The following is a 144,179-nucleotide window of genomic DNA, read 5'->3' as shown; positions in this document are numbered from 1 at the left end:
CGATAGATCAAGCCATCTGACTATTGATTTTAAGACAAGATTATCATATGTCAAAGTAAACTCATTTGCTATCATCTGTTTACAAAACTGACCATACACCCGTCTACATACATGGTTAGATTACTAACCATCCGGTTTTCCTATTTTAAACCTGTCATCTGACCATCCATTGTGTGGTTTGATATATGTACATTCCTAATTAATTTAGTGAATAACACCTTATACATAATGATTTAGATATAAGTACTTTTGTAAGAATTACTTAGAAACGTGCCTAAACTCATGTAGAACCATTAGATTTTCCAAAACTCTCATATCCACAATAATTATGAAAATGTCATTAACCTAAACCCCTGAATTCTAGATCACATGGTTCCCATGATCCGCTTGTTGTTTAGTTTTATACGATGCCTATTTATCATAAATTAATCATACACGTCAAATTTCAGCCCTTAGATCATTGTAAAAGAGGCCCAATTGACAAATGAACCCGTAAGCATTGATTTTGGTGTCCATCGAGTGAAGAAACCTTGTGGGTAGTCGCAGTTGGATATTTTCCTTCATACGAATGACTTGGATTGCTTATAATATGGACTAAGTGTGAAATATGAAAACCTTACTTTGATGGGCTTTTACTTACCCGCAAGTTATCTTTTAGGACTTACCACCTATGTATAAACCTAGATCTTTAGATCTAATTACTTCCTGTCGTCCATCGTAACTTAAACTTGGACCCCACCTTGGCCTCACATGACTACGATATTATACAAAATTTATATCTCGATCTATGATCCTACCCCGTTGAACGCAGAAGCCAAATCCTTCCTTTTAACGTAAAAGGTGAAATTTCAAATATAGGCCTTTTCCATCATTGATCAACCACCAAATTTTGTCCAACCGTTTGCCTATCCTGACTACACATTTCTCCCAAAATTGGGCCCTGATCATTAAGTGTGGACCATTTAGCCAGTTTTAACACTTGCTAGGAGAAGTTTAAGATAATTTTACGTAAAGCCCGGATCTGCTACGTATTTGGACTCATGGGCCAACATGACTTGACTAGACGGATGAATGAAATGGATTTTCCAAAAATTCATCGTAGTGGACCCACTGATTCTGTACAATCAAACCAAAATGTGTAACTTCTGCATGCCAACGCAAGAGGAATTCATTACGTAAGAGGTTTTTGCGTCGAAGTAAAACACATACGTTGATACAACATGTGGGCCACCTTGGATTCAGCTCGGATCCATATTTGAGGTCATAGCGGAATATGATCTTGCAAAGAGGGTGAACGGATTGGATTTCTTAAACAAACACCATAGTGGACCCCACTTAGCCTATATACATATTACATCCGAATAAAGGAAGATGAACCAGTTAGGTAAGTAAATTCTTATGCAACTCTCGCTCACATGTTAATTAATGGTGTGCCCACTCAGAACCCGCATCCACCCCATATTTTAGCCCCTAGCCTAACATCACCATACAAAAAAGATGACCGGAGTTGACCTCACAAAAGACCACCATAAGTGGGCCCCACCCACTCCCAAACCAAAAGAAGAACGGATGTTGTTACAACGCACAAAAGGAATCCGCACACAGGAAAACTTCCCTTTGTCCAGGAAGCTTGGCCAAGGCAAATCTACCAAATCTGGGCCGTCCATTCTCCAACAATAGGAGTTTCGACACAACTCTGACATCTTAGAGAAAACGAGAAGAAGAAGATGAACGGTAATGAGATGGAAACACGACATTTTGCCGTCTTTCACGCAAGCCAGGCATTTCTCAGGGACACAACTTTCACATATATTCATTCCCGCATTAGAGCCATCAATCTGGTGGGCCTAAAAGCACTGGATGATTATCACAAACCATCCATTTGTTGGCCACTAAATTAGGAAACCTGCCCCAACATAGTAGAGGAAACGAGGTAGCAAATCTACACCTTGAATCTAAAGCCACACACAAGCTAAACGTTGAGATTTCTGTGCGTAAAAAAGCCAGCGCAAGGCATTGTTATCTCCAATCAGGACTCACTGTTCCATCAGACTGAAGGCTTATAAAATCTTGGTGCGTGGAGGAAGGGAGGCACCATTCAACTCCCGCACCAGGAGAGAGAGAGAGAGAGAGAGAGAGAGAGAGAGAGAGAGAGGCTCTTGCTGAACGGGTTGAGTTCCTACTTCGTCTAAAAATTTTGTTCAAGCCAAGAAGAAGAAGGAGAAAGAAAGAAAGAAATGAAGAAAGAAAGAGAAAGAAAGAAAGAAAGAAAAGAAAGGAAAAGAAAAGAAAAGGAAAGAGAAAGAGAGAGAGAGAGAGAGAGAGAGAGAGAGAGAGAGAGAGAGTGAAAGAAAGAGAGGAGGAGAGTCGAGTGTTGAGTCCTGAACTGTGTCAGGGCCAGGTTCAAATAGGTTGGAATTCTAGTTTAGCGATTTCAATCACGATTCAACTATAGAAGCACAATTAAATCCTACGGTGAGTCGACCTTAAGGTGAGGGTTTTTATCCTTTAAGCTTACTTTGATTTAATTTATATGAATTGTCCTACCTTTTCATGTTTACATGTTTCTGAGAGTTATCATTTCAATTGGTTTAGTTACAACCATCATTTACTTATCCTTTAGGAATTTTGATATTACGTATGATCTTCATGAATTTACGTGGGGCCCTAGATACAAGCCCTGCCTTTGCCTTTATCAATTTATTGAGTTAGCCCTTGCTACTCTTCTTTTTATTGAGTTGGCCATTACCACTCTCCTTATTATTGAGTTAGTCCTGCCACTCTTCTTGTTATTGAGTTGGCCATTGCCACTCTCTTATTTGTTGAGTTAGCCATTGCTAATCTCCTCTTGGTTGAGTTGACCATTGCCACTCTCCTCTGTATTGAGTTAGCCATTACTACTCTCCTTTTAAAGCCTTATGCTATTTATCTTTAAGGCTTGGGCAAGTGTCTTGATATTCCAGAACCCCCATGATTCAATTTATATTCTCTATAAGTGCAAGTGATGTGTTAAGATGTATCACAACTAGTGACTCAATTATTATATGTAACGCCCCAGATTTCGAGGGTCGAGCAAAGCTCTACTCCCGAGATCCAGCACATCATTTATGCAACATGGATGATGATGTTTAGATTTCGTCCATATGAATGAGTTAAACATGAGTGGGATTATACTAAACTGACACATCATACTCCAGAGATAATTTAATTTAAGCAAGCGGAAGATTGAAACATATATATTTGAACAGGTAAATGTTTTACAACCTCTAGTGTAAGATTATGTAGCCAGGCTGAATATGTACATGTATTATTTCAAAATAGGCAAAATATCAAAATATAAGTGACCAGCTAATCCATGTGACCCTGTTATCTCGTCGAATCAGTACAAGGTCTACATAGACCCGCTTGACAGCTAAACATAGGAGAATTCCTCCTCCTCATCTATGAAGTCCAATTTAGCTACATAGACTTAGTCCTCGCCTGCATCTACAACAGAGTCTGGTTGGTATTTTAAAATACCGTCCCAAGGTGGGAGTGAGTGATCAACTCAGTAGTACTATAAGGCAAAGGTTAACATGTTATTAAGTCAATCAAGCAGTAATGATAAAGCAATACAACAATCACTTCCTAGCTACTCTTGTTAATGCAGGAATGGTGTGCAATAATGATGCATGCCCCCGCACAAAACTCTCTCACAAGCGACTCCAACAACCAAGTTCGCGCATGACAACCTCCTTAAAGTACAACTTCCTCGCCAAAGCACATGCAATGCGGTGCATGGTCGTGTTAGCCGAGTACTTAATTAATCTTATTCATACAGCAAATTTGGGAAGCTAAGGTACCTCCCTTTATATCATTAACCTAAACGAAGATCCATCTAGGGTCGTCAATCCTAGTTAATCACATACTATAGGCAAGTTATAGGGCACACTCCTATTGAAAGTAATGGACAAGCAAATTCAAAAGTTTATACTCGCGGTCACTACGGAGAGGCTCGTCACGTCAACGTAGGCCGACAACTCAAACATAATGTCCCATACCACCATGCCCGGCTCACAAGTTTGGGTTGCTCACTGGTCACTACGGGGAGGCTCGTCACCCTGGCGTAGGCTGACAGCTTGACCACTATGTCCCATACCACCATGTCCGGCTCATGAGTCTTAGCGGATCGTTGTACCATGGTTGAAACAGGCTTTTACATTGGTAAGTGATACCTTAGATTCAAGCAGTGATGTCCACACATGGTAAACACACAATAGGCCAATGGTTTGTTTGGTAAGTTCGATTGGTACGAGACACGTTGACTTAATCGACATGGAGAGCATAAGCATCCCTTTTGGCCTAACTACTGTCGACAATCATCGTGCGACACAGATTCATCGAGTTGCCCAATGTGGCAAGACTAATTCAGCCACCTGTACATGGATTGTTACCGATTGCCTGGGCTACGTTGTAGCCCCAATCTTACTCATATACAATAGATAGACACATGTGACAAGCATATCAGCATTTAACAAACAATCCAAATAAAACCCTCATTTGAATATTTCATCAAACATATTGAACATATATCCAAGCACTTGCTTTTTATCCATAAATTGCGTAGCGGTAAATATGATTACATGAGAGAAACTATACATATGATTAAGGTAATTGAGAATCCCATCTTAATACACTTAATAAATACAAATCATCATCATTTTCTCATTCAGACATTTTATCAAACACTTAAGTTACACTTCACTAAATACACAGACTAGATTAGTTACGACATATATTATGACAATTCCTTACATAAAGAAATCATCATGCATACGACAAACATGTATCCTAGATTAACAGTCATGGCAAGCATGAATCACAATTTCATGTTCATTCAAACATTTCAACAAACACATGGGATGCATCTTGTATTCAACATAGTTCACACATGCATGATATATCGAATATGTAGTATCTAAAATAGTATGGCAACAATCAAGTCAGATATAAATTATTAGCTGACATTGAAAGCATTAAAAACCATAACCTAAACATTTATAGTCCACACTTTTCGTCGGAATACTCGATACGGACTCGGTTCGAATCCTACATTCTCGAAAACAGAACATCGAGCACCTAAGTAATGAAATAGGTTAGTTATTTCATCGATTACTCTATTTGGATCTCTAAATCAAGATTAGGGTTAGGATTTCTTACCCAAATCGTAACCGAATATATCGGTTAACTAGATGGAAAGGCGATTCAGTGCATGTAGTTGTGGGAGAGAAACACTGCAACAATCTCCCAACCTTTCACTTCTCTCCTCAGTCTTTTCCCTTCTTTTCTCTCTTCTCTCTCCTAGGGTTTGGAGCAAATTCGTATAGAATGGAAATGAGGTGGTTTAAGGGCTTTATATAGGCCCAGTAGTGACGTAAATGGCTGTAGGGCCATGATATACTTAGTTTATAACCAAAGGGTGCCTGTTTTTGACAAACCAAGCTCATAGGAAGACCTATTACTCACCTACATCATAGAGTAAGTTCCTTGACAATGGGTCATGTTAGGATGTGATTCGGTGCAATAGGATAGACCGATCAGCTGTGAAAGACCTGCGTCAGATCAACAGGCATGCTTGCTCGATCGGGGCCACAAGTATACGGATATGAGCAGGAAAATTTTCCTTTACCTTGGGTGAAGTTTGGTCAGAAACTGACGGTCCAAAATCCTCAATTTCATGCATAAGCAAATGGCCCAATTCACTTAAGTTTCACTTCATTTTCTAAAGATATTCGCGTTTCTGACACACTTTACTTAGGATTCAAGTTGTACATTTTTGGATACTATTTGAACTCGATTCCCGTGAAGGTTGTCAAGCCCAATAAGATGGTCATAACCCTATAGTTTTGTGGTCATCGGACTTTTGACGTACGGTCCAGGTCCGATACAGAGTTTCAATGTATTCCTGAAAGCAACAAGCTTTTAGGATTTTTCTTAGGTTTTAAAGTAGTGTTGAGTTAGTGGTTTTAATGGTTTTGGGTCTTGCCATCTGTGTAAATGGTGGTTCGAGCTAAATTCGCTGATTAATTTAGTTCAGTACTTAATTAATTTTTGCCTAAATTTCTACAGAATACGGTCCTTAGGGATTTCTGCTTGAGGTGGTACTCGGGCTTTTATACGGATTTTTTTGAGATGTTACATTATATCATGGATGTAATGCGCTCTGGGCAGAGACCCTTTTGGTTATCACGTAATTCCATAGGTTTTTGGGTAGTGGTGCACAAATCGATGTGTGTAATTCACAAATACAGTAACAGATTACTTCTGAGATTGCATGTCACAAATAGTCGTTCCATGGACAAATCATGTCATGTAATTCATTTGACTTATGTGTTGTGTGCCTTGAGGCGTTTACATATGTCACACCCGAAATTTGGAATCCGGACTCACAAAATTTTCGATCGTCGAATCCAGTGCCGATAGCCTCTAGTACCCGATTCTCGGCTCCCAGTGTCCATACACTAGATTTTGATCCTGGGATTCTATAATGAGGATTTTCTAATGTACATTTAACTCATAATAAGCATAACCACAAGTTTACCCAAATCACAAAGGCAACATCATCATTACATATCCACTAATAAAATCATTTGAATACAACGCTGAAAGGGAAATACATATGTCAAAATCAAAGCTCTAGGAGTCCACTGCACGCTCCAACCTCAATGCTGCTGCGACCTAATGCCACCTGCACGCATCTATCGTGTATGAGGTTATAGAAAGCTTAGAGGGTGGTGAAAGTGTGTGCGCAAGATAAGTGTCAAGCACGCAAATATCAGAGTAAGCAGAAATACAACAAGTCCATAGAAATATCATCAACCTTATCTAGAATATGCGATGATAAGAAATAACTAATATCATATATTGAGAAATTAATATATGTCGGCTATGCAATACGGATCAGCTATGCAAATGCAGAGTCATAGAGAACCAAATATTAAATGTCGATGATGCAATGCAATATATAGTGCAAATGAAATGACCAAGCTGGAGTGAAGTCGGGATGATAGTATGTAGTATCATAGGCTATGGGGTCCATTACAAGGGAATTCTATCCAAACCAGTCCCATACCTAAATTTGGATAGTCAAACATAATGTGGTAAACTCCTGATCTCAGGTTAGTCACGCACCCCAATCGAAATCGTGGCCATTGCGAAGGTACACATAACAAATTGTTGCACACCACCAGCTCGAGTGGATAATGAATGAATGAATATGCAACTTCTGCTCAATAAATCCACATATCGGTACGGTTTCTCTCTGGGATCATCATCAGGGTCTATTACACTCTAGCCAACTTGCTGCCCCTATCCGAGTGTACAACTGGGTAAGTGGAAGAGACCTCACTATTCGTCTGCCAATATCGGGCCCAACTCATAGATAGTGGACTCATTCCTCAAGCTGGTCAAACTCAACCTAGATATTAGCCCCTCACTTAGGTGGGTAAGGTTACACCTCGTCCCAACCGACCACTACATAGTGGGAGACACGGCCTACTGGTATATGGCCCTCATGCGCTCATATATATCAACTCAGTTTAGACGTTGGGGCATCCACTGGTACCAAGAGGGTTTCGATATTTTCACCTAGGGCCATCTATGACAACCATATGTTAGAACAAATTTCCAGTGTCCCATCTGGCCATCCATGATATGCCTATGGAGGCTACGGCCCTGATGTTGCTAGTGCATACAGTAATCACAACACACAATGCAAGATGCATGAGTCATACAATCCAGTCATGCATCAATCCTGCGCATACTGTATGCTCATATGAGACAATCTTCGCCTATCAGGGAGTCTCATAACAACATGCCCAATGACATATGTAATGGTCAACCACATCTCATAACAAACATGCAGATGATGCGTATAGGCATTTATCATGATGCTATGCTATCACATACTCATAATCGACATCAATAACCGACATCGACAATCGACCTGGACAATGTAGACATTTAACCAACATTGCCCCCAAGGAATGGCCCACATAGAGCCTAACATATAGTGTACTCATGGCTCACACAAGGGCCAAATATATAATACCATGGGCCTCACTCAAGAGCTTAATATACATCACGGTGGGCCTTTCACATGGGCCTAACATACATCACAATGGGCTCCATCGCCCGGCCCTTAATACATCACAATGGGCCTCATCACATAGGCCTCATATACATCACATTAAGTCTTAAACACGAGCTGAATACACATCACAACGGGCCTTAAATACAGGCTATATATTTATCACATTGGACCTCGACAATCAGCCTCGATATCTGGCCTTGACAATCGGAATCGGTATCGTCAACCGAAATCGGCCTCGACGAATCAGAATTGGCCTCGACAATCGGAATTGGTATTAACAATCGAAATCAGTCTCGACAAATCAGAATCGACCTCGACAATCGGAATCAGCCTCAACAATCATAATCAGCCTAACCAAGGGCCTAAGGGAAGGTCACAATGAGGACTTTCAACTATCATTGCCCATCAATGTGGACATTTAACCAACATTGCTCCCAAGGAGCAGCCCACATAAGGGATTCATACACAACATAACGGCCACACATACATCACATCGGGCCTCATATTAGGACCTTGAGTGTACCACATTGGGCCACGCCCATGGGCCTCAGATATATCACAATGGGCCTCGTCCCATGGGCCTCTAACCTATCGCATTGGGCCTCATCAAATGAGTCGTAAATGCATCACCATGGGCCTCATATACAACAAGTGGGCCGCACTATTTGGGCCTCATATGCATCAAATAGGCCACATATCTGGGCCTCGAATACATCATATGGGCCATGCTCATGGGCCTCGAATACATCGCGTCGGGCCGTATCACATGGGCCTTAAATTCATAACAGGTGGGCCTTGCACCTGGGTCTCATACACATCAAATCAGGCCTCTTATACATCACTTTTGGGCTCACCAAACGGGCTACATAAACATCACATTAAAGTGGGCCTTGCACGTTCCAAGTGGGCCCCATACACATTATCTGGGCCTCACATGGTTGCCAAAACAGATGGACGACGTGGTTGCGAAGTAAATCAAGGTGGGCCCCACCGTAACATTTATTTTTCATCCAATCTCTCCATACGGTCACAAGGACCTGGATTAATTGGAAAAATAAATTTTGTACTGATCCAAAACTTCTGTGTACCCAAATGGGTTTCAATGGTGGACGTTCATCCCACTGTTTCTGCAGAGTGGTCCACTTGATATTAGATCTATCTTATTTTTAATCTCAAGCCTTAGGACGACTCACCAAATGGGTGGAAGGTTTAGATGAACTGCATCCATCAAGGTGGGGTCTACGAACATGGCCCACCTAAGACGGCTCGCCAAAGGGATGGACATATTGGATGGAACACATCCACACATGGGACCCACAGAACTTGTTGTTGTCACCCAGCAGTTATGTGGCTGGGTCCCCACCGTGATGGACGGTATGGATGAAAATACATATATCACGGTGGGCTCCAACCAGGTGGACGAACGGATGAAAGCCCATACATCATATGTGGGTCCACCTTCAGATGGACAGTGTGATATAAACCATACAGTAGTGGGCCCCACATCTAGTGCGCTGCACACGTGCAGGCACATCAGGTGGGTCCCATGTCTAAGCAACGGACGGGGTGGGTGCTCACATCATCAAGTACGCCCCACGTGTGGGGGATAGATCCCACTGTCCAAGCAATGGCCGGTGTGGATGAGGCCCACGCCCCGTGGTGCTAACACCGTCCATACCAGCTATGTGCTGGTGTTATATACATCGGCCAATCAGCTTCAGCTGGTGGGTCCCACGTGGGGCCTATCACACAATATAATATCATATATTATTTTAATATTAATAATGATTAGTATTATTATTGTTGTTGTTGTTGTTGTTGTACCCATCAAGGATCCAGCGTCTAGACCCTAGACGCTGGACGGTGTGGATCTATATTACATACATCACGGTGGACCCCACACATGTGGCCCATCAGAGTTTGGATGAAGTTGATAATTGTGTTTTCCTTCATCTCGGGCTTGTCCAGACAGACGGGCCGCAATTACGTCCGCTGGACAGTCCAACGAAGTGGGCCCAATGCATGGATGGCATGGATATGATACATACTTCAAGGTGGGCCATTCAATCAGGAAAGAGAGAGAGAGAGAGAGAGAGAGAGAGAGAGAGAGATAGAGAGAGAGATCGATGAGATAGAGGGAGGGACCCCGCCACTATGGGCCCTCCCTATACGATGCATACATCAAGTGGGTCTCAAATCATCTGGACCCTACATCAAAATCAAATGAAATGAACACCCACCTTTGATATCCTCTTCCTCCTTCTGCCAATGTGATCTAGAGCTCCAACGGGTGCGATTCAACGGTCGAGATAGACTTTAGATGGTAAAGATGGGAGGTAGGAAGGTGGGCCACACAAAGCTCTCCTCTCCTTGGAAGCCATGGATGTCCCCTGTCCCTCGGGGTTACTTGGGAGAATGAAAGAGAGAATGAGAGAGAGAGAGGTGATGGGAGAGAGATGGTAAGTGAGTGATGGGTGATGGGGAGAGTTGACTTTGGGGATGGGTAGTTGTACTTGGGGATGGGTGTGAGTTATGGGAGTGATGTGTACTTGATTGATGGGAGTGATAGAATATGTCGTAGAGATTCTCTCGGTATTTGTAACATGCGGCGTTTTCCTCAAACTGAACGCGGGCTCACATCTCCTGGCCCGGGTATCGCCTCGGCGACGTTGCGGTCGCAAGGGTACAAGTCTCGGGTTGAGTTGACTCATGCTAATAGGACTTGGCTTAGGATCGCTTGCAAACATCGGATAAAGGTCGAAGGTTGCCGGAATTCGATAGGGAGGACCGCAGAAACTTACGGAACGGTACGGGTTAAGATACGAGTCTTACAATGTAAATCCATGGTAACATTGGCCATGCCGGTGAATATCTGTAGTTATGGGATGTGGGTCGAGTCGGCTTTTCTTATAAATCGTATTCCACGTTGTGATGGTCACTACGTATGATTTGCTACACACACTTTGCTAGGCATGCATCTCACGTAGGTTATTTACGAATGCTGATACTCCTTGTAATAGTGGAATATGAGATGTATTAGAACCTTTATATTGATTTTATGAATATTTTGAATCATTGTTAATCTTAAAGGATAACCATCACTATGAGTAGGGTGTTGACCCTCTCCAACCGTACAGATTATGCAGGTGACATATAGATTAAAGACCTGGAGAATAATTTCCCTGAGGAAGACTATGCTGAAAGAATAAAAAGACAATTTTATGATTTAGTTTCATACTTTCGCTGCGAACTCGATAAATGTATTAAGCTTCCATTGAGAAGGCATTTGATTATTTATTAAATTTTGTTACTCTTATGAAATAATCAATACAATTGATTTTTTTCTTGTAAATGTTACCTTCATAAATGTATCTGGATGTGATCTAATTGAAAAAAAAATATATGGTGTAATTTTAAAGTATCCAGTTTATACATTATTAATACCTGGTTTCCTCGGGCACGAATATAAACTCTAGCTGTGAAAATTCGGGATGTTACAGTTGGTATCAAAGCATGAGAATAAGATTAACTAGGCCTGAGGGAGTGGACCACCATAAGCTTTACGTGATTATGACATATAATGAATTAGATACATACACTCAAGTGGAGTTCCAAAGGAACTAGGGAGTTGAGGAATTAAAAACCCATATTCAGGTTCCCCATTGGAATTATCAAGTTAGATGTGGAATTTAGAAACTACTAATCTAGATAACCCTGGAATAAATCCTCAAAATCCCAAATAAACTTTTTCTGAACTTAAAGTCATCCTTAAATAGAGTTACAACCAAGACGAACAAGTTTCCATTATGGGAATAAAGATTTTCAAATTATTCTAGAATTTTTGAATATTTTGATGAAACATTGACATGTGACGAAATCTCCACTAGTTGCAAAAAGAAGTCACATTAGAAATTTTTTAAAACTTTCCAATATATCACTTAGGTCTCCATCAACCTTCCTTAAAAATTTCACCTCGATTAAATCTGCATAAAATTTCATAAACATCCGACAATACCAAAAATCAGTAGAAATTACTGTAGGATAGCAAGATTTTTTACACCTCACAAGGGTGAAGCACACCCCAAACCGTTGAATCTTGCCTCGTAAAATTTTCTTGAGTCCTAGAAACAAGTCAGGGGCTTAGGCTCCAAATTTCAAATAAATTGGACGTATTGATTGGAAGTTTAAATTCTTGGAATAACAGACTGTCAATATAAAATGATTATGGGCATTTACAATGACAACACTAAATCTTAGGTTCAAATAATGAATGGATGATTTGGGCCTATCCTTTATGAAACTTGGCCTATCCATTGACATCTAGTCCTGTTAGGACGTTTGGCTTTCAGGGCGAAATGAAGATTTCTCTAAGGATGTAGAGTGATTGGGACCATGGAATTAGGAACCAAATTTAAACAAGGCACGAGTGGTTTAATCCAAATCCCAAATCTCGGGGTCGAGATTTTCTTTAAGGGGGGTAGGTTGTAGCGTCCCAATTCACGTAGCCAATTATACACGCACCTAGACCTATACATACCTAACTTACGAATAGTAGATTAAAAACCTCTGCATAATGAACCAATGGAGATGATAAAAGTAGATCAAAATTCAACTAGTGCATTGGAAAATTAGAGTACGCGGTGAAAGCATAATGGGCCACATAAACTCATCCTTTATAAGAATATAAGAGTACATGGGATTCCCCATGAATCTAAAACAATAGGAAATATGGACTGATGGAACCATGTTTAAGCGAAATTTATGCGGTTTGACTCGAATTCTAAAGTCCTTACAAATCTCAATGACCCAATGCCTTGATCAAGCAAAAGACCGAGATTTAATAGGATTACGAATCGATACTGATAGACCCTCTGTACTGTGCAAGTGAATGATCTATATATCAGGCTCAAACCCACTACGACTATTTATTCATATTACCTCGAACACAGGAAGTAGGGAATCCTTAGAGGCATAGAAAATGACTCAGATAATGGAAGTACTAAATTTCAGGGGGTGAAATTATGTTTAAGGGGGTAGATTTTAATACCCCAAACTTTTTAATACCCGAGTATTGATAGTTCTCGAGTGTTACCATCAAAATTTAATTTAATATGTATATGTGTACGATATCAATCTAGGTATCCTGACCTTACATATATTCTCCAACATGAATCTGACCATTAAGAATAATCTTCATCCATAGATCAAGCGATCCGACTGTTGATTTTAAGACAAGATCATTATATGTCCAAGTAAACCCACTTGCGATCATCTGTTTATAAAACTGACCATACACCCACGTACATACATGATTAGATTACTAACCATCAGGTTTTCCTGTTTTAAACCTTTCATGTAACCATCCATTGTGTGGTTTGATATATCTACATTCCTAATTAATTTGGTGAATAATTCCTTATACATAATGATTTAATATAAGTCCTTTTGTAAGAACTACTTAAAAACATGTCTAAAACCATGTAAAATCATTAGATTTCCCAAAACTCTCATATCCACAATAATTATGAAAATGCCATTTACTTAGACCCCTAAATTCTAGATCATATGGTTCCCATGAGAAATTTTATACCACGTCTATTTATCATAAATTAACCATACACGTCAAATTTCAGCCCTTAAATCATTATAAAAGTGGCCCAATTGACAAATTACCCCGTAACCATTGATTTTGGTGTCCATCGAGTGAAGAAATTTTGTGGGTAGTCATAGTTGGATATTTCCCTTCATACGAATGACTTGGATTGCTTATAATATGGACTAAGTGTGAAATATGAAGACCTCACTTTAATAGGCTTTTACTTAGCTACCAAGTTATCTTTTAGGACTTACCAATTCTATATAAACTTAGATCTTCAGATCTAACCACTTCCAGCCGTCCATCGTAACTTAAACTTAGACCACACCTTGGCATCACATGACTACGATATTATACAAAATTTGGATCCCGATTTATGATCCTACACCGTTGAACATAGAAGCCAACTCGTTCCTTTTGACAGAAAAGGTGTGGTCATGTGAGGCGAAGGTGTGGTTCGAGTTTAAGTTGCGATGGACAGTAGGAAGTGGTTAGATTTGAAGATCTAGGTTTATATAAAGTTGGTAAGTCCTAAAAGATAACTCCGGTCATCTGTGAAGGTCCAAGGAGTGGGTGGGGCCCACTTGTGGTGGTCTTTTGGGAGGTCAACTCCAGTCATCTATTTTGTATGGTGATGTTAGGCCAGGGGCTAAAATATGAGGTGGATTCGGGTTCTGAGTGGGCCACACTATTAATCAATGTGTGAGTGAGAGTTACGTAAGAAGTTACTTACCTAACCGGTTCCATCTTCCTTTATCCGGATGTAATATGTATACAAGCTAAGTGGGGTCCACTATAATGTTTGTTTGAGAAATCCACTCCATTCACCCTCTTTGCAAGATCATATTCGGTTATGGCCTCAAATATGGGACCGATTTGAGTCCTAGATGGGCCACATGTTGTATCAATGTGTGTTTCACTCCCACGCAAAAACCTCTTACATAACGAATTCCTTGTGCACTAGCATGTGGAAGTTACACATTCTGGTTTGATTATACGGAATTAGTGGGTCCACTACAATGAATTTTTGGGAAATCCATTTCATTCATCTGTCTAGTCAAGTCATGTTGGCCCATGAGTCCAAATACGAAGCATATCCGGGCTTTAAATAAGATTATCTTGAACTTCTCCTAGCAGGTGTTAAAACGGGCTTAATGGTCCACACTTAATGATCAGGGCCCAATTTTGGGGGAAATATGTTGTTAGGATAGGCAAATAGTTGGAAAAAATTTGGTGTTTGATCGATGGTGGAAAAAGTCCTAGATCTGAAATTTCACCTTTTGCATTAAAATTCATGAAGATCATACGTAATATCAAAATTTCCAAAGGATAAGTAAATGATGGTAGTAACTAAATCAATTGAAAGAATAACTCTCAGAAACATGTAAACATGAAAAGGTAGGATAATTCTTATCAATTAAATCAAAGTAAGCTTAAAGGACAAAAACCCTCACCGTAAGGTCGACTCACCCTAAGATTTAATTATGCTTCTAAAGTTGAATCGTGATTGAAAACTAGAATTCCAACCTGATTAAACCTCGTCCTGACTCGGTTCAGGACTCAACACTTAACTCTCCTCCTCTCTTTCTTTCATTCTCTCTCTTTCCTTTTTCTTTTCCTTTATTTTCTTTCTTTCTTTCTCCTTCTTCTTCGTCTTGGCTTGAACAGAGTTTTTGGACAAACTGGGAACTCAAGTGGTTCAGCAGGAGCCTCTCTCTCTCTCTCTCTCTCTCTCTCTCTCTCTCTCTCTCTCCCCTGCTGCGGGAGTTGAATGGTACCTCCCTTCCTCCACACACTGGGCTTTTATAAGCCTTCAGTCTGGTGGAACAGGGAGTCCCAATCAAATATAACAGCGCCTTGCGCTAGCTTATTTACGCACAGAAATCTCAACATTTGGCCTGTGTGTGGCTTTAGATTCAAGGTGTATATTTGCTACCCCGTTTCCTCTACTGTGTTGGGGTAGGTTTCCTACTTGAGTGGCCAACAAATGGATAGTTTGTGATCGTCATCTGGTGCTCTGGGCCCACTAGATTGATGTCCTTGATTCAGGAATGTATATATACGAAAGTTGTGTCCGTGAGAAATGACTGGCTTGCGTGAAAGACGGAGGAAAGCCGTGTTTCCATCTGATTCCCTTTCATCTTCTTCTTCTCATTTTCTCCCGGATGTTAGAGTCGCGTCGGAACTCCTATTTTGGAGAATGGATGGCCCAGATTTGGTAGATCTACCTTGGCCAAGCTTCCTGGACAAAGGGAAGTTTTCCCATGTACGGATTCCTTTTGAGCGCTGTAACAGCGTCCATTCTTCTTTTGGTTTGGGAGTGAGTGGGCCCCATTATGGTGGTCTTTCAGGAGGTCCACTCCGGTCATCTGTTTTGCATGGTGATGCTAGGCAAGGGGCTAAAACATGGGGTGGATCCGGGTTCTGAGTAGGCCATACCATTAATCAACATGTGAGCAAGAGTTACGTAAGAAGTTGCTTACCGAACCAGTTCCATCTTCCTTTATCCGGATGTAATATGTATACGGGCTAAGTGGGGTTCACTATGGTGTTTATTTGAGCAATCCACTCTATTCACCCTCTTTGCAAGATCATATTCGACTATGGCCTCAAATATGGGACCGATCTGAGTCCTAGGTGGGCTATGCGTTGTATCAATGTATGTGTTTTACTCCCACACAAAAACACATACGTTGAATTTTTGGGTCCACATACTCGTGCTTGGGCATGCCAAACTTACGTATTCTGGTTTGATTGTACGGAATCAGTGGGTCCACTATGATGAATTTTTGGGAAATCCATTTCATTTATCCATCTAGTTAGGTCATGTTGGCCCATGAGTCGAAATACGAAGCAGATCCGGGCTTTACATAAGATTATCTTAAACTTTTCCTGGTAGGTGTTAAAACGGGCTTAATGGTCCACACTTAATGACCAAGGCCCAATTTTGAAAAAAATGTGTAGTCAGGATAGGCAAATGGTTGGAAAAATTTTGGTGGTTGATCGATGGTGGAAAAGTTCTAAATCTGAAATTTCACCTTTTTGCGTCAAAAGGAAGGAGTTGGCTTTCGCGTTCAACGGTGTAGGATCATAGATCGGGATCCAAATTTTATATATTATCATAGTCATATGAACCCAAGGTGTGGTCCAAGTTTAAGTTACAATGGATGGCAGAAAGTGGTTAGATCGAAAGATATAGATTTATATAGAGTTGGTAAGTACTCAAAGATAACTTGGAGGCTAAGTAAAAGCCTATCAAAGTGGGGTCTTCATATTTCACACCTAGTCTATATTATAGGCAATCCAAGTCATTCGTATGAAGGGAAATGTCCAACTACGACTACCCATGAGGTTTCTTCACTCGATGGATACCAAAATCAATGGTTATAGGCTGATTTGTCCATTGAGCCACTTTTACAATGATCGAAGGGCTGAAATTTGACGTGTATAGTTAATTTATGATAAATAGGCATGGTATAAAATTTCTTATCAAGAGGATCGTGGGAACCATGTGATCTAGAATTCAAGGGTCTAAGTTAATGGCATTTTCATAATTATTATGGATATGAGAGCTTTGAAAAATCTAATGGTTCTACATGGTTTTAGGTACGTTTATAAGTAATTCTTACAAAAGGACTTATATCTAAATCATTGTATATAAGGATTTATTCACCAAATTAATTAGGAATGTATATATATCAAACCACACAATGGATGGTCAGATGACAGGTTTAAAATAGGAAAACCTGATCGTTAATAATCTAATCATATATGTAGGTGGGTGTATGGTCAGTTTTGTAAACAGATGATCGTAAGTGAGTTTACTTGGACATATGATGATCTTGTCTTAAAATCAATGGTTGGATGACTTAATCTATGGATGAAGATTATTCTTAACAGTTAGATTCAAATATGAGAATAGATGTAAGGTCAGGGTAGCTAGATTGATATCGTACACATGTACATATTAAGTTAAATTTCATGATAACACTCGAGAACTTTTAATACTCGGGTATTGAAAAGTTCAGGGTATTACACATCGAGAGTAAATTATCAATGGCATCGAAGACTGATCAATGGCATTGAAATGAGGACCAGTTTGTCCAACAAGCTTTCTAGGTAAAACCAATATGTTTGGCCACATCGAAGACTATTCGATTGTATTGAAATTCAAATTTCAATTACATTAAAGGACTGATTGATTGCATCGAACAAGGGACAAAACTGTCTAGCAACTATTGTGTATTTTTTAAAAGGAATCCCAATGGCATTGAAACATACCTCGATGACATCAAAGTACATGTCAATGACATTGAAGGGTGCCTGATGAGATCGAACAAAATCTGTCCTACACCCAATTGAATACCCTGTGTAGGAGGTCAATGCAATCGAAGAAGGTTCGATGACATCGAAATTTAAATTTTGATGGCATCGACAATGTCAGATTTCTTCCCCTTTTTTATAATTGGGGATTCAACTTTATAAATACACATGCTTGCCTCTTAGAAAATTGAACTAGAATTTAAGAGAGTTTGAGAGAGTTATTGTAAGAGTTAATACTCTCATCCTTATTCCCACTTTCCCATTAGAGTTCATCATTCAATCCTTTGCACAAGAATTTACTCATATCTTCATTGCTTGGATTGAATCATGAACTCTAGCATTCATTAAGTTTTCAGTAGCATCCTTTATAGGTAAATCATTGTGCTAAAACTGTTGAATGCTTAGCTCATGGGAATCTTCTTTATATATTTAAATCATATCATTTAATAGAGAAGATCAGACCAAACCCTAAACCTCATAACCTCAGAGCATTGAGCGAAGCATCAGAAGTGGTTACGGTTCAAGGGAGCTGAAGACTCTTCATCAACAAGAAAATCATCTTCAAATTGTGCGAGAAAGGGACTCACTCACTTGTAAGTATATAGAGTGTATTGAGTCTGAAGTCCTTTCCTTGTGTAAGATTGGGATTTAGAGTTTGAGTTAATAAACTTGCCAAGACCTTTCTAGGCCACCGACGGGAGAATACGTTGTCCTTCTGTAGGACGTGTTGTCCTTGTGTAGGCATTTTCCTTATATAGGCATAAGTTGTCATATGTAGACACTTAGTTGTGTCCTTGTTTAGGACTTGTCACCTTGTGTAGGCATTTAAGGTTGCTTTGTATAGGTTCCTTAGTTAACCTTGTGTAGGTTGTGAAGGTTCATATTTAACTTGATTTAAAACCATTAGATAGTAAAATCCGGTAAACTCTAGGAGAAAGTGCATCAGCCGGGAGTGGACTAGAGAAGTAGCCAAACCACTATATATGATTGTATTTGGGATTGCTTTTTATACATTGATCTAATTATGTTTATGTCTATCAAATGATTATTATGATGCATGATTAAGTAAATGTCTAAGCATTGATAAGAATCGCATCTCATACACTATCTTCATAGGCTAGTTTCTTTACATGTAAATCTTGTGTAGCCTATGCGTTTGGACCCTCCGTTGGCTTGGAAGCCATAAAGTTACTTTGCCTTGCTTATCTTAATTGAAGTTAGGTATTGTTTATTGTTATAAGAAAATAATTTTTTGAAAAAGTCCCATTCACCCCCCTCTAGGACACTTCGACTAATTCCATACTTCTACAACAGCGGTTCTACTGTAATTTCAATTGGTATCAATGCGGGTTCCTCTTAAAGGGTTTAACAATCTAAAGGGAGATTATAACTGAAGTAAGAATTATGGCCAAAGGAGAGGGAACATCGGTCTCTTGACCACCTATTTTTAATGGTTCAAATTATGAATATTGGAAAGTAAGAATGAACTATTTTTTACAATCCTTGGACAATGATGTTTGGGAAATTGTTGAAAATGGATATGTGGCACCAACTGAAATGCAAACTCACAAATCATCTTAAGGTTAAGGATCTTCGGGTTCTTATTATTAAGCATTTCTACAAGGTCTAATCGACTGTAGGATTGTAATAATAGGTTAGTGGCGACCCTAGTCAAATATTACACCCTCTTACCCCCAAACGAAAGCCCTCGAACGAGGTAACCAGTGGAAAGGTGATTTGATCTCTCAACCCCTGGGAAATCTTCCCTCCAACGTCCACACCAAGATACCCTACTATCTCTGTGGGCCATCCCCCAAGCATATCATAGGTCTTCAACAATAATCTGTTTGTTCTGTTCATCTTCACTATTGATGGAATAATACCATTATTCTAAAATATACGCCTAATTGGATTGTTCTTTTATAATATTTACCTAATTAAATGTTCTTCCATCATATGGGTTAAAATGAGGTCATTCAAATTCAATATTAGCTTAATTGGATGGACTTACATGGACTTTAACAAATTTTGATGAACTTTGACATACTTCGAGGAACTTTGATGGATGTTGATAGACTTTGAGAAACTTCAATTGTCACGTCCAGAAATTTGGGTATCCGAGTAGAGTAACTTGGACCCGAATCCTTAGCCCGTGAGGTACAAGATTCACTTTTATTTAAGTCTATATAACCATTTTCATTCCCTATATACAAAGATTCCTCATAACATCATTTACATCAACTAAGTACAAATAAAAGATCATATATCACAATGCCAAAATAATTAAATAAAGTCAACTCAACTTTAATGCATCATTCTTTCACTAAAATCAAATTAAGTAAAAGGAAATACATAATCCATTAAGTTTAAACTAAAACAAAAACAAAAGTAATTCCTAATATTGAGTATGACTTTGGCTCATCAATAAAAGCATGCCACCTTGAATTATTTATACCTGGTACCTGAGATATTTAAACACACTGAGTACAACAACTCAATAGGATTATTTTTATCTCAACCGAAATTTATACATTAATACCATAACACAAATTTATAATAATAATAATAATAATAAACATTTAACAACATAATAAGTATTCACAAAAATATTTTAAAATTAAAGAAAATGATTCTATAAATGATTTAATTAAAAATGCACTCTCTATGATTAACTTGAAAATATACCTACCATGATGATCTTTTCGGGAATGAAGAGCACCACGTGATTTCTTTTAGGATTTAATCCATGTTAGTTCACCCGTATGTATATCTTTTAAAAATTACCCAGGGCAGAGCACCCGTGCCGATCTTTGAGGAGTAACCCCGGGTAGAGCACTTGTGCCAATCTTTCGGGAATGACCTAGGGCAGAGCACCCGTATCATGATATTTTAGCCATATACTCTAAAATTTCACAATTTCTATATACCAAATATAATAATTTCAGCTACATTACATCAACAATGTATTCTCCCAAAAATTGATATACCACATATATAACATTTTTGATTTTTTATGAAATAATCATCCTATGTACCTTATTTAATAAAGCAAAAGAAACTCATGAATTTTATAATTAAAAATAAAACCATTTGATGGTAACTAAAAAAGGCATATACTAAGGGGGAAGAACAAACATAATATATTCTAGATTCTTATGCACAAGTAGTCATCAATCTAATGTATATATTATTCAACAACACATCAACACAAAAGGACTTAATGCCTTGATATTTAGGTATAAATCTCGATGTGGGGTGTGGGTTAGATCACCTACCTGATGCATGACTCGTGTTAAGAGACGTCTATAACACAACTTAACTGTTGATGATCTTACCGAAGAAGATGGTACCTTCTCTATTGGTGACTTATTGATCGATGGTTTATGATAATTCTCTTCTTTATGATGATGGAGTGTGATGTAGAAAGATTGGGAAGCAAAGGATGAAGGCTTTTAATGGAATTTGTCGATGGTTTCGGAGGTTCATGGCTTCATGGTTGATGCGGCGTGCGTGCAAAATGCATATCATTATTATTAACATTATTATTTTCTTTTTTTTTTCTTTTCGTAAGATGAATGGTTCAGATGGCTTTGGATGTGAAATCATCTCATTGTCGAGCAAAGAAAATGGGAGAAGTGGGAGAGAGGTTCGGGATATGGTGTAACACATCGGTCCCAATGGTAAGATATTGTCTGCTTTGGCTGGCACAATGTCCACCTTCATGGCTTTGTTCTCGTAGGTGGAAGTGGTTAGCGAACCACCCACAAAACGCGTCTTACCCTTGAAGGCCGAATCCCCATATATAGCCCAGATCTTTAGGCATTCCCTTTCCGATGTGGGACAGGCGCACCACCTCCTTGACAGCTGGCAGTCTATTTTTGAAGGCTCATCACCGACCTGACTGAAGACCACAACCTGGCTGGGCAGGCACCTACCCCTCCTCGGGAGACAGAGTGCCCTAACTCTGATACCATTTGTAAAACCTTGGTCTTAACGGTAAGATATTGTCCGCTTTGGCTGGGACGATGTCCACCTTCACGGCTTTGTTCTCGCAAGTGGAAGTGGTTAGCGAACCACCCACAAAATGCGTCTTACCCTTGAAGGCTGAAGCCCCATATATAGCCCAGATCTTTAGGCATTCCCTTTCCGATGTGGGAGAGGCACACCACCACCTTGACAGCTGGCAGTCTATTTTTGAAGGCTCGTCACCGACCCGACTGAGGACCACAGCCCGACTGGGCAGGCACCCACCCCCCCTCGGGAGACAGAGCACCCTCGCTCTGATACCATTTGTAACACCTTGGTCCTAACGGTAAGATATTGTCCGCTTTGGCTGGCATAATATCCACCTTCACGGGTTTGTTCTCGTAGGTGGAAGCGGTTAGCGAACCTCCTGCAAAATGCGTCTTACCCTTGAAGGACGAGCCTTTGAAAATAGATTGTCAGCTGTCAAGGAGGTGGTGCGCCTGTCCCACATCGGAAAAGAATGCCTAAAGATCTGGGCTATATGTGGGGCTTCGGCCTTCAAGGGTAAGACGCGTTTTGCGAGTGGTTCGCTAACCGCTTCCACCTGCGAGAACAAAGCCGTGAAGGTGGACATTGTGCCAGCCAAAGCGGAAAATATCTTATCATTGGGACCTAGGTGTTACAAATGGTATTAAAGCGAGGGCGCTCTATCTCCCAAAGGGGGGTGGGTGCCTACTCAGCCGAGTTATGGTCCTCAGTCGGGTCGGTGACGAACCTTCGAAAATAGACTGCTAGCTGTCAAGGAGGTGGTGCGCCTGTCCCACATCAGAAAAGGAATGTCTAAAGATCTGGGCTATATGTGGGGCTTCGGCCTTCAAGGATAAGATGCGTTTTTCGGGTGGTTCGCTAACCGCTTCCACCTACGAGAACAAAGCCGTGAAGGTGGACATTGTGCCAGCCAAAGCGGACAATATCTTACCGTTGGGACCGAGGTGTTACATATGGATTTGGTGGTGACATATGTCATATATTATGTGTGTGTGTGCTTGTTTTTTTCAAGATGGGTTAAAATGATAGCATCCATTGAATGAACGGTTCAGATCAAGACCCTAGGCCCACTTTCCTAATGGTTTGGAGGTAATAGATGGTTCCGAGAGCCTTTTGTTGTGAACAAAGAAAATGAAAGTGGAGAAAAAACTCAAGAAGGTTGGTTTCATAGTAGCACGTCACTTGTCGTATATTTTATTTATTTATTTACCTAATGGGCCCCAAAGTGGTGTTGTAGGGAATCCATTCCGTTCATCTTTTTTACCTAGTCATGCTAGGGCATGGGTTAAAAAATGATGGCGATCTAAAGTTTTGATGGGCCACACCAAGTGGATTAGTGGGACTTAGTTCCCACTATCGAAAAAATGGGTTGTTACATTCTACACCCCTTAACAGAATTTCGTCCTCGAAATTTACATACCTAGAAGAGTTAGGGATATGTTTCTTGAATTTCTTCTTACTCCCATGATGCTTCTTTCTCGCTTTGATGACTTCATCATACTTTCACAAGTGGTATAATATTTTGTCCGAAGCACTTGTTCCTTACATCAAGTATGCGTATTAGTTGTTCCTCATATGTGATGTTCTTCCGAATCTCTAGCAACTCCCAATTGATGACGTGCACAGCGTCTAGCTCATGCTTCTGAAGCATGGAAACATGGAATACATTGTGGATATTAGAAAATTAAGGAGGTAAAGCTAACCGGTATGCTATGACACCTATTCTTTGTAAAATCTCAAAAGGTTCGATATAACGAGGCGCAAGTTTCCCTTTCTTCCCAAAATGCATAACTCCCTTCAATGGCGAGAGTTTTAAGAATACATGATCTCCAACATAAAATTCTACTTCTCTAAGTTGATAATCTGCATCTCTCTTCTAACAACTGTGTGTGGCGTGCAAATGTTCCCGAATGATGGCGATCTTTTCGGAGGTCTCCTAAACAAGTTATGGTCCCAACAATGTCCTTTCTCCTACTTCAGTCTAGGAGCTTGGCGATCTGCATGGTCTTTCATATAGGGCCTCAAATGTTGCTATACTGATGCTGGCTTGGTAGCTGTTCTTGTAGGCGAACTCCACTAATGGTAAATGGTCGTCCCAATAGCCCTTGAAGTCAAGGATGTAACTACGTAGCATATCTTCAAAAATCTGATTCATCCTTTCTGTCTGGCCATCTATCTGCAGGTTAAATATAGTATTGTGATTGAGGGTAGTGCCTAATGCTTTTTGTAGACACGTCCAAAAAGGTGATTTCAACCTAGAATCTTGGTCGAAGACGATGGATACTGGAATACCATGAAGCCTGACGATCTCCTTAATGTAGATTTTACTCAACTCATCTGTGGACGCTGAAATATTTATTGAATGAAGTGCGTGGATTTTGTTAACCTATCCACAATTACCCATATGGTGTCATAGTGTCGAACCATCTTCAGAAATCCAACTACGAAATCCATGGATATATGCTCCCACTTCCACTTAAGGACCGGTAGCAGCTTTAAGAGTCTCAGCGGTCTTCAATGGTTTGCCTTCACCTGTTGACATGTCGCACATTTAGATACATACTCGGCGATTTCCCGCTTCATGTTGTTCCACCAGTATTAACGCTTAATATCGTGGTAAATTTTGGTCTCCCCTGGATGGATAGTGAATCTTGACCTATGGGCCTCCTGCAAAATCTGTTGTTTCTAATCAGGTTCATTTAGAACGCATAGCCTTTGCCATTTTGCATTCTCCTTTCCTTATTCCTTCTGCTCATTATTCTTATAGCCAAACGTCGTTCTTTTGAGCTTCTAGAGTAAATTGAATCTAAGAGAGAGATTTATCATGATCCCTTCTCTATTCTAAATACAAAAGGACTACATTAGCAATTTAACTAAAAGATTTACTTACCAGGTTAGGTTGCACTACTAGGTTACATAGATGCACCTGAGGTTCTTCAATCTGGGGCAATCCATTGCAATCCTTGATAACGTTTAGCATCTCCCACTTTTTAATCATTAGACTGGCTGCAAGTCTTCGTGTCTTCCTGCTTAAGGCATCGGCTATGACATTTTCCTTCTCTGGGTGATATGAAATATCAAAATGGTAGTCCTTAAGAAATTTCATCCATCTCCTCTATCGCATATTTAATTCATTCTGATCGAATAGATACTTCAGGCTTTTGTGGTCTGAATATAAATCAAAATTCTCCCCATAAGGATAGTGCCTCCAATTCTTTAGTGCAAAAATAACTGCCTCAAGTTCTAAGTCATAGGTGGGGTAGTTCCTTTCATGAGGTTTTAGTTGTCTAGACGCGAAGGCTATGGGCTTGCCTTCTTGCATCAGGACACATCCCAAACCTTGATAAGAAGCATATGTATAAACAATGAACTTTACTCCTTTGGTTGGTATTGCTAGGACTGGGGCTGATGTTAGCTTCTTCTTTAACTCAGAGAAGGCCTTCTCACAATCATGGTCCCACTTAAAGCTCATATTCTTCCTTGTCAACGACCTTGATATCTTGGAGAACCCCTCTATAAATCTTCAATAATATCTAGCTAGCCCAAGAAAACTGCGTACTTCTAATTCATTCAAAGGTTGCTCCCATTCCAATACAGCTTCAATTTTAGCAGGGTCAACAAAAATCCCTCTTTCTAACACTACATGCCCCAAATTTACTTCTTGCTTCCAAAATTCACATTTCTATAGTTTGGCATATAATTGATTTTCCTTTAACGTTCGCATGGTGGTCTTGAGGTGTTACTTGTGCTCTTCATGAGTATTAGAGTATATAAGGATGTCATCGATGCATACTATGATGAATTGATCCCAGTAGGGTTTGAATACCTGATTCATCAGGTCCATAAACATTGCAGGAGCATTGGTCAACCCAAAAGGCATAACAAGGAACTCATAGTGCTTGTAACAAGTCCTGAAAGCCATCTTGTGCACATCTTCATCCTTTATTCTCAGCTGATGGTAACCTGACCTCAGGTCGACTTTGGAAAAGTACTTTGCTCCCTTAAGCTGATCAAACAAATCATCAATCCTAAGAAGGAGATATCTGTTCTTGATCATCACTTTATTCAACTGCCAATAATTAATGCATAATCTCATAGTTTCGTCCTTCTTCATTACGAATAAGATCAGTGCTCCCCATGGTGATTTGCTAGCTCTAATGAAGCCTTAATCTAACAGTTGTTGAATCTAGACCTTTAGTTCCTTTAATTCAACTGGGGCCATATGATAGCGTGACCTGGAAATGGTTGCAGTTCCTGGTATTAATTCAATACTAAAATCCACATCCCTTTTCGGAGGTAAGCCTGGGATATCTTGGAAAACTTCAGGAAATTCTCTAACTATAAGCACCTGGGCTAGTCCTTCATCTGGTACCTTGACTTCTATGATGGTCGATAAGCTAATCAGTGACTTCTTCCTTCTTACACCTTGGAACTGTAATGAAACTTGACCATTGGCATCTAATGTAATAATCTTTTGGTGACAGTCGATCTTTACTTAGTATAGAGATAACCAATACATCCCTAAAATGATATTGCACTCTCTCATGGGCATAACAATGAGGTCTGATGGTAAATTCTCATCTTCAATCATGATGGGATATGCTTTACATATATGATTAGTTTTGTAGATTTGCTGAGAGGATTTGCTATGAGTAGTTCATTGTCTAACAGTATGGGTGCTAATCCCAGTGAGCATACAAAGAAATAAGAGATAAACGAATGTGTGGCTACAGAATCAAACAAGGTTCTAGTAAGAGATGTGAATATAAGAATGTTACCTTCTACTACTTCATTGTTAATCTCAGTGTCAGACTGCTGGGTGAGATTTGAAGGTTGTCCTGGATCCTCATACATGAGTGCAGGGGCATCATATGTTTGTATGGCACTGTCCCGGTGTGCGGATGGATCATCATACCCATACATTAGGTCTTCGGACTCTTGGGATGTATGTTCTTAAGGCTCAACTGGCTAATCTGCAGATGATGTCAAGGCATAAACGCGTCCTTGATTTTTTGGTCGTGGCGCTTGGCTTCCTTACCTCGGTTGCTGATTTTGGGGAGGCCTAACATGTTGCTGCAGTTGTTGAGGTGGCCTCTAATAATTTAGAGATAGTCCTGACTGTTGAGCCCATGGAGGTGGTTGTGTAAGCCTCTAAGGATAAGGTTGTGGTGGTCTAGCAATTGGCTGCACCATCTAAGGAGGCAATGGAAGTCGTTGATGTGAAGTAGGTAGCGCATACTGTGGAGGGCCCCTGAAAAATGATCATTATTTTCCTTGATTCAGCAGATATTGGGGGTAATATGATTTGTAATAATTGCGTGCATGATGGCCCAGACCACTGCATCTATGACAAGTCCTAGAGGATGGCATCGAGTGTTGTGCAGCGGCATGTCTAGTTGTTGGTGATGGCATCATTTTCTGTCTCTTAGTCACTTCATGTTATGAGAGGGATGTTTGGGGCTCGGTCCTGACTCCATTCCTCACGTCCTTCCTCGGTTCGCAGTTCTTTCAATACTCGTTAGAGTCCTGCTCTATCACAATAGCGTGCTCCAATGCTTCTGCATACGTTTTAATAAGAAATGGTGTCAGTCGAGTACGAGTAGATGGTTTTAATCCTTCAACAAACTTTTACGCTTTTCAAAGCTCATCCAGTATAAAAAAATGCTAGAAATTGTGCTAACTTTATAAACTTTGCATCATATTGACACACTGCCATATCTCCTTGTTCTAATTTCATGAATTTTGTCACCTTTTGGGCACGTACATAAGCTAGGAAGTATTTATCATCAAACTTGGCACAGAATTGATCCCATGTGCAACTTTTGATCCTTGGATTCTCTCTAACTGTAGATTTCCACCAATGATTGGCTTCTCCTTCTAGCATATATATCGCTAGCTCAGCCTTGTGTTGCTTGTTATATCTCATAGCCGTGAAAATCTTCTCCATTTGCCTCTTCCACCCCTCAGCTTCACTCGGGTCAGGCCCACCCTTGAAAGTAGGTGTTTGCTGCCTCTTAAACTTTTCCAACAAAGACCCTGTTCCTTTAAGGGCTATAAGTGTTGGCTAGATCTGCTCCTGATATTGAGGTCTAAGCAATTGTGTACCCATAAATGAGGCAAATCCCTCCATCGCATGGAGGATCTTATCAATAATGGCTCCTTGTCTAGCTACATCAGGTACCTAAGTATCCGATGCGGCCCCATGGTTCGTGTCTTGGTTTGACATTGCCTGATGTGTAAAAGAATGACTAAGTTTATTTATTAAATTTAGAGTTTATAAGAAGGTTAGCAAGTTTAGAGTAGTCATACATGAAGATCTAAGAGAAATTGAACTAAATATGGTTTAAAACTATGTGTAGAATTTTCTAGTCACATGAACATTGTTCTTTAAATTGTTTATGATATTTTTTAGATATTATTTTAACTCCAAAAAAATTTCTAAAAAGATATGTATAAGTCTACTACATCTCTGTAAAATTTCACAGTGTTCTGAAGCCTAGAAAATTTTCTAAAATTAGGACAGTGCTTGCTGTCCAAATTTGAATGATTTCTGAATAGTCTTCGATTAACTTAAAATTGGGTTAAGAAAGATTAGTATTTTTATTTTTCTCATATATGTTTTTTTCCTAAAACTAGGCTTATCAAAATTCAATTAGGATTTTGAATCATCTAATTCAGAGTTATAATTAAATAGTTATAATCTTTTAAAGTCAATTGTTTTTCTGTTGATTGTAGTTGTCTACTCTTGATGGTGGGTCAAAAATTCAAAACAAAATCTCCAAGGGTCCAGATTTAAGTTTCTGTTCTAATGTAGAGTCTATTTTTGATCTAAAATTCATTTCACCACAATGTAAAAATTTTTAAATGTGTGTCTCTAATTCCACTTCTCCTACACACTATTGATTGAGATGATGAGACAGTCCTATAATGTAGTTTCCGGTTTTCATTTATTTATTTATTTATTATTATTATTATCATTATCATTATTACACTAGGTCCTTCATTAAGATTTTGAAACCTATCTATATGTAACACCTCGAACTTTTTAATACCCGAGTATTGAAAGTTCTCGAGTGTTACTATGAAATTTAACATAATACGTACGTGTGTACGATACCAATCGAACTATCCTAACCTTACATCAATTTCCTGGCATGAACCCAACTGTTGGGAATGGTCTCCATTCAATAGATCAAGCCATTTGGCCATTGACTTTAAGACAAGGCCATCTGTCATGTGATTTGACACATGAACCATCCTTTAAGTGAATTGGCGAATAACCCTTTACCCGTAATGATTTAGATGTAAGTCTGTTTGTAAGAGTTGTTTAGAAAGGTACATAAAACCCTGTAGAACCATTAGATTTCACAATACTCTTAGAGTAGCAATAATTGCAAAAATGCCATTAACTTAAACCCCTAAATCCTAAATCGCATGGTTCTTCTGATCGGCTTCATACGAAACTTTATGTCAGGCCTAAATACCATAAATTAACCACACATACCAAATTTCGGCCGTTGATTCAGCAAGACCAATGGCTAAACCGGATATTCACCTAAGATGGCCCACCTAGGACCGGCAACCCCCTCCCATACCAATATAGACCCTAAAAGCGAGCCAACTAAGACAGATGAACAGAGCGGATTCACTTTGGACTGCAAATGGACCCCACGTTAGGAACAACATGCGTGCATAGGATATGCATGACCGCAATGCACCGTAACTCCAAGTCAATCAAAGAAACAAGAAAGAATCTTCATCGGCTACGAACGAGCGTCCGTTGGAATGACCTTGGGCCACCATCATCATTCGTATGGATGATCTGAACCATTCGTTACAACCGTAGGGCAAAACCGACCGGAACTTAAGTTTCTTTGCATGTCTTCCAGACCCCCATGTGCGAACACAGTCCAATGCAAATCACCCAGTTATAAACATACAGTCGTATGGTTGATCCAACTAGGCCACCACTTTGGCCAATCTAAGTAATCCAAGTCATCCATCGAGTCTGGCTCTCGACCTCGACCAAGAAAGCAAGACCCAATTTGGTATGTGCATGTAAAACATCTTGCAATAGCAGACACATTCCCTCCCTTAAAAGCACCATCCAAGAAAAATGGCCACACTAAACCTCTCTATACAAAGCCTCGTCCCATCTTAGCCGATCAAATCATTCCAAGATGCAATCTAGCATATTCTATTACAAACCCAGTCAATGTAAAATAAAAGATCGTCTTGCTCGTAATGGTTGCCATTAGCTGGTTGTAGTTTTTACTTTCCTGGATTATTGAGAAACAATATAGATTAGTATTTAAATAAGAACATACTTTATTTTGGCGTCTGTATGATGCCAAATAGTGGTGAAAATTCTTTATATTGTTCCCAAGTTAGTATCAAATAAAATAGAAAAGTTCCCCAGCAGAGTTGTCATTTTGTTTCAACAAGAAGCAAATGTAATCAATTTGGAAGAATCATTTTACTCAATAATAACGAAGGAAGAATAAAGAGAACAATCAGTATATTTTATTTATTCTGAATTCGTTTACATCCTCTGTCATTTGATTCCAAAATAAAGTATTTACATAATGCAACATAAATATTAAATGTTTTAATGTTAATTTCTGCAGCATTTTAGATCGTATCATGATCTTCAATATGGAGATGTCATTGTGCTGGAATAATATTCATCTTGATCAATTCCATGCTCATGAGATACTTTGATCCTCCAACCCAGATTAGGGTTCTTTTTTATCCTTTCAAGATGAATAATTCTCACTTAAATTGACTATCCGCACTGTGGATCCATTGTGCGGACATGATTGTTGTGCGCACTCATTGTGTAGACCACTCATTGTGTGCCCCTCTCCGTTGTGTGGGTTACCCATTGCGAACACTTGCAGTACCTAGGCTCTTTCGAAATCTGAACTCTTCTCTGCTGCTCTAGTGATGTTCGAATGAATCAACTATAGAATCGATTCCATGCTCATGAGATACTTTGATCCTTCAACCCAGATTAGGGTTCTTTTTAATCCTTTCAAGATGAATAATTCTCACTTAAATTGACTATCCGCACTGTGGATCCATTGTGCGAACGTGATTGTTGTGCGCACTCATTGTGTAGACCACTCATTGTGCGCCCCTCTCCGTTGTGTGGGTTACCCATTGTGAACACTTGCAATACCTAGGCTCTTCTAAAATCTGGACTCTTCTCCGCTGCTCTGGTGATGTTCGAATGAATCAACTATAGAAGATAACAGGGTATTTATATCCTTTCGCACATGTGAACCCTTCACAAAAGACTAATTGTGTGCATATACCCATTGTGCGGATATGCCCATTGTGCGTTGCACAATGATACTTATAAAGCAACTTTTATTGTGCGTCACACAATGATACTTATAAAGCAACTTCTGTTGGGAACCGCACAATGATACTTGTAAAGCAACTTCTATTGTGCGTCGCACAACCAAGTGTTGTAGAACTTTGTCTCCTTCAGAATTTTTTTCTTTTTTTTCTTCTGATTGATTTTTATGCCTCAACATTTACCCCTTTGGGATTTATGATATAATGTTAAATTTATGTGGAGCGATGGATACGGGCCTTACCCTTGCCTTTATCAATTTGTTGAGTTAGCCCTTGTTGCTCATCTCTTTTGAGTTGGCCCTTGCCACTCTCATTATTATTGAGTTGGCGATTGTAACTCTCCTTTTTGTTGAGCTAGCCATTGTTACTCTCCTTATTATTGACTTAGCTATTGCCACTCTCCTCTTTGTTGAGCTAGCTATTGCTACTCTCCTCTATATTATATTAGCCGTGTGTTATTTACCTATATGGCTTAGGCATATGTCTTGATATTCTAGAACTCCCATAATTCAATGGATTTCTCTTTTTGATGCACGTACTATGTTAGGAATCCTCTTTCTAGCAATTGAATAAATATTATGGATGTAATGCGTTTTCGGTAGCGGCCCTTGGGGCGACACGTAATTCCATGTTCATGGGTAGTGGTACACAATTCGATGTAAGTAATTCGCAATGAGTGTTACATCACTTCTGGGATTCATGTCACAAATAGTACTCTTTAGTACTCGGTTGTTATCAGTTGACCTAACTTACTCGCACATTCACATTCATCCTAGTATAAATCCAACTATTGAAAGAAATCCCCACCCGTGGATTAAGCCATCCATCTGATAGTTTTCAAGATGGACCACCACATCATTAGGCCCACCATGCATTGGGCTACAATACTTAACTTACTTGACAATAATCAAGTCATCAGAGTTTGAAAATAATTATTGAAATTCATTTAGATTGAATCAAGAACCCTTGGGGACCCTGATGTTTGGGTATGGCACCGATCAGACCGTTGAAGTTAAGGTCAGTTATTGAATTTGAAATTAGTCAGTAGATTGAGACCTTACATCATCTAAACAGGCATCTAACCAACAAAATTAGCTATTAGATTCATCTAGATACGCTAGAAGACGTTGTACACTTGATGATCTATTTTGAAACAATTCAACCATTCAAATTCATGATCGTTCATTTACTTGAGATGTAAGGTCATCTAAGTTTTAGAAATAGCGGTTAATTTTCCTCTAAATTGGATTGAAATTTTTATAACCGTTGGCGATCAATACAATTAGGAACATCAGCCGATAATTCAAAATAATAAAGCCATTAGACCTTAAAATCATTCATTAATCAAATATGAATTCAAATTACGAACCTCTTTAGCCATAAAATTTTGGCCATCTAACCGTCCATTATGAGCCATGAAGTGTCTTGACTACATGAGCAACTTTTAGAGACTTTTGACCATTAAAGTTTGGATCGAAACTAATTCGACCATTTGATCAATATGACTAAATGAAATAAGGTAAGGAAATAATGGGTATGGCCCACCTGAGCTTTGGACCCACCTGATCTTTGGTCAAAGTCTTTGATTGGGCCTAGTAAGTGGAATGGACGGAGTGGATTTACCAAACACATCATGGTGGGCCCCAACACTAGCGATGCACGTACACCAGGGTGTGGTACACCCACTGTGTACCGAACCTGTTAGGCCGGTCAAACATGGCTGACCCAATAGATCTTAAAATAGAGAGTTTCCCTCTCCTTTTCCCGCTCGGTTTTGCTTCAAATGGACAGACGTCCGTGATTTCGAATGTGGCCCACAAACCAGGGCCCACTTCCACGATTTGAACCATCCATCTGATGGAGAGCCCTCATCTGACTAAACCCTACCCATTTTAGCTTGCTGGAACATGCGTGCATGGCCACAAACTCCTGCAGAGATAAGGTGCGTGTGGCTGTTTTTTTTAAAAATGGAATTTATCAGTGCCAAGCTAGCAACTCGCATATGATGGCTCTTGCAACATCTCAACCCTCCACATAGAGCCATCGTAGCCCTCCACTCAAATCATGTGGTTTAGGGTTTCCGTGGTAAACAAAACCATGGCTGGTTTCAACCATACCCACCGTATTTAGAGGCAGTTTCTACCAAATCCAATCCAGAACGTTTGTTGTCAATCCAATGGCCTAAAAGAGCTAGGTTTCGGCCATAAGAAGGGAGTGAAAATAGCTCTTTCTTAACTCCTACGAAAACCCAAAGAAAAACACGCCGCTCCCTTCTCCCTTCAAAACCACCACACAAACCTCCTTGACACTTCAAAACCCACATTCCAGAAGCTCCCTACCACAAATCTAGAGCCTTCACCAGAATTGGATCTAAAGAAAACCCCTTCATTTGCAACCTATCATGATTTCCTGAGGCTTTCTTCCTCGATGAAGCAATCTGCACTGTATCGGGTTTCGACCGAGTTCGGTCTGAGCCAGGTGGGTCAGGACCAATTTCAGAGCTTAATGAAAGTTTGAGAAGAAAGAACATGAAAGGAAAGGAAAAGAATGAGCAATGGGAAAGAGAGAGTGTTGGGTTTTAGCACTACCATCGGGTCGTGACACTGTTGAGTTGGGTTGACTCGACTCGATGACGAGTTCGGGCCGAGCTTATGGATGCTACAAAGAAGAGAAAGAAAAATATATATATAGAGAGAGAGAGAGCAGGTTGTTGCTGCACTCACATTAACTGCGTGGGCATTATTGGTGCCGCACTTAGCTGAGCCAACTCAGTAGTTGAGATCTGGCCTGACAGAGTTGCTGGAACGAGTCCAGCCATATAGGTCTGGTCTAGTCCAGGCTTCTTGCTGGACTTCCAGCAAGTGGAAGACATTGAAAAGGCCGAGCTAAGAGTCCTAGAGGGGGGGGGGGGTGAATAGGACTATGCTAAATTAAAATTTAAATGTAGAATTAGAAAGAAATAAATAAAGATAGCACTTATCAATCTCACAAAGCAGACATAAGTAGTAACCTCAAATGCACAAGTATTGAGAGGTTAATACAGATGTTGTTCTAAGGACAACCTTACACCAAAAATCAATGACTTATGATAGGACAACCTGATTTTTAGAATAGTCTGTGTTTTAAAATCCCAAACCAATACAGAAGAAAATACAAATAGCAAAGAAAACAAACTAAGCTATTACAACATTCCCACAATTGCATAAAAAAATTATAACATTCTCCACGAAGGCTTAAAGAGAAATTACAACATTCACACAAAGCCACAATCAACCAACCACCACAACATCAGAAATTATAGTGGTTCGCTTGTGTGTACACCAACTGTTAAAAAACATCCACACAACTACTCCACTCCCAATATCCTCACCCTCGAGATATTAGCTTTCACTATGAAATAGGTTTTTCAAGGTTCATCTAAAACCTTCACAATTGTGTCTTTCAAGTGGGCTTACACAATTCAAAAATCCCACACTGAGATTTTCTTGAACACCTCAAACAAGCCAAAAAGAGATTTTTCCTAGCACAACCTCAAAAACTAAAAAGAGAGTTACAAAAATGTAAATATACTTATCTAAATATTCTCATTTGATGAAGCCCGGTAGAATCAATTCGAAGTAGATGTTCAATGTTCAAACTCAGTTATGAAAGGGTTCTAAATGATTTTTAGATTAAATCACCTTGGGTTAGCTTGATTTGATTTTGATATCAAGAAAGGGAAAAAACTTGAATCCCTTCTTCAAATAAGATTGGAATAGAGAACTCAAAATCAAATATAAAAAGCTAATTGAAAAGAGAATATTAAATGAGCATAATATAGCTTAAGAATATCACAAACTTATCTCTCAGAGTAGTGTCTTGATTTTGCTTGAATGACTTACCAAACTCTAAAATTTGTACTATATTTATAGGTGAAAAAATTGTTCACTCGACTTACCCAGTCGTCAACTCGACTGGTTGAAGGACCAACAAGAATTCAAAATTTCAGGCGCGATAAGATAAGATCAATCCTCGACTGGTCAAGTGGCCTGCTCGACTGGTCGAGTGGGACCCAGAAAGGTTGTTGGACTTTGAGTCGAGCCTGCTCGACTGGTCGAGCAGTCTCTAAGACTGGTCGAGGGTTTAATAGAAATTCTGAAAATTCACAACAAATCTCGGACTGGTCGAGAAAATTCTTAGACTGGTCGAGCCAGTACTTGGACTAGTTGAACATAAGCTAGGACTAGTCGAGAAAAAGCCTATAAAATTATATAATGACCCAAATTAATAATGCAATCAATATGATCTAACCTATAGGTGAAAATTAAACATTGAAACATTGCTCGCTTCGGTTGATAGTTTATCTTGAAGTACTTAAAGCTTGTCATTGTATATTCGAAGATGAGCTTGAACTAGTGACCTTGTGACTTGAGTTTCAACTTTGAGTATATGAGCTTAAACTTGAGAAGATTACTTGAGCTTGAATTCTTAAGGTAAAGCACATTATCTTGATATAGTTGAAGCCTGAAAACTTGATCTAGTACTTGATGTTGTACTTGAATCTCTTATTCTTGTACTTGAAGGTCTTGATGTGGAGTCTCTTGTTCTTGTACTTGAATGTAAGTTAGGATGATATAAAGTTGAGCTACACAAGATACAGATTCTAAGAGGTTTTGGCACTACAAAATTTGATAAATTTATGAGCTAGATAAGATAGCATTCACAGACATGTAGAAGGTGAAGAAGAAAGAGAGAGAGGTGGGTTGTGGGCCGAGTCGAGTCGTGTGAGTCAGGGCTGCTGTCAGTCGAGTTGGGGCTGGTTTAGTCTAACAACTCTGCTTGACGTGTGGGCCTAAGTGAAGAAGAAACGAGAAGGAATGATGAGAGGGTGGGTGCGTTGTTGTACCAACTCGAACTGAGCCGAGCCTAACTTGCTATTAAGCCATGAACTCAAGTCAGGCCGAGTCTTGAGCCTGGCCGAGCCGTTGCCAAGTGCATCCAACCTCTCTACAAATTCAAAGAAAAGAATAAGAAGAAGTAAAAAGGAAGGAATGAGAAGAATAAAGAAAGCAAGGAGAAGGAAGGTAGGGAAGCAATGGGATCTTGACTCGCTGAGTCAACTCGACCGAGTTGAATCTAAGTCTAGACCAAATCTAGACCTTGTTAGGTCATGGGAAGGAAAGAAGAATAGGAAAGAGAGGGAAGGAAGGAAGAAGTAGAGGGAGGCGGTCACTGAGTCGACTTGGTTGAATCGGATCATTGATCCTACCCATCTTCCTAGGTTAACTTGCTCCACATTGAGTTGGGCCGCATCCAACTCCCACTAAGGTATAAACTCTCTACCCTCTTGTGTGAAATTTTAATTTGATTATTTAATTAGATATTACACCTACGAAGCTTGTCTTTTTCAAAACCCTAACCTTAGGTTAAATTGTAGGTTAAAGCTCACTAGATAACATAATTAAGATCTAACGGCGATCCTAACCATTAATAGTTTGTAAAACATAGATCTAACCATATAACTTACAATTCATGGTAGGATTCAAATCTAAGGATGCACGCAATTCCTAGTAACGTTGGATGTAATTCGACTCGTAAGGTGATGATTTCTTCCCCTTGAGCTTTCCACTTTCTTATTAGTTTAAGTGATAGTTTCTGTTTTAAATTTCAGTTAATAATTGATATCTCTATTACTTGCGTTAATTGTTGGATTTGACTTCTAACTTATATCCTCAATATTTATCTTGTATAAACATATGTATATTGCACTTATATACCTTCTCACGCCTGTGGATTACTTGTGGATTGCTTATGAAACTTAAACTAGTACCTCTATTAATGGGAAACCCCACTTGTATATGTATACCCATACTTGGGATGTAACTTGACTGATTGTGACTATAATGGGCCCTCGACCTAGTGGCCATTTTACCTAAGTAGTTATGGACTTACCATCTTACAGACTCTTGTGCCTTTGTGGCTTTGATATGATATCTGCCCTTTGTGCATTTGATGTGATATCTGCCATTTGCGCCTTTGATGTGATAATTACCCCTTATGGCTGGATGTGATATCTGCCCTTTGTGCATTTGATGTGATATCTGCCCTTTGCACCCTTGATGTGATAATTAACCTTGGTAGTTTTGAGATAATATTTGTCATTTGCGCCTTTGATACGATATTTGTCGTAAGTGGCTTGATGGATTATTCATGTACATCTATGCGATGGTAAGATCCACTTGTGGTACTATGATTAGCCACTAGTCAACGAGGTTACCATTAAACATCCTAATGTTGGAGTCTCGTGAGCTGGGGATGGTGCAATGGGACGATATGCCCGAGCTATCGGCCTATGCTAGGTGATGAGCCCCCCGTAGTGACCTTTGAGCTTTCTTAAATTGGCTGGTTGAAATCAAAATAATAATAAATGGGTTAATCATGCATTCATAGCATACTGGTGATAATGGGTGGCTACTTCTGGATGTTGTAGATAGCGCGTGCCCTTAGGCTTAGTGAGATATCGTTTCGTTAACTCCCAGACCATCGATTATCGACCTACATACATGATGTACGATGGCTTGGTCCTTATGTTGTATGTGATGTACGCACGTGATGTGCTGCGCTGATGACTAGTCTTATGCATAAGTGATGAGCCCGAGTCCAACTGGATTAACATCCCTAGGTCGACGTGCATTCATGCATCTATGCATTTAAACAATACTGCATCATATATTATTTTGGATGTTTTATTCTTTAAAACTATACTTGACTAATGCGGCGGTGTTTAATCTTGAAGAAAATTCACACTAAGCTGGCTACTCATTCATCAAATATATAACTGTACAGGTAGTACAGGTGGCTTAAATGATATGCATGTGCAGACTCGATGAAGAACAGGGTACAAGTGTCAAGGATGCATGGTTGTATCTGCCAAGAGAAGCTGCGCAATCTTGTAGCTCAAATTTATATGCATTTTATTACTTCTCATGTATTATATCTTGTAATCTTGTACTTGTTAATATGGAGACATTGGTTTGTATAAGTTATTATGAGCAACCGCTTGTATAATTTGAATGTATATGAAATTTTCCTTTATATTTGATTTGTTCATCTTTCGATAAACTACTAATTCTGAAAGAAAAAGAAAAAAATACCTGAATTGAACTATCTTTTAAGGTTAACACTCGGGTTTTTGGAGAATGAGTCATATACTCGGGTTTCAAAAAATCGGAGCGTTACATACACTATGATACCAAGCTGTCATGCCCCGAAATTCGGGTATCCGAGTATAGTAACCCGAACCCGAATCTCAAGCCCATGAGGTACATGATTTACTTTTATTTAAATCTATATAACCGTTTTCATTCCTAATATAGCAAGATTCATCATAACGTCATTTACATCAACTAAGCAAAAATAAAAGATCCCATATCACAATGCCAAAATAATTAAATACAGTCAACTCAACTCTAATGCATCAGTCTTTCACTAAAATAAAATTGAGTAAAAGGAAATACATAATCCATTAAGTTTAAACTAAAACTAAAACAAAATAAATTCTTAAGACTGAGTATATCTTTGAGTCATCAATAATAGCATGCCTCCTCGAATTATTCCTGCCCAGTACCTGAAATATTTAAATAACCTGAGTATGACAACTCAATAGGATCGTTTTCATCCCAACCGAAATTTATACATTAATACCATAACATAACTTTATAATAATTAAAAAAAATCGATATTTAAGGAGACAATAAGTATTCATAAAAATATTTCAAAATTAAAGAAAATTATTTCATAAATGATTGAATTAAAAATGCACTCATATGCGATTAACTTGAAAAGATATCTACCATGGTGATCTTTTAGGGAATGACCCTAGACAGAGCAGTACGTGATATCTTTTAGAGAACGACCCTGGGTAGAGAGCACCATGTGATTTCTTTTAAGAGTTAATCCAGATCAGCGCACCCATATGTATCTTTTAGGAAATTACCTACGGCAGATCACCCTTGCTGATCTTTCAGGAGTGACCTTGAGCAGAGCACCCGTATCATGATATTTTAGCCATATACTCTAAAATTTCACAATTTCTATGTACCAAATATAACTAATTTCAGCTACATTACATCAATAATGTATTCTCCTAAAAATTAATATATCGCATATATAACATTTTAGAGTTTTATAAAATCATCAATCCAATGTGTACCTTATTTAATAAAGCAAAGGGAATTTATGAATTTTATAATTAAAAATAAAAACCGTTTGATGGTAACTCAAAAAGGCATTTACTAGGAGGGTAAAACAAACATAATATATTACAGATTTTTATGCACAAGTAGTCATCAATATAATGTATATATTGTTCAACAACACATTAATACAAAAAGATTCAATGCTTATTGTCACGCCCCCAACTCGGAAACCGGGCTCATAAAATTCCCGATCGCCGAATCTGGTGCCGACAGCCTCCGTAGTACCCCATTCTCAGCTCCCAGTGTCCATACGCCAGATTTCGATCCTGGGATCCTATAAGGAGGATTTTCCAATGTACATTTAACTCATAATAAGCATAACTACAAGTTTACCTAAGTCACAAAGGCAACATCATCATCACATATCCACCAATATAAACAGTTGAATACAATGTTAAAAGGGAAATACATATATCAAAATCAAAACTTCATAAGTCCGCTGCACGCTCTAAGCTCAATGTTGTTGCAACCTGACGCCACCTGCACGCATCTATCGTGCATAAGCTTATAGAAATCTTAGTGAGTGGTGAAAGTGTATGCACAAGGTAAGTGCCAAGTAAGCAATATCAGAGTAAGCGGAAGTACTGATAAGTCCATGAGTCATACAATATTAGGGTACACAATGCAAATCAGTTATGCAAATGATGAGTCAAAGCGAGCCAAATATTAGATGTCAAGGATACAATGCCATAAATCATACAATATCAAAATAAGCGAAAATATATTGATAAGTCTATAAGTGTCATCAGCCGTACCAAGGCTATGCGATGCAAAGCATGAGTATTAATGGTCATATCAATGCAGAAACATGGCAACCCAAAATGCTAAGTACTGTAGATGCAATGTAATATGCGGTGCGAATGAAATGACCAAGCTGGAGTGAAGTCTGGATGATAGTACGTAGTATCGTAGGCTATGAGGTCCATCATAAGGGACTTCTATCCAAACCAGTCCCATACCTAAATTTGGATAGTCAAACTCAATGTGGTGAACTCCTGATCTCAGGTTAGTTGCGGGCCCAACCAAAATCCTGGTCATGCGAAGGTATAAAACAATTAGTTGCGCACCACCAACTCGAGTGGATAGTGAATGAAACGAATGCATGAGTATGCAACTCCTACCCAATAAGTCCACATATCAGTACGGTTCCTTTCTAGGATCATCACCGGGGTCTAGTACACTCCATGTCACCTACCACCCCATCAAGCGCACAACTGAGTAAATGGAAGAGACCTCACATCCACCTGGCCAGTAGTTTACCAATACCTACCCGGCTCGTTGATAGTGGACTCATTCCTCGAGCTGGTTAAACTCAGCCTAGTCATGCCTACTCCCTCAGGCGGGTAAGGCCACACCCCCTCCTAATAGACCACAACACAATGGGAGACGTGGCCTCCTAGTATTCGGCACTCGGGCGCCCATGTGTATCCACTTGGTCTCGATGTTGGGGCGTCCTCTAGTACCAAGAGAATTTTAAGGATTTTCACCCAGGGCCATCTATGGCAGCCCGATGCTCGAACCAAACATTTTTAGTGTCCCATCTGGCCATCCACAATATGCCTGTGGAGGCTACGACCCTGATGTCGCTAGGGCGTATAGTAATCACAACTCACAATGCAAGATGCATGAGTTATACAATTCAGTCATGCATCAATCCTGCGCATACCATGCGCTCATATGAGATAACCTCCGCCTATCAGGGAGTCTCATAACAACCTGCTCAATGACATATGCAATGGTCACCCACATCTCATAACAAACATGCAAATGATGCGTATGGGCATGTATCATGATGCTATGTAGTCACATACTCTTAATCGGTATCAATAACCAGTATCAACAATTAACCTCGATAATGTGGACATTTAACCAACATTACCCCCAAGGAATGACCCATATAGAGCCTAACATATAGTGGACTCATGGCCTCACACAAGGGTCAAATATACAACACCATGAGCCTCACTCAAGAGCTTAATACACTTCACGATGGGCCTCACTCATGGGCCACATATACATCAAGTAGGTCACATCTCACGGGTCTAATATACATCGCAATGGGCCGCTTCCATGGGCCTAATAAACATCAAGTCTGTAAGTGTCATAGTTTATAGCCCTTTGTGTTGTCAAATTTATGGTGCCAAAGACACTATTATGAAGCTTGCATCTGTGAAGAACAATGCTCTACTCAAGATCAACTTAGGTTGGCAGACACTATTCACAAGTCAAGAATCTCAAGAAGCTTTCAAGTTCAACCTCAAGATCTCAAGAAGCTTTCAAATTCAAATCTCAAGATCTCAAAAAGCTCTCAAGTTTAAATGACATCAAGACTTCAAGCTCCATTACTTTCAAAGGTCACTCGTCTCTAAAGTTTTAATGTCCTTACTTCACTATTGAGGTATGACTAACCTTAGGTTGACCTTTAGAGTAGGCCATTTTGGATACATAATTCATATGTTTTATATAAGTGAGTTTGGTCTGTTCTAAGACTAGTCCTAGACTTTATTCGACTAGTCCTAGCACTACTTCGACCTGTCTAAACATTTCTTAAATCAGTCGTAAGTTTGTTACAAAAATTGAAATTTTTTTGTTAAGCTTCGATTAGTCCTGGGAACTGTTCAACCAGTCGTAGGAACAGTGTCGACTGCATCTTTGACCAATCATAGACCTACGACTCAAAGAACAGCGTTGAAATTCAGTCGCCTATGACCAGTCGAAGGGATCCTACAACCAGTCGAAGGAGACCTACGACTAGCGAAGGAAACCTACGACCAGTCATGAAACTGCCAAATCTTATCACGCCCGAATTTTCAAATATCTGTTGGTTCCACGACCAGTCGTAGAGGTCCTTAGACCAGTCGAAGGCGTAATTTTCTCACCTATAAATAGAGCACGAATCTCAGAATTATAGATGAAAATAAAAGAACTTCAAGCTAAATTAATTCGGCCTTCTGAGAGATAAGTCGGTGCTCCATATAAGCTAAGTGTGCATATTTAATATTCTCTTTCTTTAGCTTTCTTAATTGATTTTGTTTCTTGTATTCTAATCTAATCTGAAAAGTGGAATTGTTGTTTTCCTTTTTCTGAAATCAAAATCAATTAGAGCTAGCCCTTTTGTTTTAATTTAAAATCTATTAGAACCTATAACCATTATAAAGTGAGTATTGGACATTGAACTCGGACATTCAAATCTCCACTCCGACTTGGTTCTTCTGGGCTGCTACAACGAAGGAGAAAATCAGGTATTTTATAATTTATATAATTTACATTATTTGGTTTTATTTGAGGTTAAGTCAGAAAAATCTCAAAGTTGTTGGTTATCTAAGGAGAGCCAGAAAACTCAGAAGTGAGGGTTTTTGAATTGTGTAAGCCCTTTGAAAAAGACACAATTGTGAAGGTTTTGGGTGAACCTGTGAAAACCTATTTGATAGTGAACGCTAATATCCCCTGTGTGAGGATATTAGGAGTGGAGTAGCATTCTGTGTGGCTGTTGTTTAACAATTGGTGAACACACAGGCGAACCACTATAATTCTTTGTGTTGTGGATGTGTGGTTTATATTTTCTATCTTTTATCATTCAGAATTGTGGAATGTATGTATGGATGTGAATGTTGTAAATTTTACATTTCAAGCACAGTGGGGAATGTTGTAATAATTTAGATTTACATTTCAGCATTATATTTTTGCTATCTCTATATTACTTTGAGCTTCAGTTTCTCTATTTGTTCTAGTAAGGTTGCCCTGCCATTTTTATGGTGCATGGTTGTCCTTAAAACTATCAATATTTTGAGCTAGCATTCAGCTGTGTGAAATGATTTATTTATTCAATTCTATCTTTCTATATTGCCGTTATATTTATCTTAAAATTTGGCATAGTCCTATTCACCCCCCCTCTAAGACATATAGCTTAGCCATTTCAAGTGGTATCAAAGCCTAATAGCTCGTTCTTATTGCTTTTTATTTGGATTTAATTCCTAAGCTAACGATCTTAGCTATATAAAAGATGTCAAATTTTGATAGCCTATCAGTCACTAGGCCTCCACCCTTTGATGGCTCCAACTATACCTATTGGATAGCTAGGATGGGGATCTTCCTCAAATCCATAGATGAAAGTGTGTAGCTATCCACAGTGAATGAATGGACCCCTCCTACCATTGAAGTAACTGGGATTGATGGTTCAAAATCTATAAAAATTACACCGTATTTCTGTTGGACCACACTTCAGAAAACTGAGAGTAGTGCAAATGCTAAAGCACTAAATGCAATTACTTGTGCACTATCACCGGATGAATTCAAAAGAATTATATCTTGTGATTCTGTAAAATATGCTTGGGATATATTGGAAATGACACACGAGGGTACTTCAATTGTCAAGAAATCTAAGATACAAATCCTCACAACTAAATTTGAGGAAATATGTATGGAAGAAAATGAAATGTTCATGGACTTATATACCAGATTAAATGACATTGTAAACTCTATGTAGGTCCTAGGCGATAAAATTTCTGAAAGCAAGATATATGCTAAAATACTGCGCTCACTTCCTGAATGGTTCAATTCTAAAGTAACCGCAATCCAGGAACTTCGTGATACGGACAATATGAGGGTTGAGGAATTAGTTGGCTCATTACAGACTTATGAGTTAACCTTTAAAGCTCCAAAAGGTAAATCTATTGCTTTAAAAACTTCTAAAAATGGTTATCATGAAAATGATATAAACTCTGATTTAGAAAACTCTGAGGATGATATGGCTCTTTTGGTAAAGAGATTTTATAAAAATTTTAAAAGTAAAAAGAGGGTTGATTTTCAAAAAGCATTTGATAAAAAGAAACCTAAACCTAAAACTAGAAAATCATTAAAAGACAGTCAATGTTATAACTGCCATGAGTACGGGCATTTGGCTAACAAATGTCCTAATAAGGGCAAGTCAAAAAAGAAAAGTATGATGGCTACTTGGGATGAGTCCTCTGATTCTGAAGTCTCTTCTGAATCAGAAGATTCTAAAACTGAGTTAGGGTGTGATATTAAGGCCCTTATGACTCTAGCCAAATTCACTTTTTCAGATAATGATGACTCGACTAATGAAGAAAATCTGAATAGTGAATATGAAAATGAAGATGATCTTCAAGATGCTTACAATGCCTTATACAAGGAAAGTTGTAAACTTGCTGTGAAATTGAAACTTCAAACGGTGAAATTTTCTAAACTCAAAGAAATTTATGAATCTCTTATTTTAGAAAATTCTCATATTTCAGACTATTTTGAAAAGACAAAATGCGATTTAGATTTTAAAACCTCCCAGTTTGAAAATCTTAAATCTAAAAACGAACAACTAAAACATGAAGTCTCTTCTCTCTTGAGTTTAAAGGAAACCTGGAAATATGCCCAAGGTGATCCTAAATTAGAAAAACTCTTATCTGGATCAAGAAAATGTGGCGATCGATTCAGTCTGGGCTATGATAAGAGTGTTCCTCCTAAACTGAAGAATACTTCTCCCACGTTTATAAAGGGAGAGATCTTAAACTCAAAAGGGAAAGATCAAATATTTTCTAAAAACTTTAAATCTTTTCAAAAACCTAAAAGACATATTAACTATAAAAAGCAAAACCAAAGTCTTTTAGCAGAAAAGATAGTTGATTTACTTAAGGAGCTTTTAAAGTCTAACTCACTAGGTCATACTTATAACTCTTACAATCGAAAGAAGACCTGCTATCCTCCTAAACCCAAAATGGTTATAAAATGGGTTCTAAAGGTCACTTGCTTGGTTGGTCACACCGCTTTCAAAGCAACAAGCCATTCTAAGTGGTACCTAGATAGTGGATGCTTCAGGCATATGACAAGCGACAAGGCTTTATTCACCGATCTTAAAAACATGACTGACGGTTCAGTCACATTTGGAGATGGCAGCAACTGCAAGATTATGGGCCAAGGTACGGTTTAACTCTATAACCTTCCTTTGATTAAAAATGTGTTGTATGTTGAAGGACTGAAACATAATCTTCTAAGCAAATCTCAGATTTGTGATAATAACCATAGTGTACGGTTTTCTAATCAAAGTTGTGAGATTCTAAACAACAAGGGTTCAGTAATACTAACTAGACGTAGAATGTCTGAAAACTGCTATATTGTTAGCGAATCCAGTTCATCTAATCAATCATGTTACATGGTCCAAACTGACGAGACTGATTTGTGGCACAAACGTCTTGGACATGTACACTACTGAAATTTATATAGATTGAGCAAATGGGAACTTATAAGAGGTCTCCTAAACTATAAAAATTAGATAAAATATGTGGTGAATGTGAGATTGGAAAACAAAAAAGGAACTCATACAAAAAGGTGAATTCCAATACCACATCAAGACCACTCGAGCTTCTCCATATGGATCTAGTAGGACCTACCAGGACGGAAAGTCGAGGTGGTAAAAGATATATTTTGATAATAGTAGATGACTTTACTAGATATACATAGGTTGTCTTCTTAAGGGACAAATTAGAAACCCTTGAAGAAGTAAAAAAGGTTCTCAAAAGGATTCAAACTGAAAAAGGTTCTCAAGTCAGTAAGATTCGTAGTGATCATGGATCTGAATTTGAGAATAGCGGTTTTGAGAAGTTCTGTAGCGACCAGGGAATATTACATGAATTCTCAGCGCCCAAAACTCCTAACAAAATGGTATAGCTGAAAGAAAAAATAGAGTGCTTCAAGAAATGGCTAATGTCATGTTGAATAGTATGAAGCTCTCTAAGAATCTTTGGGCTGAAGCAGTCAATACAGCTTGCTATATTATTAACCGGGTTTACACTAGTAAAGGTAATAATAAAACGGCTTACGAAATGTGGTTCATAAAAAGCTTACTGTTAAATACTTTCGAGTTTTTGGTTGCAAGTGCTATATTTTACGAGATCGTGAATATGTGGAAAAGTTTAATACGAAGAGTGATGAAGGAATCTTTCTAGGGTATTCTTTAAACAGTCGAGCTTATAGGGTTCTGAACAAAAGAACTGATGTGATTCAAGAATCCATCAATGTGGTCATTAATGATCACTTAAGCACACCAGTCTCAAATTCAGATAATGATGAAGTACTAGTAATTGATAAATCTGATATTTCATCTAATCAGACTGATTCTGAACTGAGGACTGTTAAAGATCATCCAACCACACAGATTTTTGGAAACCCTTTCACTGGTGTTCGTACCCGTAGACAACTTGAGGATATATGCAATTACGTATGTTTTACATCCCAGATAGAACCATCTAACATAAAAGAAGCTTTTGCTGATAAAAACTGGATTGTTGCGATGCAAGAAGAACTTAACCAATTTGTGAGAAATGATGTTTGGTATCTCGTACCTAGACCTAAAGATAAACACATCATTGGAACCAAATGGATTTTTAAAAATAAGTCTGACGAACTTGGCAATATAATTAGAAACAAGGCTAGACTAGTAGTACAAGGTTACACTCAAATTGAAGGTATTGACTATGATGAAACCTTTGCACCAGTAGCATGTCTTGAATCAATCAGACTCTTTATATCCATTGCGTGTTTTAGAAAGTTTAAGATTTACCAAATGGATGTGAAAAGTGTATTTTTAAATGGTGATCTGCATGAGGATGTTTATGTTGAACAACCAATGGGTTTTGAAGACTCCAAAAATGCTAATCATGTGTATCATCTTAAAAAGGCACTTTACGGTTTAAAACAAGCTCCTAGGGCATGGTACGAGAAACTAACAAAGTTTCTATTAAGCCATAATTTTCAAATGGGATGTGTTGATAAAACTCTGTTTATTAAAAAACATAAGGATCACATCTTATTTTTACAAATCTATGTTGATGATAACATTTATGGATCTACCTGTACTAACATGATTATTGAGTTTGCATATTTGATGAAATCTCAGTTTGAAATGAGCTTGGTTGGAAAATTGAATTATTTTCTTAGGTTGCAAGTAAAACAAAAACTTGATGGAATGTTCATTTCTCAATTTAAATATACTATGAACTTGATTAAGAGATTTGGATTTGAGAATGGTAAGAACTTTGATACTCCTATGAGTACAACCTTGAAACTCTCAAAAGATTTTGCAGGTAAAAATGTGGATCCGAAATTATATTGGAGTATGATTGGTAGTCTATTGTATTTAACTGTTAGTAGACCCGATATCGCTCTAAGTGTTGGTATTTGCGCTAGATATCAGTCTGAACCTAAAGAGTCGCACTTGACTGCTGTCAAGCGGATTATACGATATGTTGCAAGTACTGTTAATCTCGGTCTTTGGTATCCTCATGAGACTAGTGTTCAATTAGCTGGGTACTCAGATGCTGACTGGGCTGGTAATCTTGATGATCGAAAATCAACCAGTGGTGGTTGTTTTTATATTGGAAACTGTTTAGTTTCTTGCTTTAGCAAGAAACAAAGTTCTATATCACTTTCAACAGCTGAAGCTGAATATATCGCAGCTGGTAATGCGTGTACACAGCTTGTTTGGATGAAACATATGCTAAGTGATTATGGAATTAAACAGAATTCTATGTTATTATATTGTGATAATTCTAGTGCCATAAATATTTTGAAAAATTCAATTCACCATTCTCGTACTACACATTGATATTAGATTTCATTATATTCGGAAATTAGTTGAAGAAAAGGTTATATCTTTGGAATATATCCCTACCGAGAATCAACGTGCTGATATTTTCACTAAATCGCTCGACAAAAGCAGGTTTAATAAAATGAAATTTGATCTCGGCATGTGCATTTTAAAATGATTAATTATGCCTATTTGTATCATAGTGTATATATTTGCTAGTTTACTTATCAAATCTTGAAAAATATGCAAAAATCAGATTTTTTGGTCAATACTCGACCAGTCGTAAGTATCCACAACCAGTCATGCTATGACCGGTCGTGTATATCCACGACTAGTTGTGAATCGCGTAGATTCACTTAAAATTTGGGGGAAATCATCTTCTTCTTCATTTCAACTTCACTCTCCAACGAGCCGACACACGACTAGTCGAACCCATCTTTCACTTCAAGGTTAGTGCTCCATTTGCATTTTACTTGTAGATTTGTGTCTAGATTGCTTCTATTTCCCTCTTGGAGTTGTCTATTTTGAATTTAGTTAAAATTTGAGATTTTTCTTTTGAAAAATCTGATTTGAGAAAACCTTTTTTTCAATCCTTTGCAACTCTTTATATTCTTGAAATCGTTGTTGTATATGGCTTCTAGAGGAAGAAAATCAATGTCCCGTGGTCCGTCTTCTTCTTCCAGATCGGCCCCTATCACTAAGCATCATCTTAGGGCTCCTGAGGACGATCCATCTTATGTTCGGGACATCAGATTGCGTAATGTTATTGTTGAGCATCCAGTTGATATTAATCATATTGCTCCTTTTGATATTTTTCCTATGCTCCAATCTGTAAGTTAGAATAACTTATTTCTTTGGGGTGGGCCAGTATATCGGTCCATTGCCCAATCCATGTTTACATGCATATGTGTTTTCTCACTGAAAAATTTAACTTTTACTATCTCCACAAGAGAAGTCATTTGAAGTTAATCGTCATTTGATTTCAGCCCTTATGGATATTCCAGTGAATGATGAGGGTATTCCCATCCATACTTTATCTGATAAATCCTTTGTCACTGAAAAACGTATGCTGACTAAGGACTTATGCAATTTGGATGTACAATGGACGCATAAAGGGAATGCGCTTCCCTCAAGGTATTTGTTACCCAAATACAGAGTTCTTCATAAAATCTTTGTGTCTAATTTGTATCCTCGGTTGGGTAATAAATCTGAATTGACGTCCTTCATGGTTCGTATTCTTCATTCTGTTGTCAGATGTGTTAACATTTGTTTACTATGCTTGATTTGTCACTTCATCATTTAGTTTCGACTCCATCCTGGTCACAGTGACATTCCTTTTGGATATTTGATGACTGTGTTGGCTACAAATATGTCAGTCGACATGCTGGTTGGAGAGGCCCCTATCCATCATCTGATATTTAACAATTCCAATATCAATAAGATGAAGCTGAATTTCCTTCCTGGCCAAGGTGATGGTGTTGGCAGTGCTAAAGCTGAACATGAGGAAGAAGTTGGTGATCTTCCTCCTGATGATATTAACATGGATGATATTTTTGAAGAACTTGAGTCCGATTCTACAAATGATCCAGATTATGAGCCTTCTTCATTTGATGCACGTCTGAGTGCATTGGAAGATAAAGTTGAGAATCTAAATATTAAGATGGAAAATATGTCTGTTGCTCATGATTTACAGTTCAAATATATGCGCAAATATCTTAGGCGCTTGAACAAGGCATGCATCAACTTGATCCTTCCATTCCTGCTCCTTCATCTGGGTCAGATTAATATTTTTAAGATTACTAGTCTGTAATAACTTTAGTACTCTTAACTAGTTTTAAGCTTGTCACTCTCTTTAGCTTGGCTCAGTCCATGAATTATGTGAGTTGCTTATGCTATGTTCTCATATCTTAACTAGTTACCTCTCATATTTCTCATTGATTATTTCTCCTCAGCCATCTATTCTGTGCTTCCTTTATCCTATTGTGACAAAAGGGGGGAGTATGGATATGTTATGGATATGTATATGGATATGGATGTTGTCATGAGGAGGGAGTAGCATTGTATTGTATGGTGTTTTATGAGTATGTTACTCAGGGGGAGTATGTTACTCAGGGGGAGTATGTGCAGAGGTGTGAGCAGAGGTGTGCAGAGGTGGACTGTATGTTGAATAATATTGATTTACAAGTCTGTAGGATGTCGGTTGATAATAACTGGTGCATGATTCTTTAATTAGATATTCTGTGTTATGTAACATATCTTGAAAGTATGTTTTGTCACTAATTTGACAAAGGGGGAGATTGTAAGTGCCATAGTTTATAGCCCTTTGTGTTGTCAAATTTGTGGTGCCAAAGACACTTGTAATGCCCTGGAATTCGGGGGTCGCGCATCCGCTCGACTCCCGAGTTCCCAAGAGTCACTATTATCAATTTTACATTATTATGCATTTGAGCTATTTAAGTTGCATAGTCGGGAATACTCTGAACATGGAACATGATCGCACAAGTCTGCTGAGATGAAAGAGGCCGGTATATATATACAAGTTCAAAAATAAATGGGTCGCACCAAGGCGTTGCCCAAACAAAAAAAACCACAAAAAGAATATATTGCCCAAAAGAATGAGACTGAGCCCATTGCTTAGCCATCCAATCCCGCCCCTCAAGCAGGCGGCGAACCCTCCATCAGCTGAAAATATGATAGCTCGACCTCCTCGTCTAGGCTCGGCTCTCTAGGCTCCTCCTGTCCCGAGTCACCTGCATCTATAAAAGGGTCTGGTTGGTGTTTTAAAACACCGTCCCAAAGTGGGAGTGAGTGATCAACTCAGTGGGTGCTATTAATCTCAAGTTATCAAAAGCAACAATTTTTACATAATTTTAATGAAAAGCAAACAATCACATAAGCCTAAGTACTCTTGTTAATGCGCATGTATGCAGCATGACATCATGCATGCCCTCACCACGACGCTCCCTCGTGCGACAACATCTAACGATCGCCAATGCCAACACTCCCTCAGTGCGACCTCGACTGCCGAGTCGCCAACCTAACTAATGCGATGCGATGCGGTCGTGTTAACCGAGTTCTTAGTTAAGTTTATTCATCCAGCAGATTGGGGAAACTGGTACACTCCACCTATTAATACCCTGATCTGAGTGCGAGGCCAAGACCTCCCAATGTATGAGGCCGAGGCCCCGCGGTCCGTGATCCCGTCGGGTTCCTCATCCCCGACTTCAAGAACATGAGGAGTGCCAAGAGAAAGGGATCGCTCGCGTTCACTACGGGGAGGCGTGGTACCCCAGCATAGGCTGACAGCTCGGACACAGTGTCCCATTCCACCATGCCCGGCTCACGAGGCTATGGACCGATTTCAAGTGGGTTGTTGTTGGGCTACAATGGTTGAGGGGAGTCCTAGGTTCCATACAAATATGAGCAGACAGGGTTAACAGTTGTGGTTGGCCAGATGGTAGGCTGGACCGCACGAGTCCAGGCAAGCGCAGGGCGGAACGACATCGGGTGCAAGCAACCCACATAGTCTAACTACAGTCGCCCACACACACTTGCCCAAATCCGTAGGTTTAGCCTCAAGGCGATCCTACCAACGAGACCGCCTTAACTCTCCTTATTTTCTGAACCAACCCTAGCGTTTGGATGGTGGTTCACAACACGTCAACGGACAGAGCTATCAATTAGCAATAATCATAATCATATTCTCACCCCTCAATCATACAATTCAAATTTGTCTAACATGCGAGATAACACAATTAATGAGCAATGGTGCATGTGTGTTGTGTGTGTTGGTGAGGAAGTTGCTCACTTCCTACAACTCATGGAAACAATTACATAAGAGTTAATGAGGCAAGGATACTATAGGGCATAATGATATGAGCAATCCAACAAGTCATCCATAGGCAATAATCAAGATTTCAACAAATATATGAGAAACAAGAATAGCATCATGTGAGGAAAATCATATAAAACACACAATTCCATACTATTTAAAATAGGCATAATTTCCTAAGTTTCCTCTACACTCTCTAGACGCATCAACCAAACAATCATAATCATTAAACTCATGTTGAAATTGGCGCTAGGCCACCTAGGAGTAATAGTCCGCACCTATGGCTCGTTGGAGACTCGAAAAACGCCCTAGGAAAGAGGGCTTTCGGGTAGATCGGTCGGAATCCCTAAATCAAGCTATTGCATGTTAGCATTTCAAGCCAAATCCACATTACTACATGAATTTCAAGAAGGATGGGTGAAAAAACTTACCTAGGCAACCCACGGATGGTTGTTGAGGTTAAGGAAAGGAGTTTTCTCCTTGCAAGAGTGGCAAAGAGTTGGAAGGGTTGGCTTTCTTGGAGCCCACCTTGATCTAGGGTCCACCTTAATCTACTCCTTCTCTCTCTCTTCTCCTCTTTACTCTCCCTTACTCTCTTTCTCTCTTGGTAGTTGTAGCAAATGGGAGAGAGATTTATGAGGGATAAGGTTTATTCCCTAGACTAGGGCCTTTTGGCCAAAAGTTCCCTTAAATTCCCGTATTAGCCTACTAAGGGACATTTTCGGGGTTGGCGTGGCCCTAATGCTCCTTTGGCCACCAAATTCGGTGGGTAGGTGCCTTATGGCCCGTCTAGGGCCCGCGTAAAATTTGGGAATAAATGGATAGACGAAAGTGGGGTTTGGGTCAAAGGCTTTGATCTTTAAACGGCCCTGTGGGGTCCATTTTAGTTATTTGAGTAATTCTGGTGGTCCTCAGGCTATGAAGTTTTTGGGATGGGTGCTTCATGACCCGATGAAGGGCCACGCAAAGTTTGGGGACGATCGGGCCAGGGGTTTGACCGCACGGGTCCGATTTGTGATCGACGGCGACCGGCCCACGATCGGGTCCCAGAGTTGGTGGACAGGTGCAGGAAAATCCACTTGACCTCCCTGGTAAATATGGAAGAGATCCGACGGTCGGATAACCTGGAATCTTGGTTCCATTTGTAAGCGCCAGATTTGGTCCTGGCATGGGTGGGGTGCATTTAGTCAATGCCAGATCCCGCTTCTAGGTGTCTGCCGAGTCCGCGGTCCGCGATGGACCACAAGCCTAGTGAGCTCAAGGGTTCCCTAAATTATTAGATTTTTCTGACCCTTCGGCATCGCGGTATAGCCCATATGGGCTGTTGTTCAGTGTACATGGTCATCCAGATTGACGGCCCGCACTTGGCCTTGGCCAGGCCTGTCTGGTTTATTCAAACGGCCAATTCTAGGTTAATTAGTTCATGGCATCCCAGCCTTGAATGTTTAACCGTTCGGTCCTGCGGAAAATTCTACGTGGACGCCTCAGGACAATGCACCGATTGGACGGGACGTTACAACACTGTTATGAAGCTTGCATCTGTGAAGAACAATGCTCTACTCAAGATCAACTTAAGTTGACAAGCACTGTTTACAAGTCAAGAATCTCTTTCAAGTTCAACCTCAAGATCTCAATAAGCTTTCAAGTTCAAATCTCAAGATCTTAAAAAGCTCTCAAGTTTAAACGACATCAAGACTTCAAGCTCCATTACTTTCAAAGGTCACTTGTCTCTAAAGTTTCAATGTCCTTACTTCACTATTGAGGTATGACTAACCTTAGATTGACCTTTAGAGTAAGCCATTTTGGATACATAATTCATATGTTTTATATAAGTGAGTTTGATATGTTCTAAGACTAGTCCTGGACTTTGTTCGACTAGTCCTAGCACTGCTTCGACCTGTCTAAACATTTCCTGGATTAGTCGTAAGTTTGTTACAAAAATCAAAAATTTTCTATTAGACTTCGACTAGTCCTGGGGACTGTTCGACCAGTCGTAGGAACAGTGTCGACTGCATCTTCAACCAGTCGTAGACCTACGACTCAAAGAACAGCATTGAAATTTGGCCACGTGCAACCAGTCGAAGGGATCCTACAACTAGTCGAAGGAGACCTACGACCAGTCAAAGGAAACCTACGACCAGTCGTGAAACTACCAAATCTTATCGCGCCTGAATTTTCAAATATCTGTTGGTCTTACGACCAGTCATAGAGGTCCTTAGACCAGTCGAAGGCGTGATTTGCTCACTTATAAATAGAGCACGAATCTCAGAATTATAGATGAAAATAAAAGAATTTCAAGCTAAATTAATTTGGCCTTCTGAGAGATAAGTCGGTGCTCCATATAAGCTAAGTGTGCATATTTAATATTCTCTTTCTTTAGCTTTCTTAATTGATTTTATTTCTTGTATTCTAATCTAATCTGAAAAGAGGAATTGTTGTTTTCCTTTTTCTGAAATCAAAATCAATTAGAGCTAGCCCTTTTGTTTTAATTTAAAATCTATTAGAACCTATAACCATTATAAAGTGAGTATTGGACATTGAACTCTGACATTCAAATCTCTACTCCGACTTGATTCTTCTGGGCTGCTACAACGAAGGAGAAAATCAAGTATTTTACAATTTGTGTAATTTACATTATTTGGTTTTATTTGAGGTTAAGTCAGAAAAATCTCAAAGTTGTTAGTTATCTGGGGAGAGCCAGAAAACTCAGAAATGAGGGTTTTTGAATTGTGTAAGCCCTTTGAAAAAGACACAATTGTGAAGGTTTTGGGTGAACCTATGAAAACCTATTTGATAGTGAACGCTAATATCCCCTGTGTGAGGATATTAGGAGTGGAGTAGCATTCTGTGTGGCTGTTATTTAACAATTGGTGAACACACAGGCGAACCACTATAATTCTTTGTGTTGTGGATGTGTGATTTATATTTTCTATCTTTTATCATTCAGAATTGTGGAATGTATGTATGGATGTGAATGTTGTAAATTTTACATTTCAAGCACAGTGGGGAATGTTGTAATAATTTAGATTTACATTTCAGCATTATATTTTTGCTATCTGTATATTACTTTGAGCTTCAGTTTCTCTATTTGTTCTAGTAAGGTTGCCCTGCCATTTTTATGGTGCATGGTTGTCCTTAGAACTATCAATATTTTGAGCTAGCATTCAGCTGTGTGAAATGATTTATTTATTCAATTCTATCTTTCTATATTTCTGCTGTATTTATCTTAAAATTTGGCATTGTCCTATTCACCCCCCCTCTAGGACATATAGTTTGGCCATTTCAAAGTCGGGCCTCACCATATGGGTCGAAAATATATCACAATGGACCACATCACATGGGCCTCGAATACATCACAATGGGCCTCGATAATCGGAATCGGCCTCAATAATTGAAATCGACACTCAGAATTGGCCTCGACAATCGAAATTTGCAAATCGGTCACAACAATCAGAATCGATCGATAATCGGAATCGGCAACTCGGTCGCGTCAATCAGAAATCAGCAATCAGTCATGATAATTGGCCTCGATCACTAATTGGCAATTGGCCACGATAATCGAAATTGGTCAATAATCAGAATCGGCAAATCGGTCACGTTAATCGGAAATCGGCAATCGGTCATGATAAATGGCTTCGATCGTTAATCGGCAATCGATCAAGTCAATCAGAATCAGCAATCGGTCATGATAAATGGCCTCGATCGATAATCGGCAATTGGTCACGACAATCGAAATCAGCAATCGGTCAATGTAAATGGCCTTGATCGCTAATCGGCAATTGATCAAGTCAATCGAAATCGATCAATAATCGGAATCGGCAAATCGGTACGACAATCGGCACCAATAATCAGCATCAATAGTCGACGCCGGCCTCGATAATCAGCACCGATAATTAGTAGGTAAACAAAGCGGGGTCCATAGATGATCAGTTGATCAACCATAGTATAAAGATCGACACTTAGCCGTGGTTATATCAAATCTGATAGCAAAGAGTCATCCGTCTACGGCGAATGGGGCCCACTTATTTAGGTTAACCCATGAAGAGAATGGGCCTAACAAGGCCTAAGGGAAGGTCACAATGAGGACGTCTAACCATCATTGCCCCTCAATGTGGACATCTAACCAACATTGCTCCTAAGGAGTGGCCCACGTAAGGGATTTATATGCAACGCAGAGGCTACACATGCATCACATTGGGCCTCACATACATCGCACTGGGCTTCATACGAGGGCCTCAAGTGTATCACAATGGGCCACACCCATGGGCCTTAAATACATCACATTGGGCCTCGCCCATGGGCCTTGAATATCAAGTGGGTCGCATTTACATGGGCCGCATTATATGGGCAGCACTAATGGGCCCAATACACCTCACAAGGGCCGCATGGCATGGGCTCAACCTTCATCAAGGGAGGGGGTCGCACCATCTACCCCATTCATTTATTCTTAGGGATCATTTTAGAGTATTAACAAGAAATATTTAAATCACATGGACTACACTCCAAATAACAGTGGTGATAATGATTCCCACCATTAGAATTCTCAAGGCCCACCATAACATTTATTTCCCATACAATCTGTTCATAAGGTCACACAGATCTGAATTAAGATGAAAAATAAATTTCAAATTGATCCAGAACCGTTATGACCCCGAGAAGGGTTTCAATGGTGGACGTTCACTCAACACTGTTTTATGTAGTGTGGTCCTCTTGATATAGATCTGTCTTATTTTGGTCTCAAGCCTTAACTGAGCTAGCCCTTTGGATGGACAGTTTGGATGTAACACATACATCAAGCATGGGCCCACCGTCCATATGGACGGTGTGATATAAAACATTCATTACAATGGGGTTTCATACCCCCTACTGACGTCCTTGGCAGTGGGACCCACAGAACTTGCTGTCGTCAAATGGTAGTGGATCCCACCATCAAAAACAGATGGACGGCATGTGTAAAACACATACATCATGGCTGGGATCCACCGTTCATGGGTTGGACGATGGATGCAGCGCATCATCCAGGTGGTCCCACCGTCAGGATGAATGGACGGTTAGATATAACACATACCTGGTGGGACCCACACGTCACAGACGTCAATAGGCAGCTATATAGGTGTCGTACACGCAGCTACTGCTGCTTTAAAGGAGAACAGAGGTGGGTCCCATGTAGGGCCTACCCTTATATATGTAAGATATATAATATAATATATATACAGTTGCTGCTAGTGCAGCTTTATGCTTTAAAAGGGTGCAGAGTTGGGTCCCATGTAGGGCCCACCCTCATATGTATATAAATATATATATATATATATATAATATTATATTATAAGATAACTCATATAATATGATATATTATATTAATATTATATTTAATATAAGGCAACGTCCAGGCCGTGACATACACAAACATCAAGGATGGCCCCACACGTGGGGGTGGGTCCCACCGTCTAGGGATGGTGGACGCTACACATACATGGTGGTGTGGCCCACCCCAATGGATGGACGGCGTGGATGGTCCCATGGACCCCACCGTCAGCACACTCTTCACTGTTAGCCACTCCCAGTAAGGAATCAGTGCCTAGACCTCAATGTTGAAAGGAGGTATCTTTCACTCAGCCTACCACTGGAGCTATGGATCTGGTCTGACGGCCAAGACCTCAGCGTTGAAACGAGGTATCTATCACCCAATCTATCTCTTAAGCTATGGATCTAGGTGGGTCATCACATCAAATAGGGCCCCACCCATACGTGTGGGGCGGGCCACATCCTAGATGGACGGTTGGGATGATATATAAACATCATGGTGTGCCCACATGGATGGGGTCCACCGGTAGATGGCATAAATAAAATACACACATCATAGGTGGGCCATTGATCATAGGAACAGAAAGAGAGAAAGGAATGTGTAGGGGAGGACCCCGCCACTATTGGGCCTTCCCTTGAACCATATATACATCAAGTGAGTCCTACAACAAGTGGACCCTAAAATCACAAAAAGTAAGAATGTGGGTCCATGATCACCCACCGTCTACTCCTTCTTGCTCCCTTGGCTTCCTTTGTTCCTTAGCTTCGATCCTAATAGAAGAGATGGAATTTGGATGGTTGAGGTGGGAGATGAGAGGGTGGGAAGTGGGCCACATTAAAGCTCCTCCATGAGAGCTTGGGAAGCATGGATGTGTGGTGTTTTTGGTTGCTTGGAATGGAGCTTGAGAAATGAGAGAGAGGGTTGTAAGGAGAGAGAAAGGGATGGGTGATGGAGTGATGGATGTGGTGAGTGATGGGTGTGTAAGAGATTGTTGACTTTTGGAGTAGGTTATGTAAGAAAGGTATGGGGTGTGTAAGAACTTTTTGACTTATGAGGTTACATGAGGATGAGTGTGAGGTGATGGTGTACTTGACCCTTGATGGGATTGATTGATTGATTGAGGTAACATATCGTAGAGATTCTCTTGGGTTTTGCAACGTGCGTCATTTTTCTCAAACTGAACGCGGCCCCACATCTCCTGGCCAGGGTATCAGATCAATATGCAAGACACGGCGTTGAAGACGCGGCGTTGGAACCACGGCGATAGTGCGGTCGCAATGGTACAAGTCTCAGATTAAGCCGACTCAAATCTACGATATATGACTTAGGGTCGTGCGCAAATGTTGATTATAGGTCGCAAGTTGTCGGAATTCGACGGGAATGATCGCGGAAATTCACGGAACAGTACGGACTAGGATACGAGCCTTACACTTATGATATTTAAGTATAAATCTCAGTGTGGGGTGTGGGTTAGATCACTTACCTGATATGTGACCGGTGTCAAGAGACGACTATAACACAACTTAATTGTTGATGATCTTGCCAAAGAATATGGTACCTTCTCTAATAGTGACTTATTGATTGATGGTTTTCGATGATTCTCTTCTTCAGGATGATGGAGTTTGATATAGGAAGCTTGAGAGGTGAAGGATGAAGGCTTTTAATGGAGATTTGTCTGTGATTTCAAAGGTTCGTGGCTTCATGGTTGAGGCGTCGTGCATGCACAATGCATATCATTATTATTTTTTTTTCCTTTTTTTCTTTTTCTTTTTCTTTTTGTAAGATGAATGGTTCGGATGGCTATGGATGTGGAATCATCCCGTTGTCGCGTGAAGAAAATGGGAGAAGTAGGAGAGAGTTTTGGGATATGGATTTGGTAGTGACACATGTCGTACATGTTGTATATTGTGTGTGTGTGTGTGTGTGTTTTAAGATGTGTTAAAATGATAATATCCACCAAATGAACGGTTTAGATCAGGACCCTGGGCCCACTTTCCTGATGGTTTGGAGGTAATAAATGATTCCAAGAGCCTTTTGTTGTGAACGGAGAAAATGAAAGTGGAGAAAAAAACTAAGGTTAGTTCCACAGTACCACGTCACTTGTTGTATATTTTATTTATTTATTTACCTAATTGGCCTGAAAATGGCGTTGCAGGGAATCCATTCCGTTCATCTATTTTGTCTAGTCATGCTAGGGCATGGGTTAAAAAATGATGGCAATCTAAAGTTGTGGTGGGCCACACTAAGGGGATCAGTGGGACTTAGTTCTCACTATTGAAAAAAAAAATGGGTTGTTACATCAATGAACCTTGAAATACTTTGAAGAACTTCAAAGCATTTTAGTTTATCAGTATCTATTAAAGTATGTTGACGTTCACCGAAGTGCATCAGAATCCATTAAGTTCCCTGATGTCTATTGCAATATGTAGAATTGAACATACTTTAACTGACTTCGATATACTTTAACAGATTTTGATGTACTTTGACAAACTACACATGTCAACGAACTTCAAAAGAGTTAAATGGTTTTCAATACACTTTAACACACTTTGGTAAACTCTGACAAACTTTGATGGGCTTCAATGGTTTAAAGTCCTTTGAAGTTTGCCAACTCCACCAAGGTGTGCTGAAGTCTAGTGAAGTTTATTGAAGAATGTCAAAGGGCATTGAAGTCTATCAAAGTTCACTAAGGTCGGTCAAAGTTTGTCGAGCTCCATTCAAGTGTAGCTAAAGTCCGTCTAATTGGAGTGATACTAAATATGAATGATAGGTTAGGCTAACATTAAAGTTTAACGTTTGGATTTGGCTAATATTCAAGACAAAAGCTGGAGAAATTCGGAAGATAAAACATTTAATTCCACATTTATTGAAGATCCAACTGGACTCATAATGAAGATCAACTGTTTGATTAAGACAATGCTAAAGATAAACATCTTAATTAGACTAATACTGAAGATTAAAACATTTATTAGATTGATTTTTATTTAGATATTGATAGAGAGATGGTGTGCCAGTACAGAGAAAATCGTGGTTAGGATTAGGGAGGACTTGAATTGTCTAGAACACTTGTCTCACACTGCATAAAACACCCAAGTTTTTTTAGGCCCACCATGCTATATAAGTGAGATCCAATTTGTCCATCATGTTCACTTCTCGATAATAAGCCTTGCAACAAAAATGTCAGCAATATCCAAAACTTAAGTAGGCCACACTACAGGAAATAATGAGGATTAAAAGCCAAACATAAGTTTGTTTTGGGGGACACTGTGATATGCATCCTCCATCAAACACATTTAGGAGTAACTTACAATGATAATGTGAAGATATTAAAATCATCCTCATTAAAACTAAGAAAGGTACACCATGTGAACTTTGAGGTTTTAGAAGTGCCCATCTGATTTTCTCATTAGGTTGAACTTTTGTATATATAATGGGCAGAGTGACTTTCTCACATATAAAACATCGCCTTACAACATGGCTGTTTATGTACGTGTAGGTAATTCTAATTTGGTGGGGGATGCAAATTAGTTATGCCCCCACCAAAAAGGTCCCATCGATCAAAGCTAAGCAGGGTGCATGGTGATGTATTTGAAATCCACTCTATCCATCAATTTCACGAGCTGACAAAAAGATAAGAAATAAAAATGAGGCAGATCCAAAACTCCAAAGGGCTTACCACATGAAATAATGAGAATGAAAAAGCCCATTGTTCAAACCTTCTTGGAGCTCATCATGATGCTTATATGTTATCTAAATTGCTCGTGGTGTTATTCCACTAAGATGAACTAAAAGAAAAAATATATATATTAATATGTTCCAAAACTTTTGTGGCCCATTAATATGTTCCAAAACTTTTGTGGCCCATGAAGGTTTTAATATATAGTGAGCTTTTAATCCCTACCATTTCCCATCATGTGGCACACTTGAGTTCTAGGTTTGACACATTTTTAACCTTCTATCCACTTGCAAAAACTGATGAATAAAGCCAATTTCTCTCGAGCATCATGGTAGGCCCTGCATAGTTTCCGTCTCTAGGAAGTTCGCAATTGGTGTGAGGTTTCCACTTGAGAAATACTTAAAGAGTGTTGTAAACCGATGTCTAGGATATGCCACCTCGGCATAAATTACTTATATGGCATGAAAATAATGCCTATAAGCCTGTAAGCCTTTGAAATTATGGATATCAATGTGGATGTATCATGAATAATAATAATAATAATAATAAAACTCTTATTTGGTTATTTAAACATTAGATTGTTGGACATCTATAGGATGGTTAGAAATAAAAAATAATCCAATAGTCTTGTTTCTAAAAACAAATGACCAGGAATAAAAATAAAGATTGTTGAACTAATACGATTTTTATAGTGCAACTTAAATGTAGTAAATTCGGGTGCATACACAACTGGAGTCTCTAATAACTCTCCTAGCTATCTACTGCTTTCTATTTAGGCTTGTTTATTTCACTAACTACATTGTAAAGAAAATAAATAAAGATTATAAATTATTCTATTTATTTCGTTATATTAGTTGTATTTGGTTACAATGATAGCATTGTTTATATTATTTGAATGTTTGCTTTATTCAGAAAAATAATAAAGATGAAAATTTTATAATGAAAATTTTTAATAATTATAAATTTTTTATCCGTAATGTATCATTCAATTACATGTCATGCTCTTTAATAAAAACTGTAATGTATCATTCAATTACGTGTCATGCTCTTTAATAAAAACCGTGAAATAATAATGACAGCTTATTTACCTTAGATATCAACAAATAAGATGAGTCTTTAATTCTTGTAAAAGGCGAAGTAAAGATAAAATAAATGGTCTCTATACCCCACCATGATCTTGATTAAACACCCACACCGTCCATAATTTTTAAAGACTTTCTAACACTTAAAAAGAAAATAAAACAGATCTAAGGATTAAGTGAGCCACAACACATAACACCCAGAAAGTTGGGATTGGAAACCCAACGTTGAATCCTTCCAGGGGCCCACTGCTATGCTTATATGGCATCCAACCCATTACTAAGGTGAGGCCCACCCGGATGTAGTGAAAATTATATACCATCCTTCTACACAACTTCAGTGAGCCCAAGGAACCTTACAATTACATGTGGCCATGTGGGTGGCCCACTTTAGTTCTGGACTTGATTTTTAGGTTTAACTATTTATTGTGATCTGTCGCAAATGATGGACAGTGGATTTCATATATATATATATATATATATATATAACTTTTTCTTTGACCGGCACCTAAGGATAGAGTGTAGGCTACAATTGAAATTCGATAAGCTTCGTACTGCTTTTCTAACATTTAAAGCTTTCCGTAGAAACAAGTGGGCCTATTATCATCCAGTAATGGGACCCACCACCCAGTATTTGGCCTTCTCCTGTCAAAAGCCGTTCAGTTGAATGTGGACCGTTGAAGTACTACCTACATACCGCTCAATCAAAGGACTAAGAATTTTCAGGCATGTCCAATCCACTCTATGGCCCATCAGCGGTCTCGATCACCGAAACATGGGCCCAACTTAGAAATACGAGAAGTTGCTCGTCCTGTGTGTGCACGGTATCCTGATCCTTGAGTTTGCAGACGTACGAGCCATGTACCCGTAATCCAGACCGGTCGTCTGAGTGGACACGTGTTGGATGGCCTAGATTCCCCCGGATAGAATAATGTTTACCTTTTTGTGGTGTTCTTCGCATGGACGGTCAAGATATCAGCGTCCATATTCGTTCGCATACAACGGTCTGATCACCTTCGCATAGAGGCCCTCCATATCAACGGTCTGATCATCTTCGCATCGAGGCTCTCCATAGCAACGGTCTGATCACCATACATGACTTCAGTTTTGAATACTTGAAGGCTTAAGGATAGCGTGTATATCCTCAGCCTGAGGACTGTGTAATTTCTCTAGCAGCGAGTCTGGGTAGTCCGCGTGAGCACGGAAAGAAGAGAATGAGTCCGTGAAAAAGCAAAACAACTAGAGAAATGGTACGGCGGCTCTGATATTTCTGCCTCACTTCGCTGCCACTCCTGTCTCGTTGTAGTATCCTTTCTCTCTCCTCTTTCCAACGGTCACTTGCGGCTTTCACAGCGAAGACATTTTTAGCTTTCAATCTGAATCGTTTATCAGATAGGACCCACTTTGGATGGGGGATCTGCCCAATAAGCGCTTCTGATTTCATGGTCAGAGTCTCCAACCTTTGCAAGTTTCTGGATTGAGCCTGGCCCGTTATTGTATTTTATCTTAAATGTTTAGTTGTTGACCTTTGATCATAGGTTTAGGATAGTTTTATTTCTACAGATATTTTGTACATCCCCTATCCAGAGCGGGGCCTACCATATCAACCGTCTGGATCATACAATCATGGGCCGCATGTGGAGGCATTTAGGTACCACAGGATATTCATGTCCTGAGCCACAGGCGCAGGATATTTTTCTTATAAGGAGACTTACCGTGGTGATCCAGACCGTTGATATCAAAGGCAACTTTTGAATAGGAATGCGCGAATGCCGGAAAAATCCCACGCGATCTTCCTTTTTGGCCTGCCAACATACGCTCACGGCCTCACCGAATCCAGTGGCTATTATCCTTCAATCGGAAAGATTTTGAAGCATTTCCGAAAGATGGTACATTCCATAGGATCAACGGTCTAGATCACATTTAACTGAGAATAGATGAGTGGAAAACAGCCTTTATTTTGGCCGTACCGGGTCTGAACGGCCTTGATTATATATACGCAACACGGTGAGTCCCCCCTGCTAATCAACGGTGAGAGTTCCCTCTCAATATGCTTCTGTAGTGTGGTCCATTTGAGTTTTGGATCAGGTTGATGTTTTGGCCCTAGAGGTTTTCTGATGTGATGCATCTCATGGATGGATTAGATTCTGTAAAGTCATCACTGGGGCCCACATCTTTACGGTTCCACAGTAAGCATATTATGTATCTGTACCACCTGATTGTGCCGCTTAAATCATTGTGCGGCCTCTCCGTGTCACATGTGTGACAAATTATCCATGGCTATTGGGCCACTTTGATATATGTATTTTAAATCCACGCCGTCCATTCTTTTTCTTTTTCTTTTTTTTCTCAGATAATGTTAGTACATAGGCCCAAAAATGAAGCAGATCCAAATCTCACGTGAACTACAGCACATGGAAAAATTAAAACAAAAGAAAAAGAAAAATGGTGATTGATCTCTCACCGTTAAAAACTACGTGGGACTCTAATATTTATGATTTCCCTTCATCCATGTCTGTGTGACCGTAATGGCAAATAAACATTACTGTGGCCTTAGGAAGTTTTTAACTGTGGCCATTCAATCACTACTATTTCCTTTGGTGTGGTCCACCTGAGATTTGGAGCTGTGTTATTTTTAGCCTCATGCTCAAACGGATGGACGGAGTGGATATAAAACACATAAATCATAGTGGGTCCCACGATTACGGATCCACTGAACTCGGTGCAGCCACCCTTAAAATCCGGCTATTCCACTCGTAATATGGACCGTACGATGAAGATTAAAGGAAGACCTGTTACCGACGAGTGATGAGCGAACGGTGCGTGATTTTGATTTTCACACCATGGAATCTTCATTGTGCCACCAAAGCTGAGATGCATTAAAGCTAAACATGAAAAAAACTTTGATACTCCGGCAAAGTGTCATGTTTGATACGCCGGTGTTTGTACCTGACCTGACATTGCCAGATGAGATGGTTAGAAAGGGAAACGGATTGGCTACTCCCCCTGCCACCAGCGCCGTTGCTGATGGTCGGTGCTCTGTGGGCCCCTCCATAATGTATGTCTTTCATCCATTTTTACATATCATTTTAGGGCTTTATACCAAAAATGAGAAGGATATAAATCTCAGGTGGACCACACCACAGGAAAACAATAGTGATTGGATATCCACCATTTAAATCCTCTTGAGGCCCAATGTACTGTTTATTTGACATCCAATCTTTTGATTAGGTCATACAGGCCCAGATGAAGGTTAAAAACAAAGATCATCTTGATCCAAAACTTTTATGGCCCCCAAAAAGTTTCTAATGGTTGAAGTTCATTCAACACTCTTTCCTGTAATGTGGTCCACTTGAGATTTGGATTTGCCTCGTTTTTTGTCTCGTATCATAAAATGATCTAGTAAAATGGATGGATGGCATGGATGAAACACATACATCATGGTGGGGCCCACAGAGCACCGACCACCAGCCAAAAGAGTAGCCAATCCGTTTCCAGAATCTCACACGTGGCATCACCATTGTAGGAAAAATCAATATAAGATCTTTACAGGTCATACGATTGGCCGAAAGAGATTTCCTGGCCGTAGATAAAAGGAAGCAACCACCTTTTACACCGGCCAGAAGGGAAGGGAGCAGACAACGGTTATGAACATAACCATCCAACACTTGCTCCTGTCTATAGATAAAGCCTAAACCCAGCAGGTCTAGCCCAGGCTACACTCACGGACACCTTAAATTACATTTGGTCTAACTCCTCTACTGCTAGCCAACGCAACGCTTAATATCAACCTTCCTTAACAACTATGTTATTAAAATGTGAGGAAATTTCCTAAGTTTTGAATGGAAGTCTGCGGTGTCGAAGTCCTCGGAGATTCTATCAACAATCTTGCTTGCGGAGCTTGGTTCTTGTTGTGTGAAGAACAGATAATTGAACAATGACCATCTCACTTACGAGGCTGGGCTCTCACCAAGTATCGAATAAATTGTCACACCACCAACCACCTTGCCTACAAAACATGGTCTTCGTTGAGTGGCGAACGGTTAGTTGAAGATCCACTTACCACTGACCATCTTGCCTACGAAGTTCGACTCCAGCCGCGAGACGAATAAAAAGCCTTCACACACCATGACTGTCTCGCTTATGAAATTCGGCTTATGCTGAGTAACAAACAGACTTTCATATTTATTTCTAGGTTAATTGTAAGTGTAATTATTGCAAATTAGTAATTAAATTGCTTTCAACTGCTTGGGCTAATTGTTTCTTCTCTTCTTATTATCATATTGTTGAACCACGCTCACAAATCACAAACTTAGCTGAAAGTTATTTCAATCAAAAGATAAAAAGAACTCATCCAAAGGATAAACCCCTCTCATTAGTAAATTGCCCGATTTTTCACGATTGGTGGCTAGATAAATAGCTGATCCTAATGGAACTTGGTCTCATGGTCTTTTTCAGTGCATGGGGTTATTGGTGTTTGATTCGATTCGAGGGCTGCCTCCAACTCTTGCACGCCCAATACATACTTAGCACGCCTGACTGAATTTAAGCCAAACAACCGACACTAGGAAATTGTTCATGAGCGTACAGTTAAGTTGAACATGAACCCTAATTTAGATAGGTCATATACCATAAGTTACGTTGATTCTAGCTTTAAATAAACAAGTGGTGGACATCTAATTGATAGTTGAAATGAAAACTAGTTCGGGTTCAATAATAATAATAATAATAATAATAATAATAATAATAATTTAAAAAGTCCATTAATCAAAGCTTTGGATTGCTCAATCAATCTAATTTTGAGACAATGACCTGTCCATAGTAGGGGCCACAATTTGTGGGGATTAGTTTGTTTTGAGAAGATAAATTGCTCGTTGTAGGACCTACAATTCATGCAGACTAACCGGGAAAAAAAAAACAAAAAATAAAAAACAAAGAAGGAAGAAGATAAAGAAGAAGATATATAGTCACATTATCTCCATATATACACGTAAGACGCATAATAGATCTATACTGTTTTAAGTAAGTACATCCACACTATGGGTTGAAGTCCCATTGAACATGGACGCTTGTTAGACTTCGTTGTGTTTGTGGTCGTTTCAAAAAGTATGGGAGTTATGTACTACTTCGCCTATCCCTAGTTTGGCACAAGTAAGGGTGCCACTATGATGTATGGGCTTTATCTACACTAGTCATCCACTCTGTCATATCATTTTAGTACATAAGCCCAATATTGAGGCATATCAAAGGCTTTAGTGGACTAAACAGTGGGGATTAAATGCTTGCCATTGAAAACTTATTAGGAGCCATAAAAAGTTTTGGATTTAGTGTTTTCCCTTCATTCAAGTGTATATGACCCTTGTAGACAAGCTGGATGGCAAATAAACATCACAATGGGTTTAAAAGGTTTAATAGTCCGCGTCATTATTACTATTGATTCTTATGGTGTGGCTGAGCCTTGGATCTGCCTATTTTTGGGCTTATACCCTAAAATGATATGGCCAAATGGATGGATTGTGTGGATAAAATGCATACATCACACTGGGCCCCTTAGAACCCTTGCTTGTGATAGATAATGGGTAGGATTGTTTGGCTCAAATTTTGGTTATTAGTATGTGTGTATTGTGCAGGGCTGGACAGCTCCTTTTATAGCTTGATATGGACTGAACGCCTATGACCCCAAGCGCCGAGATAAACAGAAAGATTGTAGGTGGTCATCTATGACTAAGAATTGAAGCAATTCGATTGTCTATTCAACCACCTGCATATGTAATAAAGTGATTTGCGAAGAAGAGGATTTGTCATTCTAATGAGTTCATTTTGCCTTTTAATTAAAAAGACTTTTTGTCACCATAATAGCATAAATAATCTAATTCATGCAATATGGGAGTAGAAGGAACCCAATTACACTAATTGAAATAAAAGTAAATACTTACAAAAGTATACCCCAACTATCTAATGTCTGTGGTGTAGATGGTGAGGCCCTAGATTTAAGTTTTCCTTCGTTTAGTGACTTGGGTGTAAAAGAAGAGAATTACACTATTGAAAAAGAAAAGAAAATGGTTGGTGACCAAAAGAAGCGCTAAATTATTCACGTTGAGTAGACTAATCGGCCCACCAAATCCAATCATCATGGTGGGCCTTAAAATGGAAAATTTGACCACTGATGTGGTTTAAGAGTAGACTAGGCAATCTAGACACATTTTTGAGACAATCCACTACCAAATCTAAATTTTGATGCAGACCCTATTTTGGCTACCAATCTAAGCTTGTATGGTGCCCTAAGAGCTCCCAATATAGGCACATTGTCCCAAGGGACCATCAGCCTGATCAAACATGGACCCCACCAACACCCAAATCTGAGCCTTATGGCGATTAGATTTGTTTGCTACCTTGTACTAAGTATGGATGGTTCTTGTGAAAAGCACAATGTGGCTATTAATGAACCATGTATTTAAACACTCCATACCAAGTAGAAATCTTGCCATCAATGGCTTGTTCCATTTTCACCATTTTATTTATGTGGATATTTCTAGAAAATTCCACATAAGAAAAGTTTTTGAAAATTCAAATTACGAAAATTTATTTTTGAAAAGCTTCATTTATGAAAAAGTTCTGTGTAGAAATATGATAGGAAAGGAATAAAAGAAAAAGAAGATTTATTCGGAGAGGATACCCTGCAAGGAAAGGGATAGAGAGGCAAAGTGGGTGAAGAGGAATGGGCGGGGTGGAGAAATGTTCACCTATGCGAACAAATCCCTTTAGGTGAGTAGTCTTATACAAAAAATGTTAATTGAAAAGCCCTTCCACTATTGCATTCAGGGTTGAAACTTGTTTCTTCTATTATAATACACTGTGATTATAATGCATCTAATCATTGAGCTCAAAATAAACTATGGATTGAAAATTCAGGCAAGAACAATAAAGCAAAACTATATAAGACAATTGTTAAAGTATTAAGTGATAACTGTTGACTTTGTTAAATCATGGAAGAAGTTAGTTTTCTAAATGCATTATAAGGGAAAAAGATTTTGAAAAAAAAAAAAAAAACATCCACGGAAATGAGCCTGTAGCCCTCTTAAAATAAATTCCAATCTCAAGACCCGACCTAGTGACTAGAGATACTATACAATCTATGTTCAAAAGGTAATTAAAATTGAAAGTTTAATTAGAGAGCAACTGCGTAACTGAGAATTAACATTCTTATTGTCTTGTTCCTAGATGGCACTACTACTTTAACGTGAGATAGGTTAAATTAAAAATGTTAATGAGTTTATGTCTATTATGTGGGAGATTATACACACACACACACAAACACACACTTAGATAAACTTTCCTATATGGGTTTGGAAGTGGGGCTGCTTCTTAGTGGATTTGGTGTTGAATCCCTAAAGCATTCATGAAATAAAATTTATCATATGGTTGTAATATATAAGTTGGTTATGGAAATCTAGTGGCTAAAAGTAAGACTGAATTAACTTGAGACAATATTAAATGAATATCAATTCAAGAATCAATTCACTAATATTTTTATAAGAATCAGGTTAAGTCACGAATATAAGTCCAAATAATCCGATATCTATATCTATTCATGTTTTTCTATAACACAAAGTTATATAATAGTAATTAAAATTAAAAAAAAAAAAAAGAAGTTTAATTTGGAACAGGGGGAGGTGGTGGGAATTGTTGTGCTTATAGGTTTTTTTCAAAACACACAGAGAGTCTTTTAGCTCTTGTATTTTGTCCCATTAGATAGAGAAGAGTTGTATATCACCTTTATAATAAAAGGTGTCTTCTTAGGAGCTTCATCCCCTTGTACAAATTATGCAATGAGAAACGTGAAGATACTTGTGCAAATTTTCACACACAGGTGTCAAACCGGGCCGTGGTTGCAGCGTGACATAGTGTGTCCAAGTGGTTGTGTCCATTGCCTCGTGTATTCCTTTTTTAATGTCCTTTAAAAGGGTTGTAAAAATCAAAAGATTTTATTTTAATCAAATTAGTGAATATATTTGTTTGAACACCCATAGTGTACCATATCATTTGTAATTAGTTTAAATAAGCTTTGTAGTTACCATATCTTAAGTGTAGTTACCATATCATTTGTAATTAGTTTAAATAAGCTTTGTAGTTACCTTTTTTTAAAATGGGGATGGTGGGAATCAAACCAACAACCTCAACCCATTCCAAAAAACGAGACTGATGGAGATTTTATTGGATGGCTGAAAATGAAGAATAAAAAATGGTCCTATTTAAACAAACAAGTGTAGGATGAACTGGGAGCTGATATTCCACTTGTTCAGAGCACAGTAAGTTGGATGCAACCGGCTCTTTTAAGTACTTAAATATTTTTCAATTGTTCAGATGCACTCTCCTCTTGGCGCATGTGAACATAATAGGTAAAAAAATAGCAAGGCTAATTACTTCTGTTTTGGAGTCTTTTTATTCAAAACAACATTTGCTGTGGATAAGGGCTGTAGGCAAATTAACAACTTGAAGCAGGTAAGTCACAGAGCTATGGGCAGATTAATCACATAGAATTGAGATTAACAAAAGAGTTCAATCTATGATTGGTTTCCAAGGGGGCATTTGGATCGTAAGATAAGCTACTTATGCCTCAAGTAGCTTATCTTGGTTTCTGCTTAATAAGCTAAAGTGATCAAGTACCTTTAGGTAAAAAAGTTACTTATAATTGGTCTTGAACCAAACTTATCTCTAATAAGTTACTTATCTGCTGCGGCAAGTAGAAAAAAGTAACTGATTTGATGGTATCCAAACGGGGCCTTAAACAACCACGAGGAATGCTAGTTTCAAACACCCATCTTCAAGTGCTAAACACATGGGCAAGCGTAGGATCTGGGACATTCATCAAACACTCCCCTCGGTGCATATCCTATCCTAAAAGTCAGGCCTGCCCACTTGTCTGGTGAACGGCACATGCATGTTGAATGACCACCCATTCCTCTGTGCACGTGGGCATGTTTGTGTTTGGTGCTTGAAGATTAGGCAACTGGAACTCACATTCCTTTCTTCCCAAAAAGCAGTCCCTCACTTATACTCATTGTGGCCATTTGAAATTTAGGTTTTCCTTTCTTTTTTTTCTTTTTTTTTTCTTTTTTCTTTTTTTTGCATATTGCTCCTCCACTTTTCCTATACCGTGAAAAACCAACTTCAATTTATGTATTTGTAGAACATCATCTTCCTTTCTACTGTATATGAGCAAATTACAGCCATAAGTTAAACTCTTTTGTAATAGAAAAATCAATCTGATAAAACTGGGAGGGATGGCAACATTTTATGGAGGGAGGGACAGATTTTGGGGGACAGATTGAGGGACAGCAACATTGCCTTTTTCTCTTTAAACTAACCTGGGGTTAATTCAATGTGATAGAATGAGTTGTTTTATATAACATTGAAAAATGCATGTGGTTATTACATTTATGGAGAAGGGAATTTTAAATAATAATAATAAAAATAATAATAAAAATCTCTTTAAATTAGGGCATGACCTTTTCACGCAAGTGGGACCCTCGGTATGAGTAAAGAAATGTCACCAATAGAAACTGGAGCTTTGATCAATGGATGCAATCCTTATTTTTCATCTTTGCATGTCAATAATGACCAGTGCTGGGCCATGAATGGGAATCCAATTCACATTATACAAATGACAAGCGGAAATTGTTTTAATAAACACAGACACATATTTTAAGTGTGGTGTAATTGGACATCTCATCAGTCGATGCACCATTTTTATATCACTGGATGGTTTCAGTAGGAAGCCCCATCAGTCCGTCCATCTTCTTGCATACATATATAAAGTGAGAATCAGGGTCCTCTAGAACAAAATCTGGTGGGAGCAGACCATTCTCTGTGATGGGGACAGGATCCATGTACGATTTTGATGAAGAACTACAACCTTCTGGCCTTTGGAATCCTGGTCTGGCTGCAAGAAACAAGCTACAATATGTCATTGCCATAGGTCCAACAGATGAACAGCTAAATTCAAACATGGCAAAAGAATTCACGTTCCTTGTAGCAAAAAGGCTCTTTATTTTGATTGGTAGATGTAGCACACAACAAGTCAAGATTTACAAAGCTTCTGTTTAAAAGACAATTTAAAAAATTATTTCATGGTAGTCTTTATGTGATTCTTTTATGGAGATGGCTTCCTATAATCATGTTTGGAGCATACTTATAAACATTGTTGGATTGACTCGAAACTTGGCTGAGTCAACTCAACTCAGCCAGATTTCGAGCCAAGTCACTGGGAAACTTAATCCTGGGCCTGACTCGACAGCAACTTAGGATTACTTATTGAGTTGACTTGACCACTCGGTAGATTCGACATGACCTGTGGTGATCAAACCGAGTCACATGCAAACATTAATAAAATTATAAATGGAGGATGGAGGGAATCAAACCTACAACCTTTATCACATAGAGATTGACCGAACCAGTGCATCTTTAAATGGTTTGATGTTATTTTTAAAATTTTGATATTACTTATTTTTTACTATGTCAAATTAAGTAATAATCGTCAAGTCGAGTTGGGTCAAATCTTTGGATCAACCCAACCTGGCAGAATATCGAGTCGAGTTTTTGGGTTTTCGAACTAATGATTTGGAGATGTCATGTGAAAGGTTGTTGCATGCAACTATTCCACAAGAATGGAACTTGATATGTTGAGGCAGGCTATGATGATTACTGGTGTTTTAAAACCCAGAATGGATGAACGACCATGGCAGGTTCAGACTGGAACCACCAAACAGGCCGAGTCCCTAAAAAACCAGGGTCGGTTGTAGGTCCATGAGTTTATGACCAACTCATGGACCTACAACCTTCACTTCGAAACCGACACCCTATCTTGCTGTGCACTTGGCAGTTCATTTATCCCTATCATTTTATCCCTTTATTCAATAATACTACAAATGTACCAACTTGGAACAGGTTGGACCAGCTGATCTGCCTACAAAATGGGGTGGGGTCTATTGCAAGTTTGAAATTTTTGCTTAGTTACCCTAAATGCAATTTTCTCTTTATTAAGAAGGGATGCTTAACTAGCGGTGCTAGAATGGTTCTTGTTTAAGTAGGCAGTTTTAATGGAAGAGTCGTGGAAATCATGCAAGACAAGCCAGAATGCTAATGATCAGCCAAGCCAACTCAGCATGAAGCTTTTTCTCACCCTAAGACCCAACACTGCTTCGAAGCATTAGTGGATCCTTTGATATTTTTCACCTGCTACAGAGAGTCAGTCGCCACATTTGATAAGGATGTCATCTGCAAAATGAAGATGAGATATCGATAAATCAGGCTATCTGATAATGAATCTGTGATGAGACCATGATTGATGACTCTCTCCAATTACCTCCACAGACTATTCAATAAAATGGAGAAGGAAGGGAGATAATGGATCTTCTGGCTGAAGGTCTCCAGAGCAAGAAATGAAGCAAGAGGGGAAGCTGTTAATAAAAATGAGGAAATGCATTCTGATCCACCTGGAGCCAAAGCTCATTCCATGAAGATAGTATAATAAAAGAATCCCTGTACATGTGGTCATAAACCTCGTCCATGTGGATCTTAAAAAGGATGCTGGCTTTGCCTTTCTTTTTCCTCAAGCTTATACATCCGTTGGCCACTAGAATGTCGTCCATAATCTACCTATCCTTAATGATTTGGCTCAGAACCTCCCTTAGTCCGAAAGGCGTCTCGCAAGAATTATGTACATGTCAAATTCCAAGCTCTATGATCTCTTAAATTATATTCTCTTCAACCTTAGGGATAAACGAGATAAAGGTACCATTTAGACCTTTGTTCAGGATTTGCCTTGTTGTGAAATGTCTTCATAAAGCAAATTATGTCCGCCTTAATAATGCCCCCAACGATCTTCGAAGAAGGCCATTGAGAACCATCTGGACCCTACAATTCAACCAAAGATGCCCAAATAAGGATACTATTACAGGCCAACCCGTACACTTCTCCGTAGCTCTTTTTGGGCTTTATACACACACATGTATAGAACCAAAACCCCAATAGAACCTTTCAAAAAGTAAAATTGTATAGAACCATCACTGCGAAGGACATCTAAGAAGTTGGTGCTAGAACCCTTAGAAATAAACCCCAATAAACTATGCATAGAAGTCTCCCTATACGTAAAAATATTCTCCTAGTAATTCTCAACAAACTGTTAAACCTTAAACATACAGAAGGGTTCCTAAAAGGTGATGTTAACAAAAAAAGCCCTTAGATATTAGGTGAAATGGCCCCTACACACACACACACACACACACACACAAAAACCCTCCAATGACTAAAATGGAGCCTTTAAAGGCTACTGCGTTGGGGTGGTGCACACGGACACAATAGGTTAGGATAAATAGCTAAAAAAATGTGGCCCTTGGTTCCCCCTTTTGAGTTTTTGGGCACGTGTATGTTTGGGCCGATTTTGCAGCAAAGTTCTGGTAATCGATCCTCTGGAACCTACATGTTCACTTTCTTTAAACTGTCAACTCCATTCTGATCACTTGCCTGAATGGGAAGGAATTTGAGAATGTCAATTTTATTGGGTCTTGGGATGTTTGGAAAGAGCACCTGACGTCTTAAATACTATTATTCACAATTAGACCAGAAATCTTTTCTTTGTTTCTTTACTGAGCTACAGGATGTTGTACAAACTTCAACTTATCCTTCTTAAGATCATAAATGGAAGAATTTTGAATAAAAGCTATGACCTTCCAAGTAAGAGACGGAACACATCCATCGAAACAAAATTGCACCAAACTTCATGTTCACTTGTGGACGATGGAAAGTGATACCAAGAACAATAGGTCACTTTGATTCCATTTATATTTCTAAACCACAACACCTAATAAGGTTATGATAGCCTTTCAATATTTGACTTCATCTTTTCAAAATAGATTTCAGGCAGTGGTTTCCATAAATCTCATTTGCACTTTCCACTTTGATTCCATTTATATTTCTGACCACAACATCTTATCAGGTTATGATAACCTTTCAACATCTGACTTCAGCTTTCCAAAATAGCTTTCAGGCAGTGGTTTCCATAAATCCCATTTGCACTTTCCACTTTGATGGCCAAGTGCTTGTGGGTATTCCTTCAATCTTCTTCCTCAAGTGGCACTTTCAGAAATACTTGTCAGATGATCAGACTTCCAACATCTCCATGAAGGTTTCATTGATAGTACCTCCCATCTTCATGTTGATTGATTGTTTCCCTACATTTCTATAATGTGAAAATGGTTGCAGAATCTTCTTTGAGGGCACACACAGAACCTATGACAAAACTCTGCAACCTCTAGCAGTTCTCATTCTCCCAAATGGTGGTTTTTTATCCACTTCCTTTCCATTTCCTCATTGTCTAGGGTTTGGTGGGTTGATGTATGTAAGGGGTTTATCTCTTTACCCTTCACAAACGTATGAGAGGAATTGAAGTTTATAAGGCCCTTCTAATGTTTCCCTCAACTTCATTGAAGTAACTGAACCTCAATAATCGAATAAATTCTCGGACCTATAACAAAAACTCTGGAACTTCTAGCACTTCTCATTCTTCTTGCTTATGACCAAATGGTAGCCTTTGATCCACTTCCGTCCCCATTCCTCATTGTCTATGGTTTGGTGGGTTGAGGTTTGTACAGGGTTTGTCTCCATTTTCCCTTTAAGAACCTATGGGTAGAATTCAATGCAACAATTTCCTTTTTATGCTTCCCTTGACTTTAATCAATTTATCGAGCCTCACTAATCAAATAAATTCCAGAGATGGAGGTTTTTAAGTAGGAAACCAACCCCAAAATAAACCTCACTGCATATTGGTCTTCCAGTTCAATGATATTGTTCTAGATCATAAGTAGAACTTGTATGCTGGAATGCCTAGATCCATTTGTCAGAAGTGGTGATAGAGTTTTGACTCGTATCCCGAAGACAAACTTTTGCGTCAGTCTTTTATGTCTTATCCCACTTCTAGAACATCATTTTCCAATCCATTCCTGTATCTTTGGAGTTGACTTCAGCATAAAATGATCACATACGTGCAACCTCTATCTTGTCAAGCATCTCTGCAGGATGAATGGGTAGGGGTTCAGTTTACCGGGCTGCTTTTTCTAGGTCAAGAAGAAAGGTTTTTCTAGGTCAAGAAGAAAGGTTCAGAGAGGCACATGGCTCTAAAAGGTTAACAGTAAGGGCTATAGAGAAAGTCACACTATTTCTATGGAGATACAAAAGATGGTCACACCCTTGAAGAAAGAGAGTCACGCTATTTCTATGGAGATACGGAAAAGAGTCACACCCATAAAGAAAGGTTCTTTGGCAAGCTACGAATAACTTTCACTCTCTTTGGATGAGTCTTTTACATGGTTTTATAGGAAGAGAAGCGTGCTCAATGAGCTAACTTGAAAAAGAAGATACAACACAACTAGCTGGAAGAGAAAGGAGTTATAAGCCCTAAACATATGGGCCCAGGCAGGATCATGGGCCTAATTTCCTGGGCTTGTGATTATAAACCTTGCATGCCTTGGGATCATCACCATAAATTATCCTGTATATTTGTCCTCGTGATGGTACCCAGTGATGCCTTCAAAGTTGAAGATGACACCAAAACGAGCCTCTGACAGATGCTCGAGCAAGTCAGTGTTATCCCCTAGTCTTTTCAAAAAATGATTAGGTCAGAGTCATGTTTCTTGAATCATGAACCCCAGTGGTATCTCTACTCGCAGAAGAAACTAAGCACACATGATGCTAAGTAGAGCACGTTTTCAAGAGTTCACTTTCCATTTAAACATTGAGTAACAAATGATTTGAGACGAGGGTCACATCTTTTAACAGCCATTGGTGTACAAGTAATTGGATTTGAGGAGATCAAACGTGAAAATGCTTCTGATGAAGAGTTTGGAACAATATATGCGACATTGGCAATGGATGTTAGTCTTCAGTATTCACAACCAATTACTGGACATGTATCTGTTCTTTGTAAAACATCTGTCTTCCAAAGACTTCATTATGGACCAAGTTATTTAAGATTTGCACTTTGCAGCACAAGGAGGGGATAAGGAAATATAGTCAAGTGGAAGAGCAGGCCATTGCCTGATTGCCATGGATTTTGACAGCTGAGTTCGGGCAACTTAATCTTGACCATTACAACAGGTATCAAACATTCAACTTGACAGAAAAGTCGATGGAAACGAGCCCAAAGCTCGCGTAGCCTATAATGACAGGCCCGTGATCTGGCCTAGGCCATATTTTCTTGCAAGCCCAAATGCTTAGGGCCCAAAACATCATTTTTGCCTAGCAAATCAAGTTGTAATCAATGTTTTCAGTATTGGTATCAATGCATGTATCACACCCTTGTGATACGGAAATATATTGGTTATCACATAGGAAATATTGGATGTATTGCATAATATTTCGCTGTTTTTGGGAAACATTGGGCAATATTGATAAATTGGTTGAATTTTTCAATGAAAATTCAGGGGATGTTAAAAAGGATATCATTACACACTTAGAAATTAAAATATCACAAAAAAAAAGTGCTCATAATAAGTTTCCTTTGTATATGGTCCTAAACTATTACTTGTCTGACGGAGTGATGCAACTACATTCAAAATCAACTACTATAATTTATAAATAATAGAAGACATGTATGAAAATACAACCCATTAATTATATTTAAATATTGCACACGTGGTGAACAAGTAATTGAAATTAATTTGTCCATATTATGTCTTACAAGTTACAACCCAAAATTAGGTTTATTTCCTCATCCTACAATGAGATTGTTGGACACTTCTTGGATTGCTAAGAAGGAAAAATATCCAATGGTCCTATTTCAATAAACAAGTGTCCAAGAATCAAGGCCAATATCGTTCAAGCAATCTGATTTTGGGACCGTGACTTAGTGATGGTGGGTTTGAAAATTTAATTAGTTTAATTGGACTTAATATATTACAGGTGTAAAATTTTCGGACGCATGCCCACTGTAATGTTTATTTTCCATCCAACCACTTGATTAGGTCACACATACCCGGATGAAGGGAAAACAGAAATATCAGCTTGATCAAAACCTTTCATGACCCCCAAAAAGTTTTTAATGGTGGGCATTCAATCACTGTTGTTTCCATGGTGTGGTCCACCTGAGATTTGGATCTACCTTATTTTCTAGCTCATGCCCTAAAACGATCTGCCAAAATGAATGGACATTGTGGGTAAAATATATAGATCATGGTGGGGCCCACAAACAACTGACCATACCTGCAGTGTCATCAATTGGGTATCCCCACACGGACGCAGATTGCCTGCAAAAGCCTTCCGCATGAACTTCCAGACAAGGGAAGCTAGGTGGGGCCCACTGTCATGCTTGTGAGAAATCCACCCCGTCCATCCGTTTTACTAGACCATGTTAGGATATGGGCCCAATAATGAGGCAGGTCCAAAACTCAAGTGGGCCGCACGACAGGAAAAAGTGGGTGGGAAAATGTCTGCCATTGAAACCTCCCTGGAATCCACTGTGATGTTTATATGCCATCCATACCATTCATAATGTCATTCTTGTTGGGATGAATTGAAAACACAAAAATGTTTTAACGGTGAACGTTCAATCCTCACCATTTCCTATCTTGTGGCCCACTTGAGTTTTGGATCTACCTCATTTTTAGGCCCATGTGCTAAAATGATCTAGCAAAGCGGATGGACAGGGTGGGTTTCTCATAAGCATGACGATGGGCCCCACCTAGCTTTCCCACGAAAGGCTTTCGCACGCAATCGGCGTCCTCAACATCATTCGGATGCAACTTAGTTGTTGTACCAATGTGTGTGGGAATGGGACCCTGAGTGTGGGGCCCACCTCAATGTACGCGTTATATATCTATGCCGTCTATCCATTTTGCCAGATCATTTTATGGCATTGACCCAAAAATGAAGCAGATCCAAATCTCAAGTGGACCACACCACAAGAAAAGTGGCCATTAAATGGTGGGCATTGAATGAACATTGTTATAGTCGTGTGGTCCACCTAGGATTTGGATCTTCTTCATTTTGGGCCCATCCCATTGAGATGATCTCGAAAAATGGATGGAGGCGTAATATACAACACATACATTGTTTCCTTTATGGCCTCCAATAAGGGCCCGTTTGGGAGAGTGGATTCAGAACCCACTGGATTTGAAATCCTCCTATTGTGTTTGGCACCCTAGATTGAGAATCAACTTTAATCCAAAAGTAGCTATGCATGGTATATTTATAGGGGTTTGAACTTAATTACTAAATCAACTTTAATATCTCTAATTAGTTAACATATGTAATATTTGACACAATGGTTGTAATAAGCCCGTTGAAATATATATTTTGCCCGAAAATGATGAAATTCCAAGTCTCGGATGGGCCACAAGCACAAAATCATGTCTGAGTGACTAACCAACAATTTTTAACCATTGATTTAAATGGACAATGTTTGGACGGCACTGATCATCATATTAAAGTTATTATAGTGATGCAATTGATAATCTAGTTGTTTTGGGATATCATTAGTGGGCCATGTGCCCAATAGTTTAATAGTCTAGTGACACACATACTACACATGCAACTATTGGAAGGCTTTTACATGTAATCCAAGCTCTCACCATGGATTTCAAACCCCCTCTTTGAGGGGATTTGAAACCCTCTGGATCTGAAACCTCCAGTTACTTTATGGTGCCAAACAACAAGGGGATCTGAAATCCCCTCAAATCACTCCAAATCCATGGTGCCGAACGACCCCTAAGTTTTTAAGGGTGGGTGTTCAATCACCACTGTTTCAAGTGGTGTGTTCCACCTGATTTGGATTTGCATACATGGCATATAATTAATTCCAATTCAACTATCCATATTGTGGGTTTCAGTTTAGATGTCTCATTAAACAAGATTTAGGTATATTTTATGATCTGACCATCCAATTGGTGGGCATTTTATTGAATGGTTAAAAATGAAAGATATCCAATGGTTCTATTCAATAAGCAAGTGTCCACAGATTCCACAGATAAGAGGTTACGATTATTCAACCATAGGGACTGTAAACGACCATGGGTTCCACAATCCAGTCGGCGTAATTGAGTTAATCAAGGCCATTTGTATAATTTTTAAGTGCCAGAGCATCAACAACCATCAACCTCCAGCGAGTATCAAATAACTTCCAATTCAAAATGGGGCACTATGGGACTGAATGCAGACAACCCGTACAACAAAATACCCAAGATTATGAGATCCTAGCCATCAAATATTTTTCATTTTCTGATTGAATGTGGCTGTATTTGTTGGTTGCCAGCTGAAGGGATGGGATTTTTCCATATGAGAGATTTTTGTTGCATGGGTCACCCATGTGCAGTCCATAGCTTCAGTGACATGGTTTAAAGGATAATGTACGGGCGCATAGGGATTGTAATAACTGTCACGCCTGGGTATTGTGTAATAGAATGCTTGATTTGTCTTAATTATTGTATGGTAGCTGCACTTGTATTATATAAATTAATTTGGTTATTATTGAAGTGATTTCTTACAGCAATGCATACTTTTGGGCCCCCATTAAATGAAAACTTATTATGTGTGCATTTTTCTGCTTTTTTTTTAAAAAAAAATTATTATTTATTTATTTATTTATTTAAATTCCTGAATATGCAAATATGTGTATTTAGGCATCTCCTAAAGTTTCACTGAAAAATTCCACCATTTTCCCCCGTTTCCGGTTATCGGCGATATTGTCAGCGATAACGAAACTGTTTCTTTATCTCTAGCCAGCGAAACTTGTAGCAATACCAACAACTCGAACAGTGGTGGTGACAACGAATAGTTCCTTCAAATAGTGATCTACAATACTTCACATTGTCCTCAATTTGTCACTTGATTACAGCCTGGGCATCTAAAGGGATTTTCGACAGTGGAGCCTAGCTTCCATGTTTTATGAAATCTAGGATATCGTCCTTTAGATTAAACATTGTGTTTATTGGCATTCCTATGAATTGAGACATAAATCGATCAATCTAGATTTGTTGTGCGTGCGTGTGTGTGTGTGTGTGTGTGGGGGGGGGGGGGGGTTTGTTTGGTTGTGTGGGATAACCAATCAATCTAAAACTATGTACCATGGACTGGTCAAGATGAATTTGATGAAGAACGAATGCTTTTTGTTTTCTTTTACTTCGAAGGAAATTGTAAATCTTTTGGTGAGATGCCAGTAGAATATCAGTATGATGATATTGGATCGATAGAGTGACAAGTCGGGCAACCTATAGGTTAAAATCAGGGGATTGGGCCCTGACTCGGTCCAACTCGTCTTGAATTGAGATTACTCATACTGGGACGAGTCAACCCGAAGTGGAACGAGTCTAGATGAGTTGCACAGTGCAACTCTTTTGGTGAATATAAAGAGGGGGTTTTTTAAAACCCATTTTTGCTTATTTTTCTTGTATTTTAAGCTTGGGGAGGACAGAAAATCAGATTTAAAAGACTACCGTCATCCATCGTGAGAAAAACACTTTCATATCTTCAGATTCGCTATCCAAAGTTTCCAACAAAATCAGATGAAAATTGTCAATTTTTGTTGTTGTGTATTGGTGGTTTTCAACTCAAAGAACATCAAAATCATCGATACACAAACTTGGGCATGGATCCATTGATATTATATTTAAATTACCTCTTATTAAAAAAGATTTAGAATTCCAAAAAATATATTTTCTTTTCTTTCATTCTTTTTTCTTACTTGCTATTGTTTGTCTTTAAATTTGTTTTAATATATTATCGTACTGCCATTATGTTCAGACAGATATCACCTTACATCTATGTATTTTATTGATATATTTATTATTGCAATTTTTATTTTTTCAAATACTTTTGCTTTTAACTTGTATTGAAGTTTATTATTTGTGTACATGATTATAAGAATGATTTGGCCTATAATTGCACAAACTGTGAAGCGAAGCAACAACAAATTCAGGTGCAAGAATGGGGAAGCATTTGTGTCAAAATATACACAAGTATAAATAGGTAGGAAGTGGGAGCAGGAATGAGAGTCTGAAGGGTAATTCTAAGTGGAAACGATGCCTAGTTTGAAGGATCCTGCAGCTAAGATTTAGCCTTAGACTAAGATTTTTTTAAACTTAGTTTCCATATTGAAAAAGAAAATAATTTCCGAAAAAAAAAAAGGTTTTTCCTTTTGTAATAATTGTTTCTCAATTATGCATTTATAATTTCATTTTAATAATATTGCAGATGGCCGCTTGAAAAGCTAGTGATATTTCTAAATTGGAAAAAAAAAAGAAGCTGCGGACTGCAGATAAAGTTGATGATATTGGATGTTTGCATTAAGATAAAGTTAGGGGAGATAGACATAACATTAAATGCAATAGTGGAAGTGTGAATTTTGTAGTAATCACACATTTTAAAGGTTATCCCGTGTACATTAAAAGTGTCCCACAAGGGTGTACAAGTGTGCTGACAGATACCAGACAACAGATAAGAGGGTGTTTAGTGTTTGATATCGCATGTGCCTTCGAAAATGGGAAATATCGCAGGACGTTTTGAGAAATATTGTAGATGTCGCATAAAGCATCACAGACTAAGGGAAATGAGGAATCATTTAGTGAAACTTCAGAAGATGTTCAAAGACACATGATTACACACTTAGAGCTCAAAACATTACAAAAAAAAAAAACTATGCATGATAGTTTCCCATTTCTTAGGGAACAAAACTATATGTTGTTGGCCATAAATGATGCAAGTATATCTAAAATGAGTTCATATCATTCAATTTCATACAATACAAGCAATACAACACAAATAAAATACAACAAAACAAACTAAAATAACCAAAGATATACCTTGGTCTCAGATCCATGTGGAGTTATCCACCTCGTGGAGATTCCTTATTATGTTTGAAGAACTGCAGGTCTCGACTTCAAGGACACATTCGGCATGCCCATGTCGAGATGAGGGTAAATGTAATTGTTGAAACCCAAATCTAAATTAATTTCTAATAGTCTTTTAGTTTATTAAGTAGAAACAAAAGGAAGAAAACCCTTATCTAACAAAGGATTTAACTCCGGGACTTAGGTGGCATGGTCACAGGAAATTTCACAGAAATCACAGCAAACATCTCAGATATCGCGTGAAATATTGAGAATACCACAAGTATCATGATAGATCAGCCAATATTGATGATATTATCAGTAATATCTTGGAAAAAGTGTGTTTCAGGAAGATATCATGTCGCCCATGTGGGAAAATCAAGATGTCGGCTAATACTTCGGTAGATATTGTCAAATACTTAGAACAATGGTTATGAAATGCAGAAAATATAGAAGAAGACATATTGGCGATGACTTAAGCCAAAAGAAGAGCAGCCAGGTTGCATTTTTAGGCTAATTACATTATTGATGACAACGACAACAATATTGACACTGATGACTGATCTAGATGAAGAAATCAGAAATTTGAGAATAAAAATTCAAGCCAGCATACATTCTTACACAGAAGAGCAATGTTTCAGACAAGGTCAGCCTTATGGCACACCCAGGGATAGGAGTTTAGGTCCTATGGATCCACATTTAGTTAGAATGCACAGTGAAGCAAGCAAAAATTCACTCATCTCTGAAATAGAATCCACGGACAAAGGTGAGCCAAATTATGTTTAATTTCTCCAAATGTAGCAGCTCCTTCCGATTCTTAGCTGATGGTTGATGCCATAGCTTCAGGCCCAGGAATTAAAGGCGACAAGCCACATGAAATTACTGGCAAACATCTTGGTTCAATTATTGAAGACCTAAAGAGTCATATAGCAACTTATCATTAGGAACAAAACAGCATGACAATCATGTGTGATGGGCGGACCCATACTACAAGGAAGTCAATAATCTTACTGTGTACTTGTCATAGCAAATGGTGTTCCACAAGTCAGTTGATGCATCTAGACATGTCAAAGAAGGCAACTATATCTTTAGCCTCATCGATCAGGTTGTGAGTGTGATAGGGGAGCATCTAGTGATTGAGGTCATTACAAATACTTACAAGGCAATTGTAACAAAGTTGATGGCAAAGAGAAAACATCTCTTCTGGACTCCTTGCGTGCAACAGATTGCATTGACATCATGCTAAAGGACATTGGAGATTTGAATGAGGTCAAAGAAGTAATCGACATAGTAAATATGATTATCACTTCATCTACAATAATAACTAGCTGGTGAATTTGATGAGGCGCTAATCAGGCAATCACAGGCTGCTTCGATCAGAGACCACCAGATCTGCGATGAACTACATCTCATTCAAGACTGTGTAGACAAAAATTTGGCCCTCATGTGGATGTTGATATTTAAAGACGGGCTAGTTTAAAAATGTGCAAAGGGTGTACAAAAGTCGACAGCTGCAATTATATGCTTGGATGATTTGTGGATGAAAGTTGAGAACATAATTAAGCTGATTGAACCACTTGTCAGAGGGCTGAACTAGTTGATAGTAATGTGTGCTATCAAATGTCTTCAATCTGTGCTGAAGACAAGGGCTCAATCGATTGACCAGCCTGGTTGATTGATCAAGAGCACCCCGGATTTTACAGATTGGTCTTGGGACACTTTTAGACAAGTTTGATCGATCGAACTCTCAGCTCAATCGATTGACATAATTTGAAATTTTCATGTAAACTCTTTGGACAGTTTTGAGCATGTTCAATTGATCAATCATGGGAGCTCGATCGATCGAGGGTTTGCTAGATTGATGTCGATCGATCGATGCTTAGATCAATGGCACACACGGTTTTGCATAATTGCACGGTTTTTGTTTCCTATTCCAGGTGTAACACTATATATATGGGTGTAATGTGGGATTAGGGTATTTTAATCGAGGCTAAGTCATTTCTAGGGTTTGGAGATGAGAAAATGAGGGTTTTCAGAATTGTAAGTGCATCCATCTCTTATACTTTTCGCTTTCATAGTGATTGCTCATCACTTTGTGTTGTGATTATTTCCACGTAAAATTTGTGTACTTGTGCATGCTTTATTTGTGTTTGCTTATCGTTATTTGATCTGAATTCAGGGGTTTGCTTCCATAGTTCCCCAACAAGTGGTATCAGAGATATACGTTGGGATTCGATTTTAGATCTGAAACATGACGATTAAGGAATCTAACGTGAAGTACTTTTCACTTTCATAGTGATTGTTCATCACTTTGTGTCGTGATTCTTTTCATGTAAAATTCGTGTGTACTTGTACATGCTTTGTTTGTGTTTGCTTATCGTTATGTAGTCTGAATTTGGGGTTTGCTTCCACAGTTCCCCAACAAGTGGTATCAGCGATATACGTTGGGATTCGATTTTAGATCTGAAACATGACGATTAAGGGATCTAATGTGAAGTGTGAAACGGACAAGTTCACTAGGAAAAACAACTTTGAATTATGGAAGGTGAAGAGGAGAGGCATTCTAGTTCAGCAAGAGCTAAAACATGCACTCCTTGGTATAGCGAAGCGTCCCAAGTCTATGAGTGATGAGGAGTGGGAAGAATTGGATGAGAGGGCGAAAACCTCAGTCCAATTGTGTTTGGGGGATGACGTCATTTATAATGTCCTTGATCAAAAGACCACTGCGGGACTTTGGGTGAAATTAGACAGCTTCTACATGACGAAATCTCTCTCGAATTGTTTGTAGCTGAAAAAGCAATTCTATAACCTGAAGATGCCACAAGTGTCAGACCTTAATGATCACATCAGCGCATTCAATCAGTTACTTCACAAATTGACAAGTGTGGAGGTGAAGATCGGTGAAGAAGATCAAGCCCTAATCTTGTTGAATTCTCTTCTGAAGTCGTAAGAAAGCTTTATAAACACTGTGCCACGGTAAGGAGACCATTGATGTCGAGACTGTTATCTCAGCTCTTTAGCCGGAGATGTTGAGAAAGAAGGACAACGGCGCGAGAGTAGAAAAAGATTTGATGAGGATAATGTGAAGAAGAGATGAGAATATTGAGAGAGAAGGAGGAGGAGAGTTTGGGAGAGATGATGTGTTAGGCTTGCATGCCCTAACACATAATATTTTATTATGAAAAAGCATATAGTACACTGCAGGGGAATAGGGAAGTGTGCACATGCACTTACACTAAAAGGACACAATAAATACAATACACTAGCATTCTCTATACTCCCCCTCAAGTTGGAGCATAGATGTTGATCATGCCCAACTTGTCACGAACACGATGAAGAACATCTCGACTCAAGGATTTTGTAAGAACATCAGCAAGTTGATCCCCAGATCGAACAAAAGGAGTGACAATTTCCTTAGAAGCGACTTTCTCCCGAATAAAGTGACAGTCAACCTCAATATGCTTGGTTCGCTCGTGGAAAACTGGGTTACGAGCAATATGAATGGCCGCTTGATTGTCACAGTGAAGAGGAATAGGACCCGAAGGAGGATAGCCAAGTTCTTCAAGAAGATTGCGAAGCCACACAAGTTCACATGTCGCATGAGCCATAGCACGATATTCAGCTTCAGCCGAGGACTGGGCAACAACTGGCTGCTTTTTGCTCTTCCAGGTTATAAGATTGCCACCTAGGAAGGTACAGAAGCCGGATGTAGAGCAGCAATCAAAAGTACTACCTGCACAATCAGCATCGGAATAGCCAAAAAGATGAAGATGACCATGCAACTGAAAGTAGAGGCCAAGACCCGGGGCTGATTTTAAATACCGAAGTATGCGGTAGACAGCCGTGAGATGAGAAGTATAGGGAGCTTGCATGAATTGGCTAACAACCCCCACTGCAAATGAGAGATCTGGGCGAGTAATAGTCAGGTAAATAAGCCGGCCTACAAGTCGTCAATACATCTCGGAATCAGTAAGGAGAGGACCATCATCTGGTCGAAGCTTCTGTGAAGTATCCATGGGAGTGGTAGCAGGCTTGCACCCTAACATGCCGGTCTCCATGAGAAGATCGAGCGCATATTTTCGTTGTGACAAGACCAATTTGGATGATGAGCGAGCAACTTCAATTCCGAGGAAGTAGCGAAGAGGACCAAGATCCTTGATTTCAAACTTGGTCTTCAAAAAATCTTTGACCTCCCTCATTCCAGCAGAATCACTACCGGACAAAACAATATCATCCACATAGACAATGAGAACCATCATGTCCGTCGATCGACGACATATAAAGAGAGAATGATCAGCATGACTACGAATAAAGCCAAACTCCAAGAGAGCCTGACTAAATTTTTCGAACCATGCACGTGGAGACTGTTTGAGTCCATAAAGAGCCTTCTTCAACCGACGTACAAGTGCAGGGTTGTGAGAAGCAACAAAGCCAGGAGGTTGATGCATGTAAACTTCCTCTGTAAGATCCCCATAGAGAAATGCATTCTTAACATCAAGCTAAAACAAGGGCCATGATAAATTAACGGCCAAGGAGAGCACAACACGAATTGAATTAAGCTTAGCCACTGGAGAGAATGTCTCGAAGTAATCTACACCATGAGTCTGTAACCCGTAGCAACAAGACAGGCTTTATAGCGATCAATGGAGCCGTCTGGAAGAAACTTCATCGTATAAACCCATCGATATCCAACAGGTTTATGACCTAAAGGAAGTGATACAAGGTCTCAAGTATGATTCTTCTCAAGAGCAGACATTTCTTCTATCATCGCTTTCGTCTAGTCAGGACTTTGAAGAGCATATGAGAGAGATCGAGGAATAGTCTATGATGAAAGGGAAGCCGCAAACGACTGAAAAGACGGTGAAAGATGATCATATGAAACGAAATTACTAATGGGGTATTGAGTATAAGATCGTGACCCTTTGCGGAAGGCAATGGGAAGATCTAAACTCGAGTTAGGAGAGTCACCTGAACCAACATCCAAAGTAAGCGGAAGGGTAGATGACTGAGCTTGTAAAGTTTTATCTCGACGCTGATACACCCGTAGAGGCTTAGTTTCACCCATATCACCAACAGGATGCTGAATAAAGGGGAGAGGAGTTTTCCCATGATCACTAGTGGAAAGAGGATAAGAGTTATACTCCCCCTGACGCGCAAGAGGATCACAGAGGGATCGGCCTGGAGTAGAGAAAAAAGAAAGATCCTCAAAGAAGGTGACATCGGCAGAGACATATTTCTTGCGAGTCAATGGGTCAAAGCATTTATAACCTTTCTGACTCCGAGTATACCCTATAAAAACACATTTAATCGCCCTGGGACTAAGTTTATCATTACTCCCATCCAAAATTTGAACAAAGCATGTACAACCAAAAACTTTAGGTGGTAGAGGAAATGGATTATCATGAGGATACAAAATAGTCAATGAAGATTTATAAGACAGAATACGTGAGGGTATACGATTAATAAGAAAAATAGCAGTTAAAAGAGCATCACCCCAAAAATGTTTGGGTAGATGCATACCAAGTAGAAGGGTGCGAGCAACTTCAAGAAGATGACGATTCTTTCGTTCTGCAATACCATTTTGTTGAGGAGTGCGAGCACATGATGTCCTAGATAAAATACCACGTTCCTGCAAGAAGGACAGAAAGGCAGTAGACATGTATTCTCCCCCATTATCAGAATGGAGGGATTTGATGGAACAATGAAATTGAGTGCATACTTCATGATAAAACACTTTAAACGCATCAAACACTTCACTTTTAGATTTCAAAAGATAAATCTAAGTCATGCGGGAATAATCATCAATAAAGGTAACAAAATATCTAAATCCAAAAGTCGAGGTAACCGAAGCTGGTCCCCAAACATCCGAGTGAACCAGAAGAAAAGGTTGAGATTTCCTCCCAAAAGAGCTAGGAGGAAACGTAGCACGATGATGTTTAGACAATTCACAAATATCACAGCATAATGGTTTAGTGACAGATAAGGAGGGAAACAAAAGTCTCAATCTAGCAATGGATGGGTGGCCTAAGCGGCAATGCCACCGAGTCATGGACTCTCGATCTAGAGAAAGGGTACTAGAAGCGGCAACAGGTGTATCATCGAGAAGATAAACGCCTCCTCGCTCATGCCCCCCACCAATCACTCTCTTCGTCTGTAGGTCCTGAAACAGACAATAAGAAGGAAAGAAGGTGATGGAACAATTGAGTGATTTAGTAAGAGAGCTAACAGAAAATAAGTTTAATGGAAAACGAGGCACATGCAATACGGAGGACAAAGACAAGGAAGAAGAGAGGGATGGAACCAACCCCAGAGATGGGAGATTGGGTTTCATCTGCGACTGTGACATACTGAGTGGGAGAAGAAGAAGAATAAGAAGAAAAGAATTGCAACTTACCAGTTATATGGGAGGAAGCTCCAGAGTCAATGACCCAGGAGGTAGGAGAGGATGACGCAAGAAGGGCGGTACCTGACCGGGCCGAAGCTGCATGAGAAGGCTCAGGAATATCCCGAATGTGAAGCCGCATAAGGGCATCATATGCCGCCCGAGAAATAATAAGAGACTCCCCTGAAGTAAACTGCTCAACTGTCGGGGTGGAAGACTGGGTCTCAGAAGCAACAGTGGAAGCAACAGAAGCAGCGGCATAAGTAGGACGACCATGTAGCTGCCAGCAATAATCAATAGTGTGATTAGTTACACCGCAATGTGAACAAATGCGGGAACCATCACGTCCTCGTCCACGTCCACCATGACCACGAAGACTACGGCCGCCACGACTGCGATCTAAATCGCAGCCTCTACCACGACCACCAAAACCAGAAATGCGCCCTGAGCTCAAGGATGGTACCCGAAGACCAAGGGAGGACTGATCGCCAACAAGATGTGCCGAACGCTCGGGTGGCACAAATGAATGAGAAGGAAGAGTAGAGATCATAGCACGCTGACACATGGCATAGACTGTCGTCAATGGGGGAAGAGGATCCTGCATAACAACCTGATCGCGAACGTGAAGATAATCAGAACTCAACCTAGCAAGGAACTACATGATACGAGTATCATCCCGTTGCTTATAAGCATGTTCATGATCCTCTTTACATTTGGAAGGAAGAGGCTGATACATATCCAACTCATCCCACATACCCCGAAGCATCGAATAGTAGTCTTTTAAGGATCTGGAGTTTTGTTGAAACCGACCAATTTCTTGAATAAGCTGGAATACCCGTGAAAAATTCTGAGATTCCGAGAACATATCATGAAGCGTATCCCAAATGCCTTTAGCCGAGGATAAAAACATCACTGAGTGGCTAATCGAGGAATCCATGTTATTCAACAACCATGCAATAACTTGATAATTCTCCTTTGTCCAAGACTTGTAGGTAACATCTGTAGAGCTTGGGGAATCATCCAAAATATACGACAACTTGTCACGGGCTCCTAAAAATACTTTTACAAATTGTGCCCATTGAAGATAGTTGTCACCATTCAACTTAATGGAGGTAATCTGCAAGGGGTTAGATTCAAGAGACCCTATGCCAAGAGATGAGGGCCCTTTGTCAGCCATAATAGAGTCCAAGAGAAATAAACCTATGCCAAGAGACCCCCTATGCCAAGAAAGATTGATTCAAACAACTCTATCTCACTCAATCCTTCAACATAACAAGAGATAAACCTCAAACAAATATCAATCATCCAAAATACCATGAAACACAGTCAAATAGAGCCTGACCGAGTGAAAAACGGCCCAGCCGCATGCCCATTTGAGGTTAAAAACCTCTCAAACATTGATCTTAAGTAAAAAATCCACCATGGATAGCTTGGGAGGAAGATTTCGGTCCATCTTGAGCAAAGAAACCGAAGAAAAGCTTACCGATTTGAGGTAGATCGAAGAAAAACGGAATCTGGAACCGATTTTCGAATTTCTCTATTTCGCCCAAAATGCCATGAAATGAGGTCCAATAAATTCTGAAAAAATCATGACAAATCTTCTAAAATCAAGATCTATCAAACCCCTAAACTTTTAGCTCAAACAGAGCCCATGCGTCCGTACAACGCTGACGTCAGCAAGGTGACGTGTCGCCTCTCAACCTGTTGGATCCAGAATGCCTTGAACTTGCTCTGATACCAAGTAGAAAAAGATTTGATGAGGATAATGTGAAGAAGAGATGAGAATATTGAGAGAGGAGGAGGAGAGTTTGGGAGAGATGATGTGTTAGGCTTGCATGCCCTAACACATAATATTTTATTATGAAAAAAGCATATAGTACACTGCAGGGGAATAGGGAAGCGTGCACATGCACTTATACTAAAAGGACACACAATAAATACAATATACTAGCATTCTCTATAGCGAGGTTCTCTACGAATGCGTTAGTCGCTAGGAGAAGAAATTCTGAGCAGGAGAAGGGTAAATCGCGATCTGGGTCTAAGTCTAAGGGCAAGGGAAAGATTAAATGCTGGAATTGTGGGAGACGTGCATATGAAGAAGGATTGTTGGAATCCTAAAGCCCATAAGAGAGAAAAATTATATGAAACACCAAGGGAGACCAACGCAGCAGAATCTAGTCAGGAGGTGGGCAATAGTGATGTTCTGACCGCATCTAAATACGGTTATGTCAGCAATGAGTGGATTTTGGATTCGAGGGCGTCATACCTCATGACCTCACATCGAAATTGGTTCACCAGTTACAGGGAATACGATGGTTGTAAGGTTATTGGCATCAGATCGATGCACATCAAAATGTTCGATGGGATGGAACATATCCTAACTGATGTAAGACATGTTCCGGACCTAAGAAAGAATTTGATCTCTCTGGGAGCTCTCGAGGCACTTTAGTGCAAATTCATCGACTTTGATCGTGTCCTAAAAGTTAATCGGGAATGCCGTGTCAAGTTGAGCTGCAACGTCTATAGCAGAGTACACATCAACACGTTTGTGGCATGTGTGTCTAGTCCACATGAGCAAGCGCGGTATGAAGATACTTTTTAATCGTTATCTAATTCCTACATTTAAAAGCGTTGATTTTAATATATGTATATATAGTAAACAATCAAGCTTATCTTTTAAGTCAGGAAAACATGTTAGTAAATGGGTCCTTTATTATGTGCATTTGGATGTATGGGGGATTGTCGCCCGTTGTTTCTGGAGGGGGGGTCATACTTTTTAATATCATTCATAGATGACTACTCTAGAAATGTCTAGGTTTACTTTATGAAGCATAAATTCGACATTTTCAGCACCTTCAAGATGTGGAAGCCGATGGTAGAAAAACAAATAGCAAAAATTGAAAGTGTTAATGACAAATAATAGTGGTGAATTCACTTTTAAGGAATTTAACTAATTTTGTAAGGATAAGGGATTATAAGACACAATACAATGAGACACACACCAGAGCAAAATGGTGTGGTGGAATGGATAGACTCTCTTGGAGAGAGCCCGAAGCATGTTAAGCAATGTTGCATTGGGCAAAGAGCTATGGACCGAAGCCATCATTATGGCTTGTTACTTAGTGAATCGGTCCCCGTCTACTCCTATAAATTGTAAAATTCCAAAAAAAGTATGGAGTGGTCATGATATAGACTACTAAGGGTTGCGAGTATTTGGTTATTATGCTTACTCACATGTACCATCAATTGAAAGAGAGAAGCTAGACCAAAGGGCTAAAGAGTGTATCTTTGTAGGCTATGGTGATGGTGTGATGGGATACAAGTTGTATGACCGGGTTACACGAAAGATCATAATTAGTCATGACGTCAGGTTTAACGAGGATTCCTCATTCCACAAGGATGAACCCAAGGAAACAGAAAAATCAGCAGTGATGGATGTTGAAATTTACTAGGGTGAAACACAAGAAGAAGCCGAGCCGTAGAAAGAGGTACAGGAACAGGTGGAGTAGCAATCGCAGATTACCGATGAGATGCAGAGACGACTCAGATGTTGCATTCACTCTCATTACGGATGAGGGAGATTCGCTGTCCTTTCAGAAAGCAATGGAAGATACTAATGCTAAGAAGTGGATGGTAGCAATGTGAGACGAGATGGACTCTTTGTATAAGAATGAAACGTGAGAACTGGTAGAGCTTCCTGTTGGGCATAAAGCGATGAATTGTAAATGGATCTATCAAAAGAAACGGGAGAGGTACAAGGCAAAATTGATTACGGGTAAGCTCAGAAAGAAGGCGTCGAATTCAGTGAGATCTCTGTGCCTGTTGTCAAGCAAGTATTTATCATATTTGCATTGGCGTTAGTTGCCCAGTACAATCTGGAGCTAGAACAAATGGATGTAAAAACTGCTTTCCTACATGGGGAATTGGAAGAGCCGATCTACATGATGCAACTAGAAGGGTTCGAGGTTCGAGGGTTGGAGAATAAGGTTTGCAGGTTGAGGAGGTCATGGTACGGCCTGAAACAGTCGCATAGGCAGTGGTATAAGAAGTATGACACTTTCATAGTGAGTTAGCGGTTTACTAGGAGTGAATATGATTATTGTGTCTACTTCAAGACTCTGAGTGATGGAGGATTCATTCTACTGGTATTGTATGTTAATGATATACTTATCGCCAATCAAAGCATGTCTGAAATCAATATATTAAAGACTCGGTTATTAGGGACATTCGAAATGAAAGATTTGGGGGTTGCAAAGAGGATTCATGGCATTGACATACACAAAGATATTGAGATGAGCAGGTTACAGTTATCTCAAGCAGAATATCTTGAGAAGGTGTTGATGAAGTTTGGAATGGACAAGGCTAAACCAGTTAACACACCCCATGCCACTCATTTTCAACTTTCTTCAAAGCAATGTCCCATTACAGATAAAGAAAAGCAACGTATGTCTCGCGTGCCCTACTCGAGAGCGGTTGCAGTTCGATGTATGACATGGTCTCTACGAGACCGAATATTTCACATGTAGTCGGTGTTATGAGCAAATACAAATCAAACCCCGACAAGTAACATTAGGAGGTAGTGAAATGGATACTTCGGTATCTACGAGGTATAGCGGACTACGATTTGACATTCGAAAAATCAGATGGAAAACTAGTAGGCTATGTGGATTCAGACTACGTAGGAAATGTGGACAATAGAAGGTCAACTTCCAGTTACTCATTTGTGCTAGCGGGTGGATCGATTAGTTAGATGTCAAAGCTTTAGTATGCAATTGCTCTTTTCACAATCAAAGCTGAGTATATGGCAGTGACAGAGGCATTCAAGGAAGATGTTTGATTAAGAGGAATCATGAATGAGCTTAGGCTTCAGCAGGAGGTCGTCCCGATTAATTGCAATAGCGAAAGCATAATTAATTTGGCAAAGAATTCGGTTTACCATTCCAAAACTAAACATATTGATGTTCGTCATCATTTTATCTGACAAATGCTCGAGGAATGTAGTATTACTCTCGAAAAGATCCATACGAGCGTGAATCTGGTAGATATTGTTACACCCCAAACTCGGTGACCGGACTCACAAGGAACCCGATAGCCGGTTCCGGCCGCAACAGCCTCCGTAGTACCCCATTCTCGGTCCCTGGCTCAGGTTCCGATCCTAGGATCCCACAAGGAGGATTTCTATATCATAATTCCGATTCAATCGAGCATACCCAAGATCATGGCAAATAAATCTCAGAAAGTAACCATAGGAGCGCATTGCAAAATCCACTAGAAATTTAAACTTTAACAGGTACATAAGGCTCAAAAGGAAATACATAAGGTAAGAAAGGAAGAGAAAAGTCTGCAAAGGGTCCTCAGCACGCTCCAATCCAATGCTCCACTGCTACTGCGCTGACTCAGGATCTCCTGCACGCATCAATCGCGCATAAGTTTATAGAAAGCTTAGAGGGCAGTGAAGGTATATGACAATGGTGTTCAGAAGAAATAGGAGGATGCAGAGGAAACCATGAATGATACCAATGCCACTAGCCGTACCGAGGCTAAGCTATGAATGCAGTAAGCCGTATCCAGGGCTATGCAATGCAATACATGAGTACTGGACGTCATACCGAGGCGATGCAACATAAGGCTTATACAGCCGATGCCAATGCGATGTGAAGTAATGTCAGTCCTCATATCCAAGCCACACATCAAGTACGATTCCATCATAAGGAATCCACCGGGGTCTAATACACTACATGATGACTGCCGCTCTGCAAGACCCGCACAGTCAAACGAGCGTAGGAGACCTCACTACCCACCTGTGGACAGCCAATCACCAACAAGGCTTGACGGTAGCGGACTCACTCACGAGCTGGTCAAACTCAGCCTAGTTATGCCCCCTCACTCAGGCGGGTAAGGCCAAACCCCATCTCAACCGACCTCGTAACAGTGGGAGTCGCGGTCTAACGGTATAAGGCACTCGGGCGCTCATGTTTTCCACTCGGTCTCGGCGTTGAAGCGTCTCCTCCGTACCGTGGAAGTTTAGGAGCTTTTACTGAGGGACATCCTATGCACCCCAAATGCTCAAGTATCATTTCCGGTGTCCAAATCCAGTCATCCACAATATACCCATGAAGGCTACGATCCTGATGAAGCAAGGGCGAATATTCACGTGTTATGCAATGTTAGATGCATGAATCAAACAATCAACCATACATCAATCCCAAGCATCTAACGTGCTCAAGAGGGGATACTACATCCCTCGGGGAGATACCAACATGTCCTACACGATGGCACAACCATGGTCAATCATATCTCAACCAAGTATGCATATGATGCATATGGGAGTGGACCATGAAGATGAATAGGGGTGCCAATGAGGTGAAGATGAACTCTTTACCTAACCATGAAGGGTCTACATATATAACCAATTCCTTATAAGGAATACAACCTCTAGTGGGGGAGCCCATTTACCTGGGGTAGCCCACAAGACTAAGCATACAAGCTATGGGCCTAAATAATATAGAGATGGGCCTAGCAAGAGACTAAGGTGGGCATTCAACCACACTTAGATACAAATGAGCCTAAAGGGGTCCAAATGGGGACATTCAACCACCATTGCCCCAAGGCATCCAACCACAAACCATAAGCTAAAAGGCCCAAGGCCCACATCCAATCCATATACATAAGTCCATATAAAGCATTAAGAACTATGGGTCCAATCCACCCATAACAACATGGGCCAAAGGAAGGGAATCAAGGCCCAAAGCTCAAGTTCCAATGGCCATCAAATCCATGCATTTAGTTGGACTGAGTGGGCAGCACATGAGCACAAAAACATGGCCCAAAAATAAGTCTAAGTTAGGTGAAATGGGCCCCACTACATCAGCCCAATAATTAGTAATTTAAGTGGGCAACCAAGAGCCCAATACCACTCTTATCTCAGCCTATATGTCCATCAAAATGGTGGAAGGGCAGCCCAACATATGGCTGGCCAAGGTGGGACGTTCCAGCCCAATTTGGGCCCACAAGGAAGTCCCAAAAATCTGGTATGTGTTTGGGTCCCACAATGATCATCAATGGGTGGCCCAATCATGCATCAATTAAGCCCAAGAGAATACTAAAATATAAAGGGGCAGAAAATACCCAAATCCCTCAATGTGGTGGGTCCCTCATCCAATGAAAATCCAGCCATACAATATACATTTAGTGCCCAACGGCTGGACTTTCAATTCACCTAATTTCCTGGGCCTATTGAGGCCCAGAAACTTGTCTAAGTATGTGTGAATTATTTCTAAAGGACCAACATTACTTATAGGGGGCCCCACCAAATGGAAGGAGGGATTTTGGCACCCAAACTAAGTGGGCCTGTCGCTGGAATGCAGGCCCACCAGCAGCCCATGGCATGGGCGTCCCAAGGGGTGGGACGGTCCAAGGCCTGGATGGCCCAGCCAACCACATGCAACAAGGTGGGCTCCACACGTCCCAAGTGGGCCCCACATGGGACATCCACCTAGGGTGGACCCAACCTACGTGGGCCCCAAAAATAGAGGGACAACATGGATGAAAACAAACATCATGGTGGGCCAGCACGTCTGGACAGCCAGCCCTGCTGGACGTCCAGTAGGACTTGCTGGTCCAGCTGGTTAGCCCCACAAACATGGCCTCCAAGGGCCTCAATAACCTCAGGGATGGGCCCCACAAGCATTCACCAAAATCCAACGGGCTGGGGCCCAATTACTGCTACAAACATGAAGAGGACAGCAAGGTAGAAAAAAAAATTCTGCAATGTACATGTTCCTGTCATGAATTTGGGCACTCCAATGGAGTGGGTCCAGGGCCTCTAACATTCTTGAAATTGAGGGCCAAGGTCCCTCATCATGAATACAACAAGGTAGGACCCAAAAAGGTGGCCCACCATCAAGGAAAATATTTTTAAATTATGGTTTTATGGGACAATGCTGTTGGATTGCACAGCAGAAATTTCTGATAGTCCACCATGTTGGCCCACCCTTTTGAAGGTTCAAATGGGGTCAGTTGGGGCTGAAATTTGGCATGCTTATAGGTGGGATATACACCTTTAAAAATCATATATTACATGGTACCAATCTCCCCACCAAATGCCCAAAAATCAGGCCCCAAGATAGCCCAAAAATCTGTCCAGACAATTATGAACAACAACAAATATTTGAAATAAATAAATTATAAACATTATTTAAGAGGGGATTTAATCCTAGAAAAACATGGTGTGGTCCACCCTAGTGGGCCCCACAAACATCCAAACCATCCACACCTTCCAAACACCTTTGCATGCACCCCATTTAGGTGCATTTTAGGGGTCACATGTCCAAGGGATGGACTGTCAAAAACGTCCTCCCACTTGGGATCGTTTGGATCTTGTTAGTCCACAAGGTGGGGCTACACAATGATCAGAAGCATAATAACATGAAAAGAAGGAAGACCGGCCACAAGGGAAGGGTCTCCGCCTCATTGAGGCCCTTCCCCTCATCACACATACATCCACATTCCACTATCACAATATGCACAAGATCTACAGGATCAAAGGGCTATCTACTTGGGATCTATGGTGGAGATCCAATCTTTACCAAGGATCAAGGGTCTAGATGACCCAAAGATCCTTGATCCAAGGAAGAAAAAACATGAAGGGATCCATGGAGAATGGTCCCTTACATGCAACATGCATGCAATATAGGATGGGCTCAGTGTTTTAAATAGCGGTAGCATGTTGCGTAGCGTTCAACCCTCCGTAGCGTAAAGCGAAATAGCGAAGCATGTAGCGTAAGCTACACAATACTTCTATTTTTTAATTTTAAAAATATATATATATGATAAATATTAAATAGTAAGAAAAAAGCAAAATATATAAATATCATATTCCTCAAAATAAAAATCCCAAAGTTAAGAGCATTAACTACAATACAAATGTCACATTCCTCAAAATCAATATCTCAAATTCTCAATAATTAGTCTCTAGACTCTAGTGTCTAAACTCTAAAGGTCATCTATATCTAATAGATCATCATCGCTGTCGTCATCCTCATTTGTATCTTTAGTTCACTACTTAACCAAAAAAAAAACCACGTCACAAACAAATCAGTGAATCACAAAAATCAACAGACACACACCACTTACACACATACGCACACCACAGTGGGCCCACCATAGAAAACAATGCACATCCACCCCTTCATGCACCTCAGTGGGCCCCACATGGGCCACACCATAGAAAATAATGCACATTCACCCCTTCACGCACCTCAGTGGGGCCCACGTGGGCCATACCAAAGAAAAAAATAAAAATAAAAAGTATAAAGAACAAAACAAAAAAGACAGTAACTGACATTTTAAAACGGAAAAAATGAGGAAAAAACTGAAAATACCAAGTTATTTTCATTGTACATCGAAAAAAAATTCAAAAAAAAGGAACGAGCGTACCTTTTTTTGTCTCAAGATGAGATTGAATCAATGAAAACTACAAATGTTGAAGCTCCACAGGCGATCGGTTTGCGTCTAGAAGCAGCTTTTCGAACTCAAGATTGAAGAGTTAGGAGAGGAGCAACGTCAGCAGCGTCGGCTTGTGCCTAGAAGTAGATTTTCGATCTTAAGATTGAAGGGTTGAGAGGAGCAGCGTTGGCAGCGTCAGTTTGGGTTTGGAAGCTGATTTTTGATCTCAAGATCGAAGGGTGGGGAGAGGAGCAGCGTCGACTGCATCAGTTTTGGTCTGGAAGCCCTTTCGAATAGGTTTTTTTATATATATAAAAAAAAAACTTTAGTTGTTGCCTGTGGTGTGATTTCACCACTGTTTAATATAGTGGAGAAAAAAAAAAAAAAGCATAGGTAGCACACACTACCTGCGCTACACGCTACGCATCCATAGCGTACGCTACGACCCCTATAGCGTGCGCTACAGGGGATATACACTACCTACAACGCTACGCACGCTACTGAAAACACTGGATGGGCTACAAGCCACATCCATGGAGACTTGGGGCCACCATCATTACTTGATGGGTCCCACAAGCTCCATCATGAAAAGAAGAATGAAGATAAGAAAGGAACCAGAGAAATCTGAATTTTTACAAATGCTAGCACACCCACCTATGGATCAAACTTGAAAGTTACACCATCTTCATCTAGAGGCTCCAAGGATCATGAATCTAAGGTTGAGATGAGTTAAGAAGGGATGGATTGGGAGGTATTTGGGGTAACAAGGGCTGGAAAATAGAGGGGAGGTGGGACGTTTGGAGAGTTGCTAGAGAGAGGAGAGAGGAAGGAGTTAGAGAGAAATGAGAAGAAATAAGTGTTGCTTGGGAGGTGTAGAGAAGCAATCATTACTTTCTCTACCTAGGTTAGAGAAAACACTCATTAGGCTATGGTGATATAAACAAGGTTGCTAGGGAGGTAGGCTTATAGGGTAGTGGGGTAGTAGGTTTTCTAGAAACCCTACACTAGGCATGACATCATCATCCACATGCTCATGGGAAAACATGTAAGGTGGGGTCCACCATCCATACATCAAGGGTCCATATCGAACGTGGCCCATAACTTGTGATGTACACGTCGGATTCACGCACGGGACGCGGCGTTGGAACCGCGGCGCCGATGCAGACGCAATGGCATAGCTTTCAGGTCGATCCGAGTCGGGTCGACGTGACCGAACATGAGGATGACCGCAAACACTATCCATAGGTCGCGGGTCGCCGGAATTTGACCGGTAGGACTGCAAGACCTAAAGCAACGACGTGCACACTTGGGTTAGGGTCTTACAGCTCTCCCCACCAACAAATAAATTTCGTCCTCGAAATTTACCAAATCAAGGACAAAATGGAAATGCAGAAACACCATCATATATAACAATCAGCAATTATAAGAGAAGGTAATATGTATAATCATATAACAATCAAACATCAAATGGATGGGGATAACGCTCTCGAATCTCGGCTTCGCGTTCCCAAGACACCTCAGCCTCCGAATGATGACCCCACTGCACTTTCACTAGGGGAATGACCTTGTTCCTGAGAACTTGCTCCTTCCGATCAAGGATACGAAGTGGCTGCTCGATATAGGAAGCATCCTCACAGACCTCAAGGGGCTGCCAATCACTCACTGGAATGATATCCGACCCACACTTCCTCAACATAGATAGATGGAACACATCGTGGATCCCGAACAACTCTAAAGGTAAGGCAAGCTTGTAGGCCACAGCGCCCACGCGCTCGGTAATCTCGAAAAGGCCTAATGAATCTCGGGGCAAGCTTGCCCTTCGCTCCAAATCGAACCACGCCCTTCATAGGCGAGACCTTGAGATATACCATGTCCCCAACTACAAACTCGAGGGGTCGACACTGACGATCAGCAAAACTCTTCTGCCAGCTCTGAGCTGTACGCATCCTCTACCTGATAATATCTACAACCTCTGATGTCTGCTGCACAAGCTCGGGACCTAAGAGATGACGCTCTCCAACCTTGGTCCAACAACTAGGAGATCTGCACGGTCTACCATATAGTGCCTCAAAAGGAATCATACCGATAGTCGCCTGATAACTGTTGTTGTACGCAAACTCGGCAAGGCGCAAATGCTCATCCCAACTACCCGCAAAGTCAATCACACAGGCTCTGAGCATATCCTCAAGGATATGGTTAACCCTTTCGGTCTGCCCATCCGTCTGCGGATGATAAGCGGTGCTGAGATGCAAAGTAGACCCCATCGCCTGCTGGAAACTCCTCCAAAACTGAGACGTAAATCTAAGGGATCGAAACCGGAATGCCGTGCAGTCTCACTATCTCCTCAATAAATACCTTCGCAAGCCGATCCATAGTCCAGGAAGCACGCATCGGAATGAAATGCGCCGACTTCATCAGACAATCGACGACAACCCAAATGGCATCGTGACCACGCTGAGTCCTCGGCAAACTCATGATGAAATCCGTCGACACATGCTCCCACTTCCAAACTAGAATGCTCAACGGCTGCAAGGGACCAGGGGGTCTCTGGTGATCGGCCTTGACACGCTGGCAAGTGTCACACTCGGCCACGAAGCTAGCAATCTGGCGTTTCATCCCCAACCAAAAATACTGCCTCCTCATATCTCTGTACATCTTCGTGGAGCCCGGGTGGATGGTAAGTCTCGATCGGTGTGTGCCTTGGTCATCGGATCACGACGCAATTCTAGCACATCTGGGACACAATCGGCCTCTAAAGCGTAATCCACTGTCAAAACCAATCTGCCAGTTTGACTGCTCCACGGATGTTACCTCTGCTCGATACTCCTGAAGTGTCGTCTATCTGCTGAGCCTCGATCACCCTAGCAACCAAAGAGGGTTGAATCGACAAGCTCAAAAGCTGAGCCATGGAAAAATGCAGACCGAACTCAAAGTTGAACTCCGAAACATCCTCGAGCATCTGCCTCTCGAACCATCATCTGTGCCACCAAGCCTCGTCGCTAACGGCTGAGTGCGTCCGCCACCACGTTCGCCTTACCCGGGTCATACTGAAGGTCGAAGTCATAATCCTTCAACAATTCCATCCATCGCCTCTATCGCATGTTCAACTCGGACTGCGAAAACAAATACTTCAAGCTCTTATGGTCTGAGAAGAGCTCGAACCTAACCCCATAAAGATAATGCCACCACACCTTCAGTGCGAAGACAACTGCTGCTAGCTCCAGATCATGGGTGGGGTAGTTTAGCTCGTGGACCTTGAGTTGGCACGAGGCATACGCCACAAGCTTCCCGTGCTGCATCAGAACAGCACCCAAGCCAACTCTAAAGGCATCGGTAAACACAACAAAACCATCACTCCCATCAGGAAGAGTGAGGACAGGAGCGGACGTGAAGCAGTCCTTCAACTCCATAAATGCCTCCTCGCAAGCGTCACTCCAGACGAACTTGGCGCCCTTCCATGTCAACCGGGTCAGCGGTGCTGGGAGAAACCCTTGATAAATCGTCGATAGTATCCCACCAGACCAAGGAAGCTATGGATCTTGGACGCATTCGTGGGCTGGCTCCACTGACGCACTGCATCAACCTTCAAGGGGTCCATAGCGACACCCTCCTTCGTCACGACGTAACCGAGGAACTTCACCTCCTCCTGCCAGAACTCGCACTTCTCTAGCTTCGCATACAGCTGGTGGGCACGGAGGGTCTTGAGCACAATCTATAAGTGTTCCTCATGGTCCTCCCGGGTCCTCGAATACACCAGAATATCATCAATAAACACCACCACAATTGATCGAGGAAGGGCCGGAAGACCTCGTTCATCAGCTGCATGAACACGGTGGGCACATTGGTCAGTCTGAACGACATGACCAAAAACTCAAAGTGACCGTAGCACGTCCAGAATGCTGTCTTCGGAATGTCCTCCTCTCGGACCCGAATCTGATGGTAACCAGAGCGTAAGTCTATCTTGGAAAAGAACTGAGCACCCTGCAGCTAGTTAAACAAATCATCAATCCTGGAAAGCGGGTATCGGTTCTTAATAGTGACCCTTTTGAGCTCGCGGTAATCCACACAGAGCCTCAACGAGCCATCCTACTTCTTCACGAACAATACCGGGGCTCCCCACGGCGAACTGCTGGGACGAATAAAACCCAACTCCCGGAGCTCATCCAACTGCTCCTGCAGTTCCCGCAACTCCATCGGTGTCATTTGGTAGGGGGCCTTTGAGATAGGCGCGGTACCGGGCACCAAATCAATCTGAAACTCACCTGCTGAAGCAGCGGCAAACCCGGGATCTCCTGGAACACATCCGGGTAATCGCAGACTACTGGCAGTTGCCCAATACACCCTGCCACAGACTCCTCGACAATACAAGCCAACAAACTAGACAACGGCTCTCCTCTAGGCTCGACAACAAACTGGAACACTAGCAAGCCAAGAATATGAAACATGACTGTTCTCGTGGCACAGCCCAAGATAGCATTGTACTCAGCAAGTCAGTCCATACCCAGGATAACATCGAACTCTGTCATCGGCAAAACAAACAAATCGGCGGGCAAGAACATATCGCCAACCAAAACCGGACAAGAAGGGCAATGACGACACAAAACTGCGGACTTCCCCAAGGGAGTCGAAATGGCCTAAGCCTTAAATGCGGACTCCGACGGAATACCGGTCGATCGGCAAAACTCCTCGGCCACGAAAGAATGGGAAGCGCCAGAATCAAACAGAATGTGAGCAACACAAGCAGAAACAAGGAGCATACCCTCGACAACTCCATCGATAGAAGATTGTGGGTCCTGACCCTGCGCTTGCTGCGTGGAATAGAATCTGCGCTGAGCTGGCAAAGGAAGCAAGCCTGAAGACTGTGGATCCTAACTCTACGCCTGTTATGCGGCAATATATACTCAACCCAGGGACTGGGGGGGAGGTACATATCCCCTCTGCTGCTGCTGTCTCTGTTGCTACTGTGGCCGCTATGGAGGCCTGCCTCTGCTGCTGAGGAGGAGGCCTAGGAGAGGGAGCCTGATGCTGCGCTTGCTGCTAATGCTGCTGCTGATGAAGAAGATGGGGAGAAGGCAACTGCGGTGGCCTCTGCTGCTGTAAGGGGAGAGGGCAATCACGCCTCCGATGCCCTGTCTGCCCACATTCATAGCAAACACTGGAAAACGGCCCGGAGGAGCTGCTGGCTGCGCCGATGATGAAGCTGCTGACTGCGCTGCGAGCTGCCTAAACTCAGATCGGCCCCTCCGCCTCTGCTGACGATGCTGTTGGGAGCTGGTCTCCGTCGTAACTCTGATCTCGGGTCCTCCGGGACATGGCCCAGTCCTCCTCATAAACCAATGCTCTGTGAACGACCTGATCAAACGTCGTCAAGCAATTTCCCACCACGCGGCTGCGAAGAGCGGGATGCAAGCCGCTCACAAAGTGGCAAGCCTTCTGCTTCTCGTCGTCGATGAGGTAGGAAGCAAATTAGGAAAGTACTACAAAATGGGCCTCATACTGGGACATCGTCATATCACCCTAAACTAGGGTCTCAAACTCAATCGCCTTCTGCTCCTGAACATGCTCGGGAAAGAACTGCTGGTCAAAACGATCCACAAAGTCCTTCCAGGTCCAAACAAAACCTAGCCCGGCCATCCTCGATACTGATGACCACCAATGTCGGGCCTCGCCCTACAGAAGGAAAGTGGCTAACAAGACTCTCTACTCGCTCGGACACTGCATGGTGTCAAATATCCTCTCCACCTCAGTGCGCCACAACTCGGCGGCAGAAGGGTCGGGCTCACCCCTGAACCTTGGGGGATCATGTTGCACTTGTGCATGCTTTGTTTATGTTTGCTTCTCGTTGTGTGATCTAAATTCCGGGTTTGCTTCCGTGGTTCCCCAACAAGTGGTATCAGATATACAAGTTGCGATTCGAGTTTAGATCCGAGACAAGACAATTAAGGGACCTAACATGAAGTATGAAACAGACAAGTTCACCGGAAAAAACAGCTTTGAACTATGGAAGGTGAAGATAAGAGGCCTTCTAGTTCAACAAGGGTTGCAACCGGCGTTCAAAGTATCTGTTTCGCTACAAATTTTGTTAGCTAGGTATATGGAAACAATATCGATATCACCAATATCGCTGATAACCGGAAATGCGGAGAAACATGCGAAAGATGGTGGAATTTTCAGTGAAAGTTCAGGATAGCTAAAATACACATTTGCATATTTAAGAATAAAAAATTGCAAAAAGAATGTATACATAATAAGTTTACATTTAATAGGGGCCTAAAAGCATGTGCCGTCGTAAGAAATTGTCTAACCATCCCATCTAACCAATATCGCTGATAACCAAAAATGCGGAGAAACATTCGAAAGATGGTGGAATTTTCAGTGAAAGTTCAGGATAGCTAAAATACACATTTGCATATTTAGGAATAAAAAATTGCAAAAAGAATGTATACATAATAAGTTTATATTTAATAGGGGCCTAAAAGCATGTGCCATCGTAAGAAATAGTCTAACCATCCCATCCATCCCATCTAACCATCCATCCAAACATCCATCGATATTGCAGAATATCAATGACTTACGATATTTTGCTAAGAAATCATCAACAACTGAAAAAGAAACGAAAGATCGTAGTTTTGATATTGCGCATATTGCAATAACGATAATATTGAGATATTATCAACAACAAATTGAACACTGCATACAACCATGTGCCCATAAAAAAATTTTAAAATGGAATTATTTTTTTTAATAAACATCTTTTTGTGATATCTCTACTTTGGCAATATTATTGAAATATCGATGATACACTTGTGATACAAGAGTCACCTCGAATTTACACGGTCGAAGATATTGGCAATACAATGACGATATCAATACACTGGCAATACAAGCGACACCCGGAATTTACACAGCTTAAAATATTGGCTATATTGATACGTTGGCGATATTAGCAATACATTGTTGATACCTGGAATTTATGATATTACTGGTGTTATCGGTATCACTTCCAATGTTATCAGTATCGCCGAGCTAGAGATAACATTGTGGATATTTCGATAATATTGGGGATAATTCGAACAATGGTTGCAACATGCACTCCTTGGTGTAGTGAAGTGTCCAGCGTCTATGAGCGATGAAGAGTGGGAAGAATTGGATGAGAGGGTGAAAACCTCAGTCCAATTGTGTTTGGCGGATAACATCCTTTATAATGTCCTTGATCAAAAGAACACCGTAGGACTTTGGGCGAAGTTAAATAGCTTCTACTTGACAAAATCTCTCTCAAATCGTCTGTACCTAAAAAAGCAATTCTATAACCTGAAGATAGCGGAAGTGTCAGACCTTATCACATCAGCGCATTCAATCGATTACTTTGCAAATTGACAAGTGTGGAAGTGAAGATTGGTGAAGAAGATCAAGCCCTAATCTCGTTGAACTCTCTTCTGAAGTCGTACGAAAGCTTCGTAGACACTATGTGTTATGGTAAGGAGACCATTGATGTCGAGACTATTATCTCAACCCTTCAATCAAAGATGTTGAGAAAGAAGGATAGCAGCGCATGGTCCTCTACAGATGCGTTGGTCGCTAGGGAAAGAAATTCTGAGCAAGAGAAGGGAAACTCATGATCTCGGTCCAAATCTAAGGGCAAGGGGAAGATGAAGTGCTGGAATTGTGGGAGACAAGGGCATATGAAGAAGGATTGTTATAATTCTAAAGCCCAGAAGGGAGAAAAATCAGATGAAACACCAGAGGAGGCCAACACAACGGAATCTAGTGAGGTGGATGAAAGCTGAGAACATAATTACGCTAAATGAACCACTTATCAGAGGGTTGAACTAGCTGATAGTAATGTGTGTTGTCAGATGTCTTCAATTTGTGTTGAAAACAGGGGCTCGATCGATCGACCAGCTTGGTCAATTGATCGAGAGCACCCAGGACTTTACATATTGGTCTTTGGACACTTTTAGACAAGTTTGATCAATCGAATTCTCGACTCAATCGATCGACATAATTCAAAATTTTCATGTAAACTCTTTGGACAGTTTTGAGCATGTTCGATTGATTGAACATGGGAGCTCAATCGATCAAGGGTTTGCTCGATCGATGGTTAGATCGACAGCGCACATAGCTTTGCATAATTGCGCACTTTTGTTTCCTATTCCGGGTGTAATACTATATATATGGGTGTAATGTGGGATTATGGTATTATAATTGGGGTTAAGTCGTTTCTAAGGTTTGGAGAGGAGAAAACGAGGGTTTTCGGAATTGTAAGTGCATCCATCTCTTGTACTTTTCGCTTTCATAGTGATTGCTCGTCGCGTTGTGACATGATTTTTTCCCGCAAGGGTTTTTCAACGTAAAATTTGTGTGTACTTGTGCATGTTTTGTTTGCGTTTGCTTATCATTGTGTGATTTAATTTCGAGGTTTGCTTCCGCAGCTCCCCAACAATGTGAAGCCAAGAATGGGGTACTTATGTGCTACACTAAAGGGTGCAAAGACGGATATGAGAGGAAGAAAACCAAGAGGATATAAAAGATACTAGAATCTTATAGACAAGGTGCGATAGTCAACTTCATCAAGATATTCATGCTGCAAGTAATGATTATTAAGCTTTTTCTTCTTAATTTTGATCACATAGTTGTATTTATCTAAGGATCGTCTCAAGTTCACCAGTAGTTTTGTCCCTTGAGTCTTGGTCGGTACAGTTTTGTCCCTTGGTGGAAGATTCTTCAACAGTGCTCATATTAGTAGAAGACTTCGTTCTAATGTCCTTTGGCCAAAGATGAGGATGAAGAACCCAACAGAATTATTTTAGATGTCGGCTTTTTCCACAGTGTGTGCATCTGAACTTATCTTTATCCAAGTTCTTGTCCTTTAGCACTTTTAGAGTCTATGGTCAAGGTTGATCGTTCTAGAAGGGATAGCTTGAGAGACATTTCGTCGTCTAGCTTCTGTGCATATGTAGCTATATACTGATTCAAGGTTAGGAAGAGATTCTCTCTAAAGAATCTGTATACGTTGAGGTTTGAAGTCGAACGAAGACCAGCAAGAAACTTAAAAGATTTTTAGGTTTTTTTAAAAAATAAAAATAAAAAATTCTTCAGATCTTCGAATTCAAGAATAGTTGTTAAATAGTTATCCAATTCTTCCCATTTTTTGTTAAAGTTAGCAAAATACTCTTCTATGGTTCCATCACTTTGTCTGAGATTGTTAATCTCTATGTGGAATTGATAAAGGTCGGATAAGTCTTCCTAGTGAGAGTACATTTTTGCTACTTCATCCCACACATCCTTTCTAGTTTTCAAGAGATAGAGACCATGACTAAAATTGGGTTGCATGGAATTGCAACTAAGACATCACAAGCCAATTTTCACTTTCCCATTCATCTTTTTTTTTAAAGAGATAATAATTTACTAAAATCTCGTGAAAAGTGAGAAAAATACAAACAAGGGACAACCACAAAAATTTAAAAAAAAAAAAATAAGGCTAGTCGGTGCTTATTTAGCATACACCACATATTCTGACACCAAGCCCTTAACTCTAGCAATGACCTCTAAATGACCCTCCCTCTCATTTCAAAAACAATGCCCATTCTAAACCCCAAATGGCCCAAAGGACAGCCATGACGGTCAACCTCCATACAGCTTTACTGCCTCTACCAGGTCCGTCGGGCCATGCCCAAAGTAAGTCTTCTACTGCATAGGCATCACCCAAGAGTAGTGTTAAAGGAGGACAAAATGATTCCACACTCTAGCAACAAACAGACAATAAATGAAAAGATGGCCAATTGTCTCCTCGTTTTCCATGCACCTCAAGCAGATATAACGACATTTCCAAGAAGTCAGTTTCCGCTTAATTCTCTAAATAACTTTTGCCCCATAAGTGCTTAGGAGGCTCCCCAATACGGAGCGGAAGGCCAAGATATGATGGCGGAAAGGTTCTAGATTTATAACAAAAAATGCATGTGTTTAACGACTTAGATCCTCCCTTTCAACATGCACTCCCGACATTTCAAATTTAGCCACATTAATCTTCAGTACCGAAGCCGCTTCAAAGAAAACTAAAATTTTCTGCAGATTGTCCACTGAATCTGCCTTCACCTCGTAAAACAGCAACGTGTCATCGGCATACTAAAGATGGCTTGAGGTCTCCCCTTCTCCTGTGCCTTTAAAACCACTAAAAAGCCCATTCTCCTCACCTTTCTGAAGCATCATGCTTGAGGCTTCACCAATAACGACAAATAGGTATGGGGAGATTGGGACACCCTGCCTAAGACCCCAAGATGTGTTGAAGTACCCTTTTGGCAATCCATTAACAAGAACTAAAAAGGAAGCAAACTGCACACAAGCTCCAATCCAAGCCCTCCACTTTCGGTCACACCACAATCTACGGAGCATGTAGTATAAAAAGTCATTGTCAACATGATCATAAGCCTTTTCGATGTCGAGCTTACAGACTAACTAGCTCTTCTTCTCCCTGTTCTTGGTACCAATACATTTATGGGCTATGAGAGCATTCTCCAGAATCTGTCTTCCTGCCACAAAGGCACCCTTATTTTCTGAAATCACCTTAGAAAAAACCTCCCTGAATCTGAAGGCAAAATTTTAGCCAACAGCTTGTAGCAGCCCCAATAAGGCTAATTGGCCTGAATTCAATCAACCTTTCAACTCCTTCCACTTTTGGGATCAGCACAATAAATGAAGCCCCAAGTTCCTAGATAAATGACCCCGCTTTGAGAATTTCACAACAAAATCGATGATGTCTTCCTTCACTATATACCAAAACTTCTAGAAAAAGGCAATGGGAAAACTATCAGGCCCAGAGCCTTGTCATTGCACATAGAATCTAGAGTCGATTTCACCTCTTCCTTCGAGATAGGTTTTTATAAGCAAGCGCCATCCTCCGAACAAAGCAAACGGAATTGGAGGTTATCCAATCTCGACCACCCCCATTTTTCACCAGAAAGCATATTTTGGTATAAAGAAACTATAAAATCATATATCCTATCATTATCTGTGACACTTACCCCATCAGCAACCAGAGAGGAAATTTTATTACCCCAAGCTCAAGCACTGGCGATGCTATGAAATAAGCAGGTATTCTTGTCACCTTCCTTGAGCCAAACTGCTCTCAACTCTGATGCCATTTAATTTCTTCCTCTTTGGCCTTGTTAGCATAAGAAATTGGCAAATCAACCCTTTTCAATCTACCTTCTAGGGAAAGAGACCTGCTTTCTTCTAAGAGGTCAAGTAGATGAATTTCTTCCGCTATTTTATCAAACTCTCTCCCTCGGCCAAGACCTCTTTGTTCCACAATTTGAGTTTCTCTTTTAACATTTTGAGTTTTTTGCTAATTCTGAAACTAGCAAAACCGTCAACCGAAAATAAGGAACACCAATCTGCGACAAGTTGATCAAAATCGTCCACTTTCATCATCCACTTCCACTTCTAAAATAACGAGCCTATGATCAGACACTTCCTTCGGAAGACCATGTTGATTAGCTAAAGGGTATCACTCAAGCCAATCCACTAAGACCAAAAATCCCGCCCCCCAACCCCCCCCCCCCCCCGGGAGCAAATCTACCAATTCATGGCAAGCCACCCAATCAGAGGAGGACATGCTCTAGGTAACCCTGCAACCACCAAGTTTCTCAAAAGAAAAAGGGACAATGTTAAAATCTCCTACAATACACCAGGGGGCCGCCCATCTGTCTAACATTGTTGAGTTCAGCCCAAAATTGATCGCTCAAATTGTAACACCAAGGACCATACATGGCAGGAAAAAAAAAAAACCCACTAAAAACCTAAAGTTATCTCCTCAAGAAGAACAAAAATAGAAAATCTACCATAAAAAAGAATTTATCGGTCTCCAAACTTGGGACTTCCACGCAACCAAATCACCCCAACCCCCCAAGCATCAACAACTACCCAATCAGAATTTTTAACCCCCCCAAGTAAAGTGAAGCATACCTCTATTCATTGACTACAACTTTACCATCATTATAAGTGGGATCATTAGATTGGGGTTGTTTCTTGGTTCTTGTAATGAATCCCAGTCTTTTTTGTGTGCTAATATACATCGAAGCAACTTGGGACAACTCCAAATAATTTATGCCATTTAGTTTTACTATAGTTATTGTAAGACTAGGGTTGTCCACTTGTCCAAATGAAATCTGATTATTTTTATTATTTTCCATTTAGATATAAACTATAGGAAGGATAATATGTACCAAAAAAAAAAAGAATAGAATCAAACCAATTTTCCAAGACCTCAGAATCATCTGTGTCAAATTTGGCAGCACTTGGTGTCCAGATGGCCCACAAGAAGGTTCTAGATAATGAGAAGGCTCTACAGAGATTCCAGCGATCCTAGGGAGGCATAGACTTCACTCCAGCAACTAAAGAGGGCTTTAGAAGATATTTCGGTGATTCTAGGGAGGCGCGAACCCAAATTCGATGACAAAAGTTGGGGCTATAAGAGATTCTGGCAGCTTTAGGAGGCTTGGACCCAAGTCCAACAGTTCCAGAGGGGTCCAAAAGAGATTCTGGCAACTGTGGAGAGCTCCAGCGGATATTTCGATGACAATAAAGGGATCTAGAAGAAATATCGGTGGCTCTAGGGAGGTCCAGATCCAAGTCCGCTAATTGTAGAGGGCCCTAGAAGAGATTCTAGCAACTCTAGAGAGTTCTAAACCGGCAGAGGGATCTCAAAGGGGTTCTAGAGGCTCTAGGGAGTTCCAAATCCAAATTTGGCAACTCCAAAGGGATCTCGAAGAGATTCCAATGGCTCTAGGGAGTCTTAGACCCAAATTTGTTGAGTGCAGAGGGGTCTAGATTTCTGATGCCGGAAAAGAAATACGACTATGTTGAAGAGTTTCCAACTCAAATTTGGCACCAGAAAACTTGCCAGAACACGAATTTGGTGTCAGAACTTAAATCCGGTGGAGAAGACACTTCCAAAGTATTTCAATGATTCATGTGATTCAACTATAGGATGGTGATGGGAAAATCTCTCTTCCTCACCATCTTACAAAGAGAACAGGGGCAAGACAATGCTTCAAAAAGGGATTATGTAGAATAAAAGAAAAGATGAAGAAAAAGAAAAAAATAAAAATGGAGAAGCAAGAGAAGGGGATTTGATTAGTTATGCTTTGATGCCATATAGAGCAACATGAAAGAAGAGCAAGAGAGAGAACGTGAAAAGAGGAGAGGTTTTGCATATCCTCCCTCTCTCCCTACCATCTTTATTTATAGAAGGAATGTTTCCAAGACAGAGAGAGACCTATTATAATTACAATACATAAGCTAAAAATAAAGATAAGAATGGGGTATGGTGCAACACAAGAGTATTTAGACTACGTACATTAACAAATATGATCTTCGGATATAGACAAGGAGGACAATATCCTCACCACATCGTAGAGATGGAGATGGAGAATGGCAACATTGATATGATCTTTGGATATGGATAGGGAGGACAAGAACCTTATCAGCATCATATATATGCATATGGAGATGGAGATGGGTTTCAGCTAGCACACAACTCTCTTTGGTATTGATTGACATGACAACTACATAGGTATACAGATACTACATAATTACAATTAGGGCTTGTTTGGCTTGACGGTCAGGATTGATTTGTATTGTATTAAAGGTCGAAAAATACAATATACAATGTTTGATACGGAGTTGAAGTCTGGGGAGTACGAAGCCTGCGAATACCTCACGGAATCAAATTTATCAAATGGCGGTGCAGTAAAGTCAGACACTAGTGCATCGAGCAGTGCAACGCACTCATGATGCAGTTCTGGCATTTGAAATCATCTTTATGAAAGGAGGTTGTATCTATGGACAACCATTGCATTCTACTCCCTCATTGCTCCTGATCGTCCGCCTTCTATTGCATGTGGTCAGTCACCTCCTCTGGTTATCTTTCGAAGGTTTGGGATTCATATTACAGTCGAAACTCTTTTCGGAGAGTTGGAACGGGGCAATCTGGGATTTCATTTTCCAGATCGGAGGCCTGAAAGCAGATCGTTCAGGTTCTGATGTCCTCCTTCCTGATTCTATATCAATACGCTTCTCCCCTGAAAATATGACCCGATTCAGGAGAGAAGTGGCACCTAACTCTTCGAATGCAAGTAGCCCCTTTTCCAGTGGGGTGTATACGGTCTGCGTATACACCTCTATTTGTGAAAGAACTATTTACTTTCTAGGTCTGGCTATACCGCCGATTGAGGAGATTTTCAGCTAAATCTCAGGACGTCGTATTAAAGGGTTTTCCAATCTCTGCTCAGTCAGTGTGGAAGATTAGATATGACCAGTGCATGCGACCATTAAAGGTAGGTGAAGGGTGTGGGTAGATCATTGATTTGAAGAAGGCTACGGTTTATAAAAACCCTCACTCGTTTTTCTTCTTCTACACCATCTGCTTTTGGGGTTTTTTTTTTTTCAGTAAGGTCGTGCTACATCTGGCTTGATCATTAGTGGAGGTATTACTCATCTCTTCATTTTTTCTTTATTTGGACTCAATTCCTTTTGAGAAAATCCAAACTATAGGCCCTTTCTTAAGACGACCTTCCCTTCATTATATGTTCTCCCTTTTCACCTGTTTGTGGATATTTATAGATTGCATGCATTCTATGATGACGTACTACCGGAGCTCATAATTTTAAAAACCACCACTCTAATCTTCTTGATATTCACTAAATTATTTCCTAACCACAAGACTCCTGATGCGACGATGCAGACAATACACCCCCTTGTGAACTCTGTGGAAAATAGTCACCTATCTGTATTCTTCATTTCGGTCAGCGGGTGCGTGCACTATTCTATGTGATATTCCCATGATTGTGCAATGTATGATATTCTTTATAGGATTTACAAAAATATCCCATGAATATGTATATCAGCAACTTACAAAAATAGTTGTTTATATGAGTTTCTACCTTTTATTATACTGATGGGTCCCACAATTAGTAGATGCACGGTTGGAATCGGATTACCTCCCTCACCTGAATTCGTTGCTGATGATGGATCCTATATGTGCCCTAATACTCTGGGCGGACGGCATCGATTGGCTACATGGCCCTAATTCATTCACGATCTAACAAGTGTAAAATAGATGGACGGCCTGGATGGGTAACAGACATAATCGTGGGGCCCACATAGTACTGACCATCAACCTGTTGAAGCCGGGCAGTAGGAATAGCCAACTCGTATCGGCCTCAATATAAAACGTATATACACTACGTAGCCCTAATACGTTGTATCCAAACATTGACTACTTGGACGCATTTGTATACCTGCCCAACACGCATTCTGATCCAAACACTCACCTGTCATCTGTTGATTTGGATGTATAATGATTTTTGTCGAACGTATACATGAACAGTAGATGGATACAATGCAATACACTGGTATACGTCAATCCAAACAGGCCATTAAGTTGCCTATACATGTTAGATTCACATCATTATGCAAAACCCTACTTATAATGGGTAATAATCTTCATTTTCTAACACAAACTGCATCAAGTTCCATGTTAGCTAATTATTATGGATTTAGGTTTCAATTTCTTAATAACATAATATTGCATCTAGATTTCTATCAATGTGTGTTTAAATTTTGTGACTAACTGAATATAATTTTAATTTGTTTATACACGTGGTTTTTAATTTTAGGAACTACTTTGTTCCATGAGTTGGCTAATTATTGTGGATTTTGTTTTGAGTTTGTTAACATAATATTTTCATCTAGATTTCTCTCAGTTTGAATTAAAATTTGTGTGACTAACTGAATATAAGTTTAATTCATTTATATATCTGTGTTTTAATTTTTTTCCTAAAATTTTCAGATTTTTTCTCACATTTTCTTTATTTTTCTGATGTTTTTATAATTTTCTTGAATTTTTCAACTTTTTTCTTGTAACATCCAGGCAACTCATTTGACAAGATATCAATGATATGACTCAGTCAGATCCCAGGAAGAGCTGCACCCTGAAACCGAGCTTGAAAACCTTGCTGTCAAGACTCCCCAGTAGATCTCACATATCATAAACGTGGACTCTAGAATCTAATGGGTTCTACTCAGTTACATCAATGGCCAGAGAATTAAGCGGCTCTCATTCCTCAACTCCAAACCATGTTCATGGCCCATTGAGAGTACCAATCCCATTGAAGGTGAGGGCTTTTGTTTGGCCGCCTTGTCTAAAAAAGTCCTGAGTGTTGATAATCTTAAAAAGAGAGGAATGGCAATGCCTAGAAGGTGCATAATGTGTTGCACTAATGAGGAAACAGTGGACCACCTCCTCATCTATTGTCCACTTGTGCATCTTCTGTGGGCTAAGGTGTTGAAAAATTTTGGCATGGTGGGGGTCGAGGGGATGATTTCAAAGAGGGGGCCTCTCTGGAAGATGCAGTGGTGATCACGCCTCTAAGGGCTTCACTTTTGCTTGCACCAGATGTGCTCGATGCCAGGGGAGAAATCTCAACGGAGGGAGATAGCTCGCAACTTGAAATGGCAAGTGACGAGATATCTGCAGAACAGCACAAGTGGTCGAAGGATGTGCTCAAATGGTAAGGAGGGAGATCGGTTTGTCCTTTGGTGCTCAAGATGAGGATGTAACTGATTTCTACCACATTGTCAGGAAGAAAGTGATGCAGAGAATGTGGCAAGGCCAGATGTCTGTCACTAAGAAGTCACCTAAAGTTTTGAGAGAGCTTCTCAGCCTTGAGTGTTTGATCAACTACGATGCTAATGGGAAAACAAGCACTGGTAAGAGGGCAAGACCAGGTAGGAACAATTCTCAATGATTGTTCTATCTTGGAATATCAGGGATTGAGAAGCAGAGACAAGTAATCTCAGGTGAAAAAAGATGTACAGAAAGACTAAGGTTGAAATCATCACTTTGCAAGAAACAAAGATGCAGCAGCTCGACAGAGGTACGATAGTCTCTTTATGGGGTATATCTAACATAGGCTGGGTTACGGTTGATGCAAATGGGGGCGTCATGGGGTATCCTTGTTGCTTGGAATACAGACATTTGGAAGAATGTAGATTCAGTCCAAGGGAATTTTTCTTTGCCAATTAAATTCAATGAAGTGGCCACAGGATTTCAGTGGGTTTTTACATTTGTTTATGGCCCTTGCACTCCTTCCAGTAGAAACAGTTTTTGGCTTGAGTTGGACGCAATCAGGAGCAGATGGGATGACCCATGGTGCGTTGGCGGGGATTTTAACATGGTCCACTTCCTTTATGAGAAATCTAATGGGGGACATGTCACATGTAGCACGAGGAACTTTTCAGATCGGGTGTCTAAGCACGACCTCATCGATCTGCCACATCAGGGGGCTAATTTCACGTGGTTGAATGGATAGAAAAACGTTATTCTCTCCTGGTTGGACAGATTCTTAGTGTCTCTAGATTGGATTGTTAAGTTCCCATTGGTAGTTCAATGGGGTTTGCCTCACATCGCTTCGGATCCTCGGCCTATTATTTTGGAGGTCCAGCAGGACAATCGGGGTCCAAGGCCTTTCAGGTTTGAGCTGGCTTGGACGGAGGTTGAAGGTTTTAAAGAGTTGGTCTCCAAATGGTGGAAGTCTTTTCAGGTAGAGGGATTTGCTGGTTTTCGGCTTTTTAAGAAGCTTAGGATGTTGGAACTTGGAAGAAAAGCTCGAAGAGTGGAAAAAGGAAGTCCTTGAGGCCTGAGAGGCTGAATTTGAGGCGATAGCTGAAGAAATTCATGATCTAGATATGTTAGAAGAGAGGGATACTGTCACGGACGAGGGGAGAATTAAAAGGGCAGCTTTGTCCCAGTCTTATGCTTCTAAGGCTAAGGAAGATGAAATCAAGTGGTGGCAAAGGTCAAGATAGGAGTGGCTCAAGGAAGAGGATAAAAACACGTGATACTTTCATAATATGGCTGGTGGTTGGGCAAGATTTAATCGTATATCCAGTCTGCGTATTAATGGTTAAACAACTACAAATGGGAAAAATTTGCGACTCTATCGTCTCTTTCTATAGATCATTGCTTTCGGCTAAAGACTGGAATAGACCGCGCCTAGACAATTTGGGATTTGATTCTATCTCGGAAGAGGAAGTTGTTGCTCTTGAAGTTTCGTTTTCGATGGAAGAAGTCAAAGTGTCAGTAGATTCGATGTGTGGAAATAAAGCTCCATGCCCGGATGGTTTCCCTGTGGCTTTCTTTTAGATTTTCTGGCATGTTCTAGGTTTTGACGTCGTGGACTTTGTGTCCGAATTTCATGGTCGTAGCAGGTTGTCAATGGAGATGTGGGGCATCTTTTATTGTGCTTATTCCCAAGACGGATTGCATAGAACAACTTAAAGACTTTAGGCTGATCAATCTTATAGAGGGGCTCTATAAAATCCTAGCCAAAATGCTCGTGTTGCGCTTCCTTGGAGTTCTGTCTAAGGTCATAGCTGGGAATCAGGGAGCATTCGTGTTAGGCAGACAGATCCTCGATAGAGCTTTATTAGCTCATGATTGTATTGACTCAAGACACAGACAGTGGAAGCCCGGGTTGGCATGTAAGCTTGATTTGGAGAAGCCGTATGATCACGTTGATTGGGGATTCCCGTACTATATGTTGCACGGCTGGGCTTTGGAGATAAGTGGAGGAGTTCGATCTGCGCTTGCATCCAAATAGCATCTTTCTCAGTTATGGTCAATGGCTTCTTCAAGGCTTCCTAGGGCCTTAGGCAAGGAGGTCCCCTCTCTCCCTATCTCTCTGTGGTTGTGGGGGAGGCTTTTAGTAAATGATGTATAAAGCCTAGATAGTTGGCTTAATCAAGCGTTTCAGGGTGACAGATGGACTTTCTCTCACTCACCTGCAGTTAGTGTTCCAAGTATCGGTATCACTACAAGTTTCATTGGCCAGGGATATGGAAACAATATTGATATCGCCGATAATATCGCTAATAACCGAAAATGCAGGGAAACATAGGAAAAGCGATTGAATTTTCAGTGAAACTTCAGGAGTTGTTAAAATGTACATATTTGCGTATTTAGAAATAAAAAAATTGCAAAAAGAATACATACATAACAAGTTTCCATTTAATGGGGCTGTAAAAGCATGTGTTGTTGTAAGAAATCAGTTCAACCATCCCCTCCGGCCTATTTAACCATCTAACCTTCCATCCAAACATCCATCGATATTGCAAAATATCAACAACACATGATATTTCACCAAGAAATATCCACAATTGGAAAGGAAATGAAAGATTTTAGTCTAGATATCTCGCATGTTGCGATATCGATAATATCGAAATATTATCAATTTATCAATGACAAATTGAACACTACATATAACCATGTGCCCTTGAAATAAAAAATTTCATGATATCAATACGTTGGTAATATTATTGAAATATCGTCGATACACTTATGATATAAGCATTACTCAGAATTTATATAGTAAAAAATTTTGGCGATACATTGGCGATATTGATGCATTGGCAATACAAGCGACACCTATAATTTACGTAGTTGAAAATATTGACGATTACATTAGCGACATTGATACGTTGGCGATACATTGCTAATACCTGGAATATCTGATACTACCTGCGTTATCGGTATTGCTACCAGTGTTATCGATATCGCTGAACTGGAGATAAAGATAATATTGGAGATCATTCGATAATATCAGAGATAATTTGAACACTGCATGCAGTACACCAACAACACCTTATTGTTCTGCAATGCAATCCCGGAGATGGTCGATAACTTGCGGAAGATCATTATTTGCTTCGAGGCAATGTTAGGCTTGAAGGTGAATGTCGCCAAAAGCGAAATGTTAGGGATTCATGTTCCTCAAGACAACCACCATCCCTTGGATAGAGTCTATGGGTGCAAGATGGGTTCGTTCCTAGCCACAGATCTGGGTCTCTCCCTTTGCATTGGAAAGACACAAATCCATTTGTGGGACAAGGTGATTGAAAGGATAGAGAAAAAGCTTTCAACGTGGCAGAGCAAGTTTATCTCTTACGAGGGAAGGCTTACTCTTATCAAAGCTACTTTCTAGAACATGACAATAAACTTCACGTCTCTCTTCAAATGCCTAGCCAAGGTGGTTGATAGACTTGAAAAGTTGAGAGGGGACTTTTTTTGGAAGGGGGGGGAATTCCAGCTTCTTAAAAGGGGTGACGTTTACAGACCGGTGCCAAAGGGAGGGGTGGGAATTAAAAGCTTGAGTGACATGAATCTTGAGAAATGGCATTGGAGATTCGGTACCGAAGGTGGGAGGTTGTGGAAGGAAATCGTGGCAAGCATAGAGTGGATGAGGGTGGTTGTTATGTGAGACAGTCGTCGCTTTATCGCACCTCGGGTATTAGGAAAGGGATTGCGCAATGGAACATTTAATCCATACCAGGGTTGCGTTTACTCTTGGGAATGGGTCTCACATCCATTTCTAGGAGGACATTTGGTGCGGTGACACAACTCTTCAGGATCTCTTCCCTAGGTTGTCTCTTCTTGCTCCAGACCGCCATATTTATGTGGCCAAATGCTACTCCTCAGTAGGAAATGTGATTGTTTGGAGCCCTCCTCACAAGAACATGAACAACACTAAAGTGGGGGATTTCATTGCTCTTTTGGATCTTCTAAAGAACTTGGTTCCTTCAACGGATGTGGACAGCTTGATTTGGAGAGGCCACCCCTCCGAGAGATTCTCGGTCCGATCATTATTCCATGCGATTTCCAGCTCAAACTCCTCTAGGCCAGCTCATCCTTTTCAACACTAGTTTTATGGGGCTCCTCTGAGAGTGGTTGCTTTCGTTTGGCTAGTCAAAAGGAAAAGAATTTTGACGATCGATAACTTACAACGAAGATTCCTAATCCTTCCCAATATATGCCTAATATGCTTAATGTGCTTCAAGTTCCATGGGTAATGCCAAAGCCAGTGGACATTCTCCTTGGGGTATGGCACGGCGGAGCTAGTACGAAATAAGGGAAAATTGCTTAGAGGTTACTTATCATGGTGATTTTATGGTCCATTTGGAAGGAACGAAAAGACCACTATTTTCAGGAGACAAGGCACTTCCGTAGAGGATTTGATTGGGAAAATCATTAATCATTTGTTGAGATGGGTCCCCCATGCGGATGCAACTAGAGTTGCGCTTAATCTTTCTTGTTCTATTTCTTAGCGTTGTATTCTTTCAGGTTTTTGATAAAATGTTGTTTCCTCAAGAAAAAAAAAAATGTTGATTTAAGGAAAATCTCAGCCTCCCTCTGTTCCATCAATTGGAAATAAGTGTTAAAATGGAATCTGGTAGAAGCTGTGATAGAGATATCATGGAAGAGCCAACCCCCCAGAAGTGTTGAAATGGATCACCTGTGACTCTTTTAAACAACAGAAATTCATACCTTACCTAAATAATTTGAAGACAGATTCCATTTCCTACCCACCCATTAACAAGCAAGAAGTTTCAAGACATCAGACTGATTTGATGGCACCAACTCCAAGGGGTGGCAATATAAGGCCCATTTCTTATCAACAACTATCAAAGTATAAAAATAATAATAATAATAAATAAATAAATAAATAAATATAAATTAAAAATTAAAAATTAAAAAGGAATTCACTGATCCATGACGATTGCTTAAAGAGATGGAACCTGCTGGTTCCATGAAAAGTAAGAAATTGAGAGTGGATGACTAGTTACGTTCCAACCACATCTTGTGTGTGGTGTATGATTCTTCCTAGGATTCTACTCCTACACTAAGTAGGCTAGAGAATTATGGGAAGCCCATGAAACATCAGGCAAGGATGCTAGTAAAAAGTTTGCAGTACATAGGTACTTAGAACAAGATGGTATATCATATACTTCAAAGTTCATATTTTGCAGTTCATACTTCATTCACCATGCACCTCACCAGAAAATGGAAAGCAAAGAACATCCAAAGATACTTAGTCAAAAGGGATTATTTATTATCCAGATCAGATACAAAATTGATAGATTTATTTATCCAAACTCTTTAAGCAGGCGAGAAATGTAGAAATTTTCTGAAAATCTTAAACCTCTAGTTACAAAATAAGCTAAAGAGAACAATTAACATTGGCAATGTAATTAATACAAACCTACCTTTTTTTAAGTATGCAATTCATACAGCCTATTCCACTCCATTTTAAGAGTGGCTTCGGATACATTAGTGAGTTCAATTGCATTGATTTATCATCATCATAATTATCATAGCCTTGTCCCAGTTAATTTGGGGGTCTGCATAGCAAAGTGGCAAGACTAAATCAGATTACATAGAGGGACAAGGTCTCAAATTGCAGTTGCATTACTTTCAAGTTTGACTTGAGAAGAATGTTACTGCAAGTTGAGGGCAGCTTCATCATTTTGAATACTAAAGATTTCCATTAAATTTTGCACATTTCCTCTTTGATTGAACAAACACACACAATTCAATCAAGCTGGGCATCCAAACACAGCCTAAAACACCAAGATTTTCAATCCAACCAAATCAAAAGGGAGGATACAGAAAAGTTGAAGATAAGTTAAAGGAGTGACATGAGTTGCCAAGGAAAATCAGCTGAAATAAAGGCAGAAAACTCAATGAACATTAGCTACCAAGACATGAAACAAAAAGACTAACGTATCTTTCTGCAGAAGAAACTCACGTATGATGTACAATATAATCTTCCAATTGTATCCTGACCGGTTCAAATGAGGAATTCGTACTGTTGGATCACCATAGGTTATCTGTAATTAGAAAATGACACAGCTATCTCAGAAACTTAATTAAACACAGCCCTTCAAAAAGAAATATTTTCAGCACAAGGGTGTACCAACATATAGATCCCTCCAGGTTTAAGAAGCCTACATGGAAGAAGAAAATGCTTGTTAGTAATGAAAATTTCAGTGACAATCAAGTATCAATCTGAACAAGCAGAATTCCCACATAACCACAGATGAGAAATCCTACAACACATCAGTAATTACAAATCAGATTCGACTCCTGAGGTGGATGAAGCCTAAACCTGCTCACTTCTGCTAACATTTGGCAAGTACTAATCGGAGCGTTGGTGCCACACTAGAATCCAAAAGCATAACGATTGAATTAGAATATGCCTAGCAGTCAATTGGAGGCGTCATGACAACATCCCAAGTATGAGTCTTACCATCAAGGAATCAAGAGTTCCTACAAGGAAAATCAACATGATCATGCGTAGATTCAGCAAAAGGAACAGAACAGCAACAGCTTTTTAGCATATTATTTTAGTGGAAAAATTATATAGAGCTCAAGCCAAGAGTTTGTACACCATGCTCAGTTTTTCTGTTTGTACAAGTAGCATCCATGTCTCAGTGATATCTCTCATAAAAAAAAAAAAAAAAAACCATGGTTCAGTGAGCCAAACCATTGACACACACCATGAGAGCCACAATGTGGATGCCCATGCATCGAAAGCCTCCCAAAAGGGAGAGACTTAATCCTTCAATTGGTTGCCAGCAAAATAGACGGTTAAGAAATAATATACAGAAATCGCTCAAACTCAACAAAAAGGCCCAGTATGTCATAAGATGAGGGAAAGTAGACTCTAAAAGGACAAGGGGTGAGTTGGTGCAGGTTGAAGACTTTAAAAGTGCAAGGGGAAGGTCCAAAAGGACGTGGGTGGAGATAGTAAGAAAAGTCTTGATGAACTATGGTCTAACTGAAGTTATGGTCCTTCATAGAATGGATAACGGAAAAGGATTCATGCAGCTGACCCCAGTGCGTTGGGATAAGACTTAGATGATGTTGATGATGACGCTCACCTTCAACATAAAGAAGGCCAATCATTTGATGGTTAGGATATTTCAATCTGGTGGAGTTTTGGTGCATGGCCATATATGGTGATGCCAACAATATCAATGGTTCAGACAACTGGACAATAGGGCCCCATTTGTACAAATTGAAAACCCAACCATCGTATAATACCTCAATTTAGTGGTGGAACTTTTCTAGTTTTGACAAATCATTGGCATTTGCAATGAGTAAGAACTGGTGAATACCTTTATCGATGACACCATCAAACGTTTCATCCTGGAAGAAGCTCATATCTCTGACATCAATCTGCAAGTCTACGAAATGCATAAAGGATATCTCAAGCAGAAAAAGGGCATTCTAGTTTCAGAAAGTATTAAGAACTTTTGAAATAGTTAAGAAAAGTTTCATTTGATAAGGATACATTTCAGTTGAGGAAGATACTCGTATTTCTTTCTCATCATATCAATGACAACCGAAGAGATGTCAACGTTCACTATGTCTTCATACCCATCCTTCACCATGTCCTCGGACATAACTACAAAACAGAACCCTTCAATATGATAATGACACCTAGAGCCGGGCCAAAAAAGGCAGCAACAGATATAAAGCCTTTACAATTTTGGATGTGTTTAGATGCTCGGTTGAATTGAATTGCAATAATTCAACTACAATATAAATGAAATGACAAGAATGGAGGTGGGATCATTGTAATTCATAATCACAACCAATCCCTATCTGCAATTCCATGGGTTTTGAGTTTGAACTCAATGTGCGGCTCCCACTCTAGTTGTATTCAGTTCATTGAATGGAATTGTTACAATTCAATTCAAATTGAGCATCAAAAGGCAGCATCATCAGATCCAGAGTCACTGTCATTTATGCTGTGAATTAAGAAACATCTTACTCAGAAAGACGATGCAAAACTTGCTACATATTTACCACAATAACTTGCCAAATTCATCCTCATGAACTGCTATTTGAGTCATTTGATTCTAGTCACAGTTTCAATATTCCAGAATTTGTAAAAATCAGGTGAACTAAGCTCAAAGGAGTTTCACTCTCAATCCAATCACTTCACTCTTTAGTTACGCCTATTTAATCCAGTTCACACACCAATCCATTCAATTTGCTTTTAAGTAGCACACTGGGGTCCATGAAGTTGAACTGTCAGACATGATTCAGTTAATTTTGTATGAGAGAGCATTGCTACATTCAAGAACATTTTCTTTGTACATGGGACAGAATGTTGGGTAGTCAAGGCATGCATGTTCATAGGATGAGTGTAGTTGAAATGAGGATGTTGACTTGAGATGCGCGAGTGGCAAGATGAGGAGGAATAGAATTTGAAATGTTTGTTCGAGGGAAGTGAGGAGTAGCACCAATAGGTAACAAGATAATGGAAAGTAGAATTAGAAAGCTTGTCCATGTGCAACAGAGACCAAGAACCGCAATGCTTAGGAGTGAGTTTATGCATGTTGAAGGCTCTAAAACAAGTTATTTAAAAAAGGTTACGTAATGGTAACGGCAGTAGCCATTACGCAATATGGGATTGTAACGGTCCATCCCCAAAAAATGTCACCATAATAGCCGTACTCCCTGTAACAGTAAAAAAAGGGGGCAAATTTATATATATATATATATATAAAGGGGGACTTTTTTCTTTGATTCTTCCCATCTCTCAGTTTTTCTTGCTTCCTAAACTCATTATATGGTGATTTCGACTGCTTTCAACCTATTTTTGAGCATTAAAACTTGAGATCAAAAGCTTTGACAGATCGAAGATTGAGTGGGTGGTGGGCCATTTTGAGGACATTTGGAATAGAGGTTAGTACCTGTTTTTCTTGTGATTTCTTGCTGGAATTGATGAAAACAAAGGGAGAAACACCAAATTGACATAATTTTGCTGAAATTTATGTCGCTTTTGTGTTCTTTTTCTTGATTTTTCATTTCTTTTTCTGAAAAATAATTGTTTAATGGAATAAAAAGTTGATTTTTTTTTTCTTCGATTTCTAAGTCTTATAATTGCAATGCATGTAGATTGGTGGAATGCAACATAACAAGCAATATCTCTAATCTTTTTTATGCTTTTTCCTTCTTTTTCTGTATTTTTGCACAATTTTTTTGTGATTCGTGAAAATTACAAAAAAATAAGTTTTTTTTTTTTTCCCATTTCGAAGTCTTATAGTTGCAAAAGGATAGAATGGTAGAATGCAACATATAGAATGGTAGAATGCAACATACCATGCAATAAATCTGATAATTTTTTCAATTTTTTTTTTTTTTTTTGTATTTTCACACAAATTTTTTTTTTTTTGTGATTTTAAAAATGGTTTTTCTTCAATTTCGAAGTCTTATAGTTTTTTTTTTTTTTCTTTTTTTGTATTTTCACACCAATATTTTGTGATTTTTGAAAATTACAAAAAAAAAAAAGTTTGTTTTTTCCGATTCCGAAGTCTTATAGTTGCAAATGCATAGAATGGTAGAATGCAACATAACATGCAATAGATCTGATCTTTTTATGCTTTCTCCATTTTTTTTTTTTTTATTTTTATTTTCAATTTCTTGTGCAGGACTAGGATCGTATTGTAAAGTGTAATTTGTCCATTTGTCATTTAGGTTGGGACTTGCGGTTGTAAGTTGGAAATTGTAATTGCAACGGTTGTTTAAGTATTGTAAATATGTAAAGTGCAAGTGTGTAACTTGTAGTTTTGTATTTTTTGCAGAGTAGTTTGGGGATTGTATTTTGTGACTTTTATTTTTTTAGAAGATGGTGTGAGGGGCTGGCCAATGGGAAAGTGATGATATTGGATGGCAATATTGTGAGAAAGTAAATAGAGGAAAGCACGCTGTGAGGTGCAACTACTGTAACCGATTAATAACTAAAAGCATCACGCGAGTGAAGCAGCATTTGGCACATCAAAAGGGATAGGTTGTGGGGTGCCCTAGTATGCCAAAATAAATAATGTTAATGATGCAACAGAATTTGCAAAGGTCAAAGCAGGGGGGAAAAATTGGTGTAGAAAATAAGACAGGATGCTCTTGATGCGGCTTGACAGGAGGTGTTCGGTCCTAGACCTAACTATATGGGCATTAGTCCTAACGATATTGTTAAGTCCGATGATGATTCTGATTGAGAGGTCGTACTAACAAGGAGAAAGAGTGTGCGCACCACTTAAGAAGATGAAGAGCGTCAACGCATGTTTGGTGATAAGAGTCTGTATGTGATTTAGGGGGAGGTGGTGGGATTGGGAGTGTGAGTGCGAGGGGCGGTGGTGGTGGTGGAAGTGGATGTGTGTTTAGTGGTGGTGGTGGAAGTGGATGTGTGTTTAGTGGTTTACGGCATGCCTTTAGTCGACAAGATATATGACGATGTGTTCCTGTGGAAGATGTGGATGATGATGTGATAGAGCCCAAGAGGCCCTCATGTAATCCAATTCTATTTAGGAAGGAGATGATAAAACCAAAAAAGATCAAACAAATGTGGACAAAAAATGCAATTGAGAAGCTTGGGAGGGCAGTGGCCAAGCTATTTATATATGGCAACATACCTCCAAATGTTGCCAACTCCCCATACTGGCAAGTGGTGATTGATAAAACGACAAAGGCAAACGAAAAAGAGAAGGCACCCACAACTCGTCACATTAGGGGAAAGTGGACGGATGTAGAATATGAAGATGTGAAAGCGTACATAACAACCTTTAAACCCATATGGTAGAGCAGATGATGCACTATTATATGCGATAGTTAGACTCACCCAACCAGACATAGCATGGTCAATTTAATGGTATACTGCCACTTAGGTATAATATTCCATAAATCGATTGATACATCAGGTGAAGTCAAGAATGCAGATTATATATTCAACCTTATGGATAGGATGGTTAATGAGATTGGAGAGGCAAATGCAATGTAGACTGTGATCAACAATGAAGCAACATACAAGGTATTCGGAAGAATGTTGACGGAAAAAGAGACTAAATTTATTATGGCCACCATGTGTCGCACACTACATCGACCTCATCTTAGAAGATATTAGAAAGGAAGAAAAAAAAAATGTCACAACCCTGGTTGAAATGGGAAGGGAAGTAAGCTTGATTTTCTTAGGTGGCTCACTGTTGACCATAATTTTCTATGGTGTGGCCCACGACCCTATCCAGTAAGGTGGATCCAACCATCATGTGGGCCAACCATGCTATTGTGAAGGCTTTTGAGCGGCTATACATTGATTTTTGTGGTGTGGCCCACCTAATGATTGGATAGACCTATTTTTTGGACATCCCAATATCAGAGTGAAGACTTTTTGCCGTTTTGTGTACCTATTTTTACTATTTATTATATTTTGTCCATTATTTTAATTTAAAAAATAGAAGTATTGTGTAGCGAAGGGTTGAATGCTACGATGTATGCTAAACTCTATTTAAAACATTGATGAAGAAAACATCATAGAGGCAGACAATAACCAAGATAACGAAGATTCAATGAATGGATTAATGACTCAATTAATTGATGGATCAATGGACAGATCATGGATTTCAATGAGATGTATGTTGAAGCGGATATGGACACATTAATCACTTGACAAAGATAGATAAAAAGTTGATGAATCAAGGGTGAGATGGAGAACATGACACAAAGTTTGGTTGGGGGAAATATGGATAAAGCAAAGATGCACAACAAAACAATGTCCAGCAAAGACCATGGCAAGTCAACGGGTGGACCTGCATCACTAGCTCACATCAAAAAGCCCAACCTATGACGTTACAAAGGTGGGCTGTGGTGGTGAATACATATGGAGATCAAAACTCGAGGGTGAGTTCTTTCAACCTAGAGGAATTGATGGTTCACACATCGATTGGGCCACATGTATTGCGAGAATGTATTGAGTCCTAAAAATGAGCTAATTTATAGTTTTTAATAGTTTAATTATTTTTTACCAGCTTTTCTACAAATGGGGCATTGTACTGTATCGCACTATAATGCTTGCTGTAACATGTGCTACGGTGTAGCTACGGTACACGCTACAACACTTTTTCCTTCAAAGGTCACAATCAAGGCGATGAGGCACATCTAGTGTTTGAGCTTAGGTCTAGGTTAGGGTTTTCTTTTTCTATCTGTACACAGTTTTATAGATTCCTAACAGAAGGTACGGAGAAATCATTCTCTTGCAAAGGTAGAAAACCCAAAAAATAATAATAATAATAATAACAATATTTTCAATTTGAATTGCGTGATTGTGGCACGGAAAGAAATCAATTCTTATCCACTTCTTCCCATCCTTCTTACAAAATCTGCATTATGCATAATCATATGGACTGCTGATCCAGTAGGGCCTCCCCATACAGACTGATCAAGCAATCCAAACGGCTCAACCGAAACACGGCCCAAAATTAAGCAGGTGATCATTTTTGTTTTCCAGAAATCAAGCGGTCGGCATTGTCCGGCGAATACAATCAATTCAAGCAGAAGAGCAATTAGAACTATCATTATTCACAGAACAAATAATTATTATTTTTTAAATCAAGACAGAAAAAAATGGGAGCGGTGTAGTCATGTTACCGGCATTGCCACAGCCGACCATAAGGATGCGAGAAGAGGTAGGGATGTAATTGCGGACGAAAGGGCGGAGGGCGGAGTAGCGCTGATACCAATCGAAGGGGCCTGCCTCGTGGATGTAGCGAGCGTCCCAGTACAGAGCGTCTCCGTAGTTGTATGTGTTGCAGCTCGAAACGTCCCTGTATATCTCCATCGCTCCCTCCTTCTTGTCCTTGCTGCTGCTGTTTCTGTTGTGCTGATTCCTCGCTCTTCCTTCCGCGTCTCCTCCAACCCTGTAGTCCTCTCCCATTCCCCAAGCACCGAAACCCCACCCCTACCACGCCGCCGAAAACAGGCATTTTACATGGGGCCGTTTGGATGCGTGGACCACGGATGTCCACGGATGTCCGGGACTTGAATCCTGGACATCGAAACCTTTGTTTTGTGTTTGGTTATGGAAAACTCTTCCATAACTCGACTCTATGTCTAGCCCGGGCAGATCAGTTCGAAGACTCGACCGAGTGTCCAATTGACCCCCCTCGATCACTTAACAATTGAATTGTTATTATTTAATACATTAAAAACTATTGAAAATGGCGAAATACTTGAAAGGGTTTTTCTTAAAGCCAAAATTACCCTTTCTGTTAAATTTACTCTTCTACACCGTTTGCGTGTCTTTTGTCTACTTTTGTTTTTTCAAAACAAATATGGCCCTACACCTTGTTTTTACTTCTTTTATCATTATACTACAACCAACTTTTCTTTGGAGTTTTTCCCTCAAAGATATTGGGAGCATATACCTAATTGTACGGATGTAGTGAAAAGTCTAAATTACAGGGACAATTTCGAAGAAGCGGAAGCCTTGTGTTTACGACGTGGAAGGAAAATACGCTCCGATAAATTAGAAGCTTTGTTGGCCCTAACTAGCCATGTTTCTAAAAATTCAATCAAGCCAATAAGTTGCATTAACTAATTTTAGGTGTAGATATAAAGAAAGAAGCTCCAAATGTGATTTAGATGGACCATATGATTGGCAATGCCCACCCTTCAAATTATTTTCATTTGTATAACCCACTCAAATCATGAATTGTCTTGATTCTTGGGCCCTATGTTTAAATATTTTTTTGTGAAATCTAATGGTTTGAGTGGACATTAGATATCTCTTCAACTGTTTCCTTTGGTGTGTCTCATCTGAATCATGGATCAGCCTAATTTCATTTTTATTTTTTCCATGGGCCTAAAGCTAGATTACATAGGATTTCACATACATACGCATCAGACTGGGCCCTGCCAAAAATTGGCAATGGTATCTTTCCCACAGATACTGCTTCAGGAGATTTAGCTTTAGTATATGTGGTGACATCAAAAGCAAACTGCATGGTGTGCTAACCTAGGTAGTGTGTTGATGTCACCAAGTTCTATGGGCCCCACCATGATGTATGTGTTATATCCAAATTGTCCATCGGTATGGCGGGATCATTGTAGGGCATTAACCCAAAAAACGAGGTAGATCTAAATCTCAAGTGGACCACACTACATAAAGTAGTAACGATAGAACACTTACTTTCACACTCCAAACTCGGAAATCGGGCTCACAGACTTCCCGATCGCCGAATTCGGTGCCGACAGCATCCGTAGTACTCCATTCTCGGTTCCTAGCGCCCATACGCCAGATTCTGATCTCAGGATTCTACAAGGAAAATTTTTCAACGCACATTTATTTCGTAAGAAGTATAACCACAAGTTTACCCAAATCATAAAGGCAACATCATCATCACATATCCACTAATATAAACAGTTAAATACAATGTTGAAAGGAAAATACATATATCGAAAATCAAAGCTCCAAAAGACAGTTGCACACTCCAAGATCAACGCTGCTACGACCTAACGCCACCTGGACGCATTTATTGTGCATAAGCTTGTAAAAAGCTTAGAGGGTGGTGAAAGTGTGTGCGCAAGGTAAGTGTGATCAGAATGCAATATCAGAGTAATGCAGAAATATGTCGGTAAGTCCATAAATACCATCAGCTTATCCAGGCTATGCGATGCAAAAACATAATAAGCCAATATCATATACTGAGGAAGTAATATAGATCAGTTATGCAATGCGGAAACATAATAAACTAAATATTATATACTGAGGAATATGCAAATCCTGACGAGTCTATGAATATCGTCAACCTCGTATAGGCCATATAAATGTAGAAACATAACAACCCAAAATACCATATGTTGCAGATGTAATGCAATATGAGGTGTGAATGAAATGACCAAGCTGGAGTGTGAAGTCGGGATGATAGTACATAGTATCACAGGCTATGGGATCAATCACAAGGGACTTCTATCTAAACTAGTCGCATACCTAAATTTGGATAGTCAAACTCAATGTGATAAACTCCTGATATCAGGTTGGTCGTACGCCTCAATTAAAATTCTGTCATTGCAAAGGTACACATAACAATTAGTTGCGCACCACCAGCCCAAGTGGATAGTAAATGAATGAATGAATGAGTAAAATGATGTGTGACTCCTGCTCAATAAGTCCACATATTAGTACCATACATCTCTAGGATCATCACTGAGGTCCAGTACACTTGACGTCACCTGCCGCCCCATCAAGCGCACAACTAGGTAAATGGAAGAGACCTCACCATCCGCCTACCAGTAGTAAATCAATGCCTACCCGGCTCGTCAGTAGCGGACCCATTTATGAGCTAATCAGACTCAACCTAACATTGCCTAATCCCTCGGGCAGGTAAGGCCATGCTCCCTCCCAACCGACCACGACACAGTGAAAAACACAGCCTATTGGTATTCGACACTCGAGCGCTCATGTATCCACTCGGTTTAGACGTTGGGGCATCCTCTGGTACCTAGAGGGTTTAGGTACTTTCACTCATGGATATCTATAGCACCCTATGTATAAAAAGATTTTCAGTGTCCCATCTAGGCATCCACGATATGCCTGTGGAGGCTACGACCCTGATATCGTTAGGGCGTACGGTAGTCATATCATAAAATGGGAGATGCATGAGTCATACCATTCAATCATGCATCAAACCTACACATACCGCGCACTCATGTGGGGCAATTCCGTCTCTCAGAGAGTCTCATAAACAATCAACCCAATGGCACATGCTATGCTCAATCACTCCTCATAACAAGCATGCAAATGATGCATATGGGCATGTATCATGATGGAATACTATACATGTTCTCAGTGTGTCCTACTAGACTAAGTACACTTAGCATGATTATCAGATAAGGCAGACAATAATAAACCACGATCGGCTTCCACCGGTATGTCCAATACCAAGATTATGAAGTAATCGACATGCTTTTATAATTATAGGAGTCTATGCGGCATGTCCTATGTTAGCCTTCTAAGGTACTGATATATCATATATTCCAAGATGGGGTCCACTGGAAGAACGGCGGATCTAGCCCATACATCGAGATAGGCTCTACGTAAAGGATATACTAAATCTGGTACCACATATTCTCCTATATACAACAAGAGGTAATGGTGTACTTGCGTCAAGGATAGGCCTCACACTTGTCCCAAAGAAGTAAATGGACGGTGTGACGATATATACGTGACACTGAGGTCCTAGCAACTGGATACAAGGATAAGATATGTCTCATGGGGTGAGTCAAGTGAATATACGATAAGTGGGCTTCCTCACTTCCTTTATCAAGACAACTGAGATTTCCTATGAGGGCCTAATATAAATATAAGGCGGCTCTTGGTAGGATCCACACATCCAGGACTACGTAATCCTACAAACGGTCCTGCTCATCATCTAAGTGGGCCTCGGGTTTGGGTCATTAAGCTTGGACAAACACATGCATCTAGGTGGGCCACATTCCCTATGGAAGTCTCGGTACGAACACAAGATGGGCTCCAAGGCTTGGGTGGTCCTATAGGGTATGATGGAAAAGTTCATTATCAAATGGGGGTCCAACAGATGGGGATAGCCTAATCAAGAGAAAGATGAGTAATACAATCATCAATGGGGGCCCAACGGTTTGGGTTAACCCACTAAGAGGAGATGAGGATGGGCCTAACAACGAGCCCTAGGGAGAGTTACAATGTAGACATTTAACCATCTTTGCCCTTACAATGTGGACATTAAACCAACATTGCTCCCAAGGAGTGGCCCACATAGAGCCAAATGTATAGTGGGCCCATGGCCTCATACAAGGGCCTAATATACATCACCATGGGCCCCACTCAAGGGCCTAATACACATCATTATGCGCCTCACTCATGGGCCACATACACATCGTAATGGGCCTTATCAAATGGGGCGCATCACATGTGCCTAATACACATCACAATGGGCCACATCACATGACCCTAATATACATTACAATGGGCCACATCACATGGACCTAATACACATCACAATGGGCCGCATCACATGGGTCTCGCTCATGGGCCACATATACATCATAATGGGCCACATCCCATGGGCCTCATGTATATCACAATGGGCCTTAAAGACGGGCAGCATACTCATTATAATGGGCCTCATACACGAGCCTCATACTCATTATAATGGGCCTCATACACAGGCCTCCTATACATCACAATGGGCCCCAACACATGGGCCATATATACATCACATCGGGCCTTACTCATGGGCCTCAAATACATCATACCGGGCCTTATCATATGGGCCTCAAATATATCACGATGGGCCATGTCCCATGGGCCTCGAATACATCACATCGGGCCACAACCCATGGGCTTCAAACACATCACAATGGGCCTCATATACATCAAGATGGGCCCATCGTCCTAACGAGACTATCTACACCATTCATCTATTTTTAGAGATCATTATAGAGCATTAGCCCCAAAAAAATGAATCATATCGGAAGGTCATCTAGACCATACCACAAATAGCAGTGGAGATAATGATTTTCCCTGTTTAAAATTCACGGGGCCCACCATAACTTTTATTTTCCATCCAATCTGTTCATAAGGTCACAAAGGCTTGAATTAAGGGGAAAAACACATTTCATATTGATCCAGAACCTCTGTAACCTCAAACGGTTTCAATGGTGGATGTTCAATCCTCCACTGATTTTTGCAGCGTGGTCCACCTGATAGGTGGTTTGGATATAACAACATATGCATCATGGTGGGTCCCACATGATCGGACCCTCAAAACTTGCTAACGTCATTACAGCAGTTATTGCTGCTGGCCATCCAGATGGATGACTCAGAACTTGCTGTTGTTAAATACAGCAGCGGATTGCTGCTGGTGGGACCCGCATATGAACGGTTTGGATATAAAACATATACATTAAGGTGGGTCCTATCCGTCCAGCATATGGACAGTGTGGATAAACATAAATCATGGTGGGTCCACGTCAGCGTGGCCCACCGCTGGACAGTGTGGGGTATAACACAGTGTAACGCCCTGAAAATCGGGGGTCGAGCATAAACTCGACTCCCGAGTTCCAATGCATCACTTATACAACATAGATAATGATGATTAAATGTTGTCTGTATTAGTGTCTTAAACATGAGTGAGATTATAGCAAACAGCATATCATACTCCAAAGACAGTTAAATTTCGCAAGCGGAAGACTGTGATAGATATATAAAGTACATAGATGTGTTTCCCAACCTCCCAAGTATTATGGCATTACTGAGCTGAATAAATACATATCTGTCCCAAAAAAATATATACAGAATGACAAAATGTGAATGTCCAACTAATCATATATCCCTGTAATCCCGTCGATCAGAGCGGCCTACGTAAACCCGCCTGATAACTACATGTATGAGAACTCCTCCTCATCATCGTAAAATTTCGGCTCTGCTTCGCAAGCATCGCCATCATCTGTAACTACAACAGGGTCTGGTTGGTGTTTAAAACACCGTCCCAGAATGTGGGAGTGAGTGATCAACTTAGTGGAGCTATAAGGCAATGGTTAACATGTTATCAATTCAGTCAAGCAGTAATGATAAAGCAATACAACAAGCATTCCTAAGTACTCTGGTTAATGCAAGAATGACATGCATTAATGATGTATGCCCTTGCCTGCACTCCCTCTGCGACATCATCTCATGATCGCGGCATGCAACACTCCCACTGTGCTCAACACTAACGCCAAAGGCACATGCAATATGGTGCATGCGCGTGATTAGCCAAGTTCTTAATTAAGCATATTCATATAGCAGAATTAAGAAGCTAAGGTACCTCCCTTTATATCATTGACCCTAAACATTGATCCATCTAGGGTCGTCAATCCTAGTTAATCACATACAATAGATAGTTTCCAGGACACTACAGAGAGGCTCGTCACCGTCAGCATAGTCCTGGTTTATACTCTAGTTTACTATGAAAAGGCTCGTCACCTCAACGTAGTTTCTAATGTATGCTCGAGGTCACTACGGGCTCGTCACCTGATCGTAGGCCGACAGCTCGAGTACAGTGTCCCATGCCACCGTATTCGGCTCACGAGTTGGTTTGCTCACTGGACACTACGGGGAAGCTCGTCACCTCAGCGTAGGCCGACAGCTCGACCATGGTGTCCCATACCACCATGCCCGGCTCATGAGTCTTAGTAGATCGAGGTACCAAGGTTAAACGGGGTTTCCATTAGTGAATTCTATACCTTAGATTCAAACAGTAGTGTCCATACATGGTGAACATACATTGGGTCAACCGGGTTGCTTGACAAGCTCGACAGGTACAAGCATATGTCGAGCCGATCGACATGGAGCGCGTAAGCACTCCGCGTGGCCTAACCATTGCCGACAAGCAGCGTACGACTCGGATTCATCGGGCGTGTCTGTCGTGGTTAAGCAGTTCAACCACCATTCACAGACAATTACCGATTGCCTGGGCTACATCATGGCCCCAATCACATTCCAAACAATAGCATTTACATATAGTAATCCAAAACAGCATGTGACAACTGAAATAAGATATAAATCCTACTTGAGCAATTTAACAAACACATACTACACATATTACCATACAAAGACATTTCATCCATACAGTACATAGTAGTAAATAGGTTATATAAATGATACTATAACCATAGTTAAGGGGATTGAGAATCTTATCTCAATACCCTCATTACATGCATTTAAACAAGCATTTTTACATTCAAGCATTTTATCAAATACTTAGGCTACACATATCATATACATGTAGTACGGTGGTTATAACATGTATTATAGTAAATCCCTTTTCAAAGGGTTCGCCATACGTACAACAATCATGAATTCTCAATTAATAAACATGACAAGCATACATCACAATTCCATACTCATTCACACATTTTAACAAACACATGGAATGCATTATAAATCAACATAATTTTTATATATATACATAATACACGAAAACCCTCGTATCTAAGCATATGTGATAGCAATCAAGCCAATTATAAATCATTACTGACATTGAAAGCCTTGAAAACCATAACCTAAACGTTTATAGTCCGCACCTTACACCGGTAGACTCGTAACGAACTCAGTTTAAACACTAAGTCCTCGCCTACGGCACAACGACAACCTATAACATGAAATAGGTTAGCTACTTCAGCATTTACTTTATTTGAAACCCTAAAATAGGTTAAGGTTAGGATTTCTTATCTGGAAATGGAACCAGAATCGCTGGTATAGCGATACAGTAGCGGTGATACGATACGTAGAATGGCAGGGAATAATCTCTGCAACAAACCCTAACTATCCCTCACACTTTCTCCTCTTTCCTTCTCTTTCTTTTTCTCTTCTCTCACCTAGGGTTAGAAATTCGTGTGTGAAGGGTGAGAGAGGGTTTAAGGCCCTTATATAGGCCCAAAACCGATGGAAATGGCCCCAGGGCCTTATAAGGGCCCTTATAAGGGTGACAGCCCTATATATAGGCCCTTATACTTAGGTTATAGCCAAAGGGCGACAGTTTCGGTCCAACGGAACACTTCTGGAGGTCCCTTTTCTGCATGCGGTCAGACTTAAGCTCCCTAACATTGGATCTAGGTCGAGTTAAGATCTCGGCCCGATTGGATCGGTGGATCGACCGCGGGGGACCAATTTCAGTTCAATGGTCACCGGTACTTGATCAGGGTCACAAGTACACTGACCTGTGTTTGAAATTTTCCCTGATCCGAGGGTGTAATTGGGTCAGATTTCGACGGTCTGAATCCTTAGATTTGGCCTGCAAGTGAACGACTCAATTCACTTAAGTTTCAGTTCATTTCCTAAAGATATTCACGTTGCTCACACACTTTGCTCTGGGCTCAAGTTGTACGTTTCTGGATACCTTTAGGACTTGATTTCTGAGATGGTTGCCAAGTCCAGCAAGGCGGGCATAACTGTATAGATTTGGAAAAATCGGACTTTCGATGCGTGGTCCAGGTCGATACAGAGTTTCAATGTGTTCCCAGGAACAACTGGGTTTTGATATTGATTTTAGGTTTTTAAGTAATGTTGAGTTAGTGATTTTAATTGTTTTGGGTCTTCTAGTTTGTATAGAAAGTGGTTCAAGCCAAATCCATTAATTATTTAGTCTAGTACTTAACTAAATTATGCCCTAATTACGCCAGAATAAGGTCCTAGGGCAGTTCTACGCACCTTTTTAACACTTTTAATAAGTATATTATTTTAATTATTTTTTAATAGTTTTTCATCAAGTTTACTTCATCTCTACCAAATTTCATTAGATTTCATATTGTAGAAAAATTCTAAAAATTCTAGAAGTAATAGCTGTCCGAACGAATAAATTTTGGACAGTTGTCACATCAACCTAGATTCAACTATATTAAAAATTTTATTATATCTTTCTCTTATTTTTATATGAAACTAGACTTATCAAGCTTCAATCTGACTTTTGAATCACCTAAATCAGAGTTATAACGATGGACCTAGCGGTGGCTCCGCCCGCCCGTTGTGGTGTTTGTTGGTGTTTTGCCATTGAAATTTGAAATGGGTGTATTTTACAACCCGGGATGAGTTATTTAACATGCAATATATGATTTTGGGGTAGGAGAAGCTACTCTATCCATATTTATTTTGTGATATTCCATAAGGTTAATGGTAAAAAACTTATTTTATTTATTTATTTACTATTTATAGTAAGTTTTTGTTTAAGTATTGTTTTTCATCACCTAAACTTTATGATTAATGTCTAATATGAAAGTACTTAGAAAATTTTAAGAATAAGGTGGTGAAAAGAGAGATTTTGAAGGAAATGGGTTAAAATGGGATTTTAGACTTTGGGATTTGAGTTCTGAGAAGTTAACAAGGGGTTAGGATCGACCCATTTCCTAAGGACGCCTAACTCCAAGTTGGCAAAAATTCGGGATGTTACACATACCTCAGATCATAACCACAAATTTGCTGACATTACTATAACAGACTTGCTGACGTCAAATATAACAGTTATGTGTTGCTGAGGTCCCCCAAATGGAAGGGTTGGATGTAACACATACATCATACGGGACCCACAGAGTTTATAGACGTGATGCAGCTATGCTGCTCCCCCAGCAGATGGACGGTATGGATGGGACTCACCTAGGTGGGCCATGCAGCTGTTGGACGGTGTCCAGCAGTGTCCTGGACTGCTAGCCCAACCGATGGACGGTCTAAATATAGGATACTTACATTCGAGGTGGGCCCATCACCATCTAGAGATGGGTGGTGAGCATATACAACACATACTATAAGGTGGGCCCCATCCCCACACGTGCAGTACATGTGGGGTGGGTCCTACGTCCTGCAAGAGGATAGGTAGCATGGGTATACAATACATATATACACACACCTCAGGGCCCCACCATCCCTACATGGACGGTGTGGATGGCAGATAAAATACATACATCAGAGGTGGATCCACACGTGTGGCCCACCTCAACTTTGAATTAAGCTGATATTTATGTTTTTCATTTGTCCAGGGCTAATGGACGGTACCAGCAGTGCTGGACCATCCAGCTACCTACTGGACGTCAGCTAGGTGGGCCCCACTGGTGGTCGGCATGGATCTAAGATGCATACATCACAGCAGGGTCCACCAGGACGGGCTACACAACCCTGGAATCGAGCCGATATTTGTCTTTTCCTTCATCCGGGTTGGCCCGAAACTGGGTAGCAAGATAGGCCCTACTTGGTGGACGGCTGGATGGTCCCCATTGAATGGATGGCCTGGATATCATGCATTAACGGGTGGGCCACAACATCACAAAAATGTGAGAGAGAGAGAGAGAGAGAGAGAGAGAGAGAGAGACATGATGGAGGGGAGGGACCCCGCTACTATGGGCCCTCCCTTTTTTACAATGCATACATCAAATATCCCACCACATGTGGGCCCTCAAATAATCAAGATCAATGGTAGAAATCCTAGATCACCCACCGATGGTCCTCTTCTTTAGCTCCTTAGACTCCTTAGCTCCTATGCTTCGATTTTAATGGAGGATGATGAAGATTGAAGGGCTAAGATGAAAGATGAGGGGGTAGGATAGAGGGATGGGTGATGGATGGAGAAATGGTTGCTTGGAGAAATGGTGGAGAGAATGAGAGAGCGAGGGGATGTAAGGAGAGAGGGATGGGTGATGGATGGAGTGATGGGTGATGGGTGATGGGTGGTGTGGGCTGTATAAGAGAGTGACATGAGAGGCATGGGTTGAGTTGACTTTTGGGTGAGAGACGGATGGGTGTGTGATCAGGGTCAAATATTGCATATCAGACCCCAGTAATTGCCTAAATTGACGTACATGATGAGGCTTAATGGAGTGTTTTACTCGTGTTTTTATTACAGGATGAAATCAGGAGTGTGTATTGTAAATTGATGTTAAAGGCATGGATTTTATGATCCAAAATTACCAGAGCACGGGATGGACTCCAGAAAACCAATAGTGAAGATTTTACACGCCTGGGATTGAGGAAAGCAAGGCAAAGGGGCTCGAAAAGGGTCCAGAATGCAAGATCACATGTTTCCCGCCATCCGATCAACTCGAAACTTCATACACGTGATGGGGACCATAAATTAACCGTACATATTAAATTTCAGCCATTGACGATCTCGGGAAGTGGTCTAATGGCCAGATCAGCCCCTTAATTCATTAAGTGGGGCCCGCTGGATATCTGGATATACATCAATTTTGGTCCTGACGGTGGAAATAATATGAGAAAAAGGATGGACGGATTGGATTTCTCGAAATCATCACAGTGGACCCATATCTATAGCGTGTGTACACAGTGCACAGGTGCAATGCCTGAGCACCGAACGGACTAAAGTCGGTCAGCGCCGCTGACCCGACTTTCCTATTTCAGAAACGGAAAGCTCCGTTTCCAGCGCGCGTAACAGACGGAAATCTATTTTTTACGGACCGCTGTGGGCCCCACCGGTAGCACGTACGGTTAATCTAAACCGTTCATCGTGTAGAGGGTTTTGACAACTACAAAACCACGTTTACATTTTGTACCCATACGTGCACACGTGTGAGCTACAGAGGTCACAAGCGGGCTGCCCTGTAACGTTCAAAAAGATTACAGCATGATTTCTACAAATGGACCGCGTCCACGCAATCCCAAAACCATCTATAGGCGGTCGAAATTCTGTCCTGAATCCAATGTACGAGATGGATTTTCCCGAAAATGCCTATGTGGGGCCCACCGAGCATCACAGCGCGATCAGCCGCGTACCCTGTTTTAGCGCCCGGACGCTGTCCGGTTTTTGCAGCAGTTGTGGCCCACCATCCTCAATCAGATGGAAGATCTGATCCGTCCATCATGAAGATGACTTGGAAACGTCCTAAGGGACGGTAATTGTTTGGAAATCGAGCAAGGAAAGATGGGCTTTTATGCGTCTGAAACTCGGCTGCGTAAAGAAGTTCCGCACGCTGGTGCGTAAAGAACGTTCCACCGACTGTTTGTACACGTTCCAGCTACTATAAGAAAGAGAGAGAGAGCTCGTTTTGAGAAAAACAGATTGAGGAGGGGAACCAGGGAATTCCAGATTCAGAGCAAGGGAGAGAAGAAAGAGAAGAAAGAGAAGAAAGAAGAGAGAGAGAGATTGTTTGGTTTGACGTTTCTTTTATGAATTTTATTTAATATTTTTTATGGATTTTATGGGTCACTAATCTCTCAGCTAGGGCTGAGATGAAGCCCCTAATTTGATTAGCTCTTGTATTGGTTGATTTACTTTGAATTTCAATTAATTTGTTTCTTTCTTTAAGTGGGCTTTATGGGTTTAAATTCTATACTTCTCCATCTATGAACTTGATTAAAGTATATATATGGATGTTGTTTGGATGCTTATTATAGGTGCTTGTGTCTGATCAAGAACAAGTTTCCTATAGAGGAAGAAACAGGGTGCTTTAATGAATGTACATTCCATGTACCCGACCAAGGACATGGGATATGTCATTCATGGCATTGCTTAAAGGAATTAGACAGTCTGTATGCCCAATTAAGGACACAGATTGTGCTTTCTCTGTATAAGTGGTATCAATCTAGATCAAGGTGAATCAACAGACAAAACAAGGGTTAGGATAATTAGGGGTGGATTCGAAAGTCCTAGTGCTCTCTCTCTGATTGAATTTTCTTCCCTGTTCTTAATTAATTGTTTTTCATAAAATTGTGCTTAGTAATTCATTCCATTATTTGTTGGATTAGTTAAAGAGAATCATAGATTTGAATTGTGACGACCAGTCCTCGTGGGAACGATCTCGTAATACGTACCGTATCTGCATCTGATTCGTATACTTGCGAGTTTAAAAATCATTTAAATCGTGTTGGTTTAAATAAAACATCAGTGTGATGGGATGTGTACTTAACTTGATTAATTTAAAAGGTGGTAGAGATTCTCTTGGGATTTGCAAATGCACGGCGTTTCTTTGATATAAACGCCGGCCCACATCTCCCGACCTGGGTATCGCATCGGCACGCGAGATGAGGCGTTGGAACCGCAATGACGGCGTGGTCGTTAGGGTACAAGTCTCGGGTCGAGTCGAATCAAATATACAGGATGTGACTTAGGGTCGTGCACAAATGCCGACTACAGGTCGCGGGTTGCCGAAATTTGTTAGAGAGGTTCGCGGGAGTTTAAGGAACGGTACGGACTAGGATACGAGCCTTACAGTTCTTCACTCCTAATAAAAATTTTGTCCTAGCACAATATACACATGAAATCACGTGTCAACAAGGGGATGGGGATAATATTCACGAATCTCAGCCCCTCGCTCCCAAAATGCCTCATTCATGAGCAATCTATCAAAACAGTGTAGGGGCTAGGTCGCACGAATCGTCGGTGACTCCTCCTGATGCCTGAGGATCTTGCTGCTGCCGCTGCTGGGGTTTTGGCGGCAGATACTGCCGTCGCTGCTACTACTGAGGATGGGGACACTCGCTCTTACGATGCCCTATCCCACATCATCCAAAGCAAGTACCTATGAACTGACATAGAGGAGGTGCTGGAGGTAATGCTAGTGCTCTCGGCTGCTGCTGCTGTAATCGTGGACACTCCCATCTACGGTGTCATATCCCACCGCATCCATAATAAGCACCGGGAAGCTGCCTCTAAGGTGGTGCTGGGGGTACTGCTAGTGTTGTTGGTGCTCTAGCGGATGGGTGACTCTTGTACCTCTACGACCGTCGATATTGTTGGGAGCTACCGGAGGGGGCCCGCCTCTTCCAGCCTCCTCTCTAAAGAATGATGGTTATTGCTTGCAACATCTGTTACAGCTGGTCCACACTCATGGAGTTGGTCGGTGCTGTGCTAGATTCGGACAAGGGAGCAGAAGTCTCAAGTGGGGGAACAGGAATCTCAGGTGGGGAAGCGAAAGTTGCTCGGGTCACTCGCTTGGGTGTCATGTCCTGGAGGAAGAACAATGACCTATTATCCTTGAGAACTCTCGAATATACACACGATAGGGAGCTATATTAGAAAATTTCTAAGTTATTCGAACTCGGGAATCTAATCATTATAAGTTCTCAACAATCATACAATAAAGGGTAGTTATCAGCAGATATGTGATGTTATCCTCAGGTATTCCCAAGTTATGCTCTGATACAAACTTTTTTCACTCCCCAAACTCGAAAACCAGGCTCACAGAATTCCCGATCGCTGAATTCGGTGCCGATAGCCTCCATAGTACTCCATTCTTAGCTCCTAGCGCCCATACGCCAGATTTCGATCCTGGGATCCTACAAGAGAATTTTCCAACGTATATTTATCTCGTAAGAAGCATAACCACAAGTTTACCCACATCACAAAGGCAACATCATCATCACATATCCACAAATATAAACAGTTGAATATAATGCTGAAAGGGAAATACATATATTGAAAATCAAAGCTCCCGAAGACAGCTGCACGCTCCAAGATCAATGCTTCTGCGACCTTACGTCACCTGCACGCATCTATCGTGCATAAGCTTATAGAAAGCTTAGAAGGTGTTGAAAGTGTGCGCGCAAGGTAAGTGTGATCAGAATACAATATCAGAGTAATGCAGAAATATGCTGGTGAGTCCATAAATACCATCAGCCTTATCTCGGCTATGCGATATAAAAACATAATAAGCCAATATCATATACTAAGGAAGCAATGTAGATCAGCTATGCAATGCGGAGACATAATAAGAATATCATATACTGAGGATGCAATGTAATATACAAATCCTGACGAGTCTACGAATATCGTCAACCTCATCTAGGCCATATAAATGTAGAAACATAACAACCCAAAATACCATATATCACGGATATAGTGCAATATGAGGTGCGAATGAAATGATCAAGCTGGAGTGTGAAGTCGGGATGATAGTACGTAGTATCGCAAGTTATGGGGTCCATCACAAGGGACTTCTATCTAAACCAGTCCCATACCTAAATTTAGATAGCCACACTTAATGTGATAAACTCCTGATCAGGTGGGTCGCGTGCCCTAACCGAAATTCATTCTATTGCAAAGGTACACATAATAATTAGTTGTGCACCACCAGCTCGAGTGGATAGTGAATGAATGAGTAAAATGCTGGGTACACGACTCTTGCTCAATAAGTCCACATATCAGTACCGTATATCTCTAAGCATCACCGGGGTCTAGTACACTTGACACCACTTGTCGTCCCGTTAAGCGCACAACTGGGTAAGTGGAAAAGACCTCACTATCCACCTGCCGCACTATACCAATGCCTACCCGGCTCCTCGATAGCGGACCCATTTATGAGCTGCTTAGACTCAGCCTAGCATCACTTAATCCCTCAGGTGGGTAAGGCCACGCTCCCTCCTAACCGACCACGACACAGTGAAAGATACGACATGCTGGTATTCGATACTCGAGCGCTCATGTATCCACTCGGTCTAGACATTGGGGCGTCCTCTGGTACCTAGAGGGTTTACGGACTTTCACCCATGGATATCTATAGTACCCCATATAGAAAAAGATTTTCGGTATCCCATCTGGCCATCCATGATATGCCTGTGGAGACTACGGCCCTGATGTCATTAGGGAGTATAGTGGTCATATCACAAAATGGGAGATGCATGAGTCATACCATCCAGTCATGCATCAAACCTACGCATATTGCGTGCTCATGTGGGGCAACTCCATCTCTCAGGGAGTCCCATAAACACTCAGCCCAATGGCACATGTTATGCTCAATCACTCCTCATAACAAGCATGTGGATGATGCGTATGAGCATGTATCATGATAGAATACTATACATGTTCTCAGTGTGTCCTACTAGACTAAGTACACTTAGCATGATTATCAAATATGACAGACAATAATAAACAATGATCGCCTTCCACTGATATGTCACATACCAAGATTATGAACTAATTGACATGCTTCTTCTATAACTATAGGAGTCCATGCGACATGTCCTACGTTAACCTTCCAAGGTACTGATATATCATATATTCCAAGACGGGGTCCACTAGAAGGACAACGGATCTTGCCCATACATCGAGATAGGCTTTACGCAGAGGATATATTAAATATGGTACCACATATTCTCCTATATACAGTAAGAGATAATGGTGTACTAGC

The 144,179-nt window shown here is 40.3% G+C and overlaps 2 protein-coding genes across 7 annotated transcripts; both read right to left on the bottom strand.

Moving 5' to 3' along the window:
- Nucleotides 1-71,722: 71,722 nt before the first annotated feature.
- LOC131225832 (uncharacterized) lies at nucleotides 71,723-128,521 on the bottom strand. Of its 5 annotated transcripts, none has more exons than XM_058221425.1 (9): nucleotides 128,181-128,521; nucleotides 123,046-123,159; nucleotides 122,870-122,938; nucleotides 121,999-122,018; nucleotides 121,858-121,910; nucleotides 121,666-121,696; nucleotides 121,498-121,579; nucleotides 83,002-83,141; nucleotides 71,955-72,095 (listed from the first exon to the last, which is right to left on the bottom strand). In XM_058221425.1, the coding sequence occupies exons 1-8, from the start codon at nucleotides 128,464-128,466 to the stop codon at nucleotides 83,050-83,052; spliced, it is 747 nt and encodes a 248-aa protein (XP_058077408.1). In that variant the 5' UTR covers nucleotides 128,467-128,521; the 3' UTR covers nucleotides 71,955-72,095; nucleotides 83,002-83,049. The 5 variants fall into 5 exon arrangements, 4 of the variants coding, with proteins under 4 accessions (XP_058077407.1, XP_058077408.1, XP_058077409.1 ...); XM_058221426.1 differs by having other exon boundaries at nucleotides 83,002-83,076; nucleotides 128,181-128,520; XR_009161581.1 differs by lacking the exon at nucleotides 83,002-83,141 and adding an exon at nucleotides 120,956-121,090 and having other exon boundaries at nucleotides 71,968-72,095; nucleotides 128,181-128,520.
- Nucleotides 88,824-90,726, bottom strand: LOC131225833 (uncharacterized). 2 transcript variants are annotated; one of them, XM_058221428.1, is made up of 2 exons: nucleotides 89,423-90,726; nucleotides 88,824-89,188 (listed from the first exon to the last, which is right to left on the bottom strand). In XM_058221428.1, exons 1-2 carry the CDS (start codon nucleotides 90,012-90,014, stop codon nucleotides 89,151-89,153), a joined length of 630 nt encoding a protein of 209 aa, XP_058077411.1. In that variant the 5' UTR covers nucleotides 90,015-90,726; the 3' UTR covers nucleotides 88,824-89,150. The 2 variants fall into 2 exon arrangements, with proteins under 2 accessions (XP_058077411.1, XP_058077412.1); XM_058221429.1 differs by having other exon boundaries at nucleotides 89,495-90,726.
- Nucleotides 128,522-144,179: the final 15,658 nt, after the last annotated feature.

This window comes from Magnolia sinica, chromosome 14, assembly GCF_029962835.1.
Source record: "Magnolia sinica isolate HGM2019 chromosome 14, MsV1, whole genome shotgun sequence".
Taxonomy (NCBI): domain Eukaryota; kingdom Viridiplantae; phylum Streptophyta; class Magnoliopsida; order Magnoliales; family Magnoliaceae; genus Magnolia; species Magnolia sinica.
Note: the sequence above shows the minus strand (reverse complement) of the source record. Positions and strands in the feature narration are given on the sequence as shown.

Excerpts from the sequence above, each read along its gene's own strand:
- LOC131225833 (XM_058221428.1), bottom strand. The coding sequence starts at position 90,014 with ATGCAGGATCCTCTTCCCCCATTGACGACAGTCTATGCCATGTGTCAG. Across the intron at positions 89,189-89,422 it reads AGCTTCCTCCCATATAACTG|GACCTACAGACGAAGAGAGT; the intron begins GTAAGTTGCAAT and ends TGTCTGTTTCAG.
- LOC131225832 (XM_058221424.1), bottom strand. The coding sequence starts at position 128,466 with ATGGGAGAGGACTACAGGGTTGGAGGAGACGCGGAAGGAAGAGCGAGG. Across the intron at positions 121,911-121,998 it reads GAACTCTTGATTCCTTGATG|TGTGGCACCAACGCTCCGAT; the intron begins GTAAGACTCATA and ends TTTGGATTCTAG. Across the intron at positions 72,096-121,497 it reads GATTATATTGTACATCATAC|CCAGACCAGGATTCCAAAGG; the intron begins GTGAGTTTCTTC and ends TGTTTCTTGCAG.